This window comes from Antechinus flavipes, chromosome 2, assembly GCF_016432865.1.
Source record: "Antechinus flavipes isolate AdamAnt ecotype Samford, QLD, Australia chromosome 2, AdamAnt_v2, whole genome shotgun sequence".
In the NCBI taxonomy this organism is placed as follows: domain Eukaryota; kingdom Metazoa; phylum Chordata; class Mammalia; order Dasyuromorphia; family Dasyuridae; genus Antechinus; species Antechinus flavipes.
In genome coordinates, this window is record NC_067399.1 from 309,795,694 (window position 1) to 309,926,045 (window position 130,352).

Sequence of the window (130,352 nt, forward strand, 5' to 3'; positions counted from 1 at the left end):
AGTAAGAAATATGAGGCAGCCAGAGTTTAAGTGACTTGTCCAAGGTTGAACACTGAAAATATATCTGAGACTGGTTTTAAACTCAGGTCTTCTGGATTCCAGGTCTAATGCTCTATCCACTGTGCAACCTACCTATCTCATATATGACAAATATTAGCCAGACAATTATCAGCAAGTTCCATAGCTTCTCAGTACCTCCAAGCAACTCTGTAAGGCTAAAAGTTACAGATGTGTTGTTATTCAGTCACTGGAGTGATTTTCCTCGTGCAATAGTTTTCCATATTTATAACGTCAAAAGTTTTTACTACATCAATCTCCAAGAAAGTGGATGGTTTGCACTCTTACAATAAAGTACTTGGTAAATATGTATTATTGTTAATTCCCCTATGGGCCTAAGAATTATTATAAAAGTGACAAGATGAGCAGTATGAATAGAGTAATGGGGAAACGTATTTTAAAACCTCACTTTTATTTCAATTATAAATATTCGGAAATAAATTTTCTCTAGTTTGAAAATTTTTTCCAACCTGAAAAGACTTACATGAACTGATGCTTAATAAAGTTATCAGGACCAGGACAATATTGTACATAGTAACAGCAACATAGTGTGATGATCAACAACAATAGACTTAGCTCTTCTCAACAATACAATAATTCAAGACAAGACCCAAAGACTCATGATGGAAAATGTAATCTACATCCAGAAAAAGAGCTATGGAATCTGAATGCATTAGCATTCAAAGCATACTATTTCCAGGTTTTTTGCTATTTTTTGTTTTTTTCTTTCTCATGATTTTTCTATTTTATTCTGATTCTTCTTTTACAACATGACTAATGTGGAAGTGTTTAATATGATTATATATACATAACCTACATCAGATTGCTTGTTGTTTTAAGGGGGGGAAAAATGAAGGGAGGGAAAGAGAAAAATTTAGAACTCAAAATCTTATAAAAATGAATGTTGAAAACAATCTTTACATGTAATTGGGAAAAACTAAAACACTATTAAATGCAGACTTGTCCTCTAGGAAAGGCAGAGAATTAGTAGAGAACAAAAGTAGGTAAGGCAAGGGAGAGTCAGGAAGACATTGTGTTCAAATGATGCTTATTAGCTATGTGATCCTGGATAAATCATTTGATATGTTTGCTTCAGGTTCCTCAATTGTAAAATGGCAATGATATATTGAATACCTCTCAGAGATGTTGTGAATATCAAATGAGATAATATTTGTAAAGAATTTAGCATAGTGTCTAACACATAGTTGGCACTATATAAATGCTTATTCCCTTTTCTTTCCCTTCCCTCTAATTAATATTGTCCTAGTGAGTGGGCTAATGACTCATCTAAGAAAAGTCTCCTTTTTCCCACTGCCTGCAGTGATTGAAAATATTCTCCACCCTTCTTCACTGAAAAAAGATTAAAATATTGATCACTGGGAAAATACCCAAACAATCCTTGAGGAAAATGATGGAATGTTAACCTCAAAGTATTTTTAACATAATATGACCTTTACCTTGTTCAAGACTCCCATAAATGTTATCTACAATTGTTTTGAGTAAAAAGAAATGTCCAAGAGCATGATAGACTACGGCAGCTTGAGCATATTTCTAAGCTAGAAATAAATTTAATTTAGAACAATATTAAATTAAGTAAAAATTGTTTCTCCCAGATTTGTGCCTAAAATGTAGTCGGCAATACTAACTTCTTTTTTATATCATAAACAATTTAAAGTCAAACTCCTACTAATCTCAGTTTTTGTCAGCACTAAATGGACTTGGAAGCTATCATGGAATGTGATGAAGACTGTCAGCTGGAACTACAAAACTCCTCAGTTAATGAGACTGTAGAAAAAAACTAGAAGTTGAAGCTGACTGCTTATGACTACATGGGATAATACCAATGCTTTCATAAACTATGAACAACAAATGGATAAAATCCTGTCTAAATCAATCCTCTTTCACTATTGCTTCATACCCAGCCTCTGGCCCTTTCATCTCTATTGTTCAGTCATTTCAGTTGTGTCCTACTCTTCATGATCGCATTTGAGATTTTCTTGACAAAGATATTGAAGTGGTTTGTCATTTCTTTCTCTACCTCATTTTACAGATGAAGAAACTGAGGCAACAGGAGTTAAGTGATTCACTCAGGGTCACACAGCTAATAAAATGTATGAGATTGAATTTGAACTCAGGTCTTCCTGACTCCAGTTCTAATTCTCTGTTCACTGTGCCCCCTTTCATTTCTAAGACAAATCTATATAGTACTTGATCTTTACACATGATCTTAAGACTTCCCTACATCTCCCTATTTGTTCAAGAATTCCTTGGCTGTATTCTTTGCCTCCAAAATGGAAGAGGGTCCAATTATCATGATGGATCCTGTTCAGTCACAGACTTTAATATGGGCCAAGAAAACAGAGCAATTTTAGCTAGTATTACCAGGCTAATGTTCAATTTTGGAAAAAATAAAATAAACAGAATCAGAGAACACACCTAAAGTACTAATAATTATTGTTTGTTAACAATTATTTCTGTTTGTTTTTCTCCAAATGGAGCATTTGTTAATTAAGGAGATGCTCCCTGTAGTGTGTACATTCCTTGAGATCAAAGACTTTTTTCACTTTGTCTTGTTGTACCTCATAGATAATAGGAACTTTCCAAAACCATTTGTTCAATTTACTTGTATATTAGCAGTATATTACGTTTATTTGTATATTAAGGATTTGGATTGTATCTAGAACTGCATATTGAAGAATATTATTTTGAAAATAAATTTACTCGAAATTATTTTTGAAGCCAAGGTATTACGTACATATACCATAGCTGTATATGACCTGTAGAAAGGATGGTTCAGTTGGTTCTCAATATCTCCCTGCCTAGAATTCACAGTACCATGCAGCAGAGAATCATTCTTTATGTGTGGACATTTTCAATGATCTGGGCTTGGTGTTATTCTTTTTTCTCTTTATACTTTTTCCCTTAACCTCTTCTTTTTTTTTTCTGAGGCAATTGCGGGTAAGTGACTTGCCCAGGATCACCTTAATAACCTCTTCTACTCCCATGATAACTGGACAAATGCACTGATTAGAACTCTGGACCTGTAGTTAGAAAGACTTAAATTCAAATCCATCCTCATACACTTATTAGTTGTGTGAACCTGGGCCAAGTCATTTAAGTTCTGCCTCTATTTCCTCATCTGTAAAATAGGGGTAATCCTAGCATATCTATCCCCCAAGATTGTTGTGAGGATCAGATGAGACCATATTTTTTAAGCACTGGGCAATCCTTAAAACAGTTATGTAAATGTAAGTTATCATGATTATGGCTTGAATTTTTACCTCAATGTTTTGGGCTTAGTCTTACACAAACCAATACCCTGATAATTTGTCTGAAACTAGAATGAAATCAGACACTCATATGTCATCCAATCGTTAATAAAAAGAATTTACTTAATCATAGATAAATATAAGAAACATCATTCAACAATGATACGTATTGAGAATCTCTGTGAGTTAATTCAGCTGAACAAAACTCCCCTGTCCCTAAATTGTTCTTAAATTAAACTTAGCCTGACTTCAGAGAGAAAGGGTAATAGGATATTGTTCCCAACACAATCCCAAATCCATGTCCCCAGACCCCAACCTCTCCTCAGATATGATGTCCAAGCAGCATCTCAAACTCAACAAATCCAAAACTGAACCTTATCTTCTCCTCTCCAACTACTGGCCCTCCTCCTACCTTCACTATTTCTGCTTGTGATGCTAACATCATCATATGAGCTAGTCAATCAGACTCAAAACTATAGAGTCATCTTTTGTTTTTTATGATTCCTCATCTCCAATTAGTTTTCAAGTCCTTTCCATTTCCCCCCCACAAAATCTCTCTCAAATCCCTCTTTTCTACTACAGCTGCTGTAGTAGATCCTAATTATCCTTCTAACTTCCAGATCCTAATTATCCTTCTAACTTTGGCTTCAACTCTCTCTGATGCATTTCAACTTATAGAACAGACCTCTGACCACTTAGTTTCTTAATAATTCCAATAATATGATTATTATTGCCTATTGAATCTATCAATTAAGAAGCATTTATTAAGTGGTTTTTGTGTTCCAGACACCAAAAATGCAAATATGAAAGGGAAATAATCCCTGGCTTTAAATAAGACAGTCTCTTCCCATCCTTTCTTCTATATCTTTGTCTCCAAAACCTGAAATAAACTATCACTCTTCATACATGCAATATGTGGTAATGAAAACAGTATTGTAACTGGAGCCAGAAATCTTGTGTCTATGACCCAATCTACCATTAGTGTGACCTTAAACAAGTCACTTTACACCTTTGAAATACTGTTTCCTTAAACTATAATATAATTGGCCATATTAATAACCAAATTAACAAAAACTATATGATCATCTCAATAGATGCAGAAAAAGCATTTGATAAAATCCAACATCCATTCCTATTAAAAACACTTGAGAGTATAGGAATAAATGAACTTTTTCTTAAAATAATCAGTAGCATCTATTTAAAACCATCAGTAAGCATCATGTGTAATGGGGGAAAACTGCAACCATTCCCAATAAGATCAGGAGTGAAACAAGGTTGCCCACTATCACTGTTACTATTCAATATTGTATTAGAAATACTAGCTTTGGCAATAAGAGTTGAGAAAGAGATTAAAGGAATTAGAGTAGGCAATGAGGAAACAAAATTATCACTCTTTGCTGATGATATAATGGTATGCTTAGAGAACCCCAGAGATTCTACTAAAAAGTTATTAGAAATAATCCACAACTTTAGCAATATTGCAGGATACAAAATAAACCCACATAAATCATCAGCATTCTTATATATCACTAACAAAATCCAACAGTCAGAGTTACAAAGAGAAATTTCTTTTAAAGTAACTATTGATAGTATAAAATACTTAGGAATTTATCTGCCAAGGGAAAATCAGAAACTTTATGAGCAAAACTACAAAACACTTCTCACACAAATTAAGTCTGATCTAACCAATTGGAAAAATATTAAATGCTCCTGGATAGGGTGAGCAAATTTAATAAAGATGACAATACTACCTAAACTAATCTATTTGTTTAGTGCTATACCGATCAGACTCCCAAAAAACTATTTGAATGGCCTAGAAAAAAATAACAACAAAATTCATAATGGAAAAACAAAAGGTCAAGAATTTCAAGGGAATTAATGAAAAAAAAAAATCAAATGAAGGTGGCTTAGCTGTACCAGATCTAAAATTATATTATAGAGCAGCAGTTACCAAAACCATTTGGTATTGGCTAAGGAATAGATTAGTTGATCAGTGGAATAGGTTAGGTTCAAAGGACAAAACAGAAAATAACTATAGCAATCGTGTGTTTGACAAACCCAGAGACTCCAGCTTTTTGGATAAGAACTTACTGTTTGACAAAAATTTCTGGGAAAATTGGAAACTAGCATGGCAGAAACTAGGTATCGACCCACACTTAACACCGTATACCAAGATAAGGTCAAAATGGGTTCATGACCTAGGCATAAAGAATGAGATTATAAATAAATTAGAGGAACACAGGATAGTTTATCTCTCAGACCTGTGGAAGAGGAAGAAATTTATGACCAAAGAAGAACTAGAGATCATTAGTGATCACAAAATTGAAAATTTTGATTATACCAAACTGAAAAGTTTTTGTACAAACAAAACTAATGCAGACAAGATTAGAAGGGAAGCAATAAACTGGGAAAATATTTTTACAGTCAAAGGTTCTGATAAAGGACTCATTTCCAAAACATATAGAGAATTGACTCTAATTTATAAGAAATCAAGCCATTCTTCAATTGATAAATGGTCAAAGGATATGAAGAGACAATTCTCAGATGAAGAAATTGAAACTATTTCTAGCTATATGAACAGATGCTCCAAGTCATTATTAATCAGAGAAATGCAAATTAAGGCAACTCTGAGATACCATTACACACCTGTCAGACTGGTTAGAATGACAGGGAAAGATAATGCGGAATGTTGGAGGGGATGTGGGAAAACAGGGACACTAATACATTGTTGGTAGAATTGTGAATACATCCAACCATTCTGGAGAGCAATTTGGAACTATGCTCAAAAAGTTATCAAACTGTGCACACCCTTTGATCCAGCAGTGTTTCTACTGGGCTTATACCCCAAAGAGATACTAAAGAAGGGAAAGGGACATGTATGTGCCAAAATATTTGTGGCAGCCCTCTTTGTAGTGGCCAGAAACTGGAAACTGAGTAGATGCCCATCAATTGGAGAATGGCTGAATAAATTGTGGTATATGAATATTATGGAATATAATTGTTTGGTAAGAAATGACCAACAGGATGATTTCAGAAAGGCCTGGAGAGACTTACACGAACTGATGCTGAGTGAAACGAGCAGGGCCAGGAGATCATTATATATTTAAACAACAGTACTATAAGATGAGCAATTCTGATGGACCTGACCATCCTCAGCAATGAGATGAACCAAATCAGTTCCAATGGAATAGTAATAAATTGAACCAGCTATGCCCAGTGAAAGAACTCTGGGAGATGACCAAGAACCAATACATTGAATTCCCAATCCCTATATTTTTGCCTGCCTGAATTTTTGATTTCCTTTACAGGCTAATTGTACAATATTTCAGAGTCTGATTCTTTTTGTACAACAAAATAACGGTTTGGTCATGTATACTTATTGTGTATCTAATTTATACTTTAATATATTTAACATCTACTGATCATCCTACCATCTGGGGGAGGGGGTGGAGGGAAGGAGGGGAAAAATTGGAACAAGAAGTTTGGCAATTGTCAATGCTGTAAAGTTACCCATACATATAACCTGTAAATAAAAGGCTATTAAAATTTAAAAATTTAAAAAAAAAAAAAAAGAAATACTGTTTCCTTGATCAGCAGGATGATTCTAGAGAGGCCTGGAGAGACTTATATGAACTGATACTAAGTGAAATGAGCAGAACCAGGAGATCATTGTACAAGGCAACAGAAATATTATATGGTGACCAATTCTGATGGATCTGACTCTTTCCAACAATGAGATGATGGAGGCCAAGTCCAATGATCTTGTGATGAAGAAAGCCATGTATATCTCAAAGAGAATACTGTGGGAACTGAATGTGGATCACAACATAGCATTTTCACTCTTTCTGTTGTTGTTCACTTGCATTTTGTTTTCTTACTCATTTTCTTTCCTTTTTCTGATTTTTCTTGTGCAGCAAGATAATTGTATAAATATGTTTACATGTATTGGATTTAACATATATTTTAACACGTATAGCATATATTGGATTATTTGCCATCTAGGGAAGGAGGTGGGGGGAAAAGAGGGGAAAATTTGGAAGACAAGTTTTTGCAAGGGTCAATGTTGAAAAATTATCCATGCATGTGTTTTGAAAATAAAAAGCTTTAATAAAAATATAATAAAAAAAAGAAAACCGTTTCATCATCTACAGAAGGAGGAGAATAAATCTTGCACTGTCTACCTAAAAAGGCTTATTATGGAGAAAACTAGTAGTTGGTAAATTAAAAATGTGACTAATTGTTTCTAGAATTCTTTTCTTCATTAAAAGTATAACTAGGGAGCATCCCAACCATAAAAACTGCTTTTTGACTCCCACTGGCTGCCCACTAGGGGCCATAGAATTAGATCCCTAGTTCAAATCTAGACTCAAACACTTACTTACTAGGTATGTGCTTTTATTTGCTTCAGTTTTCTCAACTGTAAAATGAGGATAAAAATAATACCTATCTCCCAGGTTTGTTGTAAAATCAGATGAGATAATATTTGTAAAATGGTTAGGACAGTGCCTGTCACATAGTAGGTACTATATAATTGCTTATTCTCTATCTCTCATCCAAATTGAATCTAGCAGCATTCTCTTCCTTTAAATTTATCCCAATCCTTTGTATGGACCCCTGTCTTGTGCATTTTTAGCCTAATTAATATTGTAACTATTTACATATTTATCTTATATCCATTGGAAGCTTGTTAAGAATTTCTATGATTTGACGAATATGGGAATATGTTTAGAAGAATTGCACATGTTTAGTCTATATTGGATTGCTTGCTATCTTTGGGAAGGAAGAGGAAGGGAGAGGGAGAAAACATTTGGAACAAAAGGTTTTGCAAAAGTTAATGTTGAAAACTATCTTTGCATGTATTTGAAAAAATAAAATACTATTAAAAAAAAAAGAATTTCCATGATTTCATCAGTAAAGAGCACTCCTGAAATGAAAACTCAATTCACTGGTTCAGAGCAGCAGTTCAGGGGTAAATTTCAGGCTTGAGGGTTTTCTAAAGAACTGAGAGATTAAATGATCTGCATATGGTCACACAGACATTATGAACTACTTGCAGAACTTGGACCCAATGCTTCCTGACTGTAAGGTGGACACAACATCAGCTATATCAGCATATAGTAAGTGTTTAATTAAATGTTTGATGAATTTAACGTTAGAATCAAGAAATTTTCAAATGTAATCTAAACTAAAAGTTTCTTCCATTAACTCTAAAAGTTGGAAGATACAATCTGAATAGGGCTATTGCTAATTAGCTACTTAATAAGATATTTATTGTTACCTTAAAATAAATTGTTCTTTTGGAAGTTTTTTTAAATTTCAACTTGTAGTTCTTTGGGAGATTCAATAACAGATCAGTTTGACTGGGTACTGTTTCCTGAATTATCACAAAATCAGTAGCCTTAGGCAGATAGTTTTCCCTCCCTACATGCAAATAATTAGTTGTATAGTGAGTAAAATCAGGATAACAGCACATAGTTCTAGTTCAAAAGAGACTTTTAAAAAAGTTTTTAAATTTAAGTCAATAAACTTTAATACTGATGAATATTGAATGCAATTTATTACCAAAATAATACACAAACCTATTTTAAAATCTGTTATTGATTTAACAAATATCAACTTTCAAGTAACTATTTGAGTCATGCTGTAGATTAAATTTTTTTTTAATTCCTTCAGATTATTGAATTTGACTTCCTGTGTTAATGGCCTTACAAATAGAAATACGGAACAGCTGGCTGACACTATGTTAGCATAATGCGCAGACACATGGAGTTTGACAAGTGAATACACTTACAAGCACAATTAAGAACTATGCAAAGATTTTGTCATCTTTGGTTGCATGGTGAAGCCTACACACTCCTTCCTAGTAGAATTATTTAATTGGAGGAAATACTAAAATTCAGGTAGAGGACTGTTAAAAAAAAAAAAAAAAAAAATTCCATCTAAGTTCAGGACCTCCGAAATTTATCTGCAAGGAGTCTGTGGAATCCAAGTTTAAGGGTTAGAAAACATATATAGGAGGACCTAACAGCAGAGGTGTGCTGGTACTTATGAGAATAACTTCCTTTCTCCACCTTTATTCTGGTCCTTTCTTCTCTAGTTCTATCCCTTCCTTCCTTCCTTCTTCTCTTGTTCCTCTCTCTACTCCTCCAATCATTATGAAAAGCAGAGTAGAGATAAGATAGCGTTTATTAAGTATTTACTACATTCCAAGAAATGTTCTATGTGTTAAAGCTACAAAAAGAACCATAATTTCAGACAAATTGTTGTTGCTGCTGTTGTTTCAGCATGTCTGATGTAACCCCAATTGGGGTTTTCTGGGCAAAGACACCGGAGTGATTTGCCATTTCTTTCAGGGTTAAGTGACTTGCCCCAGAGTTACACAGCTAGTTAAGTGTCTAAGTTCATATTTGAATTAAGAAAAATAAGTTTTCCTTACTTCAGGCCCAGTATTCTATCCACTGTACCATCTAGTCACCCAGATAAGGCAGCAGCAAAAATAGACTTAATTTTAAAAGATAAATAGTGAAAGAAAATATGTAATGAATTAATATTAATGCTAAATATATATGTGCTGAATGACACAGTCTCTAAATATTTGAAGGTAAAGTTACAGGAAGAAATAGTGACATATTAATAAATAAATAATCAGAGACCTTTGATTATGCTCTTCAGTCCTATATAAATCTAACCCAAAAATAAACGAGAAAGTCGTTCAGGACTTGAATGAAATTTTTGAAAAGTTAAATGACTTTGATCTCTATTGAATGAAATAGAAAAGAGAATATGGATTTCTCATTTGTGTATGATTTCCTTACAAAAATTGAAGGAAGGAGGGGAACATTCATTACGTATTTGCCATGTACCTGCATTATGCTAAAAGCTGAGATGAAATACAGTGCAAACAACAACAAAATGTCACTGCCCTGAAGGATTTTACATTCAAACCAAGTAAGATAACACACAAAAAGGAGATGAAAAGGGCAGGGAGAGGCAGGGAAGAGAGAGCAGCTGCTTTGAAGCTAGGAACCTGATCCAGAAGGAAATAAAAGTTGAACTCAGTCCCTATACAAAATGAGGAATCCACCAATGAGAAAAGAGAGTGGGCTATAGATAGAAAAAGATTCCATGTTAAGAATGTCACAGGAGTAATCAAATATGTTAGATTGAGGAGTCCCAAACACTGAAGGAAGTTTCAGGATGAGACAAATGTATTTTGGTAGTCAAGAAGCCAGGAATATCTCTTACTTGCCACAGTAAAGTTTCAAAGGGAGTCTTGTTGTGGCTCAAGGGCATAAAAACCTCACAAGCAATTGCAGAAAAGCAGAAATATTAAATGTATCTTTTATAGACCACAATACAATAAAAATAATATTTAATGTAGGATTAATAAAAATTAATTAAAAACTAAATCTTCAAGAATGGGAAGGTCAAAGAGCCAATCTTAGAAAAAAATCAATGATTTCATTAAGATAATGACAGCAATGTAACCACATACAAAAATTTTTTTTAATACAGCCTACATAATCTTTAGGGGAAAACTCATACTTCTAAACATTTTCATCAAATATTTCACACATTAAAAAAGCTCAATAAACTGAAAATACAATTGAAAAAAACAACTAGAAAACCAACAAATTTTTAAAAAGCTAATTGTTGTGCCACAGTTCTCTTTTAATGTCCTGAGCCAGTTTCCCTAATTGTTCTATTTAGTTACTCTGCCTCAGGTTATAACCATTCCCTCTTAATGTTTGATAGAATAAAGGTCTTATATCTTAGACTTTAGGTTATAACCATTTCCTCCTAATGTTTGATGGGATAAAGGTCTTTATCCATTTTAGACATTATTAGAATATCAGGAGCTTCTTCAGTACCTCCTTCCATTATATCATCCCAGGTGCCTCCCCCCATTAGGTCATCCCCATCCAGAAACCTCCCCCATTATGTCATTGTTCTTGTTACCCTATAAAAGAATCTTGTATCCAACATTCACGGCTGGATTCTTGGAGATGATAGTCTCATTTAGCCCTGGGATCAAACCATGGATCCATTTGGTCCCAATAAATCTCTCTCTTTTAAATCAATTATTAAATTGTTCTCTAATCTCTATCTTGCTCAGTTTCTCCAGCATTACAAATTAAGCACCAAAATAAATCAAATTTGAGATTAACAAAACTGACAGCAAAAATAATAACAATAATAATAATAATATATGAAACTAGGAGTTGGTTAAAAAAAACAAATAAAATCTATAACCACAGACTGATTTGATTTTTAGAAAAAGAAAGAAGGAAAAGATCGCAAACATCAAAAATGTAATCACAATAAATGAAGAAGGTAATAATTAGATCATTATTATTATTAAATACCAATAAAACTAGGAATCCAAATGAAATTGAGTATTTATGCAAATGTAAAATTTCTAGATTAAGAGAACAAGAAATAGAGAATTTAAATAATCCAATCTCAGAAAAAGAAATTGAAAAAGTCATAAGTGAACTCCCAAAGAAGGAGGAGGCTGTGGAGAATGGGACCAGATGGATTTGGGTTTTGTATTTTGGGGGAGGTAATTCCATTAAGTGACTTGCTCAGGTCATATAACCAGTGCCTAAGACTGGATTTGTAACAAGATGTATAAAAATTCTCTCAATTTTTGTTTAAACTGTTTAAAGTACAATTACTCTAAATATTACAAAACTGGTTGAAGTTGGGGGAGGGGAAAGGGAAAAAAGGGGTCCTACTAAATTTATTCTATGATGCAAATAGGATTTTTGAGAACAAATTATGGAGAGTCAAAATAGAGAAAGCAAACTATTAGACCAAAATCCTTTTAAGAATTTAGATGCTACCCCACTTGGTGCATATATGTTTAATATAGATAGTGCTTCATTATCCATGCTACCCTTTAGCAAGATATAGTGTCCTTCCTTATCTCTTTTAATTAGATCAATTTTTGCTTTAGCTTGATCTGAGATCAGGATGGCTACCCCTGCTTTTTTGACTTCACCTGAAGCATAGTAGATTTTGCTCCAACCTTTTACCTTTAACCTGCATGTATCTCCCCGCTTCAGGTTAGACCAAAATCCTTAATGTTATGAAAACATTTAACAAAATGGCATCAAGGCGATTACATAAACATTACACAAAGATTTTATACTATGACCAGGAAAAATGCCAACATATCAGTGACAAGAAAAACAGAAATTATGTAATTATATCAATAGATGAAGGAAAAGGTTTTGACAAGGTACAATATTTATTTTTGTTTAAAAAAAAACACTAGAAAACATAAGAAATATTACAAGTAGTATCTATATAAAGTTTTTAAATTAGCCATACATATTATAAGGATAGAATAGAAACCTTTCTAAAATGATCAACAACAACAAATGCAAACAAATCATATGTAGTAAACAAACAAACAAAAAACAAAAACTTCCTCCCAAGCCATTTCTTCCTGGTATCGCCTCCTTCCTTTGTCCTGCTGTAACAAATATCAAACTGTATGAATTGTGAACTCTTTGGATTCCACATGCATATTCATTTCTCTTGTCATAAACCTGATTTTCAAACAAGTCTAGTTACATTGCAATTGTTTATTGGCAAAAGGGAAATCCTCAATTTTGGCCTAGATCTCCTTTTCCCTTTCTCCTTGGCTTGAATAAAATCTTTTAGGCTTTGGAGAGTCTAGACGATTTTTGACTTCCCATCTTTCCATCAGTGTCCAAGTGGCAATTCCAGATCAGCTGACGGTATTTTCTGTCTTGGGAACTAAAGGCAAACTGAACAAAGATTTATGGTTACACAAGGAATCCAGATAAACAGTTTCATAATGCCTAAAGTAAATGTTTTAAGCAATGCACAAAAGGGAGGGAAAAAATTGATGGTATCCAGGAGTTGTGAATTTATCCTTTTATTACTCTTTGTGCTCTTTTGAGATGGAGACCATTTTCCTGTGGATTCCTTAGTGGGAATGTGTGGAAGATTTCTGGGGAAATATTTAGTATCAATTGTTCTTATAAAACCAAACAAAAGTTATTTAAATCTGTCTAATTAAATGCTTATCAACCCCCAATCATCAGGACAACATATCAAAATGGGTGCTGGAGTCAGGAGGACCTGAGTTCAAATCTAGCCTCAGCTACTTAACATTTCCTAGCTGTGTGATCCTGGGCAAGTCACTTAACCCCCAATTGCCTCAGGAAAAAAAAATGGGTGCTGGAACCTATGACATTAGAAATCCTTAAAATATTACCCTAGAATCCTGACAGTGAAATAAAGCTCTGTTTACTCTGGAAACAGGTCAAGATCTGCAAGCATGTATTTGGAATAAGAGAATGAAGTTTGAAAGACTTGCTACTCTAAAATCAAATTTAAAATGTGTCTCTCTCAAGTTTGTACCTATTGCTTGTAGCTTTGTAATCTAGAGTTAAGAAAACAAGACTAGTCTAATATATGACAGAATTTTGAGATAATTGAACATAATTACTACATCACTACAACTCTAAAGTTCTTTTTTTTCCCCTCCAGAATAAATACATCTAGTTCTTTCTTAAAAAAAAAAAAAAAACCTTGAAGTAAGAAGTTCTTTTTATTCATCTCTCCCTTCTACCATTTCTTTCCCATCAAGCAAATTAAAAACAAACAAAACATAATTAAAAGCAAATTTTTCAATAACTATTTATAAAATGTGTTTAAAAACAAATTCCAACATTAACCATATCTGAAAATTTTATTTTTTTTAACACATTTTAAGTTCATTACCTTACAAAGTAAAGTAAGCAGAACCAGGAGAACATTGTACATAGGAACAACAATATTGTGTAATGCTGGAGAAGCTGAGCAAAATAGAGATTAGAGGGTATTTAATAATTTATTAAAAGGGAGAGATTTACTGCGATCAAATGGATCCATGGTTTGGTCCCAGGACTGAATGAGACTATTGGCTCCAAGAATCCAGCAAACAATGAGAGTTCTCAATGACATATATATACACGTGGCTCAGACGTAGGGGGTAGACTGAGGCAAGGGCAGGGTCAGGGTGCTGAGAGTAGGAATGGAACTCTGACAGGGTGGGGTGAACCACCAGAGATGAGATGGCATAATCAGGGGGAGGCACCCCGGACATGGGGAGTGGCATGTTGATAAAACAGTATCTGATATTCTGCTAGCTTGGGATGGGGAGAGACATTCTGATATTCTAAAACATAAGATCCTTTATCCTTATCACATATTCTGATAAAGAGGGAGGGGAGGTTTTGCAGGACTGAGCTTTGACTGAAGCAGAGAAATTGAGTCAGGTCTTGGTTAGCATAATTAGGGAGACTGAGTCAGGAAAATAAAAGAGAACTGTGGCATAATGATAAAGAATTGTGAATGACTTGATCTTCTTAATAGTACAATAATTCTAAAGAACTCTTTTCTAGCATTTTTAATTGCAAACCCAATTCATTGACCTTCTCTTTCTCTATTTTATACAAATAGGCCTCTAGAGATATGAAATTTCCCCTTATTACCGCTTTGGCTGCATCCCATACATTTTGGTATGATGTCTCATTATTATCGTTTTCTTGGGTGAAGTTATTAATTATGTCTATGATTTGCTGTTTTACCCAATCATTCTTTAGTATGAGATTATTTAGTTTCCAATTATTTTTTGGTCTACTTCCCCCTGCTTTTTTGTTGAATGTAATTTTCATTGCATCGTGGTCTGAAAAGGATGCATTTACTATTTCTGCCTTACTACATTTGAGTTTGAGGTTTTTATGTCCTAATATATGGTCAATTTTTGTATAGGTTCCATGAACTGCTGAAAAGAAAGTGTATTCCTTTCTGTCTCCATTACATTTTCTCCAGAGATCTATCATATCTAGCTTTTCTAGTATTCTGTTTACCTCTTTAACTTCTTTCTTATTTATTTTCTGGTTTGATTTATCTAATTCTGAGAGTGCAAGGTTAAGATCTCCCACTATTATAGTTTTACTGTCTATTTCTTCTTGCAGCTCTCTTAGTTTCTCTTTTAAGAATTTAGATGCTACCCCACTTGGTGCATATATGTTTAATATAGATAGTGCTTCATTATCCATGCTACCCTTTAGCAAGATATAGTGTCCTTCCTTATCTCTTTTAATTAGGTCAATTTTTGCTTTAGCTTGATCTGAGATCAGGATGGCTACCCCTGCTTTTTTGACTTCACCTGAAGCATAGTAGATTTTGCTCCAACCTTTTACCTTTAACCTGCATGTATCTCCCCGCTTCAGGTGTGTTTCCTGTAAACAACATATTGTAGGATTCTGGCTTTTAATCCATTCTGCTAACCGCTTCCTCTTTATGGGGGAGTTTACCCCGTTCACATTTATGTGCGCAGCACAGTCCTGCTAGTGCCTCACTGCTGCCACCTGCAGTCTGTAGAGGAAGCTCGATAACACACCCAGCCCCCCCCCAAAGAAAGACTCCAGTTTTTTCTGTTTTTCTTTGGTAGTTTGTCTCTGATTAATAGACAGAATGAGCAAGAAGCTGAAGAGGACTTTAACCCTAGACAGCTTCTACACAGATAGAGAGCAGACTCTAAATCCTGAGGAGACTAAAAACAGGCAGTCCCCAGGTGATTCCCCAAAGGAGGAGATCGTCTGTTCCTCAGCACAGATGAACCTCATAGAAGTGATTAAAAAGGCTCTCACAAGGGAGCTCTTTTTCTTCTAAAGAACTCTTGAAGAAAAATGCTATCCACCTCCAAAGAAAGAACTGATATTGTCTCAATACAGATTAAAACAAAACTTTTTTCTCCTTCTTTCTTTGTGGTGTTCTCTTCTTTTTTATAATATAATGGTTCTCTGGGAGAGCAGGTTTCTTGAGGAGGTTTTCGGAGGCAGCCTTGGGTTCTGAATAATAATCACTCCAAATGCAGCCAGCTGATAGAATCCAAACGTTAATTTTCTCCTTCCAAGTCTCTTTCCTTGGGCCCAGTTAGCTTTCTTAGAGACCTATCTTTCAGTGGGGAAGGGAAGGAGGAGAGGTTGCCACCACGGTGGTGTGAGATGGGATGAATGAATCTGGTTCCGCCTCTGAGAGTGGGCTTCTTCTGAACTGACTCTGATTGATTCACTGAGTTCTTTTGGTGTAAAAGGTTGACTCCTCCTCCAAGAGGGTGGGATTGTGGGTTTCTGACTTGTGAATCTCATACTGAATACTAACTTGTGAATCTCTCAAAAGTACTCCAATGAGTACTTAAATACACTAGTGAGCTAGAGAATTTGCTAAGTACCATGCTAAATTAGGCAACTGACTTATCACTTCGTAAGGATTCTAACATTTCTTCCTTTCTTTTTTTTTCAAGTCTTTTTGCATAAAATGACTATTATGAAATTTTTTTACATGATTGCACATGTAAAACCTCTATCAGATTGTTTACTATCATAGGGAGGGGGAAGAGTAAGAAGGGAGGAATTTGGAATTTGGAATTAATTGATTTAAAATGTTAAAAATTGTTTTTAGAGATAATTGAGGAAAAAAAAACTGATTTTGTTTTAAGTTCATCACCTTTCTGTCAGAAAATCCTGAGTAATCCTGGACTGTGGATCTTCAATTTTTGAACTGTTTTTTTTTTTTTTCTGACTGTTTGAAGTATCCTTCAAACCTGATAACTCTGGAATTTAGCTAAAATATGCCTTGGAGTTTTCATTTTGAAGTCTCTTTCAGGAGGTGATCAGTAGATTCTCTCAATGATTATTTTACCCTCTGCTAATCTAGGAAATCAGGGCAGTTTTTCTTTATGATTTCTTGAAAAATGTTATCTAGACTCTGTTTTTGATCATGGCTTTCAGATAGCTAAATGATTCTTAAATTATTTCTCCTGCATCTCTTTTCCACATCAATTGCTTTTCCAATAAAATATTTTTTAAAAATTTTTATTTTTTTCATTTTTTTATTTTGTTTGACTGATTCTTGATGTATTATTGAGTCATTAGTTTCCATTTGTCCAATTTTAATTTTTTTTAAATTATAGCTTTTTATTGACAGAACATATGCATGGGTAATTTTTTACAACATTGTCAACTTTTTCCTTCCGTTGCTCCACCCCCTCCTCTAGATGGCAGTCTGTCTTATTCATGTTAAACATGTTAAAGTCTATCCTAGATATAATATATGTGTGCACATCTGTACAGTTCTCTCATTGCACAAGAAGCCAATTTTAATTAGAGTTGGAAGGTGTGAATTTAGGGTTAGGATTAGGGTTAGGGTTATTTTCTTCAATTAGCTTTTTTATCTTCTTTTCCATTTAGCCAATTCTACTTTTTAAGCAATTGTTTTCTTCAGTGTATTTTTTTTTCCCATTTCACTAGATCTATTTTTTAAGGAGTTGTTTTGTGCTTGTTTTTCCAAGATGTTAACTTTTTTTTGTAATTTTCCTACCTAACTTTTCCTTCTTTTCCCATTTTTTTTAAACCTCTCTTACTTGATTTTTAAAAACCTTTTTGAACTCTTCCAAGAGCTCATGACCAATTCATATTTCCTTTTGAGGCTTTACATATAGGTATTTTTCCACTGCTGTACTCTTCTATATATATGTTCTGATCTTCCCTGTCATTACAGTAGCATTCTATGATTAGAGTTCTTTTGGTTTTTTGGTTATTTTTTAAAAATTGAGCTCTGCTCATAGGCCACATGGGAGACTACTCTTAACAGAAGCTAGGCCTCCCTCTGCTTTTAGTAAAATGAGACAGACCTTTCCTGAAGTCCTTCTAATTATCTTAAGCTGAAAATTGTTTCACTTTATGTTTTGTGAGTTCTGTCAGCCCAGAATCCCTTTAGAAGTTTGACTTAGCATTGTTTCCAAGGGAAAGTGGAGTGAGCTCAGGCAACTTCCTGGCTTCTCTCCTCCAACTTCATTATTCTCATGGAATAATAATTCCATTTCATTATTCTTATGGGATAATAATTTTTCAATATTCATATACCACAGTCTGTTAGCTATTTCTCAGTACAAAGATACTCCCTTAATTTCCCATTTTTGGTTACCATGAAAAAAGCTGCCATTAATACTTTTGTATATATAAATTGTTTTCTCTTTTAAATTTATTTAAAGAAAAGGTCTAGTGGTTATATAATCAAATCAAAAATTATACAGAATTTGGCAGTTTTTGAGGAATAGTTCCAAATTTGGCGGGATAATCCATAGTTCTACCAATCGTACACTAATGTAACTTACTTTCCCACAACCCCTACCACATTTGCCATTTACTTCTTTTACCATCTTTGCCAATCTGTTAGGCACAATTTCAAAACTTTTTAATTTTACTAAATTATTCATTAGATTATTTTTAAATTCACTACATTGTTAGTGGCTTGGCTAATTTTCTGATAAAATTATTGATTGCTTGAATTTCTTCCTTCAAAAACTGTCTATCCATATCCTTTGATCATTTATCTTTTGGGGAATGCCTCTTACTCTTATAAATTTGAATCAGTTCCTTTTGTATCTTAGAAATGAGACCTTTATCAGAAAAATTTGTCACAAAGGCTTTTTTCCCCCAAATACCTACTTCCCTTATAATTTTTACTACACTAAATTTGTTTATCCAAAATATTTATATAATTCAAGCTATCAATATTATTTTGTGTCATTTTTTCTATTTCTTGTTGTATTATTCAGTTTTCCATTATTTCTTCTAAGGTGTTGGAATCCTTACTAACTGCTAAGTAATTAGAGTTGATCTAATCTTACAAGAAGTTGTTTTGGCCAGAACCTGAAACAAGGTACTAAGTAGAACTACCCATAATCCCTCTCTCTGGAAGGAGCATAAATAGGCCAATGGGCCAGTCGGAGAGTTCCGGAGAGAGGAAGACGCTACAAGTCGAGATTTCACTGGAATGACATGAAGACTGGAGCTGGCTGGAGGCTGAAGAAAGCAGAGGCAGAGGCTGAAGGACCAGACCTTTGTATTTAAAGACATTTGGAGAGAGCTCTTGGAACCAAGCAGAGAGATAGGCCTCTAAGCTAACCGGGCTATATTGGGATAATAAAAGATCTGAACTTTTATCACCTGGCTGCTTTTTGAGAAAAAAAAGCTCACTACATTTTGGCGCCCTGAACGTGGGGCTAACAGACCCCTCAGTGGATTTCAGTGTAAAAGCTCCGATCCTGATTCAAGTGGAAAAGCCTCTGATCCTGATCCAGTGGAAAAGACTTCAACCCAGAAATTAGGGTGAGTGCAACAAAGAAATTTTGTTAGAAGAGTTAAAGTAGAATTTCAGCTAAGATGGGACAGATATTTAGAAAACAGCCTGTTTCTGTTCAAGGAAAATGTTTAGAGAGCATTGTCAAAGTTATGGAAAGCCAAGGTTTAATTATAAGTTTACAGCAAATCACTGAACTTTTACAAACTGTAAAGGATATATGTCCTTGTTTCTCTCTTGATAAGGAATTAGATCTAAATGAATGGAAATTGGTTGGAGAGGATCTTTGTCAATTCTATGATAAAAATGGGTCTAACTCAATAATTAATACATATAATGTAATACAATTGGCTATAAGAAGTTATTTAAGTGATAGAATGATGAAAAGGAAAGTACAGGAGGAAGAATTCCCAACTTTACTAGGTGAAAAGGAGGACAAATCAGATGAGAATGGAGTTAATTACAATTCTGAGTATGATACTTCACAGCAGGAGGAATTAGGTGATTCCACATCTCATGACCCTCCCCCCGCAATTAACCCTTCATGGGTGGAACAAGGGGGAGGGAGAGAGACAGAAACACAGTCAGCTTCTCCTGTAAAGCAGAATTTGACAAGATTAGAAAAAGCATTAATTAAAGCAAAAAACGAAGGAGAAGATATATCTGATTTTATAAATGCATATCCTGTGATTGAAGAGCTCAACTCCTCAGGTCAAAAAGAGAGAAAATACACTGCTTTTAATTTGGGAAAAATTAAAGATTTGAAAAAGGGTTGCACTCTTTATGGGGCTACATCATCTTATGTGAAGATGTTACTGAATAATTTGTCTTATGAAATCTTAACCCCGAATGACTGGAAATCCATAACGAAAACTTGTCTAGAACCGGGACAAAATTTATTGTGGCTTTCGGAGTTTCATGAATTATGTAGGATTCAAGCCCAACGCAATAGACAAACAGGAGCTATTGTACAAGTTGCTTTTGACCAACTAGCTGGTGAAGGTCAGTATGCAGAGAATTCAGAACAAATTTATTATCCCATAACAGTGTATGAGCAAATTTCTAAGGCTGCAATAAAAGCTTGGAATTCTCTCCCTGGACAGAAAGATGGAAATAATGCTTTCACAAAAATAGAGCAAGGTCCCAATGAAACTTTTGCAGATTTTGTGGGACGTTTACAAACAACTGTAATAAGAACCATTGGAGACAATGCAGCAACAGAAATAATGACTAAACATTTGGCTAAGGAAAATGCCAATGAGGTTTGCAAAAGAATTATATGGGGGCTAGACAAAGATGCTCCTTTAGAGGAAATCATAAGACGCTGTGCCACAGTGGACATAAATGCTTATTATGCCCAAACTATGATGAACATGGAAAGACAAGGTCCTTCTTGGCAGAGGAATTCTAGAGAAACTCGTCGATGTTTTCAGTGCGGAAAAATTGGACATTTGAGAGCTCATTGTAGATATGGAGATAGAGTGAGAAGACAGGGTGAGAGAAAACCCAAAACCCCATGTCCAAAATGTAACCGAGGCTTTCACTGGGCCTCTAAATGTATATTGACCCAGAGGAATGAGAGGCAGGGCCCAGCTCTAAAAGTATCAATCAAAGGACAGGTGGGGCATGATAGCAGCTGAGGTTACACCCAGAGAGACTTTAGAAATTCAGAACTCTGATGTCATCAACCAACAGAAAAGCAATCAGGATTACAGTTGGGAAGAATACAGGCCTTTTAAGACAACAAGACAATATCCAATGCAAACAGCTCCAATGTAATTACCAGATGATGAGGAGAAATCCCAAAAGTGGTAAATAGAAGAGAATTAGATAGGTTAACTGCTTGGGGAAGAGGATCTGCTTATATTTCCACAGGTGGAAAAGGAATCAGATGGCTAACAATGAGACTGTCAAAAGAACTTTAAAATCTTCAGCTTTCAGTTCCTGAAAAACCAGCAAGAATCACTGGATTCCCTGAGATGAAAAATTGTTGATGAGACTTTTTGCAGTACTTCAGAGCTTTCAGGAATTATTAGATTCCTGGCGCATGAACTAATGGACAATGGATTCCTTATGGACTATTTTTAGGACTTATGGACATGTGTAAATTTTCAGATTGATTCTTGTTATTTGTTACATTACTACTAGCCTGTGTTATATTGCTATGTGCTCATGTAAATTATGTATAATGCCTCCCATATTGATGGATTTATGTATACCATGTATATCTGTTACAAAGTTCTGGCCCATATTGATGGATTTATGTGTACCCCCTCAGAAACCCCCTATGTTTTAAAACAAAAGAAAGGGGGAGATGTTGGAATCCTTACTAACTGCTAAGTAATTAGAGTTGATCTAATCTTACAAGAAGTTGTTTTGGCCAGAACCTGAAACAAGGTACTAAGTAGAACTACCCATAATCCCTCTCTCTGGAAGGAGCATAAATAGGCCAATGGGCCAGTCGGAAAGTTCCGGAGAGAGGAAGACGCTACAAGTCGAGATTTCACTGGAATGACATGAAGACTGGAGCTGGCTAGAGGCTGAAGAAAGCAGAGGCAGAGGCTGAAGGACCAGACCTTTGTATTTAAAGACATTTGGAGAGAGCTCTTGGAACCAAGCAGAGAGATAGGCCTCTAAGCTAACCGGGCTATATTGGGATAATAAAAGATCTGAACTTTTATCACCTGGCTGCTTTTTGAGAAGAAAAAGCTCACTACACTAAGGGATCAATTTTTCTTGCCATTCTTTCCTCCGTCCTTTTTTCATTCTTTATCTCTAGTTCCATCTCCTTCAAGTACTTCAGAAGTCCCTGTGGCTAGGCCATTATTATTTTTTCTCTGAAATTGCACCTGAATTTGTTTGGGGATCATTATCTTCTTCATATTTAATACCCTGAGCTGAGTCCTGAGCATAGAAGTTCAGATTAGACTCCTGATTGTTGTTGTTCTTTGTCCTTAGATCTCAAAGAAGGTACTCTGGGGTCCTGCCTAGGTCTCCCTATTATCCTAAGATTCTAGGATGTCTTCCTGTTGTAGGTTCTATAGGAGGTCATTTTCCACTGATTTTGGACTCAGAGGTTATTCCTTATCCACAGGTGTTGGGTTGCCACCAGTTTCAGGGACTGGTCAAGTTCAATTTTGTCTTGGGTGGATCTTTGTTTCTGAAGTTTTACTGAGTCCCCTGGTGCTACCTTGAATATCCATTCTCCCCTACCTCATCCACTTGAACCAATACCTTGACTCAGGGGTGTACAGTTGGAACCAACCCACTCGAGCCAATTACCAAATTTTCAGTGAGAGCATTTACCCTCAGAAATTGGCAAATGCAACAAATAAGGCCTTGATTTATTGTCTTGATGCAGATTAAATTTTAAAATGTTTGTACATAATTTTTATGTCTAGAGAGCCAGTTGTTAAACATTTACCATTATATTTCTGACCCTGTAGCTGCTCTCTCTGACAGCATAGAGCTGAGTTCAGATCCTATAGTTATTCAGCCATACTTAGGTCTGTTTTGTTTTGTTTTGTTTTGTTTTTTATTTATTTATAGCTTTTTGACAATTGCCAAACCTTTTGTTCCAATTTTTCCCCTCCTTCTCCCCACCCCCTTCCCTATATGGCAGGTTGACCAATACATGTTAAATATGTTAAAGTATAAATTAAATACAAATAAGTATACATGTCCAAACAGTTATTTTGCTGTACAAAATAGTGTACAATTAACCTGTGAAGGAAATAAAAAATGCAGACAGGCAAAAATATAGGGATTGGGAATTCAATGTAATGGTTCTTAGTCATCTCCCATAGTTCTTTCACTGGGTGTAGCTGGTTCAGTTTATTACTGCCCCATTGGAACTGATTTGGTTCATTCTCATTGCTGAAGATGGCCACGTCCATCAGAATTGATCATCATATAGTATTGTTGTTGAAGTATATAATGATCTCCTGGCCCTGCTCGTTTCACTCGGCATCAGTTCATGTCAGTCTCTCCAGGCCTTTCTGAAATCATAGTCAGGTCTGTTTTTGAGTGTACTATGCTATACTTACCAGGAACCCAAGAATACCAGGTGAGTGCTGTGAACAGTAGAAAGGGGCTCTTAGGCTGGGGCAGAAAATGCCTTAGGGAATACACTATTCAAAATCACCCAAAGTTAGCTTCTTGTAGCCATGGACAATGGGGAAGGCTTCAGCTTGAATGGGTTAGGGTGTCAGGCCGGGGAGTGCTGAGACTGAATAGTGTGGGTATTGTGGGAATTGAGTGAACCATCTTGACTCTGTTCGTGTGACTCAGTTCTGGATCTAGCTCAATTCCCTTTCTATTCATTTATGGGTCTAAGGCAATTTCTGTCTCGTAAGCACATATTATTTAGTTATGGGAATGGGGAAAATAACTTTTTTGCATTGTTTAAACCTGGCCCTGTGAGCCTGGGAAACTGGACTACCCCTATCTGTTCTTTAGAATCTATTTACAAAGGAGCTAGGTTATGCTGACCTGAAACCCAATGAGATAAAAAGACTGATACAAGACATTTTCTCATAATTATATATCTCAAGCAATTCATATGTCTTATCTGAAAACTGATGCCACACTGGTCAATTAGTTTTTTTTCCATGTTCCCTTGACTGAATACAGACCCTTAAGGCAAAGTTCAACACTTCTTTTTCTGATTTCAGAAAATTGTATCTGTTTGCTCTCTCTCTCCCAACATGAAAAATTCCTAATCTTTCCTCTAATTAGAAATCAGATGATCTATTATTGTATCCTGGTTTATATCCTGATAATTGTTTTCTTTTAATGCATACAGATCTATCTCCTCCTGTATTCAAGATTCAGTTCCAAGCTGAGGAGACCTGGAACTGATTTTGTAATTGGCATACACTGGCTCAGTAAATCACTATGCCTTAAAGAAAGCCTCTAGGGATCTCTGTTGATTCTTAAATTGGCTGGGAAAATATAGAGATGATTCTTTCTTTGGCCAATAGAGTGGTGCATCTCTAAAGTCTGTGATAATATTTCAAGGTATGTGAGGTCCTCTTTGTCTTATCATATTTGTCTTCCAGCCATCTCTAATCTTCAATAGGTCCTAACATGACAATTTCCATTATGCACAGCATCCTTGATGTACAGTTCCACTTTGTTAATATCCTTCCTAATATATCTTGTACTGAACAAAATATTCCAGACATTGTTAGACCTGGCAAAATACATGAAAAATATCACCTTTTTCATTACAAACAAGACTCGATGCAATCTAGGATCATTTTAGCTTTTTTGACCATCACACCATACTGCCAATTCATATAAAGCATGCAGTCTGCTAATGCACCCAGATATTTTTCATTCAAATTAGTGTTTTGGCTATGTTCTTCTCTATCAAGTCTAGGATTTTATACTTATTCCTCATAAATTTCACCTAACTTGACTTAGTTCAATTTAACTTTTTGAGGTCTTTTTTTATCACGACTATAAAAATCCAATTTAGTATCCTTCCCTCTTTACTTTATATATGTCTTTATTTAAGTAATTGATAATAAAAAATAAATACTTAACAACTCCTAGTCCAAGCTCAGATTTCCCACAGCACTCCACTAAAGACATCTTTCCATTTTAATGAAAGCTCACTAATGTGTTCTCTTTGGGTCAAGTTCTAAATTCAACCAGTTGCAAATGGATTTTTATCTTTAATATCATGTAGGCCTCAGTTATCGACAAATATAGCCTAAGAAACTTTGATGAAAATTTGGTATAATCCTATAGCATTCACTTGAAATACTAATATAATAACTCTGTAAATGAAAAAACTGAGATTGATATAGCATGATCTATTTGCTCTGGCTATCTGGTTCTATGTTTATATATAATTCCTAATTTAATTATGAGCTTTAATATTTTAACTTTTAGTTTACTCTGACTAAAGTCTAAGCAATCATAGTTATGTTTTATGTGGATGGCTTCACTATCTGTGAACAATGAAGTAAGTACAAAAGAGAGGAACAGTGATTATTCCTTATTATACAGGCATAAATAAATTTTTATACTGACTGAAAAGTTAAGAGGTATATGAAACAGAATGATATTATTTATACATTTTAATAATTTCCTAAAAGTGAAGTTGAGTCTGGAACTTTTATTCTTGGGCAAAATTTCATAAAGTACCATCAAAACCAGGCTAGTAATATTCATATTCTAAAGGTAAGAACTAGAGGATCATAGACTAGAAGTCATATTAACCATCAACCAAACAAAGCTCTAAACTCCATAGACACTAAGGCTATACTCTGATACCTGCCCTTACTTTCATCTTTTGAAATCTGAGTTCAGGATTTCCTCTTATAACCTTACTATTCTCTCCATATAACTCCACCTTTTTTCCTCAATAAAATAATTTCTAATTATGCCTTAATAATTCCTGAACTTTCCATCCTTCTTCTGTTAACTTTTCTCATAAATTTTAATCTAAGGTAACCTTTTTAATGTTTTGCTAGCCTTTTTGAAATTTGCTCTTCCAAAATTGAATGTGCCATTGTCATACCTGTTTTTTTCTCTCCTCTCAAATTATAAGCTGGAGCTGTCATTTCTCCTAAAGTTTCCTTTTATCCCTATTTTTGCAATAATTGATTCTTGTTACTTCTACCTTCTACCTTCTGAAGCATTAAATTATAATTGTCAAAATTTTATTAACAGTTTTAAGTTTGGCAAAGAAGGAATTCTAGAGAGATAGTCCAGATAAATGAAGGTCTCTCTGATCACTATTGTATCATTTTTCTAGTGGGCTTATAATTTTTTTCTGAAATTTTCATGCATGATATTTTTTCTTTCCATTCATCTAAACTGTAGGCTTGTTGCACAACATATTGATACTGTTTCTCCCTCTGTTAGTCTTTTCTCAAATGTTCTTCACCATGCTTCCTTTTCTGGCAATGAAATGGTATGTCTAGATACTATTATTGTTGGCTTTCTTCTTGTATAGTATCTTTTGGAAATTTAACCATCATCTTCACTTATGATCTTCCCATGCTATACCTATAATGTTCTATATTATCTGGTAGATAAATGTGGGCAGTTTTCTCTCTCCCTATCCATTTTTAACTTAAAACCCTTTTAATCATAAAAGAAATACATTTTACCAGCCTTAATTAGATGTATTCTGTTCTTAACCAATAACCATATTTCAAGTTATGATCGAGACAAAAAATTCTATTTTCAGGTACTATATCATTATTTCCCCAATCTGTCTTTATTCTTTTCATCTCCTGCCTTCAAATAATGGTAGTGATGAAAATATCACATGTGCCTCTATGGTCTTCATAATAATAAGCATTGTTTTCTCTTTTCTCTATTGATATATTTTCCTCCCAAATGAAAGTGAGAGGATATTATTGTGTATTAAGATAAACTCATTGAAGTAAATCAAAGAAACAAGGTAGAAAAACTTTGTGAAAAGCATTTGAGTGAAAAAAAATAAGAACAGAAACAGAAGTAATGTTTTTCATCCGCTACAAATTACAAAAATAAAAAATAGATGAGGGGAAAACAGAATATCCCAGCAAATTTACAGAGGCACACAGAAAGAAATTGAGGTAAGCATAGGATATCCTTACTAGAACTGGTTCAAGAGAGGGACCCTAAAATTTTCATCAAAAGAAAGAGGAACTCAATTAAAGGATGAGGCTGAAGATTGGAGCAAGAACACAAGGCAGAAGACTCACCAGAAGAGGGAGGTGTTTGACTCCAGAGAAATTTCTAGGAGTGCCTTGTCCACTCCCACTTGTACCAGAAATGGTTCCATGTCCAATACCACTTCTGATATCAAGTAATGTCAACAAAATCAGAACCAGACATTAACCTATGAGTGGCTAAAGCCAAAGAGAACAGGCCTGAGACAAGTATAGGACACAAATAGAAGCATAATTAAAAGTAAGGAAAATGCAAGCAAGCAAAATTTCTCCTGAGTATGAGAGCTTAATGCTGAGGAAAAGGCAGTTCTTTATATACATAAAGTGGGTTAGCCCATAGTCATTCTTATATCTTGAGTAGCAGTTTTCATGACAGGCTCATGTGTGGACATGGTAGACCTTCCTGGGATCTGTGGGAACAGTGTTCAAGTTGATTGTTTCACAGTAAAGCATAGAGCCATAGTTAATGTGTCAGGAATAGGAGTATAGTACCTGATTTGGTTCATTTATCAGTTTCAAGAAATAGGGTATGTGAGCATGTCAAGAGGTATAATGGTTGGCTCTCATGTCCCTGGGAAATAAGGGGAACTCCAAGAAATCTAAATAGTTATTGATTAATATGAAAATCATAAATTCCTCAGTGAACATTTGATGCTTTGCCAGAGGGTAAGATCATCCAAAGTTCAAAGGATTGCTATTATGTCATTTCTAAAAGCTAATCAAATCTAGTTGACTAATTGATATCAACAGATAACTACAGTATGGGTGTCCTAGAATTTGCTAGGATGATGATAATGGACATGGTGGGGGGGGAAATATCCATGTACTTGAAAATACAGAGCAAAAATTCTAAATATGGAATTTTTGCCTAAAACAAGCAACAGTGGTAAGAAAGCACCTTTTTGCTATTTAGAGAGTTCAAGTCATCAATATTAAATAAATTATATACTTAGTTATTGGGGAAAAAACCATAAGACAGATTGTCAAGCGTATAAGTGATCTCTGAAAAATTATGGAAAATAGAAGAGATACCACAGGATTAGATTAGGTCCGATTTTTTTCTTTTTAGCTATTTTTTGCAATTACATGCAAAAAACATAGTAAACATTTGTTTTTTAAAGTTTTGAGTTCCAAATCTCTCTTTCTTTTTCTCTGCTTCCCCCTTACTGAGAAGATAAACAATTTGATGTAGTTTATACATGTATAGTGATGCAAGGTGTATTTCAACATTAATAATGTTATAAAACACAGATAGCCCCTCAAAAAAAAAAAAACAAGAAAAATTAAGTTTAAAAAATGCATCAATCTTCTTTCAGATTCTATCAGTTTTTTCTTTGGAGGCAAATAGCATTTATCATCATGAGGCCCTTAGAACTGTCTTCATCTGAAACCTGCTTGTTCATATTCTTTGACTATCATTTGGGGATAGCTTACGTTTGCCCAACTTAGCCTCCATCCTTCTTTTCCCACACACACACACACACACACACACACACACACACACACACACACACATACACACACACAGTGAGTCCCAGTGGGTTCCTATCACCTCCGGGATCAAATATAAAATCTTTCATTTGGTATCCAGAACTCTTCATTACCTGGACTCTTCTTATCCCTCATTTCCTCCATAAATTCCAAGATCCAGCTACACTAGCAATTCCTCCAACAGGACACTATTGACCATCTTTGTGCCATTACACTAGTTGTTTCTAATACCTGAAATGTTCTACTTCCTCACTCTACTTGTAACTTTTTTCAATATGTGACTCAAATTCCCCTTTCCAGGTTTCACTACCTGTTAATGCCTTCTTCTTTCAGATTATACTGCTTAATGTTGTTTGTGGGAGTTTTTTGTGTTTTGTGTTTTGGGGAGGTTTTTGCCTTTCTTTGCATCTCCAGTGCTTAGAACCATGTCTGGCACATAGTAAGTGCTTCATAAATGTTTGTTGACTTCTTGCCTGATAGGATGTACAAGCATGGATGAGTTGCAGTACACATTAATCACACAATACAATCAATACTGGAAAGATTCATCAAGATTTGATAAAGGCATAGCTGGCATATTTATCAAATATGTAGAAGATACAAAACTGGAAGGGACAGCTAACATATTGAATGACAAAGTCAGGATCCCAAAACATCTGTATAGTCTAAAATATTGAGTCAAAGCCAAGATGAAATCATTGTTGTTATTCATCCTTCATTTTTAAACAGGACCAATTACATTATAGGGTGATGTGTTGATTTGCTCATCAGTTGGATTTAAGTGAGCTAGAGTTGCATTAAGTTGTGCACCTCACTTTATTAGTCATCTAAATCTAGTGTTGAGACAAAAAATCAGGATAACTGGTAATGATCCAGGATGCAATGAATGACCTTGACATCTTTGATGTCTGACCAAGCTCTAAGTGTTCCACAATGCCTATTTCAGCTGCTTTCATGGCTATTGGAACAATTTGTTCTCATCTGCCCATTCCACTAATGAAGTTTTCATATGCTTGGGATACTTGTCTCCCTAATTCACCAATGAGTTTGAAGTTATTTTCAGCCTAACCTAGCCCATCTGCTGAGACAGTTTACTGGGGTGTGGCAGCTGTGCTGGGGTATAGTTTTTTGGAGTCACAAGTAAGAATTGAGTGAAGGTGAACATCAAAAGTGAATAAGCTGCCCTGAAAAGGGCTTGACAAACCCTCATAGCTGAGGTGCTAGCTCTCCCTGAATACTCCATATCTGCCCTCCACAATGAAATACATTAAGAATAAATGTATTTGTTCAAAAATGTCTACTTTGTAAGTAAGAGTAGGGGAAGCAGTAAGACTAAACAGAAGTTTATTTGATATTCTGAAAATGTTAGTGAGCTACAATTTCAATATTAGTCAACAGTGTAATAAGAAACTCAAAATGCTATTGTTTTTAAACTATATAAACAGAAGCAATTTCCATTATTAAGGAAGTGACCACATCTAGAGTATTGGGTTAACTTCTATGTATCACATTTCAGGAAAGATAGTAATAAACTCTAGAGCATCCAGAGGAAGGCAACCAACATATTGAAGGGCCTCAAAATAGTGCTGTATAAGGATTGTCTAAAGGATTGAGGGATTCCTAGTTAAAAAGTATCTTAGGAAGGTGCATAATAGCCATTTTCAAGAATTTAAAGAGCTATCCTGTGAAAGAAGAATTAAATATATTGTGCTTGGCCCTAATGGGTAGTATCAAAAACACTTGGTAGATGTTGCAAAAAGGAAATTTTAGATTTGGTATAACAAAAAAACTTCTTTATAATTAGAACTAACTAAAAGTGGAATGAATGGGCTGCCTTGTGAGTTTTTTCATATTAAATGTCCTCATTCAAAGACTAGAATATCATTTATTGGATATTCTTATTCATATATAGTAAGGATAAGATGGCATCTAAAACCCATTCCAAATCTTGTTCCTTGATTCTGTGAACATTTGCTAGCAAAAATCTGTCTGTTGACATAATACTACCAATCAACTACTAATATTTTGGTAGCTGAGTTAGAAGTCACCCAGTCAGACCTAAATTTGGGGTAGCAATTGGGAAACTGAATTTCCTAGGGTTTTTTTTTTAACCATCTACATTTCACTTAAGTTCTACTAAGCATGCCGATACCAAATTTGAGATCAAGCTAGGAAGGTCTTAGAAATCTAATTTCTCCCTAATATGTGTAACTAACAAATCAATTAGAGGAATGAAAACAAATACCCCATGATGACTCAAGGATAAAGGAAGTATTATGCTTTTCATATGTTTTTTCAACAATGTTTTAAAGGAATATAGAATTTCAAAACAAATTTCACTCCAGGTTTAAACTTTTTAAACAAAAACTGACCAAAACAAAATCATCCTATGTGCTTCAAAACTTCATTACAAGGAAGCATATACTATGACCTGGAGTATGCTGGTAAATGTTCAACAATAGGCTCTCAAAAAACAAAAAAGGTACACATAATATACTTCTTCTAAGTGTAAACTACATTATTAGCATTTCCTCCATCTTTTTCTTTAAGTCTATATAGTCAACAAAACAATGTCAGACCCTGATTTGTGACATTTGCCAATTTCCAAAGTATAAAAGTGCATGCTGAAAATTTAACATGGACTCTTAAAAGTAAGTATGAACTGGCTTCTGTATGGCCTTGAAAGGTACTCTGTCATAAGTGCAAATTATAACCCAAAGTATTGTTAGATACAAAATTTATTTTAAAAATCTTTATTGAATGTCTGCTTTACTATGGAGATATGAAGTCAAATAAGCCACTAGTCCTGCTCTCAAGTGTTGGAATCCCTTACAAAGTGTTAACTCATTAGAGTTGATAGAGACAATAATTATCTAATTTAGCATGGTACTTAGCAAATTCTCTAACTCACTAATGTATTTAAGTACTCATAGTATGGGAGATTCACAAAGTTAACTTTGTAACTTTGTGAATTCACACCTCCCTTAATCCCTCCCTCAGAGGAGGAGTCAACCTTTTATACCCAGCATAAATAGTGCTTCAGTGAGCCAGTCAGAGTCAGTTCAGAAGAAGCCCACTCTCAGTCGTGGAGTCAGATTCATTCCAACTTTCACCTTGGTGCTGACTGGAGACATTCGGAGTTGAGCTAGAGGCAAAAGACTGGCAATGAGAGCCTGGGAACCAAGGAAAGCTGAGGCCTCTAAGAAAGCTACCCTGGCCCAAGGAAGGAGAAAATAAACATTTGGATTTTATCAGCTGGCTACATTTGGAGTAATTATTACTTTGAATTGAAACTAAGGCTGCCTCCAGAAAACCTCCCCAAGAAACCTGCTCCCACAGAGAACCATCATATAATATATAAAAGAAGAACATTACACTCAAAGAGATTACTGTGCAATTTGAAAAAAAAAAAATGTGTTCTCTTCTCAGCAAGATGATTTACATTTAAATGAAAGATAGATCTATATTTCTCTTCAGAAGAGTTAGAGCTTTAAGGAGCAAAAAAACAACATAGAACATCTGAATATTATATACAGTACAATAATAGCAATTTAGGTGATGATGATAATAATAATAATAATAATAATAACACAAAGAACCCCAGGAGGCCAACAGACTTTTAACACTCAGAGAGGAGAATGCAATAGCAAAATAGTTCGAGTGCCTTGAAACTGTTGCAGTAATGATGAAGGCCTAGCAAGAAGTCTGAAATGTAGATGAATTAGACTTTAGAGATATCACTTTGTTGGGTTAGTGGCCAGTCAGTGTAATGCATCTTGAAGACCAAAAAATACTATGCAAATATTAGGCATTTTCATCACCATTACTTTATATTTGAACATCAGAAATTGAAGTTAGAACCTATCTATGAATAGCCTACTATTATTAAATCTCTTTGTTCTTCCTTGTTTAACATAGCTTGTACTAAAATTGCACATGATGCAAAGAGACAGGTGTGATTGACATACACTATCTTTTATCCTTTGAGTTCTCTACATCTGTAAATGATGAATTACAATCTATGAGGGTTCATGAGCTAGCCCAAAATTCAAATCCTTCAAAACTATATGAGCTTTTATTGCAGATTTAAATCAACAACTAACACAAAAATTCTAACTTAAAGTCATCTATTTTTTCCTAGGACAAGGCTGTCTCTTCATTAGTCAAGCCCTCTTCTTCTTATCCCTATTCTTGCTTATCTTGTTCTTGGAAAGTGTGTCTCCAATCTGGAATTCTAGAAAAATTCTAACTTTCTTTCATATCTAGAATCTTCCTTATCAGAAAATTCCAGCTTTCTCACTAATTGGCACCTGTGCCAGTAGAGGTAGAAAACTGATAAGTCTCATGTGAATGAGAACCCACTTTCTCTATAAAATATACCTGACATTATTCTACAATCCTGAGCCATTTTGGGGTGTGAAACAATTCTCTTTATCATAGATTCGTTATTTCTTTTCTTCTTCTAGTATTTCATTCAAGGCCCAGACTCTCCCATTAGCTAAATAATAGATGTATACTATCACACTGGCAATCTACTTATATCATTGTCTCTTGTATAACTATGGCTCAATATATGTTTGAACTTTCTTTTCTCCCTGTCACCCTCACCATGGGTCTCTAAAGCTAATTGCCTTCTCTTGGATGAATAAAAAATGTACAATAGCCCCTACAAGTTCTGAGGGTCCATTTTCTAATTCATACTTAAAATACTGGGATTCACAATGAGAGACCTCACAATAGTATTGGCGACATCTCTTCCTATAGGCTTTAGGGGAATCCTTGAGGAGTTTGGGGGTATATTTCTATTTGTCAAGGATTCAAGTTTCTATTTTAGTAATTTTTCCACAGTATTAATTATTAATAATTAATGTCTCTCTATCATTTGACCAGTTACTTTCAATTAGTTTTACAAAGATATAATAAAAACATATGTACAAACATTCCCCCCAACACCCAGGGGGCATGTTACTTAACACCTTAGTTTCTAGGAAAAGTGGGCTCAAATTTAAAGCAATTACTATAAAGCATTCACTCCAACCAAATTCATTTCTGAATGTTGCATAGCCGATGGAATTATTCACTTTCTCCTGACCATCTTCTATCCACTGCTGGGTTGATTTAAACAAATTATTACAGATTTTTTAATATTCACCAGCCTGGCCATCTACAAATCCTGACATGGATTCCTATCACTGGATGCTTTTTACCTTTTGAAGCTCACAGTTTAGCAGTACAATCTATTCTACTCCATTTTCAATATTCCTTCACCAGCAAGAAAGAATGTTAATAAGGACAGAAACATCAGGGTCAAATGCTCATAGCTTCAAGTTGATCCAGGTAGAGAAAAATAGTTACTGGCAGCTTTCTCTCTACCCAAAAACTTTCATCCATCAATCCTAGCTTCTCTGTTTGAGTATAGGCAGACAAAAAGAACTAAGTGGCTCATTTAGACAGTTGGTAGCTTTTGTATGCATAACCAGTTCTGGCTCATTAGTCAATAAGAAAAATCCTTTCTTCTGTGGTTATTGTACCAGAAAACACATAGAATATCTTCCAATGTTCTGGAAAGTCAGAGTCATTTGTCATTCCATTTATCAAATACTCCCAGAAGCAGGCTCATAAAGTCCTAATATCATTAGCTTCATCCGCTTCTTCTTCTGTAATAATCTCTAAAGTCCAAAAATCATCTACAAAAGACTGGCACATTCTTTTACCAGTTAATAAATCCCATAAAATGGGTTACAGGAATGGTGCTGGAGATAATGGTGGTGGTACTGGGAAAGGCAAGTAGTTCAAGAATTCTTTTGATAATCCTTGCTATATATCAGCTTGTTCGCCAGAATTTCCCAGGCTTGATGTCACATTTATTACTTTTTTTTCAAAAATTATATGATAACTTTATTATATATTAAAAGGAGTAGCAAGTTGTACATAATAGATTTGCAGTTCTATGTGTAATAATTTTTAATACACTATGCTAGATAAATGCTTGTTTTATTCTATAAATTAAAAAATAAATAGAAAAATAAATGAAATGCACATTAAAATTTTTTCAAATGTAGTTGGGAAATAGTTAATAAAATATATTACAAAGCAAAAATGAAAGTGAAGTAAGGAAATTGTGAGACTTTCTCAATCACAAAACATCAGGCTATCCCTCATTTGCTATACTTCACAACCTAACAATTCAAACTGGAATGCTTGGGAAACCTTGTTCCACAATCCAAATTCTTGAGAGTTCACTGAGACTCATGGGGAGTTCAAGCATTTACTTCTTTTTAAAGTCTAAGAATCTCAGCAAAGTCCCTGAAATATAGTTCTTAAATACTCTTAAGTCTTTTAAAAGCTGGTAGATTTGGAGATTTACCCCCAAACGCAAGGTTATATACATATATGTGTGTGTTATTGATATATCTATTTCTATATCTATCTATCTATCTATATGTATATATAATAGCAGTTTAGGAAGTTACCATAAATTGGAAAATCTTTACATGAGCCAAGGATGCACAACCTGTGGTCACTTCACAGGTTGCCATTTTTCTTGGCTCTTGTAAAGATCTTTCCAATGTAAAATAATTAGGAAAGGATAAAATTAAAATAGCAACTACAAATATGAAAAGAGAAAGCAAGGGTTAAAAAAAACAACACCTCCTTCCCACAGAATGGATGTCTAATCTCAGACGATTGAGGTTTGTGAGGCTCTTCTGGAGGGTTAAATGTCTTGGCTCTTCTGAGATATGCCTCAGGTCATCCAAATGCTGTTCATTCTCCAGGATTACTGTTGAGAAAATCTCTCTAGAAGGCCAGCACCTAGCTCTTGAACTCAGAAACTCTAATTTCTCATGGGAACTCTCAAACTTAAATGAAAAGACCATTTTTAGTAGGCCTAGACTCTGATCTGTATTCAGAAATGAAAAGAGAAAGATGAAAAGCAGTCATTAACTCTTCTTAGACAACCTGGAAAAACATAGGCTATTTTCCATGTACTGTTCATGTCAGTCACGATTTGTTTTTTGGTTCTAGGGGTGGGGATTTTTAAAAATCCTTTCTCCCAAATAGCTGCAAATCTGTACAAAAAATCTAAGGGAGAAAACTTAGAAAAAGAAAAAAAAAGAGTGAATCTCATATTTATTAATATAATTTATCTCCCTCCTATCAAAACCCACTTGGGACATGCGTTTTATCACCAGTCCTGGAGAATATGAAGATCTGAGTAGGTGAAAGTTTCAAGTTTCTTCCACAAATCCAAATTTCCCCTCAAAAAAATGAACTTAATGGTGCTAAGTCTGATTCTCACATTCACAGAAAGTTTGTCTCCATATTCTGAAGAAAGGAAATTTTTTACCATGTGTTTTCCTAGATTCTATCCTTTGGGAAAAAAAAACAACACTTGAACATTCTAGCAATCTAGCTACACGGTCACCTCCAACATATTCCAACATGTCTCTAATTATGACTTAAACATTCAGCAGAAGTAGAACATAGTTAATGATATTGGACATAGTCTCATAAAAGTTGAAAAAAACTTTAAAGAAAAACTAATATGATCCCTCTCCCCTTACACACACACATACTCTTCTTTTATTAATTAGAAAAGGGTAACTCAGAAAATGAAAGTAATTTGCCTAAGATTACATAATAAATCAGTGATATAGCTGGAACTTATATCTAGATCTAACTTTCACTCACAGTATTATAGATCTTGAGCTGGAATTTAGAAAATCTCTAGTTTAACCTCTCTATTTTAGTAGTGAGGAAACTGAGGCAAAGAGAATTGAAGTGACTTGTGTGAGCTCATAGATAGATTAAGTAGCATAGGTGGAATTTGAATGTAGATTCTCTGGTTCTCAAATGAATATTCTATTCCACTATACCAATCTGCCATTCTAAAATGCATAGTAAGGGGATAAAAGGTTTATTATAAAAACATTCAACATGCTTCTGTTTGTCCTGAAGAGGTTACATGAATAATTCTAAACATCAGATTATATGGAAATTATTTATGTTTGGCATCTGGGTACATACAATTGATTCTTGATTAGTGAAAAAATAGGGGCAAAGAATAGATGGCAAAGAGAATTGAATGCTAGGCCATTTCAGGTAAACACGTCTTTCTGAGATCATATCTGACCTCAGATACTTAATAGATGTGTAATCCTAAATAAATCCTTTAATCCTGTTTGCTTCAGTTTCCTGGTCTGTAAAATGAGTTGGAGAAGGAAATGACAAATCACTTCAGTACCTTTGCCAAGAAAACTTCAAATGAGGCTAGTCAGACACGACTGAAATGACTGAAGGACAACAATGAAAGAATAACATCACAGTGTGAAGGGTACTGTATGAGAGGCAGTATGTTATTAGACAATATGGAAAGAATAAAGTTGGAGTCAAATAGATCTGAATTCATATCCCACCTGCAAAACTTTCCAGCTATGCATGCCTAGGCAAGTTCCCCAATTGGTTGAGCTTCAATTTTTTCACCTGTAAAATGGGGATAATAAGACCAATAATTTGCCTTGCAGAATTATTGTTAGGATCAAAGAATTTAATATAGAAAAGCATTTTTAAAACTTCAAAATAATGTTATACATGTTAGGTTGACATAGTTCAGGTGGGGAGGGGGAGGAACTGATTTTTCATGCTTAGTCATTCTTCAATAAGCTGTCTCATATTCTCTTTCTCCTTTCTAGCATTCCTTCCCTTCTCTAAAATCTGTAAGAGTAGAAATTTCCATCTCCCATACAAACATGCTGGTCAGTGTCTTCCTAAATGTCAATTAGCTATGCCTGAATGAGTAAATAGTCTTCCCAAATAATGATCTGGTTCTCTTTAGGACCACTGAGCTGCTTTGATTCATGAAGTAATAATAGACGAAAGCCCTATTTATATTCCTTTTCCCATACCGTTTGGGGGAGATTAGTATTACATAATACTATTTATATAGTGATATAAGGAATATAAATATATAAAGTGGGTCACTGATAATTGTCCCTGGGTGCTAACCCCTGAGTGGTAAACCGTATTCATTTTCATAGTTATTATAAGTATATACACATACTGTTTGTACACATCCCCTTCCTCCCTATTAAAATGTAATCTCTGTGTGGACAAAATTGTTTCACTTTTGTCTTTGAAAAAAATTTAATAAATTATTTGTTGATTGACACCAAACATTTTCTCCCTAACAACTATGTGAGGTAGATATTACAAATACATGTTAACTGTATACTTATATATTAATGTGTGTATATAAGCATATTTGTGTTTACAATATATGTGTGTGACGTATGTATGTATGTGTAAATATGTGTGTGTGTTTGTGTGTGTGTGTGTGTATACAGAGAGAAAGAGAGAGAGTAACTACATAACAAATAACGATACTGAGTGGATGCCCATCAGTTGGAGAATGACTGAATAAGTTATGGTATATGAATGTTATGGAATATTATTTTTCTATAAGAAATGACCAGCAGGATAATTTCAGAGAGGCTGGAGATACTTACATGAACTGATGCTGAGTGAAATGAGCATATCAGAATATCATTATACACAGAAACAACAAGATTATACAATGATCAGAATTGATCATCAATTGGTGGTTCTTTTCATTTAGGCCAGTTCCACTGATCTTGAGATAAAGAGAGCCATATACACCCAGAGAACTGTGGGGAGTGAATATGGATCACAACATAGTATTTTCACTTTTTTATTGTTGTTTGTTTGCATTTTGTTTTCTTTCTCATTTTTTCCTGTTTTGATCTTATTTTTCTTGTGCAACATGATAATTGTGGAAATATATATAGAAGAATTGATGTTTAACATATATTGGATTACTGGCCATCTAAGGGAGGGGGTGGGGGAAGGCATAGTAAAAACATCTTGGAACACAAAGTTTTTATAAGGATGAAAGCTGAAAATTATTTGTGCATATGAAAATTTTGAAAATAAAAAGCTTTAATAAAAATATTTCAAAAGAAATAAGAAATAGAGACTACATACTACAACTATACATGTGTGTGTATATGTGTGTGTGTGTATAGCTATAGATATGTTATGTGTGTGCATAAAATTTGCTTCCAAAGATCATGCAAATGTATTAGTCTTCTCTCCAATTAGGCTGATTTATCTGGTACAGCTTTGAAGTACTTCTTATATAATAGTAGTTCCCTTTTTTCATATACAACATATGTGTGTATGTATGTATATACATACATATATACATACATACATAGAGACATATATACTTTATATATGAGAAGGAAAGAGGGAGAGAGAGGGAGACAGGGAGAGAGGGAGGGAGGGAGGCAGGGAGGGAAGGAGGAAGGGAGTGAAAAAGGAGGAAGGGAGGGAAGAAAGGAGGGAAGAAGGGAGGGAGGGAGGAAAGAAGGAGGAAGGGAAGAAGGGAAGGAGGGAAGGAAAGAGGGAGAGAGGGAGGAAGGAAGGAAGGAAGGAAGGAAGGAAGGAAGGAAGGAAGGAAGGAAGGAAGGAAGGAAGGAAGGAAGGAAGGAAGGAAGAAGGAAGGAAGGAGGGAGGGAGGCAGGGAGGGAAGGAGGAAGAGAGGAAAAGATGGAGGAAGGAAGGAGGGAAGAAGGGAGGAGAGAAGAAGGAAGGGAGGGAGGGAGGAAACAAGGAGGAAGGAAGAAGGGAAGGAGAGAAGGAAAGAGGGAGAGAGGGAGGGAGGAAGGAAGGAAGGAAGGAATGAAGGAAGGAAGGAAGAAAGGAGAGAGGGAGGGAAGGAGGGAGGTAGAGAGGGAGAGAGGCAGGGAAGGAGGGAGGGAGGGAAGGAGGAAGAGAGGAAAAGATGGAGGAAGGAAGGGAGGGAAGAAGGGAGGAGAGAAGAAGGAAGGGAGGGAAGGAGGGAGGGAGAAAAGGGAGGAAGGGAGGGAAGGAGGGAGGGAGAAAAGGGAGGAAGGGAGGGAGAGAGGAAGGGAGGAAGGGAGGAGAGAGGAAGGAAGGGAGGGAGGAAGAGAATATAAGCTCATTGAGGAGGAGGACAGCTTCATTTTTGTCACTGAACCCAAAGTGCTAACATAGTGCCAAGGCACATAGTAAGCACTCTATAAATACTTAACTTGGTAGCTAATATATCGTTTGATTCTTTTCTTCATTTTACTAATCCCTAGTCTTGCCAAAGAGTAACATCACATTAGAATGTCATCAGCATAAAAAAGCACTTATTAAGAACCCACCTGGGATTGTTTATGCTTGATGTTGTAATAAAGAGAGTGAATAAACATGAACCCTGCTCTCCGAGAGTTTTTTAATCTAGGATAATGATCCAGAACCCTGAGGAGGAGAGATATAATGGGCATACAAACAGCTGAACAAATATTGAACAAGTGCTTGAATTGAATAAATAACATATTTACATTATCCTCAAATGAAGTGAATGTATGCTTAGTTGCAGGCAAAAGGAATAAAATCTTAGGGAAAGTACATACAGAAAAGATGAAGTCTGGGAAAATTCACTATTTCTCTACTTCTCTTTCACTGAATCATTGTGGTACAATGAAGCAGGCTGATATAATTGTGGCCTATCTTGATCTGATTGAAAGGTATAGAATCATACCAAAAAAGGGCAAATCAAACAAATAGTTTTAAGAAATTTCAGTTACAGAGTGCCTGCCTCTTAAGGCAAAAGCTGTGTTGGCTTTAAGGACTTCTCACTACAATGACAAAGCCCATGTTAGTTATTTCAGTCATTCATTTCAATCAATATATATTTTATTGCATACCTAATTCAGTCCTTGGCATTATGGGATATACACATATAGGTTGTGTACCAAGAAGACTCAGATAATCCTTTCTACTCTCATGCATGAAAAATTCTTATTCCATATATACAAAAGGGGAGCTGCTGTTATATAAGAAGGATTTCAAAGGTGTAGAAGATAGTGCTGCCCTACAGAGAGAGAGAGAGAGAGAGAGAGAGAGAGAGAGAGAGAGAGAGAGAGAGAGAGAGAGAGACAGAGACAGAGACAGAGATGACAGAGAAAGAGACAGACAGAGAGATAGAGACAGAGACAGGGATGACAGAGACAGAGACAAAGACAAAGCGATAGAGAGACAGAGCCCTTGAAGAAAAATAACTAGCACCAGGTAGTACCACAGAGCTGCAAACAAACTAGGAGAAAGACCTGGGACAAAGGCTATTGCATCTACAAAGACTGAGTATTGAAGTAGCATTGGAGCCATGGGGCCCCAAAGAGGATCCCAAAGGATCCACAGATCCACAGAACCAAGGAGCCTAAGTGATGCAAGAATCAAAGAGCAACAAGGAACATAGCCACGAGAAGGAGCAGTAAACAATATGTTGCCTTTTGCTTATATCATGAGGACACAAGTCAGTCTCTAGGAATATCATTACCACTACCACCACCAAATAACACTGAGTGCTTCATAGGATCAGAGAATAGAAACATGGATTTAGAGATATAGAATCCTAATTCAGTTTCAATTGATCAAAGATGGGCAAAAGCAGCTACACCCAAAGAAAGAACACTGGGAGATGAATATAAACTGCTTGCATTTTTGTTTTTCTTCCTGGATTATTTTTACCTTCTGAATCCAATTCTCTCTGTGCAACAAGAAAACTGTTCGGTTCTGCACACATATATTGTATCTAGGATATACTGTAACCTATTCAACATGTAAAGGACTGCTTGCCATCTGGGGGAGGGGATGGAGGGAGGAAGAAGAAAAATTGGAACAGAAGTGAATGCAAGGGATAATGCTGTAAAAAATTACCTTGGCATGAGTTCTATCAATAAAAAGTTATTTTAAAAAAAGAGAGATAGAATCCTGCAGATCATTTTTTATATCCTGTCAATTTACATACGAAAATGAAAACTTACTATGAAAACTCACAGAAGTGAGTCACCTGCCCTGATGTGGTAGTAAAGGACAGAACTAAGCACTATTAACTCTAAATTCAACATATTTTATCACTATATCCATACTTGTCAGAAAGATTAGTCCCCATAGAAACTAGGAAAATTTTACTGATTGTTTATGGGCTCATGTACAAATCCTTTCCGTCTTTACTGTTGGAAGTTGAAATATTTCTTAACTTATCTTTCAGCTTAGGAACAAGACTTTGTCATATTTTTGCTGTGAAACTGAAACCTTTTTATTTTTAATGTCTAATTAAGCTGAGTGCTTTCATGAGAGCTAAGGACTTTTGTTGGAAGCAAAATGAGCCAGAAATTGATTTCCAGGGTTCCTTGAGTTGAGGTTTGATCCAGAGAGAGCTTGTGAAAGGAGCATTGAAAATTATGCCCAGGTCTTCTTATAAGAAGGGATACTTACAGGTATATAACATACATAGATATAAGACATGATCTACAACTTTCTTATGTATAAAGTAGATATACAATACTGTTTACAATACAATACTTACTTCTCAGAGGTTTATCATTAGATTAAGATACAGTAATAAATTTAAAAGTACTTTCCAAAGATAAAATCAGAAAACAAATTTAATGTTTTATTATCATTTTTACAATATCTTTTGGACAAAGTATATGGACCAATGGAGAAAATTGTATAGCATCCCTTTTAAGTGATAAGTACTATAAACATTGGCAAATAAGTAGTTCAGTGAATAGACCATTAGGCCTGGAGTCAGGAAGATCTAAGTTTAAATCTACTCTCAGATATTCATTAATTGTATCTCAGTCTGGCTTTAGTCCATTGGAGAAGGAAATGGCAAATCACTCTAATATCTTCCACAAGAAGATCCCATATATGGTCATGTAGACACAACTGAAAAGTAAATATAAAAAATCTAGGAGACATGCTTTCAAGGAGCCCTCCTTCCAGTTTGAGAAATAGAATAATCCAAATGAATGAGCAGATCGGTTTCTAGAATGCTAAAGCATATGGTACAAGCAAGAATATTGTATCTTCTTCAGTTATTCCTTCTATTGTTAGCCTCATAGGAGGCCTCTGAACACTCTGTGAGACATGAGTCTACAGATTAAACTGAGGTCAGTTATTGTAAATTAATAGCAAGTATCTATTGACAGTCTTAAGATTGACCTCTGTAAATCTCTGCTATCACTAGAAAGACATGGAAATCAGTTAGCCAATTTTCAATCATTTATTTTTTTCTCTTTTCTTTCTTTTTTCATTGAAGAATATTTTATTATGGCCTGAGTTACATGTAAAGACAATTTTAACATTGTTTTTTTTAATTTTGAGTTCCAAATTTTCTCTCACCTTCCTTTATCTCTCCCTTCCCTAAATTGGTAAGTTGCTTACCTTGTAACTTGATAACTTGTAACTTGTTCAATCATGCAAAATATATTACCACATCAATCATGTTGTGAAAGAAGACATAGTTCCAAAGGATTAAAAAAAAAAAAGCATGGCAAAATATAAAGAGTGAAAAATAGAATGCTTTGATCTGTATTCAGACTCTATCAGTTCTTTTCTGGAGGATAACATTTTTTTCAACATAAGCCCTTCAAAACTGTCTTGGATCATTGTATTGCTGAGAATAGCTAAAGTCATTCATGGTTTATCAACATACAGTGTTATAGAAATCTTTATTATGTTTACTATGTTCCAGACACTTTGCTAAGTTCTGGGGATACAAAGAAAGAAGGGTAAAACATTGACTGCCCTCAAGGAGCTTATATTCTATTTGGGAGAACAGCATATAAATAACTAATTAGATAGAAGATATTTTCATAGTAGATGAAAGCAATATGAAAGCAAGTGTTAGAAAAGACCGGAGTATAAATTTGAACTGATTCTTGAAGGAAGCTAGGTAAACTCAGAGGTAGAGGTTAGAAAGCAGAGTATTCTAGAGTCATTGTCAAGGCAGTTCATCATGTTTAAAGAAATGAATGTAGGCCAGTTTAGCTAGAGTGTAGATTAGATGGAAAAGAGTAAAGTATAAACTAATTATCAAAGTAGGAAAGAAACAAGTAATTAAGAGCTTTTAATGCTAAATAGAGGAATTTATCTTTGATTCTGAGGTAATAAGGAACCTACTGGAATTCCCTGAAAAAGGAACAGTTTTATGGTCAAAACTACACTTTAGAGAAATTGACAGGGTTGTTGAGCGAAGGATGGGTTGGAGTAGGAAGAGATCAAACAGAGAAATCATTTAGTGGAATGTTGCAATAGTTAATATTAAGGCCCCAAATTAGAGTGAGGGCTGTATAAATGGAAATAAGGGAATAAATATAGAGATATTGTGAAAGAAGGTAAATATAGACCAGCAAAGAAGTTCTGTTGCACCAGTACACAGAAAATCAAACCATCTCCTCTGGAACAGACTCCACAGCACTGATCCAGAAGGGAGATCACAAATTCATAGCAAAGGGGTAGAAGGGCTACCCACCAGACATTGCAAAATGGCATTCCAAATTCAAACTTTCTGAGCATTTGTCTCTCTAAGGATTTCCACTTTCCCCAAGTGGAAAAAAGTTATATTTCAAAGACCAATACCCAAACATATCTTGAGTTGGTACTTTAATTGCTATGGCATAAAGCATTAATAGGTAGCACAATCATAGCTACTGAAGACTCAGAAAAGAAAGTTCTTGTCACCAAAGTCCTTGTCACTGTTAAAATGGTTCACTATCAGAAACTGATAGAAATATTAAAGAAGCATTACTACCTTTTTGACACTTCACCTTAAATACAATGAAATCTTTCCATCTGACTTACAGCTTACGTATTTTCCATCTTCCATCTGAAACCTAATATATGTATTGTCTCTCCCATTTAAATGTAAGTTCACTGAAAGCAAAAATTGGCTTACTTTTCTATTTATTTCCCCAGTATTTAGCACAGTGCTTTGTATATAAAAATTAATTAATAATTTTTTTCATTCATTCATTCTTCCATTCATCCATCCAAAGTTTTAATACTTTGTAACTGCTCCTGGGAGGGTAAATCTCTTCTGTGACTAATACATTGCCTTAGCTGCTTCTTTGTTACCCACAGAAATTCAGACAGTATAGAAATCAAGGAAGGCTAAAATCATCTTTGGAGGCTTTATGACAGAGATAAAATTTGAGTTGAATTTTAAATTAAAGGTAAGATTTTGATAGAGTAGGTAGGGAGAAGAGGGCATTCCATCATAGAGGACATGAGTGGTATAAAAGTCAGAATGAGTATTATTGGTATATGTGGGAGAAGAAAGAGATCATCCTTGATTTTGCTCTTTACCACATACCTCAAATCAGCCATTTGCAAAATCTTGTTTATTTTTCCTCAACAATATTTTTTACATCTGTTCTCATTCCTCCATTCACATAGTCACCACTCTAGTTTAAGATCTTGCTGTCTTTTTATCTAATCTATTCTAATATCCTCCTAATTGATATTCTTTCCTCAATTCTTTCCTCTTTCCAATCTATTCTTCTTACAGCTGACAAAATAATATTCATAAAGTGCAGGTCTGATCAATTTTTTCCTTTGCTCAGTTAAACTCTAGCAACTTCCTTTTACCTCTAGGATTAGACACAAACCATTAGGCATATTTAAAGCTCTTCACAATCTCGCTTCAACCTACCTTTCCAGGCTTATTATATATCACTATTTTATTACTCTTTGTTCCTGACAAACTGTTTTTCACGTGACACTCCATCTCCCATCTCCATGCCTTTGCCCAGCCTTGACACTATGCTTAGAATGAATTTCCTCTTCACCTTTGCCTTTTAAAAGCCCTGGTTTTCTTTAAAGCTCAATTCAAATGCCAATTCCAATTTGAAGCCTTACTGATCTCTACACATGGTAGTGCTTCTCCTGCAAAAGTGCCTTGCATGAGATGTATGTGTATGTGTCTGTGTTGCACATCTTGACACTGCTATATAAATATATATTGTCTAGTGCTATTTAAATATTAAAAACATAAAGTACATGAGAGCAGAGGCTGTTTCTTTTTTTACCTTTTTTTCTTCAGAACCTTGTGTCAGTCAATCTATAAGCATTTATTAAGCACCCATTATGTTCCAGGTACTATGTTAAATACTGGGGATGCAAAAAAATAAAAAAGATAGTCCCTCAAGCTGCTCACATTCTAATGGAGGAGAGCATGCAAACAATTGAGAGAGAGAAGGGGGGCGGGGAAAGAGAGAAAGAGAGAGAGAGAGAGAGAGAAGAACAAGAAAGAAGAACAAGAACAAGAAGGAAGAAGAAGAAGAAGAAAGAAAAACAAGAACAAGAAGAAGGAAGAAGAAGAAGAAAGAACAAGAACAAGAAGAAGGAAGGAGAAAGAACAAGAAGAAGGAAGGAGAAAGAACAAGAAGAAGGAAGGAGAAAGAACAACAACAACAACAACAACAACAACAACAAAGAAGGAGGAGAGAGAGACAGAGAGACAGAGGGAGAGGGGAAAAGGAAAGAAGGAAGGCACTACCATTAAATACTCCATAAATATTTCTTAATGAATCATCCTAACTTCTTAACTAGAGCTGAAGGGGCATATTCATGAAGGATAATAAGTTTGAAGGCTTGATAATGGATGATTTTAAAAACCAGGCTGAGAAATTTAGATCTGACATGGCAGAAAAGACTGTGTAGTATAGTGGCAAAAATTTTACATCAAGAATCCAAAGATTTAAATTCTAGACTCAGTTCTGCTGCTAATTAGTAGCATTGCTTTGAGCAAATCAATTCATCTTTTTATGCTTCCATTTCTTCAACTGTAACATAAAGGAGTCAGACTATTTGTTCTAGTTTTTATCCAAATTAGGTTCTTTGAGGTGATAAAATCCTAAGATTCTTAAGATATATCAAAAAAATAATAATAATACGTTGAATTATTCTAACCAGGGTTGTAGAAGGATGAAAGTGATATTCAAGGAAAAATAATCTCAAAGGTGTGGTTAAAGGAAGACAAACTAGATTTATGTATGGTGTCTAGGTATGAGTGTTAATAATTTAGGTAGTGTAATGAAGACCTAAGTAATGATGGAAAAGAAAGGAAGAGATAAAAGACTTTTCATGAGAAGAAATAAATTACAGGATTTGGTTATTTCACATGATAGAACAGTGTAAAGGGCTCAATCCTGATACAAAACTGATAGAGCAAAGGAAATTGGAATGAATGACACTTTGAGGGTAAGGATGAAATAAAGAATTTTATTTTAGACATGTTAAATTGAGGCAATGGTAAAAAGATTCAAATAGAAATATCTATCAGACAGCAAAGGATATGAAATTGAAACTTGGGAGTCTTCAGCATTGGAGTTAAAGTTGAAACTGAGAATGTATAATTCTAAGACACTATTACAAAGAGAGAAAAACAGAGGACCTCAGAAAAAGCATATTTAGAGGGAAGAACAAACAAAGAAGAAAAAAGGATTAATCAAAGAGGAAGGAGGAGAAATGGAACAATGTAGTATCAGTCAAGTAAAGAAAGGCATGTTTCAAGAAGGCAAGAGTGCTCAAAGAAAAAAAAATATAAGGGAAAAATCAAAAAGAATGAAAACAAAAAAAAGACAAAGTCCATTTTGAAATGTCTGGCTTCAAAGAAATCACTGATGACTTTTTCGATTACAGTTTCAGCAGAGTGATGAAACAAGGACAGAGCTGTTAAGAGAGTAAGTAAAGACATGCATTCATTCCTAAAGTTTGGCAGTCCTTAAAGGATCAGATTAAAGATTTTCAAGTTAAAAGAGACACATGCATATTCTGACCAAGAAGAGGAAACCATTTACGTTTTATTTGACTCCTTTTGGAAAATAGAATTATCCCTTAAAGAACAAAAACTACTAATTTCTGTGGTATATGAATGTTATGGAATATTATTGTTCTGTAAGAAATGACCAGCAGGATGAATACAGAGAGGCTTGGAGAGACCTACATGAACTGATGCTAAGTGAAATGAGCAGAACCAGGAGATCATTATACACTTCGACAACGATATTGTATGAGGACATATTTTGATGGAAGTGGATTTCTTTGACAAAGAGACCTGAGTTTCAATTGATAAATGACGGACAAAAGCAGCTACACCCAAAGAAAGAACACTGGGAAACGAATGTGAACTATCTGCATTTTTGTTTCTCTTCCCGGATTATTTATACCTTCTGAATCCAATTCTCCCTACGCAACAAGAGAACTGTTCGGTTCTGCAAACATATATTGTATCTAGGATATACTGCAACATATCCAACATATAAAGGACTGCTTGCCATCTAGGGGAGGGGGTGGAGGGAGGGAGGGGAAAAAAAATCGGAACAGAAATGAGTGTAAATATAATGTAATTATTAAATAAAAAAATTAAAAAAAAAAAAAAAAAAAAAAAAAAAAAAAAAAAAACTACTAATTTCCCAAACTATGTTCTCTGTATGGCTAGTTGTTACTTAAGTATATGTGTGGGCATATAAAAAAGTAGGGTGAGATTGAGACTGGAAAGCAGTGGTCCTAAGAGTCTTGCAAAATGGTCAAAAATAAACCATCATAGCCCTATTAACTGAGTAGAAGGGTTATTATAATCAAAATGCTCTTAGATAATTTATGTATCCATAAACTAAAATTCTACATAGGAGTCCAAGCTATTCTATCCCAATAATAATTATAATCACTTCAAAAAAAAATAAAATGAAGGTCACAGAGTTTATAACAACAGTAAGCAATTTGGGGGGAGAAAGGACCCGCTTATATAGAATAGTTAAGTTTGGGACTATGCAGGGCCTAACCAGTCAGGGATCCTCAAACTTTTTAAATAGGGGGCCAGTTCACTGTCCCTCAGACTGTCAGAAGGCTGGACTATAGTAAAAACAAAAACTTTGTTTTGTGGGCCTTTAAATAAAGAAACTTCATAGCCCTGAGTGAGGGGGATAATCGTCCTCAGCTGCTGCATCTGGCCCACCCGGGGGTAGTTTGAGGACCCCTGCGAGATGATAGGAAGCAATCTGGTGGGGCTAAGTACCAAAATATGAGATGAGATGATTCTAGTATATTATTTTCTGTTGCATCTTGGAGGTTACCCAAGTCCAAGCCCTCTCCCTTTATAGATGAAGAAATGAGGCCTCTGGGTTTTTTTTTTTTTTTTTTTTTTTTGCTTGTTTGTTTGGGGTTTTTTGCATCTTGGAGTGAAGAACGAAGTATGATGAAAAGAGCCCTACAATTGGAGTCAAAGGAACTTTCTAATCCAAGCTCTGATACTTACTACCAGTACAATCTTGGAGAAATCGATTCACTGCTTTGGGACCTAACTTCCTCAAGAGGATTGGGATGTCCTCCACGATCCTTTCAGATCTAAATGCATGATCCTTTAAGTAAACAGAAAATTATTCCTCCAAATTCGTTTCTTGCAGTTTCCAGTTTCCTCCTTTAATTTACCACTAGTGTGTTCAACTGAGCTTTTAAAAATAAAACAGGAATGCAAAGACAGAAGCTTTTAAACTGTCCCTATAAAGCAGCCTCTGATAGTGTAGAGTTTACATGTTGATACACGCCCCAGAATATGAGTGATGGGTGTCATCTGGTGCCGCAGTGTCTGTTCCGGTAAGTAAAGTAAAAAGCATGTGTGTGTATGCTCTGTGAACTTAATACACTATAGATATTCGTCAGCCTATTGCCCTAAATAAGAACAGGCGTGCTCGGCTGTGTGTGTATATGTGTTTGTGTATTTATATATAAATACACACACATATATACATATATGTGTGTATATATATTTTTTAATTTTTTGATACTACCTCTGCAACCCAACATGTTTTAGGGTTAAATAGAGTTATTCTTCACTATACGGTATTCTGTTTAGTTGTTAAGGGTAAATCTGTCCTTCCCAGCAACATTTAAAATAGCACCTTGCCCAACACCTTTTAAATCGTGGTTCGACTTGTACTACATTTCCCAAGAGACCTGCGCGAGAAGGTTCACGAAAAGGCATTATGGGTACTGTGGTTCGAGTCCGTATCTGTGCTTCTGCCTTTCTCTTTTTTCCCGGTGCCTCGCCCTAGCTTTGTTGAGATCCGAGCCTCCAATTAGCTGGGGCCATGTCGGCGCGTCCGTGACCCAACTAAGGAGGCCGGTGTGCAGGACGGCACGCCGCGATTGGTGGTTAGCTGACCCTGCGGGGCGGGACGACAGAGCGGGCGGAGCGGCTACGGCGATTGGCCCCGGCACCCGACGGGACGGGAAGCGGATTGGCTACGCGTTAAGGTTGAGGGGCGGGACGGGAGGGAGGGTGCTCCGAGTGGCCGGAGCAGGAAGCCGGGAGACAGCGGCTGATCTTGTGGCTGGGTAGGCAGCAGCGGCGACAACGAAGACACCACTGTTGACGGGAGGGTGGCATCGGCACTTCGGCCCCGGCGGCGGAGGCGGCGGCGGCGGTGGCAGGATGCGCGTCCGGGTCAGGCTGGCCCTGCTGCTCTATGGGGCGCTGATGGGCTGCGCCTTGGTGTGGGCGGCTTCGGGTCAGTACCCGCCCCCCTGCTCTGGTCCGGGCTGAGGGACTCCGGGGCCGCCGCCTCCCCTTTCTCTGAGGCCCGGTCTGGGCTGGGAGGGGGACCCACAAAGAAGGCCGGGCTGAGGGGCGGGATAAGGACCCTCTCTTTATCTGTCCCGACACACCCCAACCCCCGCCTAGAGGGTTCCGTCCCCACGCGCACCCCCAAACCTGTCACTCCTTCGCTGGCTTCGGTTGACCCGGGTTGTGAGCGCTTGGGACGTATAGGGGCGTAGAGAAGCCGGTGGTCGTAAGGACTGTCGGAGACTGGGGGAGGGGGGGTCCTGGAAGAGCCTGGAAATGGAGGCCTTCCCGACGCACCCCACACACACATACACGCATAACCCACATAAACACTTTATCCATCCTGCTTCAACATCTGGCAGGGACACTCATCTAGGGATATCAGGACCCCTGCAACCTTCATTCCACTGGCAGTAGTGCTCCGGGACTGAGGAGGGGCAGGAGAGAAGCTTGAATGCCTGCCCCTTCCGGGCCCTGCCCTAATGAGGATACTCCAGACGTCAGGGCACCCCACAATGTGGATTTCCAGATTTTGTGTAGCTTGCACCCTGTGAGCTATCACTTTGGAGAAAGGGGACACCTAGTTCTCGTAGTTAACAGTGGTGGAGTTACCATATGCTCTGGCTCTTTTGAACCCTTTTTATGTTGTGGGATGATTACCATTATTGGATTTTTTGTTGTTGCCTGAAAAAGAGGCTGGAGAATTGTAATTGCATATCAAATGGCTTCAGATTCGTTTTCGAGAAGGAAGAAATTAGTTCAGAATTACTTTTGATGTTTTGGTATGTGGCACTAAAAAAAAAAAAAAAAAAAAAGTATCCTGAAAGGAATGTCTTGTGATCTGTTTTGGTCTCTGCACTTAAGAGTTGTTCTTCTTTATCTGTTTGGTGTATCTACTTTAGGGGCTTAATTAGGTTTTGGTTTGCCTTTCAAAAGCTTCAGTTGCCATCTCTATAGGACCTTCATCTGAATCTGAAAGTGTTTCTTGCTCAAACCCTACAGTGTAATGCTAGAATTTTCATCAGTTTTCATAAATAGATAATAACAAATTTATACAATGCTTTATATATTCTATCGTTTTGAACTACAGAAAGGATTTTCTCTTTTGTTTTATGCAAGGGAATTCACAAGTGATTATTGGTACCTCAAATATCTGGCCTGATTCTAAATTGTTGCATTCCCTTAATTATTCTGCTTCTAAAGTGAAAGTTCCTATTTTTAAATTCTATTATTGGTGTCATGTAGTCTGATATCTCTTGTTCTAAAAATTGACAACACATTAAACCTTCTTATATAAAGATTATATTGACCCATTGCCATTAGTAGGACACTAATAATGAGTTGTTTTGAGTTGTTTTTCAAAGGATATGTTAGACCAGGTCTTGCCTTCAATATCCTCGTCCGGTGGAATATTGTAGCCAATTAATATGTATTTATTTAATACTTAGTGTATGCTAAACTGGAGGGAAGGGGGGGGGGGAGGAAGGAATAGATTCTACCTTCAGGGAATGTGCATGGTTATGGAGAATATGTCAATCACCAGGTATATAACAAATAGCTGATTAGGAATCTGACTGTATTGGTGAACTCTGATTCAACTGATATTAACCTTGAAATGCCACAGTCCTTAACATTGCATCTGTGTGAACAGGATGATTTTCAGTAAATGTTTTCTCCCACCTCCTACCACAAATTAATCAGCACTTAAAATCATGGCATTTGGATCATAAGAAGAAAAAGAACCCTAGAGAGTAGTTCAACCCTCTAAGAAGTTAAATGACTTGTCCAGGGTCATACAAGTGGTATGTTTTCGAGCCAGGAGTCAAATTAAGGTTCTTTGAGTCTAAATCCCCTGTTCTTCCTACTAAACCCCACCAGGTTTGCACAACATTACATTACATAATTCTCTTAAAGTGAAAGGGTATATGACAGGCATTAAAACAATATAGATATTGTACTCACAAAGGATTCAATTGTATACAAGATAAGTAAATGCTCTTGGATTAAGATTAAGTTTTACAGACTGTCTTCCTAGTACAAACTTAAGTGATTTTTGCCATTGTTTTATTTAAACTGCTTGTTTATTTTGGCATTTCACCCCTTTTTAAAAGTTTAATTGCTTGGATGTTGAAAAAAATTGCCTACCTCGCTATAGTCTAATTGCAGGTGTTCTATATTTGACAATTTTATATTTCTAATTTCGTACTGGAGAATTAAACTGATACTGTTATCTGGTACAAAACACATTTTTGGCAACTTAGAACATGGTCAGTATTCAAAGGGTCATTTGTCATTTATAAATACTAGCTAGAATGTCTTTTCAGAGACAGAAGTGTTTTTATCCTAATTAGTTTCTTAAAATAATGTGAAAAAATTCTAGAGCAGAAGGTTTGGGTTTTTTTTCCTTTGCACTGCCACAGGCACTGATAATTTACAGAGATACAGATTTTTCATGTTAAAAATGGAAGTTACTTGTGATTTTTTGTTATTGTTAAATGTTTTGAGTTGCTTTTTTTTTGGGGGGGGAGGGGGTTAGTTGTATTTAAGGGCCAAAGCTTTCCATTAGAAACCATTGAGCAAGTAGTTTAAAATAATGTTTAGCCAATTTCTCTAGTTGAAATTTAAGAGGCAGCATAGTACAGAACAGGAGCTGTGGAGTAAAAGGAGCTGGACCCAAATCCTGCCTCTTATACTATCTGTCAGTAAGACCTTGGATAAATCACTTAATCTGTCTCTGACTGTCATTAAGCATTTATTAAACTTCTACTATATTCCAGGAACTTAATGTTAAGGCTTTGGGGAAAGGGAAAAAGGGAGAAAATGGAATTGGGTTCAATATTTTGTGAGGGATCTTTTAATTTTAAAACTGTGACCTAATGAAATAGGCTATTGCTTATCTAGTCACAGAATTAGGGTCTGTTAGCTTTTATTATTATTATTATTATTAATTTGTTAAGTATATTTTAACAAAGTTGGTTTCCTTTGGAACATAATAATAAAACATAGACTTCAATTTTTTGCTGTTGTTTATTTGTTTGCTTGTTTATTTTCTAAAAATGCCCAACTTAAGGTACCAGTCTAAAAACTGACAACTGTTTATGTATTGTCTTTCTTATTTCTTATTTCTTATTGTTATTGTTCACTTGTGTCTGATTCTCTATGACCCAATGGACCAGAGCTGTCCATCGGGTTTTCTTGACCAAGGTACTAAATGTTTTGACTTGTTAACTTTAGAAAATTCAGCAAATGCTCAGAGAAATCAAATTGTTCCATCTCCCTCATCTTACAGAAGAAAAAAACCAAGACTCAGAAAAGGAAAGTGACTTGCTGCTATACACAGTTAACAAGTGGCAAAGATGCTTTTTATCTTAGATTTATATATTGATTTCTCCTTCTTCCAGTGTTATCATTAATCCTTAAAATAGTTCTGTGAGGAAGGTAAGGTGGTACCCATTTTTATTTAAATTCTGGGGAACCAAAGCAACAGAGCTATATTACTTAAATGGTCAGCAAATGATGGAGAAATCTCTTTCTTTTCTACTAAATTATTCAGTTGATCCCTTCTTTCTTTTTAAACTCTATCAATCTAGTTTATGTGACAAATAGATTGAATTGTAATCACTTCTTTCTGAAACCATATCGACAGCATTATGTTGCTTTGCTAAAAATGATGTAGAAAATGTAAATTTCAATTTTACCAAAGATAAATTTACATTTGAAAAAGAATCTAAATTTCTACCTATGATGAGGCATGCTATCATGATGTCATAATGTGGAGTAGAAAATCAGAAAGTATTCATTGAAAACCTATAGTCAGTTTGATGTCCTAATTGTTTTATGTCCAAACCTCTTTTTTTTTCCTTTTTGCTTGATTTTCCTAAGCTCTGATTAACTGAGATTCTTAAAAAAAAAAAAATTAATAATCTGGAGCCTCTTTTAACTATTCACCAAAAGCATTGTCATTTTTAAACAGTCCCTTCTTTAAGAACGCCAAGAGTTTCATTCTCCTTCGAACATATATCAGTAGTTTTCAAGTGAGTCATTCATCACCATAATAAAATATCTATTTGTTTCAAAGAGAAAATACCTTATGCTTTGTGATCAGTCTTAATATTATGATGTAGAGTGTATTTCTTTTAGCTTTTAGTAAATGGGTTAGGATCTGTCAATATTTTCTTTACCTGAAACCTATTGCTACTTAATTGTTTCTCAAAAGAGGTACTGTGTACATGATGCAATCATGATGAAATCTGGTAACAGAAATCACCATGTATTCTTGTGTTCATAAACAGATTTTCTCATTGTTACTCCTTATTTTCAGCTCTCACTAACTTTTTCCTCCTTTTATATAAGTGTGGTTACTTATTTTAAAACAAAATTACCATAATAAAATATGCATAATTTATTGACAAATAAATAGAAGAAATGCATATTCAGAAGAGATAATCCAAAAAGTTGATTTAAAAGTTTGAAACTATTTCTGTGCATAGAACCATTTATGTTTGCATGGATACAGGATTTATGGCATAACTAAACAAGAAACATATTTTTTAAAAAATTAGTAAACTGTAGATTATTTGGAATACATGTTATTAGGAAATAAATGCAACAAGTTACAGTAATTAACTTCTCATCTTTAAACATAAACATAATAATTGTATTTTGCTTTGATAGTCTATAACTTATTAAAATTAACACTGTATTTATTGATCAAATGCTATACTTATTTAGGTGTACATGCTGAAACTTTTCATTTTCTTTCCTTTAGTGGGTGAAAAAGTGAATATTCATGAAGTGCCAAAAAAGCTTTGGCCAAAAAGAAATTTATTTTGATTAAAGAATCTTTCTTTAAATATCCAAAAGAGAAGCTGAAATGAACACAAAACATTTGGGTTCCCCAATACTCATACTTTTATTTAACCTATTGTTTTTGTTTGAACCTTATTGATAAATTTAACTTTGGGGATAATTTGAGAAGAGGTCAGATTGAAATCGTAAGGAAGAAAGTATTTGATTTTGGCAAATCGAAGACAATCTTATCCGTGTGTTATAATTACATAATCAGTCGGACAAAAATATAGCTTAATTGTTGTCATAAAATGAGAACAGGAACTATCATTTAATATTACTACTTCCTTAGTTCTGTTTTATATACCATAATTCTCAATTATTCAGACTTTTCCAGCTAGTCTATTTGAGGGTCACATTAACACAGTGTAATAAAGTGTCACTTTAGTTTAAGTTAAATTTAAGACTATTAGGGAGGAACCACATGTAGAAAACTCCTGTTTGTTTTGACAGTTTTACTAGGCAGGAAAAACAGACATTTCATTTAGATAAGTGAGCCTTTGCTTATTGGTTACATAAGAATGAGTGGCCAGATAGAAGGAGGACGTAAGGAAACAAGAAGTAGCAAGAAAACTTGGGAAGATTAAGAGAAAGAGAAGAAATGGAATCAGAAAAAACAAAAAGCAGAATCAAAGAGCAAGTACTATTTTTCCTTGACTGGAATTATCACTTATTTAGAACATACTATTGATTTCTTAATAAAGAGACCGATAGTAAGTCACTATAGGTAGTATATTACTGTTTATTACCAGATTTTGATTCTATTCCTGTATACACTGCACAATTAATAAAAATCCACTTTTAGTGAATCCCATTTTTAGGCAAATAGAAAAATGAAATTATGCATGCAAATGGAATTATCTGTATTTTAAAATATTTTTGCATCATCTTTTTTATTCTCCTATATGGATATGTATATTTCCTTCCAGTTAGTCGCCAGATATTATAATTCCAAAATGCATATAGATATTTCTCTAACATCATAATTTCTTTGAACTCCAGTCCTATGTTTCCCACTACTTGCTGGATATCTCTATCTGCATGTCTAAAAATATATCTATTTATCTTGTCCAAAATGGCTCATTATCTTTCCTCGTGAAAACATTTCTTGTCAAAATTTCCTTAATTCTATTAAAATATCACCATTCTTTGAGTCATTCATGTGTGCCACATCTGAATCATTCTTGGTTTCTTCCTCCTCTTTCCTTGAGCCCTATAAGCAATAAATTGCCAGATTTTGTCAGTTCTATATCCACAAATCCCTTACCCCTTACTATCTGTTCCTTTACCCCCACTTATAGCTCCTACTCTAATTCAGGCCCCATAACCAATTCCACAATTATAATATACCTTCTCAGTTGCTCTCCCTGTGTCTGGGCTCTCCCTTCTTCAATTCATAGTCAAATCTGACCATGTTATTCCTATGTTCACAAAACTTCTGTGACTCTTTATTATAAAATACAAACCTATTAGCCAAATTGTTAAAAAAAAAAAAAAAATTTTTTTCTTGTCTGGTTTCCATATTCCCTATTTGGTTTACTTCATACTGTTCCCCTTCATTCTACTTATAGCCAAATCAACCTATTAATGTTACCCAAACTCAGCATTTTATTTCCAGTCCCAGGACAGCTCTAGTAGTTTACCATGTTACCTTTCTTCATTCCACCCAGAGCTTTCCTTGATTTATTTACACCACCCTAATGCGCCCCAGTTTGTTAATTTTCTTCCTCTGGAAATGATTTTATATTTCTTTATCTATGTATGTGATATTACTTGGTAGAATGTAATCTCCTTGATAACATAGACCATTTTAATTTTGTTTCGTCTTTGTATCCCTAGTATCTAGCCCAGTGCTTAAAAATAGGAGGTATTTAACAACTAATTGTTCAATTGTTGAAGTGTCTACTATATAAAATTTACTTTGTAAGTTTGTAGGGGAAGAAAAAAGATACATCTTTCCTTTCTGAGGAGCAGTTGCTGGTAAACTTAATAAGTTGTAAAATGCTAATAAACAGTAAGGGAAACTGGGAAAAGAGAAACAGAGTCAAGGAAATTAATGCTATAAACACTTTAACTTTTGTAGTCTTGTGCATTTGTATTTTCATTTATTTTGTATTTATTTTGTACGTATCACCTTTAAAGATAGATTGTAAGAGTTTTGAAGATTGGGACCTTATTTGTAAATCAGAATCCTTTTGCCCACAAGACCCAGTACTTGCATTGCACTTAGTTGGCACTTGATAGATATTAGAATAAACAAATAATTGACAATTTGTCAGACAAGGTAGTTTAATGGTTTAATGAAATTAAACCAGAAGAATTCATATGACTTTTGTCTTAACACCTTTGTGATGATGGAACACCTCTTCTGGGACAATAAACATTCACTGAATAAATTAAATATTTTTAACAACCTTTGGTGCTGTTCTAGGTAGCGAATGAATTAATAATAAAGCATTTATTAAGCACTTACTATGTCAAGTGGTAGGGATAAAAATACATGTTAGACGATTGCTGCCTTTAAGGGGCTTACATTCCAATGGAGAAAAATAACAATGAAGAGCTAGAACTATGGGGGAGAAGGGAAGAGTATTTATTGGAGGCATAAAGAAAAATGAAAGCTGGATCCTGCCCTCAAGGAATTATACTCTAGTAAAGGAGATAAGCTGCCTGCCTCCCCTAGAAATCAAAAAACAAAATAAAATACAAGACATATATATGAGATGCACTGACCTTGATACCTGTTGAACAGCAGGATCCAAAAAGATTTTAACAGGCTAAAATGATGGCATGAATATAATATGATTAAATCTAATGGGATAAAGTCCAACAAAGCATCAAAAATCTCCTATGTGGAAGTCATGAGGTTCAACCTGACAGAAGCTACCCTCAGAGTGAGGACAATCTAGGTCCAGTTCCTATCTCTGAAACATGAATGAATGAATTTTTTTAAAGTATTTATTAGGTGCTTGCTATGTACTAAACACTAGGGTTACAAATAATCATTATAGCTAGCATTTATATTTCACTTTAAAATTTGTATATATCTCATTTTGTCCTCACAACAACCTTAGGAAGTAGGTACTATTTTCCCCATTTTACAGATGAGGAAACTGAGGCAGACATTGGCTAATGACTTGCCCAGAGTAACATAGTAATTGCCTGAGGCAAGATTTGAACTTGGGGCAAGTCCAGATTTCTAACTACTGTGTTACCTAGCTGTCTAGAAAAAAAGTATCTGCTGTCAAAGTGCTTATACTCTAATAGAAAATACATACATAGGAGGTTTTATCTATAAGTCAAACAGAAAAATCCCCAAATCCTTAGGGTAAACTGGCAAAACCGATCGTAATTCCTCTCCTTTAATGTCACTTCTAATACAGTCATATCAGTTTTTAATGTTGAACCATTTGACAGTGTCAAGGACTGGTTGGCAAGAACTTTTCTTTTATAGTATCTGAAGAAGTAGTTACCAGGTCACATCTCCACAGGTTACTTTACTAAGTAATGACTACAGGGTCTTTGACAATGACTAGAAGCATTGCTGTTCCCAAGGCTCATAGATTCGCTATCCTAGGCTGTCTTCACAGGGTCTGAAGGGAAGATGGTCAAGGTGGTGGTAGTGGTAGTGTGATTTACCTGGCATATGGTGCTTTCCTTTTCTTCCTCAAAGTGTCTCTCTGCTTCAGCTAAACTGGTTTGCCTACATATTAACTTTGTAACTTTGGGCAAGTTATTTAAACTTGCAATGCCATGATCAGCACTCTAAAACTATAAAAGACAAAGCAATTGCCTATCTGCATCAGTAAAGACAGTTTCCTTACGGGGAGTTCCCTAAACCAATGAAATTGTGCCATCTCTTTCTCTTATCCCTCTCACCATCCACATATATATTTTTATGTATAAATATAGATATAGATATGTGCCTATATATGTATATATAGATATATATCAGATGGATACTGCTCAACAAAGATTAAATCTATAAAAGAGTTTTAGTGGATTGTAAATTCAATATAGCATGACGTTAAAAAGAATTTAACAAAACTCATTAATAGACATTCAGTATCTGGATTGAGTGATGTAATTATTTGTATGTACTATGCCCAGTCACAGCACATCCATAGTCTTATGTTAAGTATTTAGTTCTGGGTACCATGTTTTAAGAAGGATATGGGTTGGCTTCAGCTTGTGGTGTCCATGTTATATAAGAATTGGTTGAAGAAATTTGTTATTATGTATAATAGCTGAATATATAAATTGCTTGAAAGTTGAAGGTTGCTAAGTTGCTTTGCATATTTTATTCGAACCTCACATGAAATAGGTATCACAAGTATTTTTTAAAGATAAGGAAACTGAGGCTCAGCTAAATTAAATGACTAAAATAGTCACATAATTAAGTAAACGTCAAAGGCATGAAATTCTACCTTTGACATTTTCCTGTCTCCTGGCTCCGATTTCAGTACTTTACCCACTGCTGCTCAGCTTTCTATAGAGAAGGCTCTGACATTGGGAAGGAAGAGATAGGTAAGTTGGAGAGAATTTATTAGCTAACTTCAAATAATTGAAGAGTCTCATGTCATGGAAGAGAAATTAGAACCCAGAGTTCAGAACTATAATAAGAGTAAAAAATGGAATTTGCAAAGTGGAAAACAGGTTCACACGAGGGATAGGGAAAGTTTTTGACAAATAGTTATCTCCAGGATTTGGCTGATTTTGCTTCCCTGGAGGTTTTAAGGTAAAAACTGGACTGTCACTTCTCAGAACTATTATAGGGAGGATTTCTTGTCCAAGTACAGTTGAATGATTTGACCCCAGGGTTCATTTCCCATTTTAAGCTTCAATGAGAGGAGATGCTGAGTAACAGGATTCTCAGCGAGGGTTTCATGAAGACAGTGACATTGTAAAGTTGAAAAATGAGTAAGACTTAAAAAAAGATTAGTGAGAAGGATATTCCAAGAATAGGGAACAATATGAATGGAGGTACAGAGATGGTAAGTACCATAGCTGATGAGTAATTAAGTTTAGCTAGTATGTAGCAAGTGTAGTATGAAATAAGGGTGAAAAAACAAGATTTTGGACTGTCTTTAATTCTAGGATAAGGACTTTACATTTTATTTGATCCCACAGGAAGCCATTGAAAGTTTTGAATCAGTTCAGTAATGCAGACTTGGGCACATGGAAGTAGCATGTATGATTAGCATAAGCAAGAAACTGGCGGTCAAGAGACCAACTAAGAGATTTTTGCAATAAGCAGGTGGGAAGTAAGAACCTGAACTATGGTGGAAATAGAAATGAAGATATCAGTATAGGAGGTATTGTTGAGATAAATTGACAACACCTATGTACTGAATTGTATGGAGGGGAGAATGGCAGAACTGTGGTACTATTGACAGAATTAGAGCAAGTAGGGAAACGAGTACATTATAAAGAAAGATGAATTCTGATTTAGACATTTAGGTAGAGTTGTAGACAGGACAGTCTAGTGGTAAGAAGTTGAAAATGTGATGCCGGAACTTGAAAGTCTAAAGAAAGAGGTTTTTAAGTCATTTTCATAGAGATGAGTCTTAAAGGAGGTGATTGAGATCATCAAGGGTAAGCTATACAAGGGAAGAAAGGGGGCTTAGAAAATGCTTATATTAAGGGGAATGGAAGAAAGAGAAATACCGAAGAAACTGAGGAAGAAGAAGTATAGTATTAAGGAAGTCAAGAGAGGAGAGAGGGACTATTATAGTTTGCTGCAGAAAGCTTAAGAAGGGAGAATTGCTGGGAAAAGTCATTGGCTTTGACGATTAAGAGGGCAGTTTCATTAGAATGATGGGAATTGTAACCGAAGGGAGTTCAAGATGAGTAAGTAATCAAGAAATAGAAGCAATTGATACAGATAATTCCTTTATAAAATTTGATGATAAAAAGGAAATGAGGGAATAACAGCTTAATAGGGCAGAAGAATTAAGGGACCCTTTAGTTTTTAGTTCATTCCAGATTTCCACTTGAAATTCTTGATTATTTCAGGGACTGATTGTCCAGTTTATGGTTCCTTATTTTGGTATATTTTGCTAAATGTTTGACAATTGATATCCTTAATTTTCCAAAAATGAAGCTAATAATAACTTATTTGAACTTTCTTTACAGATGATGAAGGAGGTCAGGATGAATCGTTAGATAAGGTATGAAATAAAAATCTCTGTTATATTTGCAGCTGTTTTAGCTAAGTTGGCCAACCCCAAGCCAACAAGCATTTCTTAAGTGACTTAAGTGTGGTGCTGAAGATACAAAGAAAGATGGAAAACAGTACCTATTTTTCAGGAGTTCACAGTCTAATAAAAGAGACAAATTGCAAACAATTTTATGTACAGGATAAATCTGAGGTTATCTGTGTTAAAGCTTTGCACAGTAAAACTAAAGAACATATAAAAATCTGCATTTATATGATAAACCGAATTATAATTTTCTTATTCAAGTGGTAAAGATAGCATTGCCCTTTTTAAATAGTAACTTTATTAGATTTATTTGTGACATTGATGTAGGACATATCTTAGATGGAGCCAACAGAACAATAAAGGTATTATCTTTCTCTTCTGAAAACAAAAGTAAACTTTCCTCTTTTTAAAAGTATTGTTCATGTTAGTTCTACTTAACTTTTTTAAAACACCTACAGTGTAGAAGGTATGAGATGTTGCTTGATTCAATGACTAGAATCATTGGAGTTGGTTTTTCCTACATCTGACACATTTGAATAAATTTTTTAAAAGCATCTATTTTTTTTTTCCCTCTGTGGGTTTTGAAGCATCTGAAGTCAAATAATTGTATAATTTTAACTGGAGCCAGTTTAAGTTCTATTTTTCTTTATATTTATCCTTTACATGTATTAGTGCATTTAAAAAAAAAGCAAGTTATTGTTTTATATTTCAAGTAACAAGTATTTTGAAAATTAATCTGTCTTTCCCAGTATCCTCATTGGTCAATTTTAAAAGAACAAAAAGGGAAAAACTTACTCCTCAGTACATAGCTATATACAAAGTAAATTTCCATTTTAGCCTTGACTGAAAAATGTGTATCTCTTTTTGCATTTTAATTTAATCACTTTTCCATTATGAGGCAAGAGTTGTGTTTCATCTTTATTCTTTCAGACTCATGGCTTATCATCATGTTTATCAGAGTTGTAATCTTTCAAATTTGAAAGATGTTTTTCTTTAAAATATTACACTCCATATATTGTTCCATTTTTGCTCACTTAACTCTGAATCAGTTCATAAAGGTCTTCCCATGTTCCTCAGAAATTGTCCATTTTATCATTTTCTTAAAACACAACAATATTGATTATATTCACATGTCATATTTAATTATTTCCTGTTGACTAAGGAGTACATATCTCAGTTTCAATTTTTGACAACCACAAAAAGCACTATTAATGGTTTTTTCAAAAATGTTTTTCATATGTCACTTTTTGGATACTTGTTGTATTAGCCTTACGTTTAAAAAAAGAAATCCATCCCAGGGTAGGTATATAAAAGTTCTGTGGTTGACAGGTCATTAAAAGTAATTTTTTAAATGAAGGAGCAGAGTTTATTTGAGAAAATAACTAGTTTTGGAGGAAAGTTACTTTAAAATAGTAGAAAATGAAATAATTTTACTAAGGTCAATTAAAAGGTGCTCATAGATATAAATAAGGAATCTAAAAGGAAACTAGCCAAAAAGATGGCTCAAAGGATAACAATCATTTTTAAATCAAAGTTAACAGAACCTATCAGATTAGTCAGTCTGTTACACTTGCCAAATATAGGTCACACTCCTGAAAGAGACCTTTAAAGGGAAGACATATCAGTATTCACTGAAAAATAATTTCATTAAATTAATGTGAATTAAATTAATTCATTGTGAATTTTTTTTTTAAACATTTCTCAGACTTCCTTGCCATCAGAAGAATCAGTTAAGGCCCGGGTGGTAGCTGGTCAGATCTTCCTTGAATCGGAAGAAACAGAATTGGAATCCCCTTCAAAAGAGAACACCTTCAAGAACCAAGACAGAGATGTTGAAAGTATTATAGAAGACTCTAGCTCCCTAGAGGTGCCAAATCTAGAAAACAAAGAGTTGGAAGAAAGTGAGCAAGTATTGAAATCAGGTACTGTATTATAGTTTTTCAGTTTTCCTGATTTGAAAAGCAGAATTGATTTGCTTATATAGTAAAGGTAATTTAGAAGAATGTTTACTGTTTTTGGTAAATATGTAGTTGGAAAGCACCAAACTTGAGCCCAAGAAACCTGTGTTTAGAGTCCAGTTTTTAGTTTCCAATCATTTGGAAAGAAAACTTTCACCCCATTATATACTCCTAGTGAATTAATTTATTCATTGTCTCCCAAACACAATCTATGCTTTTCCTCCTCCACACATTTCCTCATACCACTACCTTTGTGAAGAATGCCCTGTTACATGTTTAACTTATATTGGATTATAATATCCAATTATCTAGGGGAAGGGATGAGAGGAAGAAGGGGAAAATTTCGAACACAAAGTCTTGCAAGGGTCAATGTTGAAAAATTATCCATTTGTATGTTTTGATAATAAAAAGCTTTAATTAAAAAAAATAATACTGTTTCATCATCTACAGAAGGAGAAGAATAAACTTGCAGGTAGAAATACTGAAATAATAACCTCTTCTTCCTCCAAAGCTTTATATCATTTCTAGTCTTTCTTAATCATTTTATGTAATATAGAAACAATATAATTTATATATTGTGTATATATATATATATATATATATATATAAAATTCACATTTTTATATATATGTATATATATATATATATACATATATATACATATATATTATGTAATTTATACATTTTATCTCATGGAGATATATTTATCTCTACATGTGTCAGACGTAGGAAAAGCTAACTCCAAAGTTGGCTTTCTAGTCATTGAATCAAGCAACATCTCATACCTTCTACACAGTAGGTGCTTTAAAAATGTCAAGTAGAACTAACATTAACAATACTTTTTTTTAACTTTCTTTTTTTTTTTTTTTTTTTTTTTAAATAATTATAACTTTTTATTGACAGAACCCACGCCTGGATAATTTTTTACAACATTATCCCTTGCACTTACTTCTTTTCCAACTTATCCCCTCCCTCCCTCCAAACCTCCCCAAGATGGCTCTGCAGTCCTGTACATGTTAAATAACAATACTTTTGAAAAGAGGAAAGTTTACTTCTTGTTTTCAGAAGAGAAAAGTAATATCTTTATTCTTCTGTTGACTTCATCTAAGATATGTCCTACATCAAAGTCACAAATAAATCAATTAAAGTTACTATTTTTAAAGGGCAATGCTATCTTTATCACTTGAATAAGAAAATTAAAAGAACTGAGTACTTTCTCAGTTCATGCAAATACTCAGTAAAAATTGGGTTGATAAATTTAGGTAGCATATGTAAAGGATTTTGAAAATCCTAAACTATATTGTAAATATCAATTGCTATTAGTATTATTATTTTCAATAGCATTATCATCATTATTATTAGGCTAAAATGTAATCATATAGCCTTTGGTCTTTTTTCTTTCTATTTGATTATTTGTTTGTTTTGATTTGTGCCTTCACTAAGAAATATTCATTGTGTTCTTTATTGGTCACAAGTATACCTAAACCAGGTTTCAGATGGGAAGAAAAGTAATGTTTATCAAAATGCTGTTGTTGAAACTTTTTAAGAATCTTTTTTGTACAAAGCACTGTCCTATGCACTTGGGCAGACACAAAAATGAAGATACTGGGTTTGTCAAGGAATTTATAGTCTAGTGAAGGGGGGAACCACATCCTCATCATTATCACCATATCTGACAAAACACCTACAGCCATTATCTCATTTGACTCTCAGAATAACCTTATGAGTTTGATAGAACAGGTATTATCTCCATTTTGCATATTTTAATGAAAATTAGCCGCTACCTGTGGTTGTGTCATAACATACATGAAACTTGAAAGGTTTGCCAAGTGCTACTAAATGTTAGCCATTATCATTGTCATTTGGCAAATGAAGTAACTGAAGCTTAGAAAGATGAAGAGTGTTGCTCGTGGTCATAGAGGAAGTGGTCAAGATAGGATGATATCTTCCTGATTCAAATTCTATTCTCTTTCCACTACACCATTGACATATAAAAATAAATTATAGAATTTAAAACATTAATGAATAAAACATGTACATACTGGGAGAGGAGAGGAAGTTCAAGAAAAGTTTCATGGAGGAAATAGCATTTGTATTAGAGCTTAAAGAATAAGCAAAATTTTGTTTTATTTTTTTTAAAGTACAGAGACTTGTCTTTTTTTCTAAGTTCTAAATTCTCTTCTTTCTCTTCTCTGCATTCCCTCCTTCCCTTCCTTTGCCCCCCACAACTAATGAAGAGTTAAAAGAAGCAAAACTCACAGAATAGGTTGAAAAAAGAAATGGGGGCAGCAGGAAAAAGTAGGGGACATATTTCAAGGACTGTGAATAATTGTTGCTGCTGGTTCTTTTAGCATTAGTAGTTTTATTAAAGTGATGGTTGTTTCACCAACTTAATAGTTTTTGAACTTGACTTAGAACTTTGACCTTAAGAACATAGATTACTATTATTTCTTAAGACATTAATACTTACAGAATAACAGAATATTCATATTTTTTTTTGCCTCAGTATTATTACTATCCCTTTGATATTTCAAGGTATGGATACTCCTCCACCAATGCAAAATCCATATTTCTCTACTGCGTAGTAGCTCTTCTTCATAATTACTTCATTTGTCACTGCATCCAGCCTGGTGATAAACTTTTCCAAATTGGACTGTTTGTCCTCAGTTTGTCTATATACTATACCCAAAATAAACAACCAAAAATCCTTTCCAGCTTGGTAGGATTCTCCAAAGTTTGAGTTCTGCTGGCATAGCTTTCAGAAGCTCTTGACCACAATCACATCATGATGAGGTTGGACTGCAAATTTAATGGAAAATTATTACTACTATTAATAAGAATACTTTCTTCTTTCTATAATAAAATTGGATTTTTTTTCCAGCACTTAATTATAAGATGGTTATAGGAGGCAATAATTTGTCTTTTGGGCTAACTTAACTTTTAAATGAGAATGTAAAGACTGGCTATTACTCTACTGTAAATGTAAAGTTTTATCATACATTTAGACCTAGAAAGCACCTTGGGATCCATCTTGTCTAACCCTCTCATTTTACAGATGAGGAAACAAAAACCCAGAGCGGAAAATGAACTTGCTCAAAGTCAGATTAATAAATGTTAGAATTGAGAACATACATCAGATTAATAAATGTTAGAATTGAGAATATACATCCTCTATCAATGCATTTGCCACAAAATCAGAAGATATCTTAAGAAGCTACAGTTTTGTTATTTTCAGACAAAAAGTCATTCAGTCAATAAATGATTAACATTATCCAGTGACTACTATGTACCAGGTACTCTGCTAAGCAGGGCTTTTATAATGACAGAAGACAATATCTGCCCTCAAATAGCTCCCACAAAGGCCTCCTTCTAGGCTTCTTTATTCCATACACATTTACATGTTGAGTCCCTAAATTTATAGTCTGTACTTTTAATGTTGAATATCCTGCTTTTTTTGATATATCTGGCATAGAGGGTCCATGTGAAAATATGGACAAGAATCCTACAGGAAGGAACCAAGGTATTATCAATCATTAAGCATTTATTAGATACCTACCATGATCCAGACATTGTGCTAAGCATTAGATATACTAAAAAAAGTAAAAGATAGTCCCTTTTCTTAAAAGAACAATACACAACTACATTTAAATCTAATTTCATTCATACATGTGTATATATTTATATATGTCTACATGGATATAGGTATTGTATATATAAGTATATCTATAATATATGATTATCTCCAATTAGAGATATCTTAAATTGTAGACAATCATGAAAAGGAAGGGACTAGTTTTAAGGGTGAAGGGAGAAAGCCAGCAAAGGTCAGAATATAGGATTTTATTTGGAATCTGAAGGAAGCCAAGGAAGCTTGGAGGTAGAGATGAGAAGGAAGAACAATTCGGGCATGGAGGACAGGTATAGTGATAGATTGGTGTACTTAACATTCATAAAATCATAGATAAGGCAAAGCAAAGTAACCATAAATCAAGGACTATTATAATTTTCTCAGCCACTATGCTTAAAGGTAATTAATTTTAAGTAGCAAGTAGACTCTTAAATATAAATTGGTTTGTTTCCATCCTATTGCTGTATTATTAGGAGATAGGAACTGGACCGATTGCAATATGCATTATTAGAGGCTATATCCACATCAATGAGATTACAAATTCAGGAGAGTATTGGATTAGGATAGGAACTGAAGACTTTGATGGTCAGAATGAAGATTAATTTGCAGAAGTTCTTTCAATTTCCTTTGGACACTTTTTCTTTGACATAAAACTACAAAAAGACTCAGCCATGACATTGCTCTGGTTAGAAGGTTTCAACACAATAGCTGTTAGAATACTTTGATTTTCTTTTCTGTTTTCAGTTACACAGAGTTTAAGCCTCTTCTTATATTATGCTTACAATTCCTGTTCTCTCAGGTAAATGATATGGTTTGAACCTAAGAGTGACTCTTCCACTAAAGTGATGGTTAAAAAGAGAATTAATATTTCTCTGAAAACAAAATTAGCCTGAAACCAGGAGGCTAGAAGAACATAAAACATCTTCCAGCATCATCATTGTGCAAAAAGTTAAAGGAAAGATAGAAGAACATATAATGACTGTCTAGGAGACCATTTCTTTTAAAATAGCACTAACCTAAAATTTTAGGGTTTTTTTTTTTTTAACATGAATTTTTAAAATACAACGAACAAATACTTGGAAATGCTACCTATCAAAAAAACAAAAAGTTCTTGTGAATAACCTATGATCTTCTTCAGCAAGATCTAATATTAAATTTCTCCAAGGTTTTCTCTGCTCTGCTCACTAAGTTTGCCAGCCTTTTTTTTTTGCCCTGAGTACATAAGCTGTTGTTTTCATTGGGGGATTGTAATAAAATGGATGCCTTAAGAGATAGCTTCCAAATCAGGATGACTTTAGTTTAAATACTGATTTTGACACATAGAAGATATATGACCTGGGCAAATCCCTTAACTTTTCAGGACTCCAGGCAACTTTTTTAAGCCTGTAGAAGTTGCTGAACAACATTGTTAGAATTCGTTTCCTTGTTGAGTTCCTTGTACCACTGAAATCATATACCTTGATTAAATAAAAAATAAAATCAGTTGTTCTTAAATACTATAAGTTAGAACTGAATTTTCTTCAGGGGAATCCTTTGTTTTCTGGGTTGGATTGAGTATTTTTAAACTTTCCTGAAAAAATATATTTGAGCCACATAAATGCATTACTTTAATTCTTAAATTTCATTTGACATAGAACTTAAAGCCATTTTGACCTATTCTCAGCTAGTCTTCCTGCAGAAAGACGCTTTTGGAGGAACTTTCTCAGATTATGCATTGAATTATTTTTTCTTTTAGTTCTAGTTTATCTAGTTTAGATAAATTGCATTATACTTAAAAAAATAAATTTGTATTGATATCTTTTTTAGTATGATTTACATTTCTCTTCTTTTTTCTCCCAAGGAGAATAGAACAGAGAATAAAAAAAAGAAGAAAACAATTTAACAATAATTATCTAACATATTGTTATTGTCTGATATCATAAAAAAAAAAAATCCCCATGCCAAGAGTTCCCTCTTATCCCTCTGCCATTAAAAAAAAAAAAAAAAAAAAAATGCCTTCTATAGCTCTTCTTTGTGATTAAGAAACTTGGTCATTATAATTTGATAGTATCTAGTTTCAATTACTTTACTGTCCTTCCAATTTATATTACTATAATTGTGAATATTAACTGATTGTTTACTTCACTTTATATCAGGTTTATATAAGTTTTTATATGCTTCTCTGTATTTATTCTTCATCCTCATAATTCTCTAGGTACATTAATATTCCATCTTTGTCTCAGCTTGCTTAGCCATTTCCCTATTGTTGAGTATCTATTTATTTCCAATTCTTTGTTACTAAAAAAAGTGCTGTCTTTTGGTATACATGGACCCTTTCTTTTTCTAATTGATCTCTATGAGAGATAGGCCTAGTAGCAGAATACCTAGATCAGAGGGTATTAACAGTATAGTCACATCTTTAGAATAATTCTAAATTGCTTCCTGCAATGGCTGGACTATACCACAACTATTCCTAAGTAGTAAATTTACAATTTATTCCCATTTAGCAGTGTAGCCATGACTTAGATAATGCTTTTAGAGGTCTATTATACTTATACTTTATACATAAATGTGTGGCATAGATTTGGAAGATTTAATATTTTTTCTCTTTTAGTTTAGAAAATCTAATAAAAGGAGGAAACGAGATCCTAGTTATTTTTGAAACCATGCAAAACAGTTTGTACCTGTAGTTGCTATTATTAGGAACTGTTTCAAACATATCAAATAGTTCTAAGTTTCATATGCTGTAACATTCTACTCATATGTAGTTTCAAATGATGCAATTTTACAGATTATAGAGTATCAAAAGGCTTTAAACCTGTTGTAATATTAAGAGTAAGGAGGCTAAAACTCTAGGCTGCGCCTGGTCAGATTATTTAAAACAGAAACTCCTCAAGAACTTCTTTTGATAACTCTTCTCTGAATAACTAGACAAGTTCCTAGAATAGAAGCACTTGTTTTCAGCCAGTTATCTTTTTTAGATATATTAGAGTAAGTCCAGAAAAAAGTTACCATTAAGGAAGAAAAGATGCAAAACTATTCTAAAATCAGTGACTAAAGAAATATTTTACATTAGAAGAATTAGCAATTGCCTTTAAATATATTAAGGGATATTAAGTGAAAGAGAGTCTCAGAGGACAGAACTAAGATCAAGGAATAATTCAAAAATGGAATAGACTGCTTTGAGAAAGTGAATTTTGTATCCCTGGAGCTCTTCAAGTAGAAGCTATATGACTACTTTTGGTAGATGTAGCAAGGTTTCATTTTTTAAGTGAAGGTTGGACTAGATCACTTCTGACTAGTTTATTTAGCTCTAACAATCTATAATTCCATATAAATATTTAAAAGGAAAATGGATATCTTTTCAAGATTGAAAAATTTTATAATAATTTTTAGCATAGCAATTTCCATTCCATCTGATGTTACTTGCCCCAAGACAACATTATCACAACTTTTTTTTTAATCCACTGTATTTTTGGATCTCATCCTTGTAATACTTATCTTCAAACCATGTACCTCACACTTAAAAGCAACAAAACTAAAAATACTATTATAACTCTTAAAAATTATGTAAATTAGTACCTTAGAATAATGATGATGACTCACTGGACCATGTAATAAAGTTGAATTAATTGTGACTGAATTGTTATTTTGGAGGTTAAATAGCAAAAAAGTTACAATATTAGTTTATCAAATTTACCTTCATTCCAAATTTCTATATTGTTTCTGATAGTAAGTAGGATTGCAGGTACTCTGCTAAACCAGATTTGGAATAAATACCAGTATATAAATTACTCTTTTCACATCATAAAATTGTTAAAAGTTGGAAGGGACCTTAGGATTTACTTAACCCAACTCCTTGATCATGAATCCCATATAAAAATTTCCAGAATCCCATCATTCAGTCTTTATCTCCAGAGGCAGCCCATTCTACTTCTAAATGCATTTATTTCTTAGGAAGTTGTTCTGATTCCAATTCCCCCTTCTAATAATGTTACTAAAGACTTTACAAGTCATTCCTTAATGGTAACTACATATTTTAATGTTATCTATGATCTCCCTGATCTTGTGTAATTCTTTTCTATGTGTCCCCATTAACCTGTGCTGTAGAGGCATTGGTGCTTGAGGCTTTCTTTTAGGTGCTTTTTCAACAATTTCTAAATATAGTGTAGTACATCAGTTATCTAGCTGTTATCTTTTTGTCTCAGTATATGACTGTCCTACTTCTTTTTCTCATCATGAGTTTTTCCTCAATGATAACTTCATATACATAAATTATACTATATATATGCTATTATGTTGCTACACCCATGGCCCATTTTTCTATTGCCTTTTGGATTATTAGTCATTTAGATTCTTCAGAGATTGTGTTTTAAAACCATAAAATATCATTGGAGAATTTTAGTGTAAAGATAAGGTTTTGTTTAAACACCATACCAACATCATTGAAGAATTTTTATGTAAAGGTGAGATTTTGTGTCAGAGAGCAGCTTAGAGTCATGCATGATTTAAGGTACTGCATGATTTCTCAAATGCAAGCTAGTTTGTTTTCTTCCTTCTTTTCAGTTCTAGGCCTAGCTTATCAATCTGCATTACCAGTCTGAGACATAAATACTTATGGACTAACTAAGTGGACTTTCTATCCATGTATAAATCATAGTTTGGACAAAAAGTTTTCTTATCAATTCAGTTTTTCCCATGTGGATTATTAGGTTGATCTTCCTTGAATGGTCTTGAAATTCATCAAAGAGACCCTATATGTAATAGAGAAATCCTATTCCAGTGCTGTATCATGACATGAAAGTGACTCTGAGCTTTAGAAGGTCCTATCAGTAGAAAACAAGCTTGAGAAGGTTCTGTCAAGTTGAAGATTTTTCAAGTAAAGTCCTTGTCATAAACTCTTAGCTCTAGGACTAACCCAAATAAATATGGAGAAACTTATGACTAGTAAGTTGGTCAGTAGTTAAAAAAAGAATTCTTTAATCACCACAGCTCATAAAATAAAGGAACATTGCAAAATGAGTCCTGAACCCTGCATGGCCTCTTTTTGCATCCTCATTGACAATGTTAGAATACTGGAAAAGAGGCCAGAAAGTGCTATTTGTAGGGTCTATAAATATTGAATGGGATCTTTATCCAATGACAAATTCATTGGTAGACTGAGGCATTGTGCCGTGTTAATACTGACATTCTTGCTGTAAATGAAACCAAAAAAGTGCAACTCAGTGGATTGATGGCACATGGGTTCTCCTTAGAGAGCCAAATAAAGAAATTGATGAAGTTGTTTTTCATCAATATTATTTGTGATGAGAATAAGCAAAAAGACTACCAATACAGGTTATATATCAATATCTTCTTCACATTCTATAAGGAAGGTACTTCAGGGGAAATTACTTGTTTGAGAGAAATATCCATTCAGCATCAAAGCATCAAGTCCAACCCAAGTCTTCTAAGTTTGAATTCAGGGGTCTCTTCCATTATGTCTTAGTAGAATAATTTAATTTCCTGATTGATCCAAGATAGGACAACAATGAGCAATATTAAGAGGAAAATCTATCATGTATATATGACTAGACTAGTTAATAAATAATTATGTTAAAAACAAAGGATGACAAAGTGAAATGAATTGAAAACTAATGTTCTTTTCTTTACTTATTTAACTCAATTTCTGGAAATAAAATGACATAATAGTTATTTTGTTGTAAGAACATATTTTTTAGAGGGTGCTAAAGCATTGAAAAGAACTAAATGAATATAATGTTGATTTAACTTTGATAGATGTGGCTTTTTTCAACAATGAAGTGATTCAGGCCAATTCCAATAGACTTGTAATGGAGAGAGCCATTTGCATTCAGAACAAGGATGGTGGGAACTGAATGTGGATCACAACATAGTATTTTCACCTTTTTTGTTGGTGTTTTGCTTGCTTTTTGTTCTCTTTCTAGTTTTTTTTCCTTTTTGATCTGATTTTTCTTGTGCAGCTTGATGAATGTGGAAATATGTATAGAAGAATTACACATGTTTAATATATATTGGATTACTTGCTGTCTAAGGGAAATCGTGGGGGAAAGGGCAGGAGAAAAATTTGGAACCACTAGGTTTTGTAAAGATAAATGTCAAAAACTTATCTTTGCACATAATTTGAAAATGAAAAGCTATTATTTAAAAATATATAGTTGATTTAAAGAGAAGAGCCCTACTTTTTTATTGTGTAAAAGAAAAAAGCTGGCTTTATGACTCGAAGATAAATAAGTCTTTTGAATCAGGTCAGCTTTGTTTTGAGACGCAAATGATATGTGTAAAGTGTTTTTGTAAAATGTTAAAGTGCAATCCAGATATTATTTGGGTGGGTTTTTTCCACTAATAATAATTAAAATGCCATCAGGCACAGTAATACCCTAAAATTATAATCAGAGTATCTGAATTTATACATCTCTTCTATTTTTCTTATTTGTCAATAAAAGACTTAAACTAGATGCCTTCTTATGGCCTTTTTTTTCTCTAAGCCTTGATCTCTCCAAGCGTTAGTTTTCTCATCTACAAAATGGGGGGAAATAATGCTCGAACCACGTTTTTCATGGCGTTTTTATGAGAATCAGATTAATATATTAAAATATTTTACATGCAGCAAAGTGCAAAGATGGAGAAAATTATAGAATGGTAAAAAACTCAGAATTGGAAGGGACATTAGAAGTCATCTAGCTCAATATGTATCTGAACAATAATTTCCTTATGTAACATTCCCAACAAGTGATTCTCCTCTAATGGGAAACTTTCTTAAGAAGACTCTCTTAAACTTAAAGTGATCTGAGAATGGAAAGAGCTGCCCAGAAGGATAGTAAGTTGCAATTCAATGTAGATATGTAAGCAAAGGCTAAATGAGCATTGGTTATAGTCTAGTGGGGGTTCCTTTTCAGGTGTGAATTCAGTGTTGTGTATGAGAACTAATAAAAGCAGTTTGGTCAGACTGTAGTTTGGATGAAGGAAAGTAATATATAATAAATTTGGAAAGGTAAATTAGAGTCAAATTGTAAAGGACTGTCAAATTTTGAATAATTTTGTGCTATTATCAGGCCTGGGTTTTAGGATGAAGCATAGATTGGCGTGGAAAGATTCTTGGCTAAAAGAGCAGTGGGATCTCAAGGGTATTGAGATATTCCAAGAGGTGATAATAGTCTGAACTAAGTTTATTATTTTGTAAATGCTAAGAGGGGATCAGATGTAAGAGATATTATTGAGATAGAATTGAAAAAAATATATAAATTTTTGATTTGATAAAAGAGAGAAATCAGCCTAAGGGTATGACAGCGTTTTTTTTTTTTTTTTTTGGTTTTGTTTTGTTTTTGTTTTTTTTAAGCTTGTTAGTGTAAGGAAGGAAAGGGCTAAAAGTCAATGAGATGGCAGAAATTAGAAAGAGAAGAAAGGAATGATTATAGAAGCAGTTTATAGAAAATCAGATTTTCCTGATTTCAGGCTCAGCACTTTAAATCACAATACTACCTAGCTGCCTTACAGTAAAAGAAGTCGGGAGAGAGGAAAAAATAGATTATAATCTGATAACATTTCAGAGTTCTTGATAATAAAATTAGAATTCTTGGGGTAAGGGTAAGGTCAATTGTAACTATCTCTTTGCAAAAGTGAAGGTAGGAATAGGGAAGATTGAGAAACTGAGAAATTATAGTATTCTAAAGACCATCAATATGTATGTTGCAGTTGTTTCATATAAGGGCAAGAGATGGAGTAGAGAGAAAGACTGAGTCAGTTCCTGAACTTGAGAAAGAAGAGAGAATAAGCCAATAGATAACAACAGCCAGGATCTGTATTGGGGAAAAAATTTTGTTGAGAATGAAGCTCAGAGGGTCAGAGAAGGAGCTAAGGGACAGTGGGAGATGGAAGATACTCTTCTTTCTCAGTATTGTCAGTCTTCATCCTTCTAGCCATCCATATTTTTCATCCTCTTCTTCTCCCAGCTTCCCAGTATGTGATGTTTTTAGCAATCTTGGCTCATTCTGAGCTTTAGCATTTCTGAGAATATTTCTACAAGATTGCCATGTCTTTGTGTTTATCCTGTTACTTGCCTTACTTTCATCTTCTGTACCTATCAGCTGTACATTTGAAATTTATAGTTGGTGAACTCTTTGAATATTGATCTTTTCAATATATTTTTTCTCATCTGAATTTGTTTACTGTTATGTCTTCAGAATTTCATTCTTGAGAGTTTTTCATACTCCTGGATTAATTTTCCCCTATAAAATTTTAGTCCATAGAATCTTGTCCTTCTTCTGAACTCTGAAATCATTTTCCCCAAAATATAGGATATATGTCATGCCTGTCTTTACATTCCTCCCTTATAAACTCTTAAAAATCCTCTTTCCCAAAGATTCCATCATTTCTACCTCAGCTGTCTCCTAGTTACTTTTCAGATAAAGATACTGAGTCAAATAAGGATTAAGTGAGTTGCCCAGGATCACACAGCTAGTAAGTTTTTGAGACCTGATTTGAACTCAGAAAGATACAACTTCCTAATTCCAGATCCAAGGCTTTATCTCCATTACCTAATCACTCCTTCTCAATATAATTGATATTAAATGGTTCTGTCTAGGTAATTAGGGGGGAAAGGATTGCTTTTTTAATGAATGTAGTTTTTTTTTTTTTTTCAGTGAGAATGCTAACACTTGTTATGTATATTTTGTAATGTTTTCTTTCCAGTTTTGACGGCCATTGAAGGCACAGCAGATGGGGAACCCTGTCATTTTCCCTTTCTCTTCCTTGAGAAAGAATATGCTGAATGTACATCAGATGGGAGGGAAGATGGTAGGTTGTGGTGTGCCACAACCTATGACTATAAAACAGATGAAAAGTGGGGCTTTTGTGAAAGTAAGTATATATATATATTCCAACATATCTAAGAAATTTCTTGTCTTAACCAAGATTTAAGGGCTCTATCTTTTGCGCTCTCTCTCTCTCTCTCTCTCTCTCTCTCTCTCTCAAAGTTAATCCAGGTATTAATAAAGATCTTTTTGGCATAATAAAAGGGATGTCTTGGAATTTCTAGCTATAAAAGATATGAAATATTGCAGATTAATCTTTAGGGTAAAAATGAAACGATTTTTCACTTACGTGGCTTACTCTTTTAATTCTAGCTGAAGAACAGGCTCATAAGAGACGACAAATGCAGGAAGCAGAAGCTGTTTACCAGGCTGGGATGAAAATTCTCAATGAAAGCAGTAAAAAAACCCAAAAGAAGGAGTAAGTGGCTTTGCCCTCATCTCTTGTTCTAATACATTTCCTTTTTATTAATTAATTAAAACTTAAATAGAAAAAGAAGGGGAAAAAATTGCCATGTGCACAGCAGAATACAAGAAAGGAATCAAAATACAAAATAAATTTTCCCTTCAAAAAAGCCGATATAAATACTGCTCATTATGTTCAGAGCTGTCTAATACATTTCTAATAATAAAAAAAGACTAATTCTGAGATAAATGGTCAGATTTTTATTTAACCCAAGAAGCCCTAAGCTGCCAAAGAATCATTCTTTTTCTTAATTATATCACAAAAGAAGTTTAATATGTTAGATAAGTATAAATGATACTGGAACCCTTTGGCTTTTAAAGGCTGTTATGTATTTTCAGTGGTGGGGAGGGAATGCTTGTAATGCCAACTCTACGTCCTAGGTCTTGGCTCTAAGCATTGAAATGTAAACCAAATCTTCTGTTAATTTTCCTACAGAGATAAACTGTCCTCACTGTGAAACAAAAAGTCCTTTGTAGTATTAAGAATGCTGATTTCATAACATTTGAGTAACTTCTGCTGATTCTAATGAGTAGAAATAATATGAATTCACAGTTAAAATAAAACAAAACAGGTTACCTGTAGTATGGACTTTCTACCAGAATGTTAGAGGAAGGTAGAATGGGAAGCTCTATCCAATCCTGTTTTCCATGAATATTTTCTATGTAAGGTCAACTTAAGTCATCATTAGAAAGAGTTAACAATAAGTGTTGTAGACCGGTCTTTTAAATTCAAGGATTTTCACTAAATTCTTTCACTCCCTAAATCCATATATAGTTTCTTTACAGTGTTTACCCTTAATCTTTATGTTCAGAGTTGACTTTCCCACAGTGTTTCTTATCTATGAATTTGAGTAAAGAAAAAAAGTAGTGCATTCCTTTGCACAATGAGTTCTCTGATTAATGGTTATATAGTTAAAAATATGGGTAGGTTTATAGCAAACAATATTTATATTGTTGCTATTTCTAGTACCTGCTCTTACTTTAGGAGCTGTACCATGTGCCTTTATTTAAAATCAGCTATAATATATCTTGAATGCTATAAATACACCTAGCTCTGTGTCTATTGCTATTTTACCTAGATAATACAGAATAGTAAGTTTTCCTACTAGTAAGGACTAAAAACCTAGGACTAGAGCTAGCACCTATGATTTCTACTTGAAACAACCAAAGATTTGTTCACAATTTGTTTTTGTCTTGTGCTATTCCATCTGACTCTGGCACAGTTTATGAATGGCTTTAAGTAGAAGAATTAAAACATTAAGATCAGTGGCTGTAGTAAAAGTCTCGTGTTTAACTATGAACTTTGAAACAGTGTTTTCAAACCACAACCAAATTCAACACATATCTAGAGAATAAGAAAAATTCAGTTCTTGGGGAACTGAACCACAGAATATTTTACTTATCCTCAATTTTCTGAACAATATGACCTTAACAGAATTGAGAACAGTGGTATTTTGTGATGTCCACGAAGTCCATACTGTGTATCTTAATTTTTATTTTCTGCTTATAGAAGATACTAACTCTTTTTATTGATTTTTTTAAGGGCATATCGTTATCTTCAAAAGGCAGCAGATATGAACCATACTAAAGCCATGGAAAAAGTGTCTTATGCTTTTTTGTTTGGAGATTACTTAAAACAGGATGTCCTTGCAGCAAAGGATCTGTTTGAGAAACTAACAGAAGAAGGTTCTCCCAAGGGACAAACAGTAAGAATACTTTCAGCTGCATTCCCTAGTTATTTAGTAGTTTCTTTGCTCATCCTTTCTTACATCTCTTCATGTTGTAAAGTAAGATCAAAAAGTAAAATAGCTCTTATTAAACTTCAGAGAAAGTTCCCATCATGTAAGTTTGATTGTTAAGTTTTTCTGTTTGTTGACAGTAGTGCTGTAGTCAGTTAAAACAGTTTTGCGCCACAACTTAGTCTGTTAGTGTTGTTGAGGTTCTTATTTAAGTCTGCAGAAAGGAAGGAAACAAAGGTGTCTTTAACAGGAAGTCCATCACCACATCTTCAATTTCAAAGGACCTAGAATTATGATTGTACATTAAAATCGTTGTTGTTATTAAACTATTGAATTTACTTAAAAGTAAAATACTAACAATCTTTTAGTAAGTCTTATCAAGAAGATAAAAATAGCATTAATACTTTTGAGAATTTACTTAATCAAACTATAGTTTATCCTATGTATTTTGGGTTTTAATATGTAGTCATTTTAAATATGAACAATTTTTTGTGCATTTACATATTCTAATCATAGTGTGTGCCTGAGGATTTATGCTTTACCCAGTTTCAGGGGTTGGATATTGGTAATTTATTTTTATCTTTCTTTGTTTTTACAATGTGATCTCAAAAATGAAAAATGAGATACAATTCATATATCAGCATATCCATCCTTAGGTGGAGCACTAGGGAATGAAACCCTTTCTTTTCCTTCTTTTTTTTTTTTTTTTTTTTTTGCCATATTATATCTTGGGCTGAAAACTAGAGAAGTCTTTTACATAATCCAAAATGAGTAAAGATAATTTAATTTTAAGTTTAATTTTGAACATCTTTTGCAGAGAAACAAATCTTATTTGTATCATTTATTTGATTCCAGGCTCTTGGCTTTCTCTATGCCTCTGGACTTAGTGTCAACTCCAGTCAGGCAAAGGTAATATTTATAGAGTTTCATTTTGCTTTCATTTGAATTTGATAAAGTTGTGTCAGTGTTCATTTAAGCATTTTCTGCTTTCTTGTAGGCTCTGGTTTATTATACTTTTGGAGCTCTTGGGGGTAATCTAATCGCTCACATGATTTTGGTAAGTAATATTTTGGAAGAAAATATTCATGTTACTCAAATGGAACTTCTTAATAAGATTACATAGCAGTGGAGGAAGGCTATTATATGTAACATTCTGTGTTACATTTGCTTGCATTAAGTATTTTAGATCAAAATCCATCAAACTATTTTATGTTTTTGTGGCATATTGTTCCCTTAAGTAGATGATGATTGACATAGTTCACAAATCTTAATAGCTGTAATAGTAAGAGCTAACATCTATATAGTGCTTTAAATGTTATCTCATTTGATTCTCAGAACTACCCTAGAAGACAGGCACTTTATTATTCTTATTTTACAACTGAACAAGATGAGACTGGTAGAGGTTAAATGACTTGCTTAGTATCATATAAGTATATATCAAATTTCAATCTTCCTGACTCCCAGAATCAGCATTCTTTCCACTGTGTTATATGGATCCATTAAATATGGGGTGGGAGGAGGGGGGGAATCATTTTTAATGCCCCCTGAAAATCTATATTTGGACAAAAATTGAGCAGAGTACTAATCAGATCATTATCTTGTGAAGTTATCACAAACTTTACATTTTGGTTTATAAGATTGTGTCTTTGTTATGGCTTATCTGAAAGAGCTACGTAGCACAGACTCTCTTTACTTCTGCTGCTTCTATTTGGTGTCAGAATGACTTGTATTGTATTTACGTACATTTCAGGTATTATACTACCTCTGCTTTTTGTTTCCTTTTGCAAAATGAGCATATAATGGATTTAAATATCAATCTTCTTACTAAAAATAGTAAATCATGTATCACATACTTTCAGAGCTGGAAGGAAACTTAAGAGATTATCTGCTTTTAATCTTACTTTACAAATGAGGAAAACTGAGATTCAGATTGAGTAAAGTAATTTACCCAAAATCACACAAGCAGTGTCTGATAAGCTGTTTCATCTCATGGCCTTTTCTTAATCATTGTCCTTTACCTCTGTACAGCTTTTTGACATTATGGTTATTATATCTTGATTTATAAAATGAGGGATTTGGACTAGTTCAATCTCTAAAGTCTCTTCCAGCTCAAAAATTTATGATCCATGATCTCTCCTCCTAGATCCCCTCTCCTTAGGTTTTCATGACACTACTTTTTCCAATTCCCTGCTCCTTCTCAGTCTTGTTTTCAGGATCAGTATCCTAGCCCTAAATTTGAGTATTTCCATCATATCTAGCCCAAGTCTTTCTCCAGGACCTCTATCATGAATCACCAAAATCATAACTGGATGTCCCGTAATCTCAAACTGATTGTGTCCAAAACAGAACTTATTCTTTTCCTAAAATCCCATTCTTCTTCCTGACTTTGTTGTTGGGAGGATCACCATTTTTCCAACTACTCTCATCCATTATCTAGGAGTCATTCTCAATTCTTCCATTTCAATGACCCATCATATTCAATACATTTTCCTATTTTTAGTTCTACCTCTCTCATGTTCACCCTTCTCTCTATTCACATGGCCACTACTCTACTTAGGGACTGCATCTCCTCTCTCCTGTTCTTTTGCAATAGTTGCCTAATTTGTCTCTCCCTTATTCCTCCTCCAGGTCCGTCCTCCTCTTCCCCCACCCCAATCCAAGCTATCTTCCATATAGCAGCCAAATTGATATTGACTTATACACTGCTGACCATGTCATTCTCCAAGAATGGTGCAAGAAACTAGTGATTCCCTCTTAATACTAGGATAAATTAGAAGCTCCTGTTTAGCATTTGAAGAATTAATGAACTGTTTTCTGCTTATCTTTTCAAGCTTATTGTATATTATTCTTAAATGTACTTTATATTTCAACCTAGCTGGCTTACTTACTGGTCCCTAAACTGATATTCCATCCCTCATCTCCATGAATTTGCATAGGCTGACCCCATGCAAATGGTTTTCTTTTAGAATTCCTAGTTTCCTTTAAAACTTGAATCAAGTACCACTTCTTGGAAGGTAGGAGGGGGATAGTCCTACCACCAGTTGCTTGTGCCTCCCTCCAAAAATTATTTTGTTATTTAGTATTCAACTTTCCATGTACACATTGAATACCCTTATAAAAACCTAAAGTTATGGAGGATAAGGGTAGTTTTGGTTTTTGTTTCTATATTGTCAGCGTTTAGCACAGTGCCTAGCACATAGTAGGTACTTAATAAATGCTTACTGAACTGAGCTGAAACAATTCTGATTTTTTTCCCTCCAGAGTGAATAATTCTAAAATTAGTTCATTCTTATAGCCCTATTTAATTTACAGTCATACCTCATTTATCTGAAATTTTTTCACAGAATAAGGCATTGTAAATGTTTCCCAGATATTTAGAGTACTCTTTTAAACAGCTGTTTTTAAACCATTATAACTATTTAGAAATTAATGTGCTGATATATAATACATTGTAATATGAGTAATTCTTCACAGGTATAAGGCAATTTGACTACACTCAGTATCCCCAAATTGTTTTACTTTTGAGTTATATCCTTTTAATAATTTTTTCTTGATGATTTTTTTGTATCTAATTGTCTTTACTGTTTCTATTGGTGTGTTTCCCTCCAGTAGTCATCATACTTTCTGATATATACCTACTCCAGCCTTTTTATTTATTATTTTAAATCTGCTGTGGTTTGAGAAGACAGTTAATCTTTTTTTTTTCTCTTTTTAAAAAGTGTCTAAAATATGAACAAATAAGTTCATAGTATGACTTTCTTCTGGAGCAAAATGTATGATCATTAATGCATGGATTTTCATTTCTATTGGTGTTTCTGAAGCCAGTTACGTTTTTAGATGAACATTTACTCTTCAGAAACTAGCAAGTGTTATAAATGCAGGTTATTCTTATTTGTCCTGAACATTTTTTATATTTCCAGAAGGCTGATTGTTAAAACATTTACCAACATATCCCTGTTCTATTTTAGCATTCAAATAATTGAAATTGTTTCATAAAATGTTTTAGAATTAGTGAGGTATTTCACATGGATGAAATAACAGCAAAAAAGTTTTTCATGGTGATTTAATTACTGATTCTGTAAATTGTAAATACTGCCCTTGTTTTACATAATTGACTGCCAGTACTTTTCTGATTCTATTTTAGGGTTACCGGTATTGGGCTGGGATTGGAGTCCTACAGAGCTGTGAATCTGCACTCACTCACTATCGTCTTGTAGCCAATCATGGTATGTAGCTTTTCTGTCTTCCTTTGTTAATTTCAGAATTTATCAATAAGATTTGTATGAGGATGGTTAATTAAGAATAGCTAACATATATAATATATTAATATATAATTAATACATTAATTATTACATGCATTAAAACATATATATTGAGCTTTAAGATTTCCAAAGCACTTTACCTCTGTTTTTTGAAATCTTTATACTTGATTGTATTATAACCTTCACTAGAATAATCTTTAGACAATCATAAAATCTTAGAATTGAACTGAATCTAGTTCAGTTCTTTTCTGAATAAGAATCCTTGCTATAAAGTCCTTGACAAGTGATCATCTGGCCTCTTCAAAAATTCTAGTGAACAAGGATTAGCTAATTGCCAGAGCAGCCCATTCCACTTGAGGAAAACACTAATCATTGTCAGGAAGTTCTCCCATATTAAGCCAGAATCTTCTGCTCTGCAACTTCTAACCAATGTTCCTTGTGCTAAAGAGAAAGTGTAATTCAATTCTTCTTGTACAAGATAGCCCCTTCACATATTTAAAAATTGTTTTCATATTCCCTCCCCCATAGTCCCAAGTTTTTTCTTTCGTCCTCTTAAGATATCTCTAGTTTATTCATGTCCTTTCTAAAACATGGTATCAATATTGGATACAGTTTTCACGATGTAGTCTGATCAAGACATATTACAATTGTACCGTTTACTTCCTAGTTATTAGAATTCAGTGCTTTTTTAACTGCCTTATCATGGTGTTTATTCATTGCATCTGCAATCCACTGAAACAATAAGATATGACACAGACTCTAGTCAAACTTCTCCTATTTTATACTACCCCAGGGTGGAAATACAGTGTCAAGTTCCCAATAAGAAAAGATATAGAAGCTTTAATTTGCTGTATTTTTCCAACTTAGGTCAGTCCACTCCTCAGGCAGATTGTAGTTTTCTAAGGCTGAAGGGCTTTCATCATATTGGTGTCAGAATTCATAGACTTTTAGCCCTACTACAACTCAATTCCCAAACTCTTTGGATCCACCAGCCTCAACCATCCCAGATATTGACACTACAAGCATGCATCATTGTGCCTGGCCCACTGCTTTCCCTTCCAATTGCTTACAACCTCTTTTTGTATTCTGGAATTTTATCAGGGTACCACTCTTTTCCTCACCCAATTTAAAAAAATTAAGACATCTACTCTCCTCAAGTCTTATAGCACTTCTTCCATTTGCCATCCTTCATCAGAGGTCACTGATAATGGTTAAGAAATTGCATTTATCAGTTCTTTCATTAAATAATTCATATATACCAACCAACTTAAGATCATCAAGGCATTCTAATTCTACTTTTACTGTCTCTTTTCATGGGAAAGTAGTATATTATAGACTACTTAGTTTTTCCTCTCTTGACTTCTGCTTTCTAGATTATAATTTGGGGAAAAAAAGAGAAATCCTTAATCTTTTGTGTTCCAGGTTTTTCTGCTTCCCTCCTTCTCAAGATATCAGTCTGATATAAGTTAAATATGATCTTTTAATATAACTCGTTTGTCTGCTTATTAACCATGATTGTGAAAAATTCCTTTAATTGTGAATAAGCTCATACAAACATTTGGTAATTTGCATTGCCGATATTTCTACATGGGACATTGTGTTTCTATGTGGTATGTTAATGTTGTTCCCTCTTGTTTTCAGTTGCTAGTGATATCTCACTGACAGGAGGCACAGTAGTACAAAGAATTCGTCTGCCTGATGAAGTAGAGAATCCAGGAATGGCCAGTGGAATGCTAGAAGAAGATTTGATTCAGTATTACCAGTTCCTGGCTGAAAAGGGTGATGTACAAGCACAGGTAAATTTATCCCTCGTGGGTAGGATAAGATATGCGTATATTATATTTTAACCAGTTTGATTTGACTTGCTGTGTGAAAATTAGCATCTGGAAAAAAGTACTTATTTGTCATTGGCTATCTTCTGAAAAGGGAGATCATAAAGATGATAGGTAATAGAATGCTTCAAAGACCAGGATTTAGTAATGATAGAAAAAATAGCATCCAACATTGACTAGAAGAATTTGTCATTTATGATTACACAATTTTTTATGAGTAAGGGACATTCTAGAACCATTATTGACCTTAGATTTTAAGCTCCTGAAATGATGAACTTTGTTTTTAATTTAGATTATATAGAATATAAACTGGTGCTGTTTAGATTCTTATTTTAATATATTTATAACAGAAGTAAACAAAAAGGAAGCTTCACTGCCAGTCATAATTTTTCAATAACTCTTTACTTTAATTCTGTTTTATAATGTTTAATGACTGTTATCTCTCAATTAGAAGAAATTTATCTAATTTTGAAACTGACAAAAGTTAATTTTACATATAAAATGTCAGTAATTATAAATTTAATTTCTAGTTCACAGAACACAAAAACTATAATCCATTATTCATTTTATCTGATTATTTCATCACTTTCTAGGCTAAGACAAAATAGTAACATTTCTTGTAAGAATTCTAAAAGTCTAAGTTTTTGTTTATTTGTGTATAAAAGAACCTTTTTTGAATAATTTCTTTATTGGTCTAATTGTGTGTTCCAATAACATTATAACAATAATGTTAAAATGTTTTTGTAGCATCCAATTTAAGGTTTCCCTGGAGAACATTGTATTCAGTAACAGCATTATTATAATGATAATCAATGTGAAAAACTTAGCTACTATGATCAGTGATCCAAGACAGTTCCAAAGAACTCATGATGATGAAAAATACTGTCCATCTCCAGAGAGAGAATTAATGAATCAAGTGTAAAATGAAATATTTTTTCACTTTCTTTTTCTCTCTCTCGCTCTCTCTCTCTCTCTCTCTTTTTTTTTTTTTTTTTGGCAATATGACTGAAATGAATATTTTTTGCATGACTTTACATGTATAATGGGCATCATATTGCCTACCTTCTCAATAGATGGGGGAAGTATCAGGAAGGAAGAAAATTTGGAAGTCAACATTTTTAAATGTCAAAAAAAAAAAAAAAGATTTGAGATTTACATGACATTTTACGTATGTGGGGTTTTTTTTTAATCTTTACTACTATCCCGAGTTGTACAAACTATAGTATTATTGTACCCATTTTACAAATGATGAAACTGAATTTTAGAGAGCCCAACAGTCACAAAACTAGTAAGTATCAGAAGATAGATTTGAATCCCAAGTTTCTCCTTACTTCAGATCTAATGCCCATAGTTTCTCAATTAGTCCAGTTTATATTGATTTTTCTTACATTTCAGGTTGGTCTAGGACAGCTACATTTGCATGGAGGGCGAGGAGTAGAACAAAACCATCAGGTAATTTAACCTTTTTTGTGCTTTATATTTTGCCAGATCTGGGAAAGAAGAAAGTATGGAATAAAAAGCTGTAAAAATAGAGTCCAAAGAATTATTTTAAAATACTGTTTATATATATATATAATTTCTTTCCCTTTCAATGGATAAAGGAAAGGAGTTCAGGGAGGGAATGATTGTGGAACTGAAAATAAAAATAAAATATTTTTATTTTAAAAAATTTAGATTGAATTGTGATATCACAAAATATTTTTTTAAAAATTGCTGAGTTTCAGTCATGTCAAATTTTCTATGTCTCCATTTTGGATTTTCTTGGCAAAAATACTAGAGTTATTTGCCATGTCCTCCTCCAGCTCATTTTACAGATGAGGAGAATAAGATAAACAGAGTTAAGTGACTTACCCAAGGTTATATAGCTAGTAAGTATCTGAAGCTAGATTTGAACTCAGGTCCTCCTGACTTTAGGCCCAATGCACTATCCATCTAAAACCTTTCCAGCTTTTATCTAACTTAAAATTCCCTCCATAGCATTGCTGTCAAATAATCATCTAATGTCAGCTTAAAAACCTCTTATAAGGAGAAAGATACCATTTTCTACAAAAGTTCCTTCTATTTTTGGACAGGAAGTTTTTTTCGTTTGTTTTGAGCTTTTTTAAATTACATAGAGCTAAAAGCTGCCTCTTTGCAGCTTCTACCCATTGCTCTTAGATCTGTCTCCTTGAGCCCATATGCCAATTTTTAGACTTTCTCACATAACAGCTCATTAATTATTGCTATTGTGCTTGTCTCAGTGGAAAGAATTCCAGACCTGAAGTCAGAGGATCTAGTCTTGCCAGTTATTACCTATTTGACCATGGACAAGTTATTTCTCCACTCCGCATGCATAAGATGAAAGCTAAACTGGAGGGCTTCTAACGTCCCTTGTAGCTCAAAATATATGGTTTTATATCTTCTCTTTGCTACACACTCCCAATTCCTTTAACCAATTCTAATGTGACACAGTATTTAGTCCCCTCAATATTTTAGTTACTTCTGGACATGCCCAAAGTTATAGGTGTCATTTCTCAACTAAACATAGTACTCCAGAAATGGTCTGACCAGAGTTGAATTTAATAAGGCTATCTATCATTTTCCTTGTTCCAAACTATACCACTTATTATACAGCTAAGAATAACATTAATTTTTTTGGCTAACACTTATCATATCATTTATATCCAATTTAGTAAAAATTGGTCCATCATTTTAGTCCACCCAGGTATTTTTTTTTTTACACTGTATTGCCTGTTGTGATAGTTATCACTTTTACTTTAATTTTACTTTAATTTAATTTACTTTAATTTAATACAGATATATTTTTATCCTTCATGCATTCATCCAAGGTATTCATAAAAATGCCGTTTAAAATGTCAAATTGCACAGGACAAATAAAATCTCTGGAGCTTTCTACTAGACACCATCCAAACTGACATTGATCCATGCATGTTATTACCCCTGGGGAATCTGATTCTTCAATCCAACTGCAGTATCTTCCAGATCCATCCTATATTTCTTTATATTGTCCACAGTGATATAGCCTCAGAGACTGTCACATGCTTTGCTAAAATCAAATTTACTGTTTCTGCAACATTGCTCTCTTGTTTACATAAGGTCAACAGAGTAATCGCAAAACATCTCAGCAACCAATGCCTTCTTTTAAAGTAGTATTGACTTAGTCTTCTCAGATGCCTTTCATTAGCAATTAGAAAATTATTGCTTTGTCTTAATGCAGATGAAAGCTGCAACCAGAAACTGATCCATAAGAAGAAAATATGATCATGCATCTCCTTGCAGCTTATTTTCAGATAGTTCCTAGTTATTCCTTGGCCATTTGGTTCTCTTTTCTGCTTCTTCTAATACATATCACATTTCCACTATTTCTCATTCTGTCTGGTTCTTAGCCATGTCTTCTCATAAATCCTCCATAAAAGTTTTATTTATTCAGACCTTCTTTATGTGATTTTTAAAAGATATCTTTAGAAAACCAATGAAACACTTGAGCTCTCCATCTGTTATGTCCCATTTTCGATGGCCAACTCACCTTTTCTTTCAAATTAATATTACCATGTAGTACTTAAAACAATAGATTAAAATTAATATCAAGATCTAATCAGACACTGAGGAAGCCAGAGAATAAAAATACAAAGTCACTGCATCTCTTTGGTCAGAAATTCACTACATAAGAAAATAAATTCAGTTCTTTATGTTTAGTATTTAGTACAGTGTTGTTCAAAATATTGTAGGCTTGGACATTTTTAGTTAAGTGGCAAGAAATATGTATAACTTGGGATTCCTATTAGAAAATAGTTTCTAGAATAAGGAAAGAGTAAATAGGAAGTAAGTCAGATGGAAAGAAAACCTTTTAATTATAAAAGTACATAAGTCAGCCATACTTTTTATCTGATCTAATTAAGCAGTAGGTGCTTTAATTAAATAATTTTGTCATACACAGTTGCTCAATATCCTATACAAAGATTTATAAAGAATGAGAATATATAATTTTGTTTTTCTGTGATTCAGAGAATCCATAGTGCATGCCTTGGAATCATAGGATAGAATTCCAGTTAAGAGAGTTTAGTATACAATTTTTTAATTTTATACTTCTGATTCTGCATGCTACAACAAACAATTTTGGTATATTTGCAAAAATCTCTTAAGATGTCCTTAAGGAAATAAGGAAGAGAAGGGACTCATAAAGCATATTAATTCAATGTAATTTTAAGAATCTTCCAAGAAGAAGGATTTTTTTCTTCTTTAGATTTTTAAGCAAACTTGAAATTTGTTTCTGCATGTACACATGCACACACACATTTGCTTAATCTCATTTACAGCCAAAGTAAATTGAACAAATTTTAGATGCCTTCCTTCTTAATCTGTGGGAGTTTTTTTTCCTATAACATATCCAAAGAAGTATTCAAGTCTGTTAAGCTTAAATCATATATCAAATTTCTTTGCGTTTGTAAACACAAAGTAACTTGTATTGATATTGTGGCCCTGTTGACTTTCTGACAAAACAAACTGCTTCAAGATTAAATGGATTATCATTTTATAATCTTGTTGGATAAATTGGTTTATCCTTTTTTCAAACCATTGCAACATATTTCAGTGCTTATAAGAAAATTATTTTGATGGAAAGCTATATAGAATAAAAAGGACTAACCATTTCTTAAATTATTTCCTCGTAGAGAGCTTTTGACTACTTCAATTTAGCAGCCAATGCTGGCAATTCACATGCCATGGCCTTCTTGGGAAAGGTACTGTACAGTTTTAAAATATTTTAAGCATAAAATATGATTGTGTGTTTATCAGCTATGTTGTGCTGACTGTTTCATGCTTTGCCAAAAATAAAATAAAAAATAAATCTTCCTTTAAAGATCATCATGTTGTATTCTAAGTAGAAAGAACCATGCTGACATTTTTTAAAAAGTATTTAAACTAAAATGTACATAATTCTTTTCAGAAGTTTCATTTCCCCTTTTATTCAGTTGTAAAGAATTTTTTCCCAGTTGTTTCTCTTTTAGTCTTAATTTTAACAGATGTGCAAAACCTTTTTAATTTTATATAGTCAAATTTTATCTTTTATGATCCTCTCTGTCTTGTTTGGTCTATCCATAGATTTGGTAGATAATTGTTTCCAGATTTTTCTAATTTGCTTACAATATGATTTTCTATATCTAGCCCATATGCTAGTTTGAAGCTTATTTTTTAATAAGATGTGAGACAGATTAGTTAAAATCTAATTTCTTCCATAATGCTGTCTGGTTTTCCCAGCAGTTTTTGTTAGATAGCGAGTACCTATAATAGCTGGAGTGTTTGTATTTATCAAATAGTAGATTATTAGATACCTTTACTTCTGTATGTTATATAACTAATTTGCTACATTGGTTTTGAGAAGTTTTACTTTTTGCATTTTATATTTCTTATCAATAAGCTAAAACTTTTATGTTTATTAGAGCCACCCTTCCATGGTGAGAACCAGTAATTAGTATTTGCCACAATTTTTCTGGTATGATAGCTATTACACAGTTATTAATCCACAGTTGTTTTACACAGTAGTAGGAAAATGTATGTTTTAATGAATTCCCTATATCTTGGCATAATCTTGTGATCATATTTCAGCCTTTTAAGTGTTGATACTGTATCAACAATGTGCTAACCATGGATTATTAATATAACTAATTAAAACAAGCTTACTGGGGAAGGTAGATGGAGATAGAGTATTGGTTCTGAAATCAGGAGGACCTGAGTTCAAATCCAGCCTCAGACACTTAACACTTATTAGCCGTGTGACTCTAGGTAAGTCACTTAATCCCAATTGCCTTGCCAAAAATAAAAAAAAAAAAGTTTACATGGGATATTTCAAAGGCTATTTGGTTTAGTTAGGAAAATAAAATATGTACGAAATGACCAGAAGTAATTTGGTCTTCATGATAGTAAAATACAATATTTCCAACTATTACAATAAAATTTCTTTGCTGTCATATAAAATGAAAATTTTTTGTTATCCCTTTGAATCTTTCCATTGTTAGGTTGTGTTAGGTTGTTAGTTATTTCTTTATTCTGAAAGGTTAATTTCATTTTCTTTAGTTTATATAATATCACTTGACCCAAATAAAAACAGTATTTGGATATTCTAGCTATTCTTTTTCTTTATTGCCTATGTTACACAGGCACTCTTAACAATCTATTATTTGGGATCTTTTGAATTAACATATACATTTAAGTATATATACATATAAGTTAAAGTTATCAGAAGAAAAAGATTTCTTTTGTATTATGGATGAAAAATGATTTAGTCTGGGACTCTTCTAGGAACAAAATTATATGTACTTTATTAGAGTGGTTCATTTAAAGGAGATAAAATATATTTGAATATTGGGACAGTCTGACTTTTTAAAAAATATATTCATTTAATGTTGCTTTACATGGGGAAAATCTTTGATATAGAACTTTATTTTTAAATCTTATAAGGAAAATGGAAATATTGAATTAGAAATGAGAAGAAAATATAGAGGTGTTTTGGTAGAACATTATTATTCTTACCTGGAACTGGTGTTTCTTTCCCAGATGTATTCAGAGGGAAGCGATATTGTACCACAGAGTAATGAGACAGCTCTACATTACTTCAAGAAAGCTGCTGATATGGTAAGACAACCAGCACCAAGTATGTGACAAAATTTATTAACTATGTGGATTTATTTCCAGTTTCTTTTAAGTGAATTATTTGAATTGGCAAAGGAAAATTATTCCCCCAAAAAAATTTAAAAATAAGATATTTTGAGAAAACAGACTAACACCCTGAACTTGTATAATGAATTCCTCTTTTTATTTCATTGAGAGACTTTGTTATAATCAAGTATTCTATTTGTAAGATTTAATGTAATACTAAAATACTTACCCCATGAGTTTGAAATTTATAAATTATGTTGACTTTAATATTATCTTAGGCTTTCTTTTTTTCTCAGTAGTATTTTATTTTTCCAAATCCATGTAAAAATAATTTACATCATTCATTTTTGTAAGACTTTTGTGTCTCAAAATTTTTTCCCTTCCTTCCTTACCTTCCCTTTCTTCAAGACAGTAAGCAATCTATTATAAGTTAAATAAATGTATCTTTTTATTTCCATATTTGCCATGTTATGCAAGAAAACTCAGACCAAAAGGGAAAAAACAGAGGAAAGAAACAAACAAGTCTCCAAAGTTCTCTCTCTGGATGTGCATGATATTTTCCATCTCAAGTCTATTGGAATTGGCCTTTAGTGTTCTTTTTACTAGAATGTTGGTTTTTTTTTTTTTTTTTTTTTTTTTTTTTAAAGAACATAAAAAGTCACATATCCTCCAGCAATAAACTTTACAGGTTTCTTATTATCCTCAAAAATGAACATAAAACTCATTTGTTGGGGATTTAAATCCCTTCATAATCTGTTCCCAACCTACCTTTCTAGTTTTGTTAGACCTTGTCATGCATTCTTTGATCTTGCCAAACTGGCCATCCTACTCATACACAAAACTCATTTCTATATCTAGAATGCAGTTTCTCATCACTTCAACATCTTATAACCTTTAATACCAGGTATAGACTCCATTTGACCTTTAAAGCTCTTCATAGGAAAATCTATAGATAAACTTAAGAAGCTTCATGAATTGTATAAAAAGAAATTCAATTTTTATTTGCTATTGGCTTCCTTTGTAACCCTATATATCTTATTTTATGCATCAAAAAACATTGTCCTGAGAAAAGGATCCATAGGTTTCACCAGACTGTCAAAGAGCTCCATGACCTAAAAAATGTTATGAATTCAGTCTTTCCTGATCCTTTCCTAATTACTAGTACTTTTCTGTCTTCTTATATTTAGTATGTATACAGGTGTACATGTTTTTTTCTTGCTATAACATAGATTCCTTGTGAAAAGGAATTATTTTATTCTTTGTAATTATAGCGTCTAACAGAATACCTATCATGTAATATGTGTTTAATAAGTATTTGTTGAATGATTGATTATAATCCCTAAATTTAAGGATAGCCGTCTGCATGAAGCCCATCCAACTGCTATTACCTTACTCTATTCCATACTCAATTAATTTATATTTATTTTGCATTCATTTATATATACCCATTTGTACTAGATATTATGTGTGTGTGTGTGTGTGTGTGTGTGTGTGTGTGTGTGTGTGTATATATATATATCCATATCCAAATACATGTATGTATGTACATATACATACACAGACACATTCACTTAATCTTTAAAAATAGAGTTTCATTTTTGTCTTAATATTCCTAGCATTAAGCAGAGTGCCTGGCACCTAGATAAATGCTTTTTGATTGATTGATAACTGTTCATTGTCCTTTGGGGAACAAAATAATCATAGACTTTTTTTCTTATTTTTTTTCTAGTTTTATCCCCTGACCTCTGTTAGTAACATTGTCCTAGTAAAAATCACTGAAACTTTGTTACAATTTACCCATGACTGAGAGGTGCTAAGGAAAAAGTTATTCACATCCTCTCAAACAGAAAAAAATTTTTGAGAATTCAGGTTTTATATAGGATATAATAGACCCAAAGAACAGTAGCAATTTCAGTTTAGTCATAGAGGGAACATGGAACAAAATATCCTTAAGAAAAGTAACTAAAAACAGTTACCATTCTATTTCTTTACAGAAAAGTTGTTGAAAATTTCCTTTTCAATATTATATTAGTTCTTTATGATTCTTTTCAACAATCAATGAGGTGATTCAAACCAGTTCCAATTATTCAGTAATGAAGACAACCATATACACCCACAGAGAGGTTGTGGAAACTGAGTGTGAACTACAATATAGCATTGTCACACTTTCTGTTGATGTTTGCTTGCATTTTGTTTTCCTTCTCAGGTGTTTTTTCTTTGTAGATCCAATTTTTCTTGTGCAGCAAGATAACTATATAAATATGTGTACATATATTGGATTTAACATATATTTTAACATATTTAACATGTATTGGACCTACCTGCCATCAAGGGAAGGGGGTAGGGAGAAAAAGGGAAAAATTTGGAACAGGTTTTGCAAGGGTCAATGTTGAAAAATTACCCATGCATATGTTTTGTAAATGAAAAGCTTTAATTTAAAAAATAGACATTAAAAATATTATATTAATCCTTGCAAAGAAAATATATTTTATATGCTAATTTTAATTAATTTAATTAATTATTCTAATTTAATATAGCTGTATACATATATCATCTCATTTTTGGTCCCTTAACATCTAATTGATGGTTTGCATTCTGTTTGAAATGGATTTTATTTTGTATTTTTTAACTATCCTTTATCTTGATGTCTTTCAGGGCAACCCAGTTGGACAGAGTGGACTTGGAATGGCTTATTTGTATGGGAGGGGAGTTCCAGTGGTAAGTAATCATTCTACCATTTCTGCCAATTTAAAAATTAACTCATAAAGTTGATTAGTTATTCCTTAGATCTTGCTTAGTTTTCCTGAGGAAAGGAAGTATTTATTATTATCAGTCAGAACTGAGCCTTTTTATTATCACTCAGGAATTAATTGTTTAGTTGTTTTTTCCCCTCTTGTTTTAATAATAATCAAATCGATATAGCACATCCTGTCTCAAGAACTTCACTGGCTCCCTTTTCCCTTATATAGAGACTAACTCCTTAGTATGGGTTGATTTATAACCCTCCAAAATCTAGATCCTATTTTTCTTTCCAACATATATTTCTCTGGGAATTGTGTTCAATCAAACTTCTCTGTTTGTTGTTCCCTGAGTAGTTATTATATCAAACAAATCTTTCAGACACTTATTGTGTATGAAAGCACTATGCTAAATATTTGAAAACACTTCCATTTCAATTTTTAAAACTGCTCCATGACTATAGAATGCAGAAGACTGGAATAGATAAAATTAATGATATTTTGTAAGGTGGAGAGGTCTCATTTTCCCACATATGCTCCAGCAATGACCTAAAAAGAGCCCAAGTTCAAAAAGTGAACAAGATATCCAAAAAGAAACATCTTAATTAATAAGCAATTTCTGTATGGCCATGGTAAGGTGAGGATGTTATCGTGGCCTGAAAGTAGATGGAATTGGGGGATAGTGGTAACTCACAAATAATAACTCACAAATAACTCACTAGGAATTTAAAGGAATAGAATAGGCTTTCTTAGCCCATGAACAGCTGTTATACTCCCTAATGGGTTCTGAACAATGTGGTGTAGTAGAAGGAGCACTGGATTTTAAGGCAGAAAACCTTGAGTTGTGCTTAATAGAAGTGGAACTTAGGATATCACCTCCAAAAACTTCAGTTTCCTTATCACTAAAATTAAGAGATTGAACTAGGTGCTCTGGCTTTGCCCTTTTAACTTTTGCAACTTAGGAGACAAAAAATAAATACCAATTTGAGCGATGAAAGGGAGAGTAGTGTCTTATGAGTATAACAATAGTGAGGTTATAGAAGGCAAGTAGTCACTTTTATCCACAGTGGCAAAACATCACAGTAGAACCATGCAATGGATTTTTTACTTAATTTGATAGGATTTTTTACTTAATTTGAGGAGCCATTGAAAGTTTTTAATCAGGAGAATGACATAATAAGAGTAGTATTAAAATAATAAGTGCAAGATATATTGGAGGGAATAGTGTCTGGCTGCAGATATTTATTAGTTTGATATCACAATCACCCAGTCATGAAAGAAGCTTGTGAATGAGGGTATTAGAACATAGTATTGAAAAGAATAACTGCAATAGACAGCTCAAATGAAAAAGAAGTAAAATGCGAGTGTGGCATTCCCTATCAATAGCCTCATTATTAATTTTGTCAACACAGATTGAAAGTCTTCATCTCTTCCTTCATAACTTCAATATTCCCCTTCTTCTTTATTGTCTTTTTCTTTCCTTAGTGTCAAGTCATCCCTGGTAAGAGGCTCTCCAGAATCGCTGTATTCAAGGCCCCAAATAGTAAGGCCCTTTCTAAAATACTGTACAAACAAATCAAAGGGCATGTTAATGGAGGCCTGGTCAGTTATCCTAAAGCAGGCCAACCAAGTTAATTGAAAAGGTCAAAAGTAAATTGTTGGCTCATTTCAGCAGTACTATTTCACAATTGTAGCCCAAAAAAGAAAGAAAGAAAATGTCATTATTGGACTAAGATTCTCCAAAAAAATAAATAAATAAAAATGATTTGTGAATTTTTTTCCTTTTAAACTTTCTAAAAAATTTGTCGTTTTTTGTTTTAATATCATAGTCATTTCATATATGTATATCCCAAATTGAAACTCATCTTCATAAATAAAATTAACCTAATAAAAATAAAAAGAAGTGAATTTAAATAAAATAATTTAAAGCATTCAATATAGCGACCATATCTGTGTGTATATTTATATATAATATTCTGCCCTAGCACTCTTATACTGTGAGGGAATTTGACTTCCTTTTAATGATCTTTCATTACTTTTTTTTAGTTGTTTGGCTCTGCTTATTTCATTCTACATTAGTTTATGTAAATCTTCCCATAGTTCCCTAAATACTTATATTTGTCTTTTCCTATTGCATAATATTATATTTCACATACCCTAATTTTTTCAATCATTCCTCAAACTATTGGTAACCACTTTGTCTTTAGTTTTTTGCTACTATAAAAAGTGCTGTTATGAATATTTTTTGTATATAATGAGTACTTGAATCTGTCTTTAACTTCCTTAAGATACGTGCATAATAATAGAATTGCTGGATCAGAGATTGTAGACAACTTAGTTATTTTCCTTGCATAATTCAAATTGTAATCCTGAACAATTGCAACACTTTACACTTTTAATGTCCACGGACATTACATAAAAATACCTGACATCAAAGCTCTGCCTTATGTTAGCTTTGCCAATTCATATTATGTGAGGTAAAACATTAGGGTTTTTTTAATTTCCATTTCTCTTTTTTAGTTTTTCCTGGACTTAAAACCCCCCCAAAAATCATTTATAGGTATGCAACAGATTACCTCCCCAAAAGAGAATTTTATATGAAACTACATCTCTAATTAAAAAAATAATTTTTAAAATTATATAATAAATTCAATATGTTACTTTCAAAACTGTCCTTTTTGCTTCTTTCTGAATTTCCTTCTATTCTCTTCTATATATTTTTAAATGGTTCTCTTCTTTTTTGGGGTATCCATTCGTTTAAAACCAGAAAGAAATAGCTGAACAAGTAAAATCCATAGTGGCCATGTCCAAAAATGTATCTCTACTTGTTTTCTTGCTGAGTTAGCTATGTTTCTGTCCTGAATTCTGTGTGTGTGTGTGTGTGTGTGTGTGTGTGTGTGTGTGTTTAGTTCTCGTTTATCTTAAATAAGAGTAAGATTCATCTTACTACCTTGTCCCTTTCCCCACATTTGTATATTTTCTGAACATAATCCAGTTATGAGAAATAGCAAGTTCTACCCCTTCTTCCTCCTTTCTACATTAAGGTATTCCCTTTACCTCTCTTCTTTCCCCCTTGCACACCCTCAAAAAAGAACCAGTTGTTTCATTCCTCTGCTCCAATCCTCTTTTTTCTTTGAAGACATTCAGGCCTTGATTTTTCATTATTCTTCAAGGATTCTTAATCTCTTTGGTATCATGAATCCTTTTGATAGATTGAATACTTTTATTCTTCTTCAGAATACTTTTAAATCATAATAGAAAATTAATTTTTCCCTCCCCAAGACTCTGGCATAGATTATACATGTATAATCATTTTAAATATATTTCCATAATTGTCATATTGTGATAGAAAAATCAAAACAAAAGGAAAAAAACCAAGAAAAAGAAAAAGCAAACCAAATAAAATTAAAAAATGAAAGTAGTATATACTTCAATCCTCATTCAGTCTTGATAGTTCTCTCTCTGAATGCAGATGGCATATTTGGACTGGCTTTCAAGAGTTCAACAGTGAATTCTTTTTATCTGCACATTGCCCTCTGGTTCTAAGTAACTGGGCAGTTTTGGTGTGGTAGGAGTATGTTTGTTTTGGTTTGGTTTTGATTCCTTGAAATATAATATCAAGCCTTTTTTAATCATTGTTTTCAGAATGTACAGTGATTCTTAAAGTTCTCTCTGATCTTTTTTTCCAAATTAATTATTTTTCATATGAAATACCTTACGTTTTATTTTTTGTTTTCTGTTGTTTGATTATCTTGCACCTGGTGGAGTCAGTTGATGTTTGTTTAGTCCATTCTGATTTTCTCAGAGTTCATTTCTTAGGTCAAGTTTACAATATTTTGTTGTAAGCTATTTTATTTCCTTCTATCTCTTTACTTCAGAGCTCTTGTTTGATTTTTTTTCCCTCTTACTTTATTTTGCAAGATATTAATGGAGGAGGAGGACTTGAAGTTGTTATGGGATTACTATCTCCTTCTGATTTAAAATATTTCTGGATTCACAATTATTTGTGATACTTGTTGATATCTTCTTCTTTCCAGCCTTAGTTCTTGAATTACAACTCATTATAGTGCCAGTTTGTACTCCTTGCTTCACTCTTGGATGAGGTGGTTCTTTGATCTGGGTGCTTATCTCCCTCTTAGATTTAGACCCTTCTAGGTCTTTGATTTTCAGAATACTGGATCTTCAGGAAAGAATGCAAAGAACCTCAGTGACTTCCCGTGAACATTGCAACAATTACATTAGTTCCTATCACTCTCCGTTGTTTTAAGACCCAAAACAGAGTGGCTTCAACCTCCATTTTAAGACTTGTCTTATTACTTCACACATTCTAAATAACATGCCCTACTACTATTCCACAAATGTTATCTCCTACTTCAATTTGTTTGTACAAAGCCATTTCTTTATCACTGCTTTAATCTTGTTCTCCTTTCAGTACATAGCTCAGAAACCACTTCCTCCATAAAGCTTTCCCTAATCTTCCTCAATTGTTAGTTCTTTCCTTCTCTGAATCTTCCTACAAGGCATTTGTCCAATAATGTCCTACGATGTTGATCCCAACACTGCCTTCTTTGTGTTATACCTATCTGATTATATGTCTTTTCTCATTAATAGAATATAAGTTCCTTGAAGTCAATATTTTGGGGTTTTTTTAGATGGCCCTTGTCCACTTACTTAATATCCAAATAACCCAAAAATGAAACCTACTGTGGAATCTTGGTCCTATATCTTCTTAATTATGTTGTACTTCTAGAATGTTGAATTATTATATTGCAAAAAGTTATGAATATATGAGATTTTGGTACCCTGAAAGACTTTGCTTTTTCTTGGGAAACCTTGCTTTCTTCAGTGTGTAACTTACTATATCAATTCTCTGTTACCACTTTTATCTTTTTCTTTTGAAAATTCTAAACTTCATTACTTAGTTACTAAGACGCATTGACTCAACTTTTTATACCTTCAAGTAGCTCAACTTTATATATTCTCCTTTATTTTTTTCATTCTGTATCAAGCTCTTTCAAAAGAGAATTAAAAATTAAATTAAATTTAAGAATTTTTTTTAAAAACTTGTTTTTACCAGTTCAATAATGTATTGCTTCTTGTTACAAGTTGAGAGAAAGTGGAGTATGGGAGGGTATTTGCAGAATGTCTCCTAGCTTCTCTTACTAAACTCAAAACACTGATTTTCATAAGACTAACCACATCTCAAAAATTTCATTTCATTTCAAAAATCCATGAAGATTAGCAGTTTTATACATTTTAATTCAAGTCTCTAACAAATAAATGAAATGTCCTATCACCTTTGATTTAAAAATGGGTTCTTATGTTACTAGTCTTAAAAATACTACTAGTATTTTTGAACTCTGAAAACCCATGGAAAAAACTCTTAATTTTTGTTTGAAATTCAAGCTTCTAAATCTAGGTTTCTCATATTAACTTTCAAATATTCCATAAACTAAAACTAAAAAAAGTAGTTTAAAATAATTTCTTATTCCTTCTTGACCATTTCTGAAAAACTAAAATTAACATTTAGAAGTATTCATTTGAAAGTTGTATTGTGTTTATGTACAGTTAATTCTTCCAGTAACCCTCTATAATATTTTATCAGCTTCATAGTTTAAGAAAATAGTAGCAAGGAGTAGTCTCTTTTTTACTTACTGGACAAATTAAAGAGCAGAGTTACCCATATGTTACAGTATTGTGTATAATAAAAAAAAAAGTTAAAACTATTTTCTTAAATTAAGGCCCAGTAGCCTATCTATATATTTCTATTCAAAGATCTAATATAGAGAGAAACAAGATAGACGACAGAGAACTGGGTTTGGGTTTAGCAGTATGATTTCTGGATTTTATTCCTCTTTTTGAGCAATGTGATACTGGACAAATCATGTAATCCTTTCAGTGGCTCTATTTTTCAACTGTAAAATGAGTAAAATTTAGCAAAACTTTATTTATCTCACATAATTGTTGTGAAGCAGTATCTGAACCTTAAGTTTCCATTAATGCAGAGATGTAATTTTAGGCTAAAACTTTTTAGCCCTTGAAGGGTAGGTATTTTTTAATACTTATCTAACACAGGGGAAATAAAGATGTTATGTTATTCTTTCTGCCTCTTACTAAAAGTAACAAATATATAGTCCTTACTTGTTCTTATAGAATGTGAGATAGCTATTGTTGTTTTTTCCTTTCTTCATGAATAACTGACCTGATTATTTGTTATCCTCTTAAAATGTCACATCACTTAACTCATCTTTCTACAGAATTATGATCTGGCATTGAAGTACTTTCAGAAAGCTGCTGAACAAGGATGGGTAGATGGACAACTTCAGTTGGGCTCTATGTATTACAGTAAGTAGTGTAATACTATAGTAATAAATTTGATTTTTCCACTAGATGGCACTATGATTATGTACTATCAAATCAGTTCTAGTGATTTACTGTAACATAATGCAATCTTTGGAATGTGTGTTTGTCTTTGTAAGTTATGAGTGTTAATTTGTCTAACTTCTTACCTAAGCAAGTGCTCTTCTCCAATAAGATTTTTATCCTACTTTAATAATTCATACAAGCTCTCTGCACTCTTAAAATAGAGCTGATATTAGTCCAGTATTAATGACATTGGATGCCATTTTCTTGCAGATGGCATTGGAGTCAAGAGAGATTATAAACAAGCTTTGAAATATTTCAATTTAGCATCTCAAGGAGGGCATATCTTGGCTTTTTATAATCTGGCCCAGATGCATGCCACAGGCACTGGAGTTATGAGATCATGCCATACTGCAGTGGAGGTAAGTTTTCTTTCCCACCATTTTGTATATGTAAAGATGATTTGTAAAGCAGGGAATTTACCTCCTCTTTTTGCAGGTATGATCACTAGAGTGCAAATGGACCATGAATGAACATATATAACTTTGATAAGCATGTGGCTCTTTAAAGGCTTAGTAACTTTAAAATGCCTGTGCTAAGATATGAGTCACACATTTGCCAAGACTGCTTACCATTTCTTATCAGCAACAATGTGCCAAACATTGGGCTGGATACTAAGAATACAAAGCTAGACACAAAGCATCCTGCTTACAATTCCTTGGGGGGAAAGATATGTACACACATAATTATAATATGGAAGAGGGTGAGACTAGTACAAAGAAGGGACAATAAGCACAGTGCTATGAATTATACATACTTTCTTTTTAGCCTTATAAGGGACCCTAAAGATCTCTTAGTCCTTTCTCCTACCTGACAAATAGACTTCTTCCACTCATTTCTGACAAATAGTCTTTCAACTTTTTGATTACTTGTAATAATAAGGAACTCACTGCTCCATAAAAGTACCTTTTCATTATTTAGACAGCTATGATTGTTAAAAGTTCTTCAAATTTCTACATGACTAGAATATCTTTATATAAGTTTAATCCATGTGTCCTCACTTCTCCCAACTTTCTTTAGGATCAGAACTGTGATTTCATTACTATAGGGAGTTCCAATTGCTAATGTTCCCTTTGCCAGTGTAGGTCAGTATCTGTTCTGCTACTTGAAGTCTAAAAGAATTGCCTAGGGTATTGAGAGATAAAGTGATTTCCTCAGTATTGCACATACAGTGGTATATCCAAATAGAATTTGACATAAATTCCTCCTGACTTCCAACCTATATATATCACATACCTCTCTTTGTTGGCATCTCATCTTTACCTCACATAAATGACTTCCTTTATGATATAATAGCTATGCATCTGAAAATGATAAATTCTGAGCAAATCAATAGATTTTTATAAAGGTTTTATTGGCATTTTTATAAGAAGACTTCCTATGATAGTTACATAATTACAGAATATTTCTTGACATTCTTTCCTGAGGGGAGGATAACATATAAAACTGGGCATCAAAACAAGTAGTATATGTTTAGATTCAGGTTTCAAAGTAATTTGAAAGTGTTTTCCATAATGCCTGGAATTACAAAGTGAGTTGATAAAGAGAGATAATACCTGTGGTTTCATTGATATCTAGAATTTCTAGGTAAGGAAACCCTCTCTTACCAGTGTAAGTCAGCACCTTCTCTGTAACTTAGGGTTTCTTAGCCCACCACAAGCTTAAGTGATTTGCTTATATATCAAATGTTATATATGAAACTTTGTGTACACTAAATGAATTTGACAAAATATCCAAAGAATATCCTCAGGTTTAATTTCAAGAGTTTCTTTAAATGTATATTGTATTGTATTGTATTGTGTATCTAGACTTTTTTCTGGAGAAGCTTATCTCCCCTTCCATTTATTTCTTTTCTCTTTCATCAGTTATTTAAAAATGTTTGTGAAAGAGGCCGTTGGTCTGAGAGGCTCATGTCTGCCTACAACAGTTATAAAGATGGTGACTCCAATGCTGCTGTGGTCCAGTATCTCCTATTGGCAGAACAAGGCTATGAAGTGGCCCAAAGCAACGCAGCTTTCATTCTGGATCAGAGTAAGTAAGGGCTTAAAACGTAGCAGTTCACACATAATTAAAAAGTTAGAAGTCAGAAAGAACTTTTTCTTTGAGGAAATCTTCATTGTTTTTCCAAGCCAATTGTTCTTGACACTCTTTAGCCCTCTTTACTCTTATAGTCCTCCTTCTAACCCCCATAGTCACTGAACTTTTTATCATAGGCCCATAATCTTTGTCCTGGGAAAGCTCAGACCTTTGGGAAAATAAAAAACTAGCTCTTCTTTTAAAGATGGAAAACCCCTGTATGCATCCAGAGCATATATGGCATTACATATAGGAGATAAAATTGATACAGATTATGATTTTATTGACTCCAGCAAATCTAATAACCATAGTAATTGTACAAGCCATGTACTTACCAGACATACAAGTTAAAATGTGATAAGAAGCAGAATCCTTTCATCACTGGGTCTGGAGAAGGTTTGAAATGCCGATCTGTTTTGCATCCTAATTTCACATGTACTTTTTAACTGACTAAATATATTTCTGATCATTTTCATCACACCGAAGTTTTTTTCCCTGAAACATTATTAGGAGTTATCTCTACCACTTCAGTGGTCAAAGCCATACTAGTTAAATATAGAGTATCTGAAGCCAATAGATATCATGCACAGAAGGATGATGTTGCTAAGCTTATAATTAAGACTTAGAAGCCTATATTTTAAATTCTTTCTCCTAGCAGAATAAGTTCCTTAAGGTCAAGGACTTTTTTGTTTCCTTTTTTTTTCTTTATTCCCTCAGTCCCTAGTACATTGTAGATGCTTAGTTGATGCTCATTGAATTGGATTAAATAGTCATTCTAAAAATGGAATTTTGATTATGATGTCACTTTGACCAGAGTCTTTTTTAAAGATGTAATAATTTTTTGTAATTGTACTTGACAAATCAGACTTGAAACTAGACATAAAATAATTAAGCATTTTAATTGCTCAAGTAATCAAGTAATATAAATATTGGTAGAAAATCTTTTGGATGTCTTTAACACTACATAAATTTATTAAAAGAAAACAGAAGCTCATACAGAAATCTCACACACACACACACACACACACATACACACAAAAACAGACTCTATATATAGTGACTTTGCTTAAATAGCTTTTCCTGAACCTAGCATTCATATCAATTCAATATACATTCATTAAGTTCTATCTTTATGCAAGATGCTATATTAGTATGGCGATAATGCAGTTCAATAATATTAGTACTCTACAATGAAATGTCTTAGTACAGTATAGCAGAAACATTAAAAGAGATTACTGCTGAAAACATCTCAATCCAGCATTGTCAGTTAAATACCATGCCATATGGTATGTAGATGTCATACTGCTATCTCACTTTTATTTCCTCTAGAAGAAGCCAGCATTGTAGGCGAGAATGAAACCTATCCCAGAGCTTTGCTGCATTGGAATAGGGCAGCCTCCCAAGGTAAGTTGTTATTTCAATAGAGAATTTCATCAGAATAACCTGCAGTATTTGCTGTATCCTATGTAAAGTTTAAGTCATACCATTTTTTGACCTTGATCCTAAAGCAGGAATGATATTGCACTGTTGTTGAACTTATATCCATCTTTCCTGCGTTTCACTTCTATGTCAATAGTCATCTGTTGGACATTTCAAACGAGGCATTCAAACATTTAAACTAAAATTTCAAACATCTCAAATTCAACATATTTAAAACAGAACTTAACACCTTTCTTTCCAAATGTTCCTCTTTCTAGCAAAAGCATCATCATTTTTCCAGTCTTCTAGATTTAAAACTTTGGCAAGGACTTGTTCTTGTTCTTGACTCCTCACTTTCCCTCACTGCACATATCCATTTAATGGCTAAATTTTGCCACTTCTATACCTCTCTAACATACCACTTTAATACAGCCCTAAACACCTTTCGCCATTATTGCAGTGGCCTCCTAATTGGTCTTTTGACAGACTGACTCCTAAACTTCACAGTCTTGTCAAATTGGCCTTCTCGATGTTCCTTTTACACAACACTCTTCCTGTCCCCATAATTGTCCACCAGTCATTCCCAAGGCACTAATCACTTCTGCCTCACAAAATCCCACACTTTCTTCATTAATGCAGTTCCTGGTCCCTACAGCTACAAACACTCTCCTTTCCAAACTATCTTTTATTTAACTACTTTTTAAAAATTTATATCTATTCTCTTAATGTTCATTCTTTGTATCTTCATATGTAATATTTATCTCCCAAATTCTTTGAGAGAGGAGGGCATTCCCAGTGGCTCACACTGGCACATTATAGGCCCTTAATAAATGCTTATTAATGGATTGATCTTTTGAGGTCCAGCTCAAATGCCATTTCTACCACAAAGCCTTATACTATTTTTTCCAGTCTGTAATTCCCACTGTCTTCCTATCCTACCTTAAAGTCTTTTTATCTCTAGAATGTCTTTGCTTGAGACCTTGATGTCTGATTGGTAACCATTCCACTTGTCTCAGTACTTCAGACATGTTCCAATTAGATATGCTTCATGCACTCCCAATCCTACAACATTTGCTTATAAAATCAGCATGCTGAAAGTAGAAATTTAAGTCAGTAAATATTTATTAAGCACCCAACTAAATGTTAGGTGTTGGGTGTAGAAAAGAAAATATGACAGTTTCTACCTTTAAAGAGTTTATATTAGAGTGCATTAAAGTTATAATCAATTTTATGGGAAATATGCTTAATGTTAAAAAGAAGAAATAACTAGTATAGACCTTTTTAAATGAAAGTTTTACGTGAATGTTTTTGTATATTTTTTTCTTAGGCTACACTGTTGCTAGAATTAAGCTTGGAGACTACCATTTCTATGGCTTTGGTACTGATGTTGATTATGAGACAGCATTTATTCATTACCGACTAGCATCTGAGCAGCAACACAGTGCACAAGCTATGTTTAACCTGGGGTACATGCATGAAAAAGGACTTGGCATTAAACAGGTGAGCACAAATAAAAGCCCGATTTTTGTCTGTTAAATGTATCAGTAACTTTTGTTTTTTTTTTTTTTTTTTTTTTAATTTTTTTTTTTTATTTAATAATTACATTATATTGACACTCGTTTCTGTTCCGATTTTTTTCCCCCTCCCTCCCTCCACCCCCTCCCCTAGATGGCAAGCAGTCCTTTATATGTTGGATATGTTGCAGTATATCCTAGATACAATATATGTTTGCAGAACCGAACAGTTCTCTTGTTGCGTAGGGAGAATTGGATTCAGAAGGTATAAATAATCCGGGAAGAAAAACAAAAATGCAGATAGTTTACATTCGTTTCCCAGTGTTCTTTCTTTGGGTGTAGCTGCTTTTGTCCATCATTTATCAATTGAAACTCAGGTCTCTTTGTCAAAGAAATCCACTTCCATCAAAATATGTCCTCATACAATATCGTTGTCGAAGTGTATAATGATCTCCTGGTTCTGCCCATTTCACTTAGCATCAGTTCATGTAAGTCTTGCCAGTCCTCTCTGTATTCATCCTATCAGTAACTTTTGATGATATCTTCAATTTATTTTATCTATAATATTGTCTTCCAAACACTGTTTCATGCACATTTTTACCAGCCTCCCCAAAAAATTCTTAATACCCAAGATCCTTACTTCTTAAAACCTACATACTTAAAGATAACAGGTAAGAATTTTCCTGATTCTGATAACTTGATGAAAATTAAACTAAGAGCAAGTATCTTCCAAATATGCTAGAGTCCCTCTCTTTTTTAAAAAATATTTTTCATGGCTAGATATAGGGGGAAAGAAAGAGACAAATAATTAGGTAGAGGCTCAGTAGATAGAGTGCTGGGCCAGGAAGCAAGGAGATCTGAGTTCAAATGTGACTTCAAATAGTACTAGCTGTGTGATTCTGAGTAAGTCTCATAACTTTCTCTGCTTTAATCCATGGGAGGAAGAAGTGGCAAATCTCTCCAGTATGTATCTTTGCCAAGAAAACCCAATGAACAGTATTGGTGTACTATGGTCCATAGGGTCACAAAGAGTCAGACATGACAATACACATGTATGTGTACATTTACATATGTATTTAAATATTTAATGGAAATCAGTGAAGCACTTTGCAATTTTGACTTAAAAAGCAATGGAAAGAAATATGGTAGATGTAATGCTATAGTATAATACTTTAATGGAAAGAGAGCAGGATGTAGAAGCACAGGATCTGGGTTCATAGGATTATCAATTTAGAACTGGAAGGGACCTAAAACCTAGTGAATCCACCCCTTATATCGCACATGAAGAAACTGAATTACAGAGAAGTTAAGGGACTTGCCTAGGGTCACCTCACTAATAGGTATTTGAGGCTGAATATGAACCCAGATCTTCCTCACTTTAAATCAGTTGTTATCTCCATTACTTCACTGTGGTTCAAATCGATGTTACTTATTTAGTATCTGTTTTCACCTATGGCAAGGCATTTTGCCTCTCTGGGCCTCAGTTTGGCTAGATGATCTGTAAGGTTCCACCCAGTTCTAAATCTGTGATCCTATGATCCTTTGATTTTTGTTCAAAAACTATCAAAAAGGTTTTATCAGGATCATGTGCAAATAGTTAAGGAATTAATTGGATATCTAGAGTAAGTATTAATATATACAGGGTGTTTATATTTTTATATTTAATCTGAAGAAATGTGTACAATTTGTGTATGTGTGTGTGTGTGTGTTTTGAAAAAAATCAAAGTTTATCCTAACTTTCAATAGAAAGATTATTAGAAATGAAGCATTAAGTGACTTGATTTTTAGGTTAGTTAAGATGTTGAGATTGTGGGAATATTTGTGTATGTTTGTTAAAGCAAATAAGTAAACATGTCAAACAAATGGAAATTTGATAAAAATCTTCTAAGTTTTCAGTGAACAATTTCTTGTGAAATTAGAAGCATCTATCTTGGCTATGCAGTAACTGCAAGTTAAACAGCTTTGATTTATCTTTGTCTCCTAAAATTAGTATTAAATATATTGTGTGCTACATTGTAGGATATTCACCTCGCCAAGCGCTTTTATGACATGGCTGCCGAAGCAAGCCCAGATGCGCAAGTTCCAGTATTCCTGGCCCTCTGCAAGCTCGCTGTTGTTTACTCTTTGCAGTATATACGTGATGCTAGTGTGAGTGATTTTTCTTCTGTCTGTTTAAGCTAGAGGTCTTCCAATACCATAGCTTTGTATAGTCTTTGAAGTTTTACTTCTAAATACTCTTCTTCAAAAATTATCAATCTCAGTTCCAAATGTAGTTCCTTTTCAGTTCTCTGATCACATGTAAGAATAAGTAGAGGATTGTTGGTGTTTTTCTTCTTTAAAATATAATATAAGATGGTTCTCTCTGGGAGAAAAAGCAGGTTTCTTGGGGAGGTTTTCTGAAGGCAGCCTTAGTTGCGGTTGAAAGTAATAATCACCTCAAAACATAACCAGGTGATAAAAGTTCAGATTTTTTATTGCCTCCAATATAGCCCGGTTAGCTTAGAGGCCTATCTCTCTGCTTGGTTCCAAGAGCTCCCTCCGACTGTCTCCAAATCCAAAAGTTTGTCCTTCAGCCTCTTGGTTCCAAGAGCTCTCTCCGAATGTCTCCAAATCCAAAGGTTTGTCCTTCAGCCCAGCCAGCACAAAGGTGAATTTGTCTTGCCTCTGAGAGAGGGCTTGTGGGCTTCCTCCCAGAGTGCTCCTCTCCAATCCCAGTCAATGTTCCGAAGTAACTCTCTCTAACCTGAAATAATTCTCTTCCGAGAGAGGGCTTCTGGCTGAACTCACTTGACGCTCCCCTCTCAATCTAATTCAGCTGAACTCCCGACTGAGTCAGCTTCTTATATATCATCTCCCAAAGGTTGACTCCTCTTTCTGGAGTTACACCTAAGGGAGATGTGAATTCACAAAGTTACAAAGTTTGCTTTGTGAATCTCCCATACTTGTGAACTCCAATGAGTACTGGTGTGAACACCAGCATTGTATCAATTAGTTCTACTTAGTACTTTGTTTCAGGTTCTGGCCCAAAACATCTCCTTGTAAGATCAGATCAATGATACTGAACCATGCTAAATTAGATAATTATTGTCTCTATCAACTCTAAGGACTTAACAATTTATAAAGATTCCAACAGAGGATAAGTTTGTGATTCATACTTATAGTGTCATAGACTTCAAAAGTTCTTTTCTGTCTAATAAATATCTATAGGGATAGGGACTAGACCTATGATTTCATTGATTTAGGGAACTTCCAAAGAGGAGATTCCCTCTACCAATTCCAAATAGCATCTTCTCTGCAACTATCTTAGTGAGTTGTTCAAAGCATTTGTGTGTCAATGTGTGTCAGAGAAAGGACTTGAGTCTAGGAATTCCTGAATTTAAATCTGATTCTCCGTTCATGATACTATGCTGTCACTTTGTTAATTTGAGTATAAGTGGAAATGTTATTTTTAAAGTGTATTGTTTGCTAAACCGTAAAGAAAGACATCACCAATGATAGCTTTCGAAATCTTGAAAACTTCTGTTACCCCAGAAAAACAATATAGCTGACCAATTTTGATTACCAAAAACTGACATTGTACTAAAGGGGAATAAATATATCATTACCAAGACGTAGCAAAGTATACCCTAAAACAAAACATTTTAATAAAATATTGATTTCCAGATTATTGACATCTTACCAGTTTTAATACTTTTCCTTCTAGCATTCTATGAATGTAACGTGATTTTGTATTTTCATTAAGATACGGGAAATCTTCTCCTACTTTGATATGGACCAGCTTTTGGGACCAGAGTGGGACATTTATCTAATGATCATCATCGCGTTACTGTTGGGAACAGTCATAGCTTACAGGCAGAGACAACATCAAGCAATCCGGAGGCCTCCTGGGCCACGGCCAGCTCCACCTCCTCAACAGGAGCCTCGACGAGAACAGCAACCCCCTCAATAACAGCTTCCTGGTGGAGCCTTGACCATCATCAACCATGAAGGAATGGGATCTGTTTGTTGAAAACACTTGCATCGTGATTAGGACTTTGGATCAGTGGCCACCTCCCAAAAGAGGCACAAAGAAGCATTTAATTCTTAAAGCTGCTTTTAGAATCTGATGCCTTTATTTTCAGGGATAAGTAACTCTTACCTACACTGAGTTGAATGTTTGTTTCAGTGCCATATGGAATAATACTTTTCATTGGCTTTCATTTAGTTTTTCCTGGAAACATATGTGAGATACTCAAAGTAATGTCTACTGTATCCAGCTGTCTTTTCTTAAGTTCTATTGGTCATTCTCTTAGTATGCAAAAGTCCTTATAGTAACTATATTAAGGTCTTATGCACCAACACTAGAAACTGATCAATGTACAAAAGGAAAACCCAATTGCAAGTTCAACTTTTAACATGTTTGAAAGTCTGAAAACAGAACTTGCCTTTTAAGTAAAAAGAAATTACGTCGTCAAAGTGTTCTAGAACTGTGATAAATAAATTATTTTACTGATCCATATTGCAAATGTACATATCTACATATTTGCATTATTTTAAAAGGAAGGGTAAGAGCTTCCTTATTCCTGGTGTTAGTCACACTTTATAAGCATCTTCATTAATTACTTTGAGTCCAGCATAATTTTTCTCCTTCAAAGATCAATGAAAAATTAATGGTCAGAAGTTTTATGTGGATTTCCTTTCTTAAAGAAAAGGAAATCTGAAAACATAGTAACCATCTCCTTGCTCTACTATATGATATTATCCATTGTTCACCCAAATATATTTTGTTTATTTTGGGTACACAGAGCTGTGATACAGAAGCCAAAGGATGGATTAAATGTGAGAAATCAGAATACCATGTCAGATACTCTGCAAGATATACAAAAGTTGAAACATTTGCTTCCAGAATTTATTTTCACTTGCATTTCATTTTGCACAAACACAGAAAGGTAGTTGGATCAACATTCTGAATCATTAAATGTGAAAGATCTTTGCCAGGAAACAGTGTATGGTGAATACCATTACAATATTAAATTCAAATGGACAAGAGAATTAACCTCTGCAGTTGAAGAAAGCCAAAGCCTTATAAACTTTTAAAGGTATATTCTCTCCTCTGCTGATTTGTCAGTTGTACTGAAAGATGAATCACTTGCTTAGCTATCTCATTTTTACTATTTTTCCACAGAGAACATTGGGACACTTGTTTTTATCCCCAGCTCAAATCTGGCAGAGATCTCAAATCAAACTGAGAACATGGTTTTCTTAGGATGAGAGAATGCATTTGAATTAAAACTTCACCAGATTTTTGTTATTAGGAGGTGTGAGCATTTCAGTAGTTCAACTTACTGAGCAACCTTTTTCCTTCCCTAGCAGACCTCAGCCCTTCTTAAAACTAATCTTGACACACTTTTCCCATAATCCATTATCTGTGGTAATATATAAAGAGTTAATTGCTTCCATTGTGGCATGGCTTTAATTTCTTGGGCTGAGATTTTGTTTAGAAATACTTTTTACCAGTCTCTAGTGAACATATAGACTTTCAGGTAAAGTTTTATACTTCTCTGTTACCAACTTGATTAGCAAGCTTCCAGATAACTTGCTTCTAAATTTAAGATGGAAAATTCAAGGAATTTCTTTCCCCTCAAAAGTTAAAATGGTTGCTCTGTGAAGTTCAGATTTTAAATGCTAGCAAAATTTATGCACACTCTTAAATTTATCAATTTGAGGTTGGTGGTACTGTGTGCATCTTCATTCTCCCCACTTTTTTCTTCTCTGCGTTCCCCCTAAAGGTAGCTGCAGTATAAGGCAAGGTGAGACCAAGTCGAGACTATACTTCATTTAAGTGGAACAGTATTGAATTTATTTAAAAATCCAAACTTTAAAATTAACATAAGTTCTAGTAACTTGCCTTTTTTTTTTAATCTCTCTTACATTTCAAATTTGTTTCCCTTTAGAATTTACTTCATTTCCTCTCTAGTAGTTCTGTAAGAATCAGTTCTGTTATGCAGAATATTCATTACATAAAGGCCAGATGGACAAATCACAGCCTTATTTACCATTTAATAAATTATTTTATATCAATTCCCCAATTGCCATATCCCAATATCCTTGATTAAAATAAAAAATATCCCATGTCCCTTTCTCTGTGTCTCTTCATTTCCAAATTTCCTCTGGTGTCAGTACCTGCAGATCTATTATGATAATTCAGTTCATTTGCTGTATATAAAGAATCTATGGAAGAGAATGGACTTTGCCCCATTTTTTTCTCTGAGATAAGGAAGTTTGGTTTTAGTTTTTTCCCTAAAACAATAGTCAATGCTAACCTAATCAAATGGCATCCATTTGAATAAAATGACAGTAGTAGAAGCTAGTTAATGTCAGTGACATTAAACTAACTCAGGGATTCAGGAGTTTTAATAATAGAATTTATAGGTAACTGATATAGTATGGCTTCATTTTTTCCTTAATAATCTCATGCTCTCCTGGTCCGTTTTGTATTGTATCTTCTTCTGAAAAAGAGAACAACAGTAGTACTTTAAGCATATTTACTATTGTGCATTAGTTTACCAACTGTGTTTCAGATTCTTGAATATATCCATATCATCTATTTTATTTTACTGTTATGGTATTGGGTTTTTCTTTTTTCTCCCAGTTTTTGTAATAGGTCTTATTTTTGGTTAACATAGAATGGTAGAGAGAAGAGAGGTCAAATGACTTTTGTTCAAAATTCATTATTTAGCATATAAATCAAAATTGTGAATCAATAACGTTTTTGAGGATCTGTAACCTTTCTACATATAAAGGTTAGTATGTGGCTTTTTTATTTTACTGCTAAAGTTTGATTTCATACCACTGGGAAATTTTGGAAACTTCCACCAGAGACCTAGTGATACTCTGATGCTATATTTAAAGAACTATTAATGCCTCTAGGAAGCTAAAAACAATTCATTATAGGTTTTCTCTTCCCCGTTTTTTTCTTTATTGCCCTTCCTTCTTGCTTTCTATCTTTGTTCTGCCAACCAACACTTCAGAAACTTGCATGCAGATAGTCTTAAGATGAATATCACAGCAGTTTGTGTGTGTAGCATGTGTAATTACATTCTCAGAAAAAAAAAAAAAATCTCACCTGTATATAGGTTTGGATTTACATTTCAAAACAAAGTACTTAAGAAAAACAGTCCCTTTAGCTGCCAAAAAGAGCATTGTGAATTATGTATTCTCCCTCCAGCATACACAAACACGCACACGCGCACACATACACACACACACATACACACATACACACACACCAGCTGGTATTGTTCATTTTTGAAAATAAGTTTAATGTATATTGCACATTATTATGACTTTAAGGATAGAGCAAATAACAGTAGCAAAAGAAATGGAACTTAAAAGATTCTCTTTTCATGTGAATTTTTCATCACACTTGACTTTCCAATTAAAATGGAAGTATAAGCTTTCTGAATGCAATATTGTTCAAGGCCCTTGCTGGTCTTTAAATATGTAATATTTAATGAAGTTCAACAAATTTCTCCTTTTATCTTCAAGAAAATTAAAAACAAGGTAAAGAAAAAATTTTGAACATATTCTAAAGTGTTTCCACTGATACAATTCAGATTTAGTATATTTAAAGGAGAGATAAGGTGTATATAAGTAATCTTATTTGTACCATTATTTTCCTATTTAGACAAACGAACTGACTCTGTGTTCTATTTCATACAAAAATAATTACAAGGTTTGGTATGATCAAGATAACCACTATATATATATATATGACTATATATAGGGAAGCGGAAGATATAAAAGACCATAAAATATTATCAATTGGCATTGTGAACAAACAACATGGTAAGCTTTTTTGTAAATTTATTTTGTATTTTTTAAAATGCAGTATAAAGGTTGGTGAAGTGTAATATAATTGTGTAAACAAAAAAATCCTGTTAATAGAAAGATGTACAGATTCGTTTTGTACTATATCTTGAATCTTGTGAAATAAAGATTCCACCTCTGGTTAGCCTATATGCTCTAATGTACTTTAGGCCTATAACTTTTTTTTAAATTTCTTGGGTTTTTTTTTGTTTATATCTTATGAAGAAACATTAGAATTTCAGAAGATCCTAGGGAAAAAAGCATATTCAAATTCCAGGCAATTTGACTCTTTTATTCACTTCTGGCTCCTGACCCTCACTAGCCTCAACCAAACTTCAGCTTCCTGAATCTTCTAAGTTATCTTAAGGGCCTGGATCAATATACATGCTGCATACATGCATATGTACAAACATATACATGTATATTCATATCTCCAGGTTACATTCTGGTTCATTGCTTAACTTGGATCATAAAAAAGAAATCCTTCACTATACGTAAACTAAATGCACTCACTAATAGCATAGAATAGCAGAGGTAGAAGAGAAAGAGAAAGGTGATCTTTAATCTTCACCCCACTATATTTGTCGCTTATAAGGGAAGGTATAGCGTGGGGGAGGGGGAGCATGTTTTTCACAGTGCCAACTCTTACAATCCAAGGGTGTTAATAAACTGTCATGGCACCCTTGCTGATTGCAAACAGGACCCAAAACAGGAGCTCCAGTTCTTGTGGGCATTGCTTCCTGGGTGACCCTAAATTCTCGTGCAACTCAATTTATTTGTTAAAACCACCATTATTTGAATTTTGATTTTATGAAAGTAAGATCCATGTCAAATATGATAATTAGTTGTGACCCAACAAAGTTCTATAGGATTATAAAATTAGAAATGGAAAGAAACTCCAAGGTCATCTAGTCCAATGCCTTCATTTATTGATAAACTGATTCCCAGAAAAATTAAAAAAGAAACTAGCCCCAAGTCTCCCATTGTCACAAAAATAGAAGCAGAATTTGAACTCAAGTCTTCTGATTCTAAATCCAGCCCTCTAATCATTTCTTATCTGGAGTAGTGATATAGCTGCATAATTATTTTCCCTGCCCCAAATCTCTTCCCATTCTACAAACCTTAGAAAGTGAATTTTTCTGTAGTGCTAGTCTGACTGTTGCACACCTATACTAACTCCTCTATATTCTCTTTAAGTTAAACCAAATTCTTCAGTTTATCATTTCAAGCTTTTCATAAACTGACTCCAATTTAATTTTCTAAGTTTTATTATACAGTACTCACACTATAGTCGATTCACATGAGACTTTTAAACTCCTCAAATGTGACTCTTGTCCCATGCTTATGTACGTATGTACCCCATATGCAGAAAGTACTTCCTGACCCGAATTTAAATTCAGCATTCGATACAATGGGTATCACTTAATTTGTTTCCTTCAGTTTACCTCTACTGTAAAATGGGGATGATAATCTTAACTATTTTTCAGAGTTGTAAAGATCAAAGATTTGTAAAGCATTTAGCACAATTCCTAGCACATAGTAAATGCTTCATAAATGCTTGTTAACTTCCCATTAAGAATATCAGGCAATTAATGGATGATAAAGAATATCCTCTGCTAAGTGCTGGGAACATAAAACAAAAGTGAAATCATCTTTATGCTCAAAGGACTTATATTCTATAGAGAAAACAACATGTACACATATAAGTATTTAAAAATACATATAATATAATATTCTGGGGAAAGCACCTAAGAGAAGAGATGTTCAAGAAATGAGTTTTTTTCCCATTTTCTTCTGTTTTCCTTCCTATTTTCTCATTATCCTGAAGCATCCCTATTGCATGTTTTGATTCTTTTCTGGTAATACATTCTATGACAAATGAGAAAGGGGATGCGAGAGGGGGGAGGTGGAGAGAAAAGAAAGTATTCTCTCCTCATCTCTAACTCCTAGAATTTAAAGTTGCCTTCAAGACAACTCCAACACTGCATTTTACATAAAGTGTTTCCTTATCCACAAGAATAAGGAGCAGCTAGGTGGAACAGTGGATAGAGTGCTGGCTCTGTTCAGGAAGATGAATCTTCCCGAGTTCAATCTGGCTTCAGAAACTGAGTAGTTATATAACCCTGGGCAAGTCACTTAACTCTATTTGTCTTATTTCATCTGTAAAATGAGTTGGAGAAGAAAATGGCAAACCACTCCAATATCATCAAGCTTATCAGATGATAATTTGCAGAAGCTCCTATCCTTTCTCTTTTAGAAATTCTAAGACATTTTTGTCTTTCTCTGGTCTTCTAGCACAAATCTTATTTGATATGATTATTCTAAAGTTACCAGTAATGGGTTCAGTCACATTTTCTACAATCTTTTTCAGTAACCTTTGGGTGAATTAATTCCATTCTAGAAAATGTAAACTCATTTAATGTTGCTGGATGTTCTCAATACCCCATCATATAAATTGGGCTTTCATTCCCTCTTAACCAAGTTTGTTTTATCCTTTCTGGCATGAAACTAATTTGCCTTGACAGAGGTAGAAACATCATTCACCCCCAAGCATTGAGTTTGTCCTCTTCTTAATTTTTCTTTCCAAAACATAGGTAAAGGGACCCTTTTTATTGCCCTTACATACTTTTCGTAAGTATTTATTTTGGCCTTTAGCCTTCCTATACTGTAGTTATAGTGCTCTTTACTGTCACAAAGGATTAGAACTTCACTGGACCATGAGCCTGATACCCCCCATCTAAGAGTGCCTTCCAAAGGTTCAACATTTGCTGGGGTAGAAACAATAGACTTTCTCAAGTCTAAGAATATGGACATGTACATCTCATAGTAGTTTTCCAGAATGTATCCTTCTTAGTCAACTGTGCCAAAATCTCTAAAGATAGCTCAAGTCATAACATCTCTCACATTCAGGATTAGTGGGAGTTGGGCTGCTATGGATTTGAGGACTGAGTCAATTCATATTTGGTGCAATAGAGGCAAAAGTGCAATTTTAAATAGTATTATTTATATAGCACTTTACAAATCTTATCTCATTTTATTCTCACAACCTAAAAGGTAGCTCCTATTGTTATATCTATTTTGTAAATAAGAACTGCTGAAATAGATAATAGTAAAATGATTTGCTCATCATAAGACAATTAGGTATCTGAAACTGATTTTGAACCATGGACTCTGGTCCAAAATTCTATTCACTGTACTTACTATGTATCTGCCTAGTAGACCTAGGGAGAAAATACTGGACTTGCCACCTGAGTTATGAGGAAGTACAAGGAAGAATCTCAGAAAATAACTGTAATTTTTTGAAGGTTATTGGTAAAAATCATGTTTGACCTCCCATCTAGAGGAACTCTTAGGAACTAGAACTTGATACTTCTTTATACATTTCCTTATTTTTCTCTCCTTTCTCTCCTCTCTCTCTCCTTCCCTCCTCTCCCCTCCCCCCTCTCTCTTTCTCTCTCTCTTTTTGATGAGGAAGTTGAGAAAGAAAGTTTAGAGAGTAGGCCACTTCCTGGTAATCATCTATGACAAGAATTGGAATTTGGGAGATAATGGCCAGGACGGCTAGGTAAAAGCTATAGTTGAGTGTCTAAATAAAAAGTCATTTTGATAAAACTTTGTCAGAACCAAAAATTTCATCAAATCATGATAGGACTAACATCAGCCAATATTTCCCCACAAAATGTCTTAGACTCACTATTCATCCTTCCCTCTTTTGATTGATAGTCATTAGATTTCCCTAAAAGGAAACAGTTATCCTGGGATGTGATTTGACCTGTTTTTCTATGCAGCATCCTAGTCATCATTCAATAAAAAATTGAATTTACATGCTATCATGATTTCTCTGACTTGATAGAGTTCTAAAGTCCACATAAGTCTATATATCCTTTACCATATCTGATGACTAAATATGGGGACAAGAGGGCCATGTCCAAAGAATTCGATTGCTATTGTATTATTGCTCTACATCCTTATTGTGTTAAGGCAAAATTAACAAAGGCTTAAATATCCATATTCCCATTACTTCCAATTGACCATTCTAGTCTCTTAGACTTAGACTATTCTAGTCTCTTAGAACTAGAGTACAATTGTTGTTGAATTGTCCCATTGAACACTTGTCCTAGAGGCAGGAAGCATTCAATTCAAAGCCAGCTACAGACCCTCACTAGTTTTTTGATTATACACAAGTTACCTAATTCCTCACTTGCCTCAGTTTCCTCAACTGTAAAATGGAGATAATGATAATATTTGCCTCAAAAAGTGGTTGTGAGGATCAAATGATAAAATATTTGTATAAGGGTTTAACACATCGCCTAGCATGTAGTAACTGCTATATGAATTATTATTCCTTTTCTCTTTCATAATTCATCCCAAATTAGCAAATCAAATCATCACTCTCTCTGCTTTCAGAGAGATAAAATTGTCAGCACGTCAAGAATTTATTGGGTTTTCTGTCTATAGCAGAATGAAACTTGCAATATCATGACATTATCTTATTTCTTTACTAATATGTGATGTTTCAGGAAAATTATGTGTATCCCCATGGGTTTCCCCTCCATAGAGGTTTTCAAGCATAAATCAAATGACCACCTTTGGCATTCTACATGTGCCTGGGATTTGATGTCATCTAAGGTCTCTTCCAACTCTTGAATTCTCTGATATCACTTTCTATTTCTTTCTCCTTTCACTTTTATCCTAAAACTCATCATGAATATTTTTTTGAAGAAGAGATTTGGAAAGTCAAAAACATAGTAAATATTAAATGAAAAACAATTATTCTTTCCACATTGTGATATTGCCCATCACAATTTCCATATTTCACAAGTTGGCATAAGAAATTAAATGGGAATTTGGTAGGAGTTTGCAGAAGATATAGATGACAAATGAAAGTAGCAAATGATAGAAAAAGTAAAAAGCTCAGAAATGCAGAAAATAGATGTATAGATTTGCATAATATGGCCTATGATCAAATAGCCAAATTTTACAATAAGATACTATAAACTCCTCATAAAAGAGTCAGATATCTCAGAAATAACTCAGATTTAATATGTCAAAAACTAGATTCATTATTGTTCCCAAAAAATCTTCTCTCCTCCAAACTTCATTGTTTTTGTTGAAGTTATCACTACCCTTCAGGTCTCCCAGATTTGTAACGTCAGCAGTATACTTGACTTTTCCCTTTAATTCACCTCATATGTTTAATTGATTCACTTTTGCTTTTTAGACTCTTTTACTTCTTTCAAAATTCAGCTCAGTTATGTGGCACAGTGGATAAGTACTAGCTTTGTAGTCAGCCTCAGAAACTTACTATCTATGTGATGTTGAGTAAGTCCCTTAGCTTTTGTGCCTTCCTAGATTAAGGGCACTGTACTGCTGTTCAGGATCAAATGAGTTAATATTTGTGTATTATTATATTGTGGTATATGATAAGTGTGTATTATAAATGTTTGTTCCTCTATCTCCCTTAAGTACCACCTTCTCCGAAGTCTTTTTTCATACTTGCTCCCTCCCAATATATTTCATATATGTGTACATGTTGTCTCTCTTCTAGAATGTAAGCTTCTTGAGAGCAATGAGTCTTTCATTTTTTTGTCTGGCTCCCCAGTACCCAGCATAGTACTATCACACTTCAGATGATTAATACATGTTTGTGGATTGTTTGATTTTATAACCCACTATTCTTATCCACAACTACAGTAAGTAGCTTAAATCTAAGTAGCTTAAATTATCTGTCAAGAAGTCACTTAAGAACAAATTATCTAAACAAGAAATGAAGAGGATCAAAGAAGATAAAATGGACAATTTTGATTAGAAGTTTTTTCCAAAACAAATTAAATGCAGTTATAATTATAGAAAAGTGTGGGAACTGAGTAAACCATTGACTTCATCTTGTGACTCAATTCTGAATCTAGCTCAGTTCCTTTTCTATTCAATTATATGTATTAAAACTAATAATATAATTACATGTACATATGTGTTGCTGTGTGTGCATATATATATATTCTTTGGAGGAGCTCATTATTCTAGGATATGAGTAAGCAAGAAAAAAATTAACATATACTAAATATATGTAAGTATAAACTAGCATCCAATAATACCCATATATGTATATACATATACATGTATACATATATTTGTTGTTTGGAGTTTATTATTCTAGTACATGAGCAAATGAAAAAACTAAAATAGACTAAATAATATATACTAAAAATACTAATAAGACACAAACACACACATATATACATATATATCTATATGTTCTTTGAAGGAGTTCATTTTTCTAGCATATGAATAAGTAAGAAAAACTAATATATAGTAAATAATAAATGCTAAAAACTAATAATATACTAATATAGATGTATTATTTGGAGGATATTCTCATTGGATATTCTTTGGAGGAGTTCATTGTTCTAGGGCATGAGTAAGCAAAAAAAAAGAAATCTAATTTTTTTTAATTCAGTCCCTCTCAAACAAATCCTTTTCTTGTTATTAACTTTCAATAATTTCTGTTGCTCTTTTTACCTATATCATTTCTCCCACTGATGTGAAAGCCACTGTATTTTCACATAACCTTGATTATGGGTTCAGAAAGATATACTAACTTTTAAGTTCATTATAAGAATCGATATATTTGGAGTTTTTACCAAAAATCCTTCTTTGTGTTCAACCTAATTTCCTTTTGACTCGTGTTAATTATTTTTAAATCCTGGACTCACAGATCTATGTTCAATTATGCTGAATTTAAACTCTGAAAAATACCAAATCATGTAAAGCAGTGATTGAATTATAGACCAAATATTCAGTTATTGTGACTTCAGAACACAGTGACATGATATGATTATGACTTTTCTTAAGCCAATTTGTGTTTCCTTCCTTCATACTTCCTTTTATAACTCTGTCTAAATGAATTAGTCCAGATCGGAGGATTTTAGAACTATAACAATAATAACTAGCATTAATATAAGCTTTAAAGTATGCAAAGCACTTTATATGTGTTATTTTATTTGATACTCATAACTACACTGTGAGGTAGATAATTCATTATCACTATTTCTAGATGAAGAAACTGAACATAAGAGAAATTGAGACACACATCTGATAATTTGAGGCAAGATTTGAACTCTGGTTTTTCTGTCTCCAATGTTAGTAGTCTACTCACCACAAGAGAAATTCATCCAGCCCATGAAGTTACAAATGAGGAAAATGGGGATTATGGAGATGAGGTCATTTTTCTATTATAGTAAGGGTCAGAGCTTAAATTTAAACCCAGGTCCCCTTGTTTCAAGGGCAGCTAGATGGGGTAGTGGATAAAGTATTGGACCTGGAGCCAACAAGATTCATCTTTTTTGAGTTTAAATCTGTCGCAGATACTTAATTATATCACCCTGGGCAAGTTACTAAACTCTGCTTCAGTTTATCAGTAAAATGAGCTGAAGGAGGAAATAGCAAACCACTCTAGTATCTTTGCCAAGAATAACCCCAAATGGGCTCAGAAAGAGTAGGACACGACTGAACAAAAACTCTACTCAAAATCTAATGTTTTCACTACAACACAGTTTATTGAGATAGAAATAATTTTTTTTCTGAGTTTTAGCATAGATTAAAAAAAAATCAGGCAACCAAGAAAAAAGATTTTTTATTTGAAAGCATACATATCACTGGGCTTAATGGGGGATGAAAGAAAAGTCAGTGAAAGAAAAACCAAGGTAACATCTCCCACCCGCCTTCTTTCCCTCCAATGCTTTGAAGCAGATTAATTTCAAGATATGAGAACACCAATGTTTTTTTGACTGGGTTTCCCCAATCTTTCCCCAGCCCTACCCTAAACATACTTTTTAAATAAAATCTGACTAATGAAACTTTAAAAAATAAAATAAAATAAAAGCCCTAGAGGCCTGTAGGAAGCGTTACAAATAGGCTTTGGGAAAAAAATATCTATGTCAATAATCCACTTGGGCTTATTTCCCCTCTTATGACCCAGAGTAAAGTATCTGTAGAAGTTTTCCTCCTATATCTACTCATGTTTGTATGTTTCTTATTTTCTCTGTTATTGACATATTATTTGGAAAAGGCTTCTTAGTTTGGTAGCATTACTGCTTGACATTTTAATATCTAGTGTAGAAAGGTAGAACGGATGTGACCAATAACACACTGGATTTTACTGCTTAGTCAGAGAGGTGAAAACAGAACTTGATCTTTTCCCCATGGTCTCATTTAGAACCAGAAGAAATATGTTTTTTGAGCTGAATTGTCCCCACTGGAACAATGGAAAATAACCCTTATTATCACAAAGGTGAGGGGTACAGTCACTGTAAAAGCCTGAGGCTTCTTTAATTAGTTTTTATCTTTTGTTGATCATCTGAGACTCTCAGAGACCTTTGAAATTAATATACTTCATAAAAGAATAAAAGGAGGTTCTTTGAAGTCCTCAGCATAGCCAACTAAAAAAGAAAAGACCTAAAGGTCTTACTTTAGGCAGGAAGCAAATTAAAGGTAGATTGGGTATAACAGGGTTCTTCTACCCCTCTCTCACTTCCCAGAACTATACTAAAAATAGCTCATATTTTTATAGCATTCTACAGTTTACTTTTTATATATAGCAAAGCCAACCAAAGCTATAACTAGCAGTTGCTGCACCTGGGATGAGAGGCAGGAGGGGAGTGGAGGCTCAGTTGAGTGATATTTCAGGGGATCTCCCTTGGTACAACATAAACCTTCTATGCTGCTGAAGAATTGACTGATATTGGAAGGGGAGGGGTAGCATCCAGAAGACACCAAGAAGTGTGCCTTTGGATACATGGAATTATCTCTATTGTTGAATGAGGCACTGTTGCTATGATTAGGGCTTGGAAATAGAAACAGTTGTGTCCTACTACTATGCTATTCATCGAAAAAAAAAACCATTATTGGGGGAGCCTAAGACCAATGAATTCGTGGAATTTAGGAGTACTAAGATTCTTTCAAGCTAAGACTGATTTGATTTCTGCTCTAAGTCCAAAATTAATATGGTGAGCCCCAGAAATTAGGGGCCCATTGGAAGGGGCGAATCAGTCTAGGTAAAAACAGCAGGATTCATCAAGATCAACATTGGGAACAGACTTTTGAGTGATTGTTGTAATTTCAGCTCAGAGAGATAGAAAGGCTCAGTCTCCAAAACAACCACAACAACAATAATGATGATGATATGTACGTTAATAAATAAATAAGGCAAAGTCCCAGTAATTCGGTTTTGTTATGTCTCAGCTCATAACAGCCCTGTGAAATCTATTGCAAAAGGATAGTTATTTTATAGATGAGAAATTCAAGACTCATAGAATTTAAGTGACTTACTCAAAGTCACACAGATAATAAGAATGTAGAATTCAAATTTAGGTCTTCTTACTGTCCTTTTTACTGCTTTGTCTACTATGCCAGCATACTTAGGTTAAGATCCAATACTACGTAAATGCAGAAGAGGTCAAAATTAATTTCCTGCAAATAGATTATAAAGAAGGATAAAGGTTGGCAGGGTTGCCTGGAAAGTCCTAAGAGTCAAGAGACTTGAATTCAAGCATGCTATTTGTTATGTATGTGTCTTCAGGCAAATCATTTAAAATTTCAGGGTCTCAGTTTCTTAATCTGTAAAATATATTAAAGTAAATAATGTCTAAGTTGTCTTGTGGTTTAACATGGAGCCCTGTACAAGTTATTTAATTATTTTTTGTTAGATTGAATTGAATAAAAATCCATCTTTGATGAGCTAGATTTTAAGAGATCTAACAAGATGGCCGAGGGTCCAAAGTGTACCTCTATGGCTATTGATTAAAATTCTTTGATCTCTAATTACACACACACACACACACACACACACACACACACAAAATACATTTAATCAGCACCTTTTAGGTCTCTATCTCATTGTGTGCTCTATAAAATACAGACTCAAAAATTCAAGAAAGTTGAGATGAGGAAGTTTTAAGGAGATGAATATGCTTAGTAAAAGATTAGAAGAACTAGGTCCCAGTTTTAATTGTGCTCCTATCTAAGTGGTCATGTGATTTTTGTTACATCATACGGTATTTTTAGCCTCAGCTTTATCATTTGTAAAATGGCATTGGACAAGCTGATTTCAAATGTCCTTTCTAACTCTAATCTTCTATTTTTCTAGGGTTTGTTGGCTACCATGAAAGAAATGGAAATAGTCTTGCATTTTTTCATTGACAAATGAATGGTCCATTGCTGTTTAAAAAAAAAAAAAAAAAGACAACAGTCCATTGTATCCTCTAATGACTTTGTCATACAAGTAATTGTTTCCAAAAATTGCCAGTGATTATACATTATAATGATATTCTATTAACAAATTCTTAAGAGATGCATAATTGCAGGATTGACAAGGTTTAAATAGAGAAAGTACTCAAAGCATCTATAAACTAATAGAATTTCTAAAGGGGCTTACAAAATGGATAAAAGTTTTAAAAGGGGGTTTTAAAAAGTAAAACTGTTTTACATATACAAGGCACTTAATACTTATTTAATTTATTTGAGCTTTAATGATTTTTTTCCTATAGGGAAAGAGGGAGAATTTTGAAATTAAGGTCTCCCACAAACTTATACTCTGATCAAAGCATCAGAATGGGAAATTGACCAGTTTTATCAAATGCTGGACTTCTTACTTTCATGAGTTAGAACCATCCTCTTAAAATGATGCTATCTGTCTTCTCTTTACCAACTTTGTAACTCTCACTAACCTTGAACTTTTTTTCCCCTGATATCGGAGAGACAAGGCAAAAGATATACTATCCCTTTCCCCAGACCAACTAACAGCTCTAGTTGTCTCTTTTCTCAAGCTCCATCAAAAATTTCACTGAGTTACAGATGCCCTGAATACTTTCTCTGTAAACAATTCTGCATTTACTTTCCCCCTCGTAGATTCTGTTAACATGAAATCATATTCCAAAATAAAATTCTGATTCAATAAAAACTTGACATTGCTTTGTAATCAACACTATCCCCACTAGAGGACACCAAATAACTATTCAGCAAGTTGGGTTTGGCGGAGGAGGTAATCCAAGGTATTGCTGCTGACCACTATAATATTGTTTTTTGAAGATAATTTTTGAAGAAGGTCATTTTGATATTTTTAAATTTTTAAATAAAATAGCAAATATTAATCTCAAAATTATTGGTGTTTTTTTCTCAGGAATGAGAAAAAAGTGTCCAGATTTTTGTCCATCTTTGAATCTATTCTTGTCCATTCTTTTCTCCAGTGAGCAAATCAGTCACTAAACGTGTACTGAGTGCCTGCTAATGTGTCAGGCACTGTGTAAGCACTGAGGGTACGAAGAAAGACAAAAATACAACTGCTCTCAAGGAGCTGACAGACTAATGGAGAAAACAGCATGCATGTGAACAAACATGATGTAGACAGGATTAACTGAAGATAATCAATAGAGGGAAGGCACTGGCATTAAGAGGGATTGGAAAAGGTTTCTTGTAGAGGGTAGAATTTCAGCAGGGATTTGAAGAAAGCCGGAAATCAGGAGGAGAAGATGAAATAGAAGAAAATTCTGTGTATGAAAGATGCTTTTGAAAATGCCCAGAGTCTAAAAGGTTTCTAATGGTCCAGATGTGACATGATGAAGACCTGCACAAGAGTGGTAGCAGTGACAGAGGAAGGAAGGGAGCAGGTTACAAAGTTGTTATAAAGATTAGAAATGACTACCTATCAGGGGTCCTCAAACTTTTTAAATAGGGGGCCAGTTCACTGTCCTTCAAACTGTTGGAGGGCCGGACTATAGTAAAAACAAAAACTTAGTTTTGTGGGCCTTTAAATAAAGAAACTTCATAGCCCTGGGTGAGGGGATAATCGTCCTCAGCTGCCGCATCTGGCCCATGGGCCATAGTTTGAGGACCCCTGATAGATGATGGAATCCTCAATAAATAGGAAAGTTAGGAAAAGGGAAGAGTTTAAGGGAAAAGTCTTATTGAGTCTTCATTAATAATATCTCTTTTGGTCATCACTTCCTTTGTATTCCCATTTCTACTAACCTAATGTAAATCCTCATGACTTCACACCTGGATTGTTCTTATAGCCCCTTGACTTGGTCTCCTGCTTCTATTCTATATCCTCTTGAATCAGTCCTACATGCTACTACTAGCATATTAATCTTCCTCACAAACAATTTTCATAATCATCACTCCTTTATTAGGAACCTACAGTGTTTACCATTACTTATATTTATAATAATAGCTTTTTATTTTTCAAAAGATATGCAAAGATAGTTTTCAACATTTACCCTGGCAAAACCTTGTGTTTCAAATTTTTATTTCTCCCTCTCCATCTTCTCTTCTCCCCTAGATAACAAGTAATTCAACATCATTTACTGTTAATTATATTACCAAAACTCTTTAACCTAGAATTCAGAACCCTCCATAAATTGAGGCCCGATTGACCTTTCAAACTTTTTTTCCCCATTATTTCCCCTATTTTCTGTATTTTAGCCTTGTAAGTCATATCATAGATTTAGAACTGGAAGGAACCTAAGAATCCATCTAATTCAATTTCCCTCATTTTACATTCAGTTCCCCTTAGGTGTAAGGGAGAGAAATGACTTGTCCAGAGTCACATAAATAGTGTCAGAGACAGAATTCGAACATAAGCCTTCTGACTCATGAGTCAGTATTCTTCCCACTCTGACTAACCATAGCCATAGATCCTGTTCTTGCATATTTACTTGCCTAAAATATTTTCCTTCTTCACTTCTACCTATCTAAATCCTATCTATTCTCATCTTTCAAGACCTAATTCAAATTCTAATTATTCCAGGAAGTCTTTCCTAAGGCTTCAATGAATTTTCTTGAGCACTGGATCATCTTTTTCTCCTTGGAACTTCTCATAGTATTTGTTATTGTACTGATCATTTGAGTACTTACTCATTTATAATCTTGTGACAAGTTCTTATTCTATTATTTATAATGTTTTATTGATGGTCTTCCTTTTGATCCCATTGATACCTCCTAGTAATGTAATGCAGGAGAAACTGAGGCAAGAAAGAGATTAGAGAGTTTTTAATATTTTATTTGGATTTCTGGGGAGAGATTGTGCCGGGAGCATGCTGCCCCCAGAGCTGATGTCCAAAGCATCCAGTAGCTAATGTGTGCTGCCCATGAAGTATACACACACACACACACACACACACACACACACACACACACACACCTCAGCTCCTGGGGTAGATCGAGGCAGGGGCAGAGTCAGAGCACTGAGAGCAGGAATGGACTATCAATCTGGTGCTGACAGGATTGGGAGTAGGACCCCTCCCATCACATTCTTGATGACTGAGGAGGAGTTAGGAGCCAGGAAGTCTGAACTCCCCCTTATCTTGAGTTTACACATTGACAGTTTATAACCTTAGAGTAAGTAGCCCTGAGTTATATCAGTCTTAATGAACTGGAGGCGGAGTTTGCAACTAAGGGGATTGAGGCAGAACAATTCAGAGAAACTGAGTCAGGACAATTAGGGAAACTGAGTCAGGACAATAAAAGGGAACTATGGCACAACAGTAACTCCCTTCAAATGAACAAATATAAGCAAAACAAGCTAACACAGTGACTGTTCAAATGAAAAAAAAAATTACTTTAAAAAACTGTTCGAAAGTGAAGTAGGACATAAGGGGATTCTGATTCACAAGAAGTCTTCAAACAAAAGAAAGATGGTATTTTCTCAAATCAGCCTCATATAGATGGATTAGATGGCTTTTGAAGGTCCTTCCAATTCTCCAGATCATTATGAACATCGCAATCAGTCAGTCACATTTATTAAGAGATTGATAGATACCTGGCACAATGCAAAGTGCTGTCCATACAAATGTGAGGAAAAAATAGAGTTCCTCTCCTCAAAAACCTTACAGTCTAATGAAAAAAGCCAAAATACAAAAGATATCTGAAAAACCAGAACAAAGATCAGGTATGTGAGTAGGAAGAAGGGGGCAGATGCAAGAGATATATTATGGAAAAAGAATTAGTAAGATTTGACAACTGTTTAAGACATATGGGGTGAATGAGAGTGATGTCAAGATGGTCAATCAATTAGCATTTATTAATTGTCCACATATTAATTGTCATTAATAAGCCAGACTGAGGTTGCAGACATGGAAGTGACTGCAAGGATGATAATACCATTAACTAAAGGGAGGAAGTTCAAAAAAAGAAATGGGAGGGAAGGGGGGAAATAATGAATTCTAATTTTTTTTTAAATTTTGAGCTGAAGGTGCCTATAGAACATCCAGGTTAAATGTTTAATAGACAGTTGGTACAGAGACAGAATAGACTTGGATATTTAGGTCTCTCAGGTAGGTATAGGAACCGGTATTGAGGTTTCCAAGAGAAATGTACAGCATTTTGCATTGCATTGTAGAGAGAAAAGATGACAGAGCTTATGGCACACCCATAGTTAGGGGGCAGGATATGAATGAAGATCTCACAAAAGGGATGAAGAATGAACTCTGACCTAGATTAGAAAATAACTAAATTCAGAACAGTGTCACAAAAACCAAGAATAGAAGCTATCTAGTAAGAGAGGGTGATCTATAGTGTGAAATGCTAAACAGAAAAAAAAAAAAAGTTGTAGATATGGCAACTAACAGCTCACTGCTGACTTAGAAAAAAGTCATTTTAAAGGAGTGATGAAGTCAAATTCCAGAAGGGTAGAGAAGTATGAAGAAAGGAAGTTGGGAAAGGAGTTGTCGCATAGCTAGCAAATGTTAAGTGTCAGAGGCTGGATTTGTATTTAGGTCTGCTGACTTCAGAAACAGCTCTATCTCCTGCACCATCTAGTTGCCCCTGTTTTGCTTTGCTTTGTTTTTAAGAAATTTGGCTAGAAAGAGTAGTAAAGTAGTAGAGTGATTTGGGGGGGAGGGGTTGTTTTTGCTTTTATTTTTAAAGATGGAGGAGACTGCAGACAGCAGAGAGAAATAGATTCAGAAAAAGAGACAGTTTGAATATTAGAGCAAGGAGATAATGATGGGAGTAATATTTATTATCATCACCATTGCTGTTATTTTTATTGATGTTATTGATTAACACTTTAAATAAATCAAAGCTAGATTTTTAAAATCAAATTTTTATCTTGTTAGCTGCTTTTTGACTTCTTGCCCTTTGATGTTATATAGCCAGCTCAACACACTTTGTATTTGGCCATTTTCCATTCCCTAGGCAATAATGAAAATTTATAGCATTTGAATTTCCAAACTGGAACTGAAATAAATATTAATGTAATATACTGGAATAATAAATGTTTCTGGATTTTTTAATCATCATATTCATTTCATGATCTGTTAAGTCATTTTAAAGTCAGCCAAGATAACATTTATTAAGCTTTAAGTACCCAAATTGTACCCAGGGAAATAAAAAAGAAATAGAAAAATCTTTACCCTCAAGGAACTTAATGTCTAATTATGAAGCCAGGACACAAGTAGCATATACACAGAAGCTTTTAGGAAACTTTTAATATGTAATATAGACAAGTGCAAATATGCATAGTACAAATTTATTCCACTGAATGTAGCTGGGGCTTGGAATTTGACTAGAATCCTAACCCCAACAATGTGACCTTTAATAAATCATGTAGTGGATTGACTAACTTTCTATGTATCTCTGTCCTTCCATCTATAATATGAGAATAGCAGAATCATAGAATATATATAATTTTACTATTTAGTTTCTTTGTGGCCTTAGATAAATCCTTTCCTCTCCCTAATTTCCTCATCTTTAAAAACAAGGGGATTGGATTAAACAACGTCTAAATTCCCTTCAAATTCTAAGTTCTATGAGTTCATCCTATAGGTTCTAAGGGCCCTTCTTGCATTATAGTGATGTTATTTCTAATTCACTCAAAGGTAAACTTGAAGGGAAAACTAACTCACTAAATGGTAGCCTTGTGTTCATTTTGGCCTGATGCCCATATAAAAATGCTGAGGGGGTGTTAGGATATGCTGTGATTTTTCCCTGCCCAGAGATTGATTTATGGTTTTGTTGATTGTCTTGATGTAATAAAGTGATAGAGAAAATGCTGATAATGCAGATTAAACTTTAAAATGTTTTCTGTGTTGTTGTTGTTGTTTTTTCTTCTGGAGAGCAAGTTGTTAAATATTTACCTGCACATCTCTGTCCCTGCCTGAACTTTCATAAAAAAAAAATCCTTCACACAGGACTGTCTGTGTGTGTTCTGGCAACATTTAAGTACCCCATCATTTAGGCCAAAGGGGGAAGTGTTCTGAAATGGGGCCAGCAGGTATTCATGACCTACCAACCATTCAACCATTTATTCAGCAGGCCACCACTTTATTATGCTACATGTGAATGCACAGCCATGCTTCTTGACCATGGGCTACTTTTGGTTCACAGAGCATTTTGAAAGGCAGCAGAGAGAGGCTGTTCCTTATAATTTGCTCCTCTAAGATGCAAATAGAGAATATCCAACTACATCATTTAAAACAGGTGCATTTAGCAATTAAGTAAACCCTACAGACCTGTCTTCAGAAAAATGTTTTTCAATTAATAAAGTAAACTATATAGGATCAAAAGAAACTAATTAGTTTGAAATTTGAAAATGAAATTGTCAAATAAAAATAAAAACAAACACATAGATTCCAAATTAAGAAACCCTGATTTAAAGGTGGCTGTACTTCAAGTCAAAGGACTTGAATTTACATTCTAACTCTGATACTTTCCCACCTATGTAATTTTTGGGCTTCAATTTTCTTATCCATAAAATCAAGGCTTTGCACTAAATGAGTCCTAAGATAACTTCTAGCTCTAGAACTAAGATCTAAGATTTTACAATTTGGGTTTTAAAAAATGGGATGGTTTAGTGGAAATAATACTGGTTAAGAGCTCAGGCAATTTGGGTTCTAATCCTGCCCCTACTTTAAGTAGATATATGGAACCTACAGCTTCACCTCTCTGGAGATCCCATTTTTCATTATCTGTAAAAGGAGCCTATTAGACAAGCTGACATAAGGTTCCTTCCCATTCTAACATCCCCTGATAAAAATACACCCCTGAATGAATTTGAAGTCCAAGTGTCCTCATAGTGATGAGGTCATGGTGCACAGCTGTGACCTAATTCAAATAAGCAGGTGATAGCTTTTGGTTTCCTCCTATGATTTTAGTCCACAGGAGAGGAAGACTACTTAAAGGCTGGCTCAAAAAGCAATGTAAGATGCCCCTGACTATGTAAAAGGGGAAGGAAGATTTTCCTCAGGAAACAAACCAAAAAAGTTTTCCTTCTTGCTACCAAAAGAAAATAACTTTTAGTGGGCAAGTTTTTGGAGCGAAAATACTTAGTCACTCTCCTTCTCTGATATGGTCACTTCATGGCCAGTATCTAATTGGGTTTCCTGTAACCTGGATGGGATACAACAAACAACTAAACCCATATGCCTCCAGTTTCAGGATTGTTTTTCCTGTTGGAAACATATCTGGGAAGAGAAAAACAATAAAAGGGTGTCGGTTCTCTTAACTACCACAACTCTGCAAATGCCAAGTACTCTGTGCCAGCTGGAAATGAAAAGGATTTTAGGAGGGGGGAAGTGAGGCCTTTATGAAGGGAATTTGTCAAATTGAGAATTAACCATCATTTTGCTGGAATTATCCCCCAGACACTGACAAACTTGGACCAAATTGTTATTATAATAAATGTATGAATAACTGCTGGCATACAGCAAGTCTGCTTACATGCATTATATTGTTTGACTCTCACAATCCTGTGAAATAGGTAACCCAGATATTAAGCCCATTGTTACAGATGAAGAAACTGAGGCTCTGGAAGATTGAGTCATCACATGCC

General features: G+C 34.0%; 1 protein-coding gene and 1 long non-coding RNA gene across 3 annotated transcripts; one reads left to right on the forward strand and one right to left on the reverse strand.

Moving 5' to 3' along the window:
- Window positions 1-49,554: 49,554 nt before the first annotated feature.
- SEL1L (SEL1L adaptor subunit of ERAD E3 ubiquitin ligase) lies at window positions 49,555-112,678 on the forward strand. Of its 2 annotated transcripts, XM_051977461.1 has the most exons (21): window positions 49,613-50,058; window positions 61,098-61,132; window positions 62,871-63,087; window positions 75,440-75,607; window positions 75,874-75,979; window positions 77,567-77,729; window positions 78,618-78,671; window positions 78,760-78,819; window positions 81,907-81,988; window positions 83,666-83,820; window positions 85,252-85,308; window positions 88,527-88,595; window positions 90,409-90,486; window positions 93,166-93,228; window positions 99,506-99,593; window positions 99,885-100,033; window positions 101,537-101,702; window positions 103,077-103,151; window positions 104,494-104,666; window positions 106,700-106,828; window positions 108,423-112,678. In XM_051977461.1, the coding sequence occupies exons 1-21, from the start codon at window positions 49,983-49,985 to the stop codon at window positions 108,627-108,629; spliced, it is 2,370 nt and encodes a 789-aa protein (XP_051833421.1). In that variant the 5' UTR covers window positions 49,613-49,982; the 3' UTR covers window positions 108,630-112,678. The 2 variants fall into 2 exon arrangements, with proteins under 2 accessions (XP_051833422.1, XP_051833421.1); XM_051977462.1 differs by lacking the exons at window positions 99,506-99,593; window positions 99,885-100,033; window positions 101,537-101,702; ... (2 more) ...; window positions 106,700-106,828; window positions 108,423-112,678 and adding an exon at window positions 94,734-95,110 and having other exon boundaries at window positions 49,555-50,058.
- LOC127549437 (uncharacterized) lies at window positions 77,878-102,494 on the reverse strand. The gene is made up of 3 exons (XR_007950605.1): window positions 102,083-102,494; window positions 85,245-85,346; window positions 77,878-77,976 (listed from the first exon to the last, which is right to left on the reverse strand). It is a non-coding gene; the product is annotated as an uncharacterized LOC127549437 (long non-coding RNA).
- Window positions 112,679-130,352: the final 17,674 nt, after the last annotated feature.

Excerpts from the sequence above, each read along its gene's own strand:
- SEL1L (XM_051977461.1), top strand. The coding sequence starts at position 49,983 with ATGCGCGTCCGGGTCAGGCTGGCCCTGCTGCTCTATGGGGCGCTGATG. Across the intron at positions 61,133-62,870 it reads AGGATGAATCGTTAGATAAG|ACTTCCTTGCCATCAGAAGA; the intron begins GTATGAAATAAA and ends AACATTTCTCAG. Across the intron at positions 88,596-90,408 it reads CCATGGCCTTCTTGGGAAAG|ATGTATTCAGAGGGAAGCGA; the intron begins GTACTGTACAGT and ends TTTCTTTCCCAG.